Source organism: Tachypleus tridentatus, chromosome 7 (genome assembly GCF_004210375.1).
Source record: "Tachypleus tridentatus isolate NWPU-2018 chromosome 7, ASM421037v1, whole genome shotgun sequence".
Lineage (NCBI taxonomy): Eukaryota > Metazoa > Arthropoda > Merostomata > Xiphosura > Limulidae > Tachypleus > Tachypleus tridentatus.
Genome location: NC_134831.1, coordinates 49,861,786 through 49,963,459, shown reverse-complemented (window position 1 = coordinate 49,963,459; position 101,674 = coordinate 49,861,786). Strand labels below are relative to the sequence as shown.

The window sequence follows — 101,674 nt, the reverse complement described above, 5'->3', positions numbered from 1 at the left end:
AAATACAGAATGGTAATTTTTAATTATGGGCAGCTCATATCACTTATTGATTGTTTGTATAAATGCCACCTACATTGTATAATAGGTCTTCACTGATTGCTGTTTATTATTCATGTATACAATAACTTAGAATATATTTTGTTCCACTTGCAATGCTTTTGATTACACCATTTTTACTAACATCATAATAAACAACAAAGTAACATTTAAAATGTGATTTGTAAAAGGATTATTAAAAAGTATTTAGAATCTAATTAAAATGTTGATAATGAAAGTGATTATAAATAAGATACTTATTGTGGTAGGAAGTGATTCAACTGACTTAACTATATTTAACCTAAAGCACACCTTGAATTATGAGAATCAGTCTGTTTTAATTTTGAAGATTATACTATGGTTATAAACCTAACTTATATTAACCCTTTAGCTGCAGAACATGCCACATGATGTGATCATAAACTGAAAAGAAATTGCAGAACACAACATATGGTGAGCTTTAATTTCTTTCCAGCAACATCCTGTGGAACACACTTAATTGATTACTAAGTGTAATTGGATGATAATTTATTTCTGCAGCAAAGTAATTCATTAGTTTACATTTCTACCAAAAAATAGTAAGCAGTTATATTTTTCAGTATATATTGGTGCAAAATATTCAAGAATAACTTGTTTAAAATGATATTTTTATGTGAAAGACTTTTATGTTGTCACAAAATTTGCCTCATCAAACCAGATCTAGCTATGCCAGGCTGTTTTGACTTGTGTTTGAGTAAAGCTTAGAAAATTAATAATTTAATACTTGTGCTTAGTCATCATCATTCACAAACATAACAGAGCGAAAAGGGGCCTTCAAGGCTGTCCTCGCACATCCACCTCTGAGAAAAGTAAAAATTTAAATTTATTGATTTCACTTTGAAATTACTGTAAATTGTTAGCTTTCACTACTGTCAACAACATTTCATTCCATATACTAGTCAAACTTGAGAAAAATAACACTGATGTAACTGGAATCTAAGCTGGATTTTTTCAATCTTAAATTTGTGTCCTATTTTCCTATTATTTTTAGAATGGATCTCAAAGAAATCAAAGGCATTTGTCCTATTAGTTTATTAGGTAATCTTGTAAATTTTAATGAAGTCACTTCTTAATTTTCTTTTAAAAACAAACAGATCTTAACCTATTTCAGTAAGATAACTATCTGTGGAATCATACTAGTAACTAGTAACTCTCTTCTGAAGCAAAATAAGCACATACTTAGGGCATCAAGGGAAAGGGGGAACTACAATGTTTTTCCCCTAGCTATCATGCTCTTAACTCTTTCACTGCCACACTCAGCTTTAGTTGATTTTGTTTCTGTAATTATCCTTATCTGCTGTATTCAACTTTACTCTGCATTGTTAAAAGAAAGCGTTTTCTTTGGCTCGGTGAGTGACTTAAGTTTTGAGAAACTACTAAACTATGTATCTGAAGTAAGAAGCCATTGATTTGTGATACATTTCTGTAATAAGCAGTGCAAAATGTTGATAAAACTTCAGGTAATGGATGATCGTATGTTATATCTGACCTTGAAGATGAAATATTTTTCTCTATCATTCTTTCTATTGTGGCTAGTTATTTGAATAAAAAAATTATAAGAAATTATAGGCAGTAGAACTGTTTTGTTTTACCTTTTATTGCTTTATTCAGTCATATCTGCATAAAAATAAGAGTATAATACAACAGAAACATAAGACAAATGAAATGGTGACGTGTGTACAGAGACATGGCTAGTGTTATGTTTTCTCGGCTTTTGTTTTCGTACGTTATATTGAGGTTATTGTCTTGTTTTAGTTTTTTTATTTGCATTAGTTATGAGAACTGAATGACAATAAAGTTAGGCCTAAATACTGTATCTAGTTTAGTGTAAGTATGCTGAAAAGGCTACTGTAGCCTGGAATAATGAAGTGGACTATTCCTAATTTAAGGCCCTCGTTTTGAATTTGCCTTCACATTCAAGCATGCAGATAAAATTTTAGACATATGCCTATTTTGTTGATGTCTGGATTGTTGGCTCATCTAAAGTCTCCAGGTGAAAACTGAACTCAAAGTTGAGGTTACAACTCATTCTTCAGATATTTGATTAGGATTAAGGTACTCTAGCCTAGGTCTAACCCAGTATTTAGTAGTTCAATATGCAGTACAGTTTACAATTAATTCTATGTTACGTATGTGTACCAGTACAAAATGATCACTGTGTATATAGGCTACTTCAGTATGTGTTGTTGATCACAAATTGTTTTTTAATACTTTTTGGCTCACAATGGTTTTGCATATGACCATTGACATTGCTTCTTGCATACAGCTACAATAGCAACAGCCTTAATGAAACTTTTGCAGTGACTGAAAACTAATTCTCCTAAAATGGATTGAAGCCAGTCTTGAATGGTTTACAACCAAGCAGAATGGAGCAAATCAAAAGGTATTTATGAATTTTGTTTATGTGCTGATGGATCTAGATCCGTGGATAACTTTCTGACAGTCTTTGTCTAAATGTAAACCTAGAGTTTAGTATGTTTGATTGTCTTACCAACGTTTTTCTTTATGAATTTCAGTGTTTTTCTAATCATTAAAACTATATATGATCCATATTCTTTTGTTTATTTTATTTTTATTTCTGTATTATTTAGATTGCAAGATGAAACTTGTTCAATTAAGAGGTGCACAAAAGAGAAAACTGGCTAAAAAGAACCAACAAAAGCCTTTGGATTTAGTGGCCAAGACTGGAAAGCTGACTAACTTTTTCACTTAACTTGCACAAAATGATCTTCCAAATCAAAACCCATCTCTGCCATCAGAAGTCACTTGTACTGCATCTGACTCTGACAAAATTGAAGTTGAACCAAACTCCACACCTAAAAGTACCTCTTTGTCCACTTCAAGGTCAGAACATCATGATGACGTTGAGGTGTCACAGGTTGGTTCAATTGGCAAAAGCCTCACAACTGATCTCACTTTGCCTGTAAATTCTCCTGATATTTCTAGTGTTAATGTTGATGCATGCTGCTCTACAAGACAGTCTGAAGATGGATTAATTGCTGAAAATGAAAATTTGCTGGACTATGGTAAAATGCTTCATTCTACAAAAGATGAAGAAACTAAAGTAAAAGATCGAGGGTTGTGGCTCGAGTTCTCTGTTGGTGATGTGGCTTATTGGATTTCTTACGGACCATCTGACTGTCAACACCACAATGGGCCATTTGGCAAATCTTGCCGGACTTTCAAAAGTGGCAAACCAACAAGATCCTATTCGCAAAAATTTTTCTTTGGGGTAAAATTCACTGATGAGTAATACAAGAGAGTGGTAATTGTGTTCACCATCAACAGGATAAGTTTACTGCTTTGTTTTTAAATTTTTTGGCCCTAAGTTTTCCTGGCATTTTGTTGAAAGAGAAGGGTTCAGTGACTGGTGAAATACTATTGTAATTGATCATCATGAAAGAAGCATTGCTCATCGAGACTATGCTAACATACTTAACTCGCAGACAAGGTTTAGGCTTGGGAAAAGAGTTGGAAAAACAAATTAAAGAAGAGTGCAATTACCGGGAACACGTCTTGGGGTGTGTAATAGCTATTATCCATATGTTAGCTGAACGTGGCTTGACTTTTCGAGGAACAGATGAAAAATTTGGTTCTCTGCATAATGGGAATTTTTAGGGCTGCTCCAATTCATAAGTCAGTTTCATCCAATTTTAGCAGGGCAAATTTCGAAATATGGAAATTCTAGAAAAGGAAATCCTTCTAACTTGTCCAAAATTCATTGAACCAGTGGTTCAGAAGGACCATGTGTTCATTGTTGATGAAGTAAATTCTTCTGGTTATTTTAGCTTGTCAGTTGGCTCGACACCAGATCTATCACATATAGATCTGTTAAGTGTTGTACTTTGACATTTAAAAGATGGGCAGCCTATTGAATGCTTTTTAACCTTTCTGGAACTGAAAAGCCATACTGGTAAGGAAATGACAAACTAGGTATTGCAGTACTTTAGTTTGCAAACTTAATTTTTCAAAATGTAGGGGTCAGTCTCACGACAATGCTACTGACATTTCTGGGCATTATAAGGGGATGCAGCAAAAAATTTTAGAAAAAAATAAGTTTGCCATATGTGTGCCCTGTGCAGCACATTCACTAAATCTGGTAGGCCGAAGTGCTGTTGACTGCTGTCAAGTGACAGTTAAATTTGTCTCTACGATGCATTTGCTCTATACATTTTTCCAGCCCCCACCAGCCAGTAGAAATTATTTAGAGCTTGTCTTTCATTCTCATTTCTTATGCTACGTGTTTGATTCTGCCCGTGGTACACAAACAGTAATCAGAGAAAACCTGATTTTCGTCCAACCAACATATGGTCTGTATCAAAGTGGAAATCCCAAGTTTCGTTTTTGTTTGAATTGAGATCATGACAATTCCTAGATCAGATAAAAAGACGTCTAAACAGTAAGATATATCAAGTTTTTTCAAAAGAAGGTCGAAGCAACATCAACAACTAATGATGGGAAATCCACTTCCAAAAGAAAAGATAGCTCTGAGGAAACTGAAGCTTGCAGCAGTGATCAGACTGTCGGTATGAGAAAAAATATATTCGCGATTTTCACAGAGTTGTTAAAGAAACTTGGTTTTCACCATTTCCTTGGCTGAACATGTTTCCCAACAAAATATATTTCATTGCAAATTATGCAGGGACAACAAGAAGACAAATATTTGTTACCACTGGGAAAACTGTTACTGAGCCTAAAAAAGACGACTTGGTGAAGCATGCACGGTCAGTACAGTAGCATCACAAGTTTTGAAGAAGGACATGTCAACTGCTGCTGTAAATGTGTATGTGGGGTGTAAATGTGGTATTCAGGCACAATGGCCACATAACTTGTACAAGCAAAGGAAGCCATTCCAACTGTGAAGTTTCATTCCCTCCTTTCACTACAAGTATTCGATGTAAGAATATTCTTCATTCTAGTATTAATGAGATACTTTCTGTTTTCTACAGTATTTTCTTAAAACAAAAGGCAATTTGACAATTTTCTAAAAGTAAAACATTTTGAAAATATCTATCAAAAATTGTCTAGCCAACTCTTTCAAATATCTTTGTTTATTACTTTAAATGTTGGTCTTATTTCAAAACACAAGTTTTTATATATTTTTAACAGGGAGTGACCTCTAAAGAAACTACACACTCAGTCACAAAGTGGAACAGAGAGCTGCATATACACCCACAGCCAGTCTGGATGATATGTACAGTGCCCCTAAATCATGTAGTTCAGGATGAAATGCAGGCAGACTTTCGGGCATTGCCTTTCCCATTTTTTTGCTCTTGAGACAGATGAAGCAACTGATGCAGGAAACACCTCTATACTGATAATTTATATTGGGTATCTTATCATTAGGTGAGGTTACAAGTCGATTCCTTGCTGTGCGTGAGCTGACCAACACTGGGGCTGATTCTATCTACAACACAATGCGCTCAGTCATGGCAGATCGAGGATTGTTTGACTTGGTTGGACTTACAACTGATTTTGCAAATGTCATGGTGGGAATAAAAACAGGTGTTGCTACAAAATTTAAGGAGGAATGCCTCTAGATCATAACAAGTCATTGTTTGGCACACAGATTACAGTTGGCAGCTGAAGAGGCAGCAAACCAGGTGCCATATCTTGTGAAGTACATTTCAGTTTTGAACCAGTTTGCAAAAAAGCCTGAAATATTCTCCCAAGTTGTGTTGGGTTCTGGAAGAGAGCAAAGCATTGCATGGAGAGAACAGCAACAAAATCAAGCGTTTTTCACACGATGGCTCTCTTTTAATGATTCCATCCAAGCACTAGTCAACTGTATTGCATCTATGATAAGCTGCCTGCAGGTCATAGCAATGGAACGTGGTACTCCAGGCCGAGCCTTGCTACATGGTCTAGTACAGCAAATGTCATGTTACAGCTTTGTCATGATAACACATATTTTGGCTGATGCTGTTGGCATTCTTGGACTTTTGTCAAGATCTCTAAAGAGAGCTGATTTATCTTATGGTCAGGCTAAAGCAACTATTGATGGGTCAATTCTGTCAATTCAGTCTCTGGTACACATCCCTGGTCTTTACCCACAGACTGCACTGAAGTTACTCTCACATGCTCTTGATGCCAGTGGTTACACTTCTTACAGAGGCCATGACATCAAAGATATTGATAAACAATGTGAAAAGTACAGATCAGTTGCTGAGTCATTTGTTGAAGAGGTGGTCACAAGACTACAGGTAGCATTCCCAGACACTAACATCCACCAGACCTGTCAAACTTTTCCAAACCTGTTTCAGCTTGCAGCAATTGGATTAATAATTCCAGTTGCATCTGTTAACTGTGAGCGGGGAATTAGCAGGTACAACAGCATCAAAACAGATGCCAGGGGCAGTCTGTCTGTGGCCAAGACAGAAATGTTGCTGAATTTATCCATGGAGTCCAAACCTTTAGATTATTTTAACTTAAACTCTGCATTCAGATACTGGGTTACTCACAAAGACAGACGTGGGTATCATTCCCTGTTGAAGAAATGTACTTCGAAATCTCAGGTGTCAACTTCTACCACAACTTCTGTTGAGAATGATTTGGCTGAAGAGCTGCCATTGGATTTATCTACTTACTAGTCATGCTACCGTATTCTGGTTTTAAGTCATTTTTTTGTTTCTGTGTTATTTTGAGAAATGTATCTCTTTATTTTCATGTTTATTTTGTTATTTTTTGACAGGGATGATTGCTGGAGAATAAAAAAAAATAGTACAAAACTTAATGTCTTGTAGATATTCACATAATTACAACTAATTTTTACTGGATGGATTTGATGCATATTAAAAGTCACGCACCACACAGTTTTAGGCGACCTAAAATTGTGGCTAAACAACTGTCACTATGGCTAAAAGAAAATTTATTTGTTTAGCCACAGTGGTTAAGAGTTACTTTTCTAGTGGAAGCCCAGCATTTCTAAATAAAAGGCCTCAGTCATTGCTCGATTTTGATCCATGCCCAATCTGTTAAATAAATAAAATAAAAAGTGTGGGATCTGACCTGAAAGAAAACTGAAGGGTTATAAATTTTCAAACTTTTTTTCACTTTCAGCACTTATTGAGTCTTAATGTCTTGCCAGTTAAGCAGTGGGAGGGGCCGAAGGGGTCACCATTGTTGGCCTGTGCTTAGGGCATCAGTTGCCCTTAATCCGGCCCTGAATATAGCAGTTCAGTAAGGTAAGGTTTTTCATTGGAATGAATCATTAAAAAGAGAAGCTTTTAATAACCTTTTTTTAAGATGTAAATTTTTTATTTGATAAAGGTTGTGTGTATTTAAATTATATTGAATTAACAAGAAAGAGTTATTAGGTGAGTCGGCGGATAGTTTACAGACTTCCAATGCTAAACTCCGGAGTTTAATTAATCTTGATGGACAGGATACATACAATTTATTGCGTGGCTTTACAAGCAAACAATGATAATTTTAAGCTGCATGTTGAACCTAATATTGATTGGCTAGTTTTAGAGTTGATTCATTATAGATGGTGATAATGTTTTTTTTTAAATTTCATGTAAAACTACATGAAGGCCATCTGCGCTAGCCCTTTCTAATTTAGCAGTGTAAAACTAGAGGAAAGGCAGCTAATCATCACTACCCGCCACCAACTCTTGGGTTACACTTACCAACGAATAGGGGAATTGAGCGTCCCATTATAATGCCCCACGGCTAAAATTGCAAGAATGTTTGGTGTAACGGGCATTCGAACCCGCAACCCTCAGATTACTAGACGATCGCCCTAACCGCCTGGCCATGCCGATCTACAATATGTGATGAGCTTTGTAACTTGCTAGAAAGACAATAATGCCATCATTAATTTGTGAAATCAGCTTTATTTTTTCTATATGTTTGGTTAAAAATACTTTGAAGTAATTTATCTGTAACTAAATAATCTTTTGAATGTGAATTAATGTAATGGTTTATATACTTTTTTACAATTTTTAATCAAACTTTTAGTTGAAATATTACTGTTATAATTTTATTCTGTGAAAGTTTCTTTTTTGCATATTATATGCAATGAAATTTGCAAATTACTCGTTATAAAGATAAGAGCTTTATTTAGATAGCAATCAGTTATAATTCGGAACTTTCATGATTACTACTTTTCGACATCGATTTGCGTATATCTTGTTCATTATTATATATTCATAACAGTAAAAGACAACGAAGATGGATAAACGTTTACTAAATCGTGTTAAAAACTAGCTGAAGAATCGTTCACTGGACGGAAGTTATATCAATTCATGAATAATGAAATATTGTCTTAGGACATGAAAAGTTGTTTTATTTATATGTATTTTCAGAAACGCTCATAAAACAAAATGTAAACTACGTCTTTGCATGTATCTCCCCATGGACCCAGTGAATCTCCATATCAAATTTGGTGAAGATCCATCCACACCCTATCAAGTAGTTACATAGATATACAACAGACGGTACTATTACACTATGTAACAAAATTTTACTTTTTCTTTTTCCTGGGCAGAAAGTGTTATTTTCCGATCGCTTCTGCCTAAAGTAAATGGAAGAGGCCTGTTTTTCTCTTCAAACTTTGCTTTTGTGATCTGGAAGTGTACAACAAAAACATGATGGGAGACTGACTATATTTGGGGGCTGACATGTGAAAGTAATTTACATTACAGTCGTAAATCTCGAAAAACTACTCACTTCTAAACATTTTTGTATAACTTTAGTATAAATATATGTCAATCTTGATTCATATGTTGTTTTATTCAGACCATATGTAAATAAAAATGTGCAAATTTGCTCTTTTTTACATAGAAAATAGGTTAATTTTAAATTTCATTATCAGGTCACAAAAGCAAAGTTTGAAGGGAATAATGGCCATTTCCTGTACTTTTACAACACAAGCAATTACATAGTGTTATATTTGTTTTTGAATTTCGCGCAAAACTACACGATGGCTGTCCGCGCTCGGCGACCCTAATTTAGGTGTGGAAGACTAGAGGGAAAGCAGCTAGTCCTCACCACCAACTCCCAACTCTTGGATTACTCTTTTACGAACGTATAATGGCATTGACCATCATTTTATACACCCCTCCAGCTGAAAGGGCAAGCATGTTTGCTGCGATGGGGATTCTAACCCACAACCCTTAGATTACGAGTCGAGCGCTCTAACGAGCTGGCCTGTTCTATTTATATACACATGCATATAAAGTCTCAACGCTGTCTCGGAGATAGTTCTATAGGCATCCCTGTCTTACTAGATTAAATCATGTCTACGTGTGTGGATTGTATTTGAATATTAGAGAGTTTATGTACGTCACTTCAACGTTTCACCAGCAGGGTTTTTTGTTTGTTTTTAATTTCGCACAAAGCTACTCGAGGGCTATCTGTGCTAGCCGTCCCAAATTTAGCAGTGTAAGACTAGAGGGAAAACACCGCCAACTCTTGGGCTGCTCTTTTACTAACGGATAGTGGGATTAACTGTAAGATTATAACACTCCCACGGCTGAAAGGGCGAGCATGTTTGGCGGTACGGTGATGCGATCCTCAGATTACGAGTCGCATGCCTTAACACGTTTGGCTAGGCCGGGCCTGTAGCGTTTTTTGAAATAGTTATTCCTCTTCGATAGAGCAAATTATATATATATTTTTCGAAAATGGCTATCTGTTTTCATGTATTTTTGATCTTATGATACTGGTTGAAAATATATATTTTTATACAACAATATTCAAACTACTACTTTGTTTTTCAAAAATGAAAATCAGTTTGTATTTTAAAGCACGTTGTTTGAGAAATGGATGTAATAGTAAATCATGTAAAAGTTTTGTGTGCAACACCCATACTGATTTCATAGTGTACACTAATTTTTTTTTTGTGAGAATGTATTTTAAAACTTTAGCGCTCCACAAATAGTTTATTTAATAATACTTTGGTATACATCCCAGCTTTATCCACATAAAACCATTATGATAAAGGAATGTGGAACAGCAAGCTGTTTTCTTTTAATCAAAAATCTAGTTATTTGTATATTAACTTCAAGTTTGAAACAAAAACAATAAATGTTGGAACAATTCTTGTATTAATTTAACATGCACTGGGACAGCATGTGAGAAGGGTATAAAAGTAACATTAATTGATACCTTTTACCTGCTAATACCAGACAGATGAAATATTCAATAAACCTATCTATTGCTTTCTTAGTGTAATCGTTGATTAAAGAAGACTCCAAAAGAGGAACGTTTTTTTCATAACTGTAGTAATCAGTCATAACTTACACTGCTATTAGTTACATTCAAAGTTGCAATGATGAACATAAGTTTTTGATGCATAAGATTCGTAAACTTAAAGTACAAATCCAATTATCGCCTGATACTATGATGTTGAAAAGCAGCATATAGCTTGATCTAGCTTTACTATAAACAACAACCACACGCAATTCATGTCGAAAATACTCCTTAATTGTCAAAATTTTATAGATGTTGACCCAAAGTTTTATTATGTAGAAAGTATTATAGACGGCTGTTTCTGTAATATCTGTAATAATGTTGTTAATAATAATAATTTGCTGTTTTGGAATGAAAGAATTTTTACAAGCCGTGTAATTTTTATCTTACAAAACATATATACAATTCGGCGACGTTTCTTTTAACAAATATAGGCTGCTAACTTCAGCCTAACAGTTGCAGATGTACTCTTATTTAATTTTTGATATTTTTTGCATAAGTTGATAATAATAGGGGTTCTAAAACATTTTGCGCATTTCTCGTGCTGTTAGCTATATCGATAATAGTATTTTATAGAATTACCAAGCTTTCCTTAACTCTGTCTAACACACCCATCATTCTGGAAAGAAAGATATTTCGCATCAAACATATCACATCACCTGCAAAGTTGGATACAAGAATCAATAAATAAAACGTTCATTTTTTTTCCGAAAATAAATATTACAAATATATTATGCTTGTTATATGCAATACAATTTGACGAACAATACATTCGTTCCTGCATAAATGAAGCTCCAGCACGACTATTGAACACATTTATCTAATTTGGTGATAAATCCAAGTCTTGCTTTATACCGTATATGGGATTAGTAAATATCGCATTTTCAAAGCTGTAAAATCAATATATTAATTTCTTAAGAAATTTTAAGGCGATTATGAACTACTTAGTAGGGGCGATCATTGTGAGCTTTACTTATTACTATATACCTATATTTTTATGTAGTTAGTGCGAACTATATAATGAGAATATTTCTGCATTGCTGGCTTAGTATAAGAAACCTACATTCACATCCAGCTGGTCGAACATCGTGAGATATTATATGGATTACGACCGATAATAGCGAGGAACCCATCTGATGAATAGATCTATTCCTGTAATTATAAGTTTTTGTTTTATGAGATTACACAGTCATAAATAGACAATTAAATTAGCTGTATTAATTACTGTGTTAATTTTTAGTTCTGATCTGTGTAGGTAGCTTGCTTTGACTAGAAGTTAATGAGGATCATAGTTGTTTTTAGAATAAAACAAACTGTACTTTTCCTCAGAAAAATAGTTTTTTCAATATAACTTGTTTGTGTTTAAGCCCAAAATTATACAACTGTCTACCCTTACCGATTTTTGGCATTATAAGATCTCAAGCGTACAGTTGTCCAACTGGGGCTGTCTAACAGTCATATATTTTCTAAAAAAAATTACAACGTAGGAAGCTTTGAAAACATATAAATTCGTGATACTTTTGAGTGGTATTTCTTGTTTAGGGGATAATATTTATCCATAGTGGTTTACCCACAACACAGGATGTTCTAAAAATTTGATTGATGAAATGGAAAGTAGTAGCGTACGAAGAAGTGGAGACGCACAATAATTCCATAACCAACATAAGTAAGTTTTATAAATGATTTAGACAAATTATGCAACTTGACATAAATGGATCCAAGTTTGTGCTGCTAGCATGTATAGAAACAAGACCCATTTTTGTACTGGAACATTTGTTATTTTATTGTCTTATCACGACACTTATTTTCTTTGAGTGGAATTTTTTAAATGATTTCGGACAAACTCATGTTATTTAACTACCGAAGACTTTAACCACTCCACATACTCTCGTGAATATTGTGTTACGTTTTCTCATGGGGAAGAACCATCAATCATATCAATAGCATTTTTGACAAATAGTCTGTTTGTCCCTAATCAGTTGTTCTATATGTCACCATCACTTATGGCAAGTGTTCATCCTAGTTGATTTGGCTGGAATTAGCAAACGTCATGACCGTCTGGTTGGTAGTTTAGCTTGCTTGTTCTACCAAACCAACAGACTGATGGTGATAAGATTAAGTTCACATCTTCACCATACCTAACACTTTGCTAGTCATTCAATGCTTGGATGTAGAAATTGATTTTGTTAATTTATGATGCTATCCAGTTATCTACCAGTCACTGACAGATTGTGTTGATGTATTGAAGTAGTCAATAGCAAAGGGAATGCATTGATGACTTCTCTCCGTCTCTGGGAGAGGCCCAACAAATTGTCACTCTTGTTGAGCCTTTTGTTAAATGGTTCGGTTGCTTCATCTCTTAGGCCAGATATTGTCCTATCATCACTATATAATATTCAACAAGGCACATTTTATCCTCAAGAATTACGCTATTATCACAGGAATTTACAATTTTACAGTCATGAACGAAAACCAAACAAATCACTATTTGGATTGATACCCAGGAAATACATGTGTTCGAAATGAAAAATTTCAGACATCTTAATATCTCTTCATATGATACTTCGTCCCATAACCATTCTAGTGACCCTCATCTGAACCTTTCCAACAATTCGATGTTTTTCTAAAGTATAAATCCTAAAACTAAACACAATACTCCAAGTGTATCCAGTGATCTATACAATGAAATTATATCCTCTTTAGACTTGTATTTAATATTTTTGTAGATACAACCAAAAATTCTATTTGCCTTACTGCTAGTAACAATACACTGCTTGGATGGCTTAAGAAACTGATGAACCATTACACCATCTAAATTATAATTCAAATTATTATAATTAAAACTCATCTGTTATTTATTTGCTCAGCTCACTAAATGACCTAAAATCTTTGTAAAGCAGCAGTATTCTCTTCACAGCAAGCAACGCACAATACCTTAATATCAACAACTTAAGTAATTTACGAGCCATTTCTTTATTTGTCACAAGTATAAATCAAAGAGAGCAAAGACCCTACTTGTGACATTGATCTAGTTTGACTGAACTATACTTATAGCAACATTCCGCTGTTTTCATTCAGTCCATTTTCTATCCAATTATCCAACACTTATTCTGCACAATTAAATATATCATTTTACAAGCCTTTTATGTGGCACATGTCAAAGTCTTTCTGAAAATCCAAATATACCAAATCTACATAAGCAATAACCTTTTCAAGGAATGTAAGGCAAGCTTTTGCCTTAGTGAAACCATGCTGATTACCTAATAAAATTGTAAACTTTGTTAAACGACTTTACAAAATAGCTTTTATCAGACTTTCCCAACCTTTAACCACAACTGATGCAAGACTAATAGGCCTCTAATTATTGGGATAATTTTTATTACCTCCCTTGAAAAGAGGAGTGGTATTAGCTAACATCCAGTCTTTTGGTATGTACCCTCTATTCAAGGACTTACAAATAACAGTGGCAAGTGGCTTACATATCCAATCATTAACCTCCTTCAAAACTCTGGGAAATATTAGCTGGTCCAGAAGCCTTATCGTTTTCTGAACTTTCCTCTTTTTTTTTTTTTTTATTAATAAGCTCAGGATATTTTCTAACTTTGTTTCTATCTATTAACTGTTCAAGATGAGGAGTACTGCTTAAACCTTCTTTAGTAAAAACTTAAAAAAAATTAAGGGTCCTACTCCAATCTTAACATTCTGTTTACTCTTAACTTACTTACTTAAAGAAATCTTTACTGGGTCACGATTGTTATAATCGTTATCGATTCCCCTACATTTCAAAATAGAAGTGAAAGGCTTGCCTAAGATTAACAAGCAAATTTTAATTTGGATGCTGTGAATTTAAGAATTAGGGAACAAAATGGATATCTTCAACCAAACGGAAAATAATAAAAGTGTTGGAAACATCCCATTTATAAACAGTTGATTTGATCTCTAAAGAGCAATTACATAACCAAGTTTGTTGTTGATGGCAAATGAAACTTTGACAAAGGTTGGCTGTAGTGGAATATCAATGGTATAAGTATGTCTCTGCAGTCAGCGCAATTGCAGGGGAAAAGGGCACCTTCCGTAGTTACATTACTATGGAGAACCCCTAGCATGCTGCCAATTTGATCACATAGATTTCTGTTAAAATCACAAAGAGTATTTTTTAAGCATAAAAACTTATAGTTTAAGACTTATTTTGTTAAACCATTGTCAAGTTAATATTCTTGGAATAGTTTCAAGAGACATATATATAGTTTCTAAATGCGAGATGTTCGTGGATATCAAACGAACACCCAAAATTTCCATAAAACATTCCTCTGTAAATTGCATATTAATTCGAAAGTGAATCAGGAACCGCTAACTCGTTATTTGTTAATAAATTAAAAATGTAACTAGAAATTTAACAAACTTGTAACTAGTATGATAGGTTTCAATTAAAGATAAGTTTCGTTGACCAAGGTATAAAGCATATCTATTAGTGGTTTTCGTAATCGATTTGATGATGAATTAACTTTTGTTTCATGTGTGCAGCTTTTTCATTTATTTATTTAAATTAAAATTTCCTTTCATTAAGGTATAGTGCAGCCTAGGGCTTAACGAGTTTTTAAGTTTCGTGCTCCTTTACCACCAATAAAGCGTTCCTCACATTAAAGCTGTGGCTGCATGTAAATAACAGTAATGATAAGTGTACACTGTTCGATTAGAGTTGACTAGCTGCCTTTCCTGAAAATTAGGGATGGTTATCGCTGATATCCTTGAATAGCTTTGGGCGAAATTCAAGAAAACCAATAAAAACTACTAGTGAAACAATTGCTAAAGTATCTATAGAATGAAATGGTAGGAATATTCTACTGCTAATTGATATTTGGGTTTTCAAGGTGAAAATCCTATATGTTTTGAGGTGAATGCCAGTTTGTTTGCAAAATGTCCACGACATTTTGTTTAACAATTATCCCGACTGTTGAAAGTACCAAAACCTTGGAAATAACAGATTAGGCGGAATTACCCAAACCAATTCCACTCAGAGTAAAATGTTTTTCCTGCTTTAATCCTTGTAAGATATTACAATTCCAAATAGCCTAAAACAGAGTTAAATTGAAATTTAGAAGTTAAATAAATATCGATATGTATCCAGTTAATAACACTTGCCAACGAGATTCATACATACAGTTTCATTTTTAATATAAATATACAAACAATAAAACACTTCATAATAACAGTTATTACATATAATGATCTATGTACAAAAGTTTTAGAAACTTACAAACAGTATTGAATCTTATTTCTGGTATGAAACTTCCTTGATGTCTTATCGATAATTCCAGGAGTGAATGTACCTAGCTTTGCGTTTTTCGTTCATTACATGTCGAGTTTTTCACCGCTGATGTTATATAATGTCTTTGTAAAAGTACTAACGTCTGATGTAAATTCGCTGAAGTGAAATGGTCTGTACTATTCGAAATTTATAAACGTTTCTCATCAAATATCTGAAGTTCACTATTAATAAGCGTTAATCAGAGTTATAACTTCCGAGGTTTTATACTGTAACCACCACAGCAAACAATAATATACACTGTCTCTTGACGCTTTACGTTGGTTACATTTATTGGCGTGAAGAGAACTTTTAAAAATTTCAGCTTGTACAACAATATAGACGATAAAATAATGTTTACGTACACACATTTTTTATTAAGACTAGAATCTTTTACAATTTTAGTAAATAGGCGGGAATTTTGGAATACAGTTTTAACAGTATAGGTTATTTACATTTCTAAATATAAATGTAATTTAAACAAACATCGATATTAAACTATATATATATATATATATATATTATACTAAATCTGTCACATTTTACACAACTTAAAAGTTTTTGGATAAATAAAAAGATTCAAAAGTATATAGTCTATCAGCATTTCATTACAAACAAACAAATAGTTTGTTTGTTTTGAATTTCGTACAAAGCTACTCGAGGGCTATCTGTGCTGGCCGTCCTTAATTTTGCAGTGTAAGACTAGAGGGAAGGCAGCTAGTCATCACCACCCACCGCCAACTCTTGGGCTACTCTTACCAACAAATAGTGGGATTGACCGTCACATTATAACGCCCCCACGGCTGAAAGGGCGAGCATGTTTGGAGCGACGGGGATGCGAACCCGCGACCCTCGGATTATGAGTCGCACGCCTTAACGCGCTTGGCCATGCCGAGCCCCAAACAAATAGTTACAGACAACGTTAATCAATGGGTACAAGTTAATCTAGTATGTTATTTTTCGGCTCGCATACTTACCTCATAGTTATCGTTTATGATCCGTTAGCTATAGATTTAAAAATACCGGGCGTCTTTCTCCCCACATCGAAATGAATTCGTCGTGCAAAAAAAAAAGAGAGAGAAACACGGAAGGCAAAAGTATAAGTAATAAAGTTTGTTATGAAGTATTAAAATACAACACAGTACAATAACAAGCACAATAGAAAGACAAGTATTTCCCCTGGATATGTGTTGAATTTAAAATAGATGTGAAGGAAACCTTTATCAGTTAAAATGTAAATGTAAAATATGCTGCAGGTAAATGAAGACAGGAAATAAAGTACGTTAAGTATACAAAGTAAAGTGATATCTAAATAAAGTTGGGGCTTTACTAAATACTTATTTTCAAAATATTTAATTGCTTGACATGGCCAGGTGGTTAAGACACTCAATTCGCAATCCGAGAGTCGCGAGTTCGAATCCCCATCGCACCAAACATGCTCGCCTTTTCAGCCGTGTGGATGTATAATGTGACGGTGAATTCCACTATTCGTTCTTAAAGGAATAGCCCAAGAGTTGGCGGTGGGTGGTGATGACTTGCTGCCTTACCTCTAATGTGACACTGCAAAATTAGGGACGGCTAGAGCAAATAACCCTTGTGTAGCTATGCGCCAAATTTAAAACAAATAATCAGATGTTTAACTTTTAGTTAATTCAATCAAAAACCAGAGACAACAAAGATCAAACATTTTACTCAAAAATGTTTCCTTAAGGTAAATGTCAACTTTTACAAATATTTTAAAAACTCTTACTATTCTTTCAGCCTAATGCGTACAAATCTAAAATAATATCAGCAGAAAACAATTCTAAGAGTTTACCGAGTACTAAAATTTTCGAAACTTTCCTAAAATTATTTTAAACTCCCGAGATAAAAGTGGCCTTACACATGGAAATAAATAACACACTCAAGGCCAAATTTACTTTCAGTCTTACTGCCATGGAGCTTTTTAGAATACCACCATTTACAAAGGCCATTATTAACCCTAGCTATTATTCAATCCACTGAGAAAAAGCAACTATTTCTTTAAATATGTTATAATTATCTCTATTACAAAAAACACAGATAAGATCCTATTAAGAGTAGTTCAGATCATGGTTTAGCCAAAAGGAAAATTTAAGTAATATACTCCAGTGACTCACCGTGTCTAAACTGAGAATGATGAAAATTAAAATAATTTTTAAGAAACTGTACACGCTGAAGCAGTATGAGACATAGTATGGTCTCATAATACATATTTCCTTCACCTTTCCTTTCAGACTAACCCGGCCATTCCTAAAACCTGGTCAAGAGGGTGGGTTAATTAATGTTGTGACCTCCTGGTACGTACTTTGTCTTTGAATATCTATCAGGACAGATTATAAAAACACCAAAAATGAATATGTGGTCAACTTCTTGGTCTACAAGCTCACATGTGTTAAACTTTAATCTGGCTGCTGAGCCAAATACTTACTACTTATGGACTGCAGTTGACGCAGGGATCTTTAGTTCTTGAATTTCAGCTGTGACATCTCTGCTATACCATTTGACAAGGGGTGGCAAGGTGAAGCGTGCGTCGAAACTCCGTCACACTAAACATGCTCGCACTTTCAACCGTAGGTGCGTTATAATGTCACGGTCAATCCCACTTTTCGATGGTAAAAGAGTAACCCAAAGTTGACGGTAAGTGGTGATGACTAGCTAGCTGCCTTCCCTCTAGTTTTATATTACTAAATTATCTCTTGACTAAAGCTATCAGACGCCTCAGTAAAACTGCAACCGTCTCTTTTTCAGCCATATTTTTTATTCAGCTCAGAAACAGTAAAAGTATTAAAATGTTGCACATTCTCTGTACCTTCGATTCTACTTCGATATCTGCTCTACTCTCGATTAACTTTTGGCGAAACTAAAGAAACAAAGAAACCGCACGTAACACAATTGAATCGAAGGTACAGAGAAAGTGCAACATTTTAATACTTTTACTGTTTCTGATCTGAATAAAAAATAAGGCTGAAAAAGAGACGGTTGAAGTTTTACTGAGATGTCTGATAGCTTTAGTTAAGAGATAATTAATAATTATTCTTAATGCAGTGACACATAGTGTATGATCTAGTAGACAAAACTGATGTGCACAACATATATTTGAATAAAGTATTGACTATTTAACAGAAGTTAAAACAGATAAATAAAAAACTCAATTCCAAATAGAGTTATATGACACGTTTATACTTTTTTATTATGGCTATGATATAATGTTCTTGCATCGTGATAAGACAAGGCAATGTGTCTACATGTCAAATGTCCAGGAATATGAATTTCTAACAAAGCGTATTTAGAATTGCATCCGTTAGTAAAAGGCAGCGACATGTTTAAAAGGTATTGCAAAGTCCGGGAAATATCGCCTTATAATGCACGCTTGATAACAGTAGGGCGACATTTCTGTGTATGGTGCTTCCTGGAGAAGAGCTGTTTTAATAGAAGAGCACTTCCTTTTTAGGATCATTATTGGAGCTAGCTTTCCTATCCTGTGTACCGACAGTATAATTGGATATCACACCTCCTGGCTTTCCGACGGCTTGCAATGTAGTGATTGCAACAAATGTGAGAAGTAGAGACGCGGAAAGACAAGGGGTGGGAAGAGGGGAGGCAGAAAATGGGTTATTTAGTGGTAAGGGTTATTGGATCTTCCTCTAGTTTAGTTGCTGACATCATTTATCTCAATCGTCTTGTCGTCAGATCGCTGAAACTCACTGAACAATTGTATTGTTCTACACGGCTTTTGAATCGTTACTTATGATACATTTCGATGTAACTACCACATGAAATAAGGTCAGTATACTACACAAAAATAAAGATCTTTCCGTAAGAGAAAGTTGCGAGAAATAGAAAATCTGCTGCCTAACATTATACTAATTAATATTCAAATACTGTAATAACTAAGAGAGAAACTGGCATCGATTGAAAAATATACATTTTGAGATATAAAAACAATTTTCTAGGATCATAACTTAGTGTAGTTCTTAACTAATCACTCAGTCGCTGCAATGTCTAGAACAGTTACCCAAACGCACATAAAGGTTACACTCCACTATTTTGTCCCTATTATAAATAGTTTGACGAAGTTGGTTGACGAAGATCCAAATAGGTGCATGTTTAATGCACAAATAATAAAAAGAAAGGGCAGGTGTGACAGTTGTGTAGCACGTTGCATGAAAAATAAAATATGGATATTCTAATGTGTGAGTAATTTAAATATATGGTGTCTTGAACAGTTACTTTATGACCTTACAAATCGTACAATATGCAGAATTGTTGTTATATGCATTTGATGGAATGCTATGAATAAAATATGAAAGCTAATAATTTTCTCTTCGAACAATGTGTAAAATATGTTTATCCTTTTGAAAATAACATAGCTGTTTCTGTTAGTAAATAAGTCAAATAACCAACTTTATTTAATATTGTTCTTAGTGGAGAAAGTGTGTGTTTTTAGAGAAAAGCCTATCTGCGGAGCCGATCGAGGGGAATCGAACCCGTTATTTTAGTACTGTAAATCAGTGGACTTACCGCTGTACTAGCGGGGAGCTGAAAACAGAGCTTTGAATTACGCCTACAAGGAAGTGAAAGCAACTCTTTGAAATGGCAAGCCAGTAATAAACCTAATTATTTGCTCGTGCTTAATAGATCTGTATTAATCATTTTACAAGATCTAATCTCGTTTGTTTGTTAGCTTTTTATATAAATATAAACACACATATTATTTTTGTAAGAAAAGTTTAGTAGTTTTTATCAAGAATTGGAAAGTTTAAGGTTCGAGTCTCCAATATACTGCTGAACTCTTGGCGAATTTTCAGTTAGTTGTGCGTGTTATAAATTACATGGCAGTTAACCATGCTATTCGGTATACAGAATAGTCTACAAACAATGACTATTGCAAACTGATTATTTTTTCTTGGTTCGCAATTCAAAATAAGATATTACTAAACCTGAATATTTGAACCTTAACCTGGTCGTTTGGCACATGTGTTACATTAGATGCCATTCAGGTTGAAACCATACCAAATATCTGCTTTTAAGAATAATTGTTATTTCCGTAGATATATGTGTATATACGTATGGTTTGCCTACTTTACATTGGTTAAGCTAATCCTCCTTAAGAGTAATTGTTGCCTTTAATGGTGATAATTTCCAAATACGTGATCTTTCGTTTTGTATAAATCAAAGTATCAAATTATATCTTACTCACTTTTTGCGAAATATAGTTACTCTTCTCCAAGAATAGTTATAATACCAAAATATGTTGTTGCAAAGATATTTTTTTTTGGTTTTATAGATAATTTGGTTTAAAAAGGAATTCGAAGTTCAGACAACTTAAGGACAAGGAAGATGTTTTATATTGTCGACAAAATTTCTACAAGTTAGTTTATCTAATGTTCGCGTGTGTTTTCTTATAACAAAGCCACATCTGGATATCTGCAGTGTACACCGAGGGGAATCGAACCCTTGATGTTAGCGTTGTAAATCGGTAGACTTACCGCTGTTCCAGCAGTGTTCAGCTAATGTTTATGGTAGGTCTAATATTGTGATAAATGCCTATACAACCACATTATTTACTTGCTAATTTGCTCGCTGTACAAAAGAGTAAGGGGTACAATTTAATGTTAATACACTTAAAACCGTCATTATGTGCCATCAAGTTTGGTTAAGATGTGTTGACTACACATCCACAATATGATAACACATTACTTGTAAGATTCAAGAATTTATGAACAATCTGAAGAGATAACATCAGATGATACGACTCATAATGAAAATGGAAAAAAAGGATAATGGATATGACTTTATACAAGAATCATTAACACCGATCTATTTGCATAGCCCATTTTGTCACTGAATACTATATAATAAACTTAAAGAATATCAAAATGATAAGATATGAACCTTGTATAGAAGTCAGGAAAACCTGAATACTACTCTCTAACACATTCTAGTGTTTTGGTAATTCAACTTTAATTAAATGAATAGCACAACAGGGTTCCATCAAGAACACACAGGATCAATTTCTGGTCACTCCAACACAGAAACAGTACTTTTCAGGACTTTTTTCGAAAACGTAACAGCTTAGCAGAAATTACAGAATAGACAAAAACTTTGCCATTACAGGTAATAAATTAAATATTTGTGAAATGTACAATTATATCTTTTATTCTCAATTTTGTAATAATGAAGTTTCATCACCCACTGAGAGGGTTCAAATACTAACATATAAAATGCAAACTATGTCCAAATGTATACCTGATACATCTAATTCCTTCAAAACCTTGTATCAACTCTGTTTGTGACATGACTTGCTAATTTCAATATTTTAAATTGCTTAATATATCGAACTCAAACCTCTGTAATATTAATCGTTTTATGTTCTTTTTCTCTGTTATGTTTTGATCATTTTTTTACGATTCCCATGGCTTTCTTACACTGGTGTAGAATGTAATATACGTATAATAATGTAGCAATCTCACATTTTGTTATTGTAATTCTTCCCGTAATTATGTGTGTGTGTTTTTAAACAGCAAAGCTACATCGGCCTATCTGTTGAGTCCACCAGGGGAATCGAACCGCTGATTTTAGCTTTGTAAGCTTATAGACTTACCACTGTACTAGCGGGGGACTTTCCCGTAAATTTTGTCTCTGTGTTTGTGATTTTCTTTAAAAGTTTTGTTTGACGTTTTGTATTCTTTGTAATGTTTTATTGTTTCCGTATACATGACCTCAGTAACTCAACGGTATGTTTGCTAGAAATCGGGTTTCGATACTCGTGGTAGGCAGAGTACAGATAGCCCATTATGTTGCTTTACGCTTATTTCCAAACCAAACACCTCTATATTCATTTCATTAATATCTTTTTAAAGGTAGTCATGATACTTAAATATTTTTACTTATTTGTTAATTGCGCATTTAGTTTTATTCAAAATACTAAAACTGTAAATTTCTCTGTCGTTCATATATTGTGACTGTATTTCGTTTTCAGAATACACATGTATTTCACTGCAATACAAGTTCATAAAGAAATATCTAACTATTTTTAAAACGATTATTTACGAAAAGTAAAGTACTGTTATTGTTAATCGGTAACTAAGTTAATAATAAAAAAAAACACAGAACACAAGAAATGGCCCCAGTGGAACAATGGTATATCTACAAACTTACGACACTAAAACCGGGTTTTTATACAAATAGCTCTTTGTGCAGCTTTATATTAAACTACAAACAAACATACAAAGGCAAAAAACAAACAAAACAAAACACAATTTGTTGTATAGTGTTTTATAATAATTTTCATTCCACAGTTAAATTCTACATTCTTTCCCATAGGATCATATACTTCTGTGATCTGATATTACCACTCTTATCATACCTATTAACTAATATACGTTAGGCTGACAGCTAGATTGATTTGGTTTGTTTTAAATATTGTGCAAAGCTACACGAGGGCTATCTGCGCTAGCCTTCCCTAATTTTGCAGTGTAAGGCTAGAGAGAAGGCAGCTAGTCATCACCACCCACCGCCAACTCTTCGGATACTCTTTTACCAACAAATGGTGGGATTGACCGTCATATTATAACCTCCCCATGGCTGAAAGGGCGAGCATGTTTGGTGTAACGAGGATTCGAACCCGCGACCCTCGGCTGATAAGTAGTAGTTATTCTTGTTTTTAAAGAAGTATATAACACGTTCGAATGTCGTCAACCCAATCATTACAATATATTTTTATGCCTATGATTTTTTTAGTTTTAAAGTTTTTTGATTTATATTATTTTATTTGTTATTGGAAAGCAGTTTCCAGGATACAGTTGCTCTACTCAAGGTTGAAATGCTATCATTTTCATGTGCTAAGATTCCTTATTTATGTGTCAACAACTGATTGAAACAGTTTTTAATATCTTTAAGGTAAGTGAACGTGAGTGTATATATTTTCCTGGAATATTTAATATGCTTTTATGAATAAATAAAATGTATCTGTTGCAAGCAGAATAAATTTTTAATGATTAAATAGTTTTTAAAATAAAATAATTGAAACGATAAACAATCTTTTTAGGTGTATAATGTATTTTTAAGCGTAGAATATTCAAAGCTTTCAATACTATCATGTTGGTGAAAGTACTTAAAAGACATTCAAAACTGCTGTAATCTTAACTAAAGGCACAGCGCATGCACAGAAGGAGCGCGCGTTTATTGACAAAGTAGCGATTATACAAAGTTACACAGGCTTTACTGGAGATACTTAAAGGGTCGCTGACAGCGTAATAGGCTGGGCTGTGTCATTGAGTCCCTTAGTAGAAATTAGTAATATCATTGTATTGACAGTCTTACTATATTTCTATGGAACTGAAGTTAAAGCCTGGCTATTTTTATTTTTATATGATCTTCCCTGTTTGAAGCTCCGTATCTGAAAGTATGACTGTATATAATTTATAAGAACAAAATATATTCTAAAGTTCTACTTTCTAGCAATCGCGTCTTGTTTCGCGAAGTTTTGCAGGTTCGTTTTGTTAAATCTAAGTTTACTAAATAAAATTTACAAAATCCAGGTAGAAGCCATTTAAACACATTATTTCTCTTCGTTAGATCTGTTGACTCAAAATCTTATACACTAGTCACATTGTATTAGTAATTAATATTATTCTGTCGAAAATCAGATTCACGTTTTTGAGACAGGATTCGTAAACACGTTGTTCTACTTAAAAGGTAGTCGATTGAGAATCAGGTCGAGCTTTTCATTTGGGTTTCGAGCTGTGAAAAACGACATCATTTATCTGAACCAACGTGTCCACTAAGGTTATTGGTGTTTAGAGAATTCGAACAAGATGACCGATTATGAAAAAGATAAATTCAATACTGAAATGAACAGCTATCCAGTAAACGGAGGATCCCTTCAATCTACAGACAAATCTTCGGGTATGAATACTGTTGTTCCTGTCAAATCTCTAGATGATGATTTACCAGAGAGAGGTCACTGGGTTGGAAAACTTGACTTTCTTATGTCTTGTGTGGGGTACGCCATTGGCCTAGGAAATGTTTGGAGATTTCCATACTTGTGTTACAAGAACGGTGGAGGTATGTACTTTGTGTTTTATATTTATTTTACCAATTTTAGTGTCAACTATTAGCTTTAAAGTTTAATGTTTTGCGAATTTTCCTAGCTATGGTGTTGATAAAAGGACAAATACAAATCTTAACCATTCAGTTATTATAATTTGTAACATTTTTTTTGTGATGTGTTACACATTCACAGTAAATGCACGATATGAAAACCATTCGTTACAACAGTAACATAAGTAATAAGACTGATAGTGATAAAGTATAAGTTCTGTATTTCAACATAATGAACAGTATCCATCTGCAGCTCACAAATTTAAACGCATAGTTTGCCTCCATATTAATGAAGTTAAGATATTTTATCTACAAAAAAGTTGTAAGGAGTTAAGTCTATTAATTGTCCAAGGTTTGATCAATTATTAAAGATAATCAAAATTGTAATAAGAAACGAATATCATATTAATTTATCCGCAAATAAAGCCATGAAAAAATGGGAACTTGTTTACTGTACATTAAGAAAAATAAGGCATAAACCTCCATCAAAAGTTTCCATATCATGCTTCTTAGAAGTCAGACTGACTGTTTGTTTCAGAGCAAATCACACATTTCGCTATCATTTGCGACTACCACTGAGAAATTAACTCCACTACTTTACGTTGTAAGTTAATATTAGTAAACTTACCGCTGTTCCACCATGGAATTGGAATGTTTACTATAACAAATCATGATGAAGGACTATTAAAAACTAGCCTCTTTTTTAAACTGTTTGGCACACTTTATTCAAGAAATTAAATGATGTCATTCAGCTGTTTTTATGTCGGCTCATACGTACAAGAACAAGAAAAACTAATCCTATTTGTTTCTTTTGAAATATAATTTGAAAAATGAGCTTTAAAAGTGAAGATGCAATTCATTCTTAAAGTAGTGGTAAGGTCGCTTTATTTGGACAGTATCGAATCCATTATTTCCTTTTTTAAGATAAACTCATTTAAAATATAAAATGATTGGTGTTTTCTCTATCTATGACAATATACTTGAGAGACAAATTGTAGTATAGTTAATTAAATAAAATAAAAACTTTTATCAACAGCTGTCGTAAGATTTCATCCTGTTTCGAAATGTGATTCTAAAAAGCAAAACACACAAAAAAATGTAGAAAATATTCCCAAAATGTTAAACAAATCAACTGCTACACTAAATTATACTGGTTAGGACAAAATAAGAAAGGATATATTCAATAAAAGTTATGTTACAAATACGAGCTGCTCGCAGCAGAAGATTTGGAACCTGTTGGTTAATAAACTTAGTTATATCAAATTTTCATTCATCTTGTAACAACTTATGATATATCGTACTGTATATTCCTTGAATCAATTTCTCTAGATAAAACATGCTATTTTCAGGAGTTCAGAAATTCATTATTCTTCCGAATAATTTGGAAAAATGATAAAAATGACTCCCTTGTTTTGGAAATATGTACTATACGTTTCAACTATGAAACTTTTATAAAATAAAAATATGCATCCTAGGAATAAAGTAATGAATTACATAATTAAGATTATAAAACAAGAACAAAATAAAAAAGAAATTATCATAGTGAACCCATAATGGTTTAATTATGTGGTAAATATTTAATACTTGACTAATACCACTTTACATCACTTAAGTAAACTGTAATAGTTGGTTAGATAGCTATCTTCTGTTATTTTAAACGTGAGGTCATCTGTACTTCCCTTTCTATGACAGAACGGACATGAATGGGGCACAGAATTCGTGCCATAAATTAAAACATCCATATGTTTTTATTAGATGACTGTGCTTCCCTTCATACGCTGTATGACAGGGAGTCTTCTCGATAACAGCGAGGATGTGTGTGTGAGGGGAAAGCAAATGATACTAATAATTAACATCAATTTTCTCGTGTCTTTCCCCTCGTAGAAGAAAGAAAACGGTCCTAAAAACTGGTTGTAACAGGGATAGTGAAGGGAAGCTGTATGAACATGGGTGTATGAAATAACTTTACTCAGCAAAATTGCTTCAGACTACTATGTATGTGTAGGCATAACCCAAGTCAGTTTAAAAAAAAACTTCAAGTTATGACAGGCTGAAATTGATCTTTTCTCTTGTGTAGAAAATATATACATTTCATTCTCAGACTTTCAACTTAATCTGGAAAACATCTGATTTATTCAGTTTGTCTTTATTTTTTTCTATAACATAAAAATTGGTTTTGATAGCATATCTGTTAATATGATTTTCAGGATTATTAATTTTAATACTATCAAAAACTAAATAAATTATAAAGAATAGCCAAGGAGTAAAAAAAGAAAAAACTTACGATCAAAGTTTGAACAAACTTTTGATTGACTTTAAATGAGGACAACTGATATCATAATTTGTGAGATATATTAACACATAAGATGTCAATGAAAGCTATTTATAATAAATATAACACAGAAAGAAACAAAGAAGACACTTCTCCTTCCTTTTTACTATTAGATATTGAGATATGCTACAAAAACTTGTCAGTAGACACTTCGATGTGCAAATACTTTGGAAATACAACATCATTATTAAAATATACAAAACAATACTGAGAAAAATTAGCTATCTGTTCTTAGGTGAATTCGTACTACACACTATTTATTTTCACACCACCGGAGTGGTAAGTTTACACATTATTTTATAATATATCTTGTGGATTTTTGTACGTGTAAACTTCAGTTTTCGAATATCACAAAACTAACACGCAATCAGAACCATTTATCCTTTGAGTATCAATAGCTTGAAGCTTACTTCTAAAAGCTGTGCAAAATCTAAACTCTTTCAACTAGTTTCTTCTTCATTTTCTAAAACAAATGGACAAAGAATTGAATTTCTGCACTGTAATAAAATCAATTTTTAATCTTCAAAACAATTTAATTCTATATAGCATCAGACAAAGCAAATTTGTATTTTTAATTATATTTCAAACAGTTAAATTTGTTGACCTACCCATGCATAAACTTTATAAATTTTGCCAACTTAAGGTATTGTTTTACATTGTCTTAATGAAGCCTTTGAAGTTGAAATCACAGCTAGGTCGAATGTTGTTAAAAGACAAGCTTCTTTCGTCAAGCAAGTTCATTTCTCGCAAGGCCCGGCATGGCCAGGTGGTTAAGGTACTCGACTCGTAACGTGAGGGTTGCGGGTTTGAATCCTCGTCACACCAAACATGCTCGCCCTTTCAGCCGTAGGGACGTTATAATGTGACGTTCAATCTCACTATTCGTTGGCAAAAGAGTAGTCCAATAGTTGATGGTAGGTGGTGATGACCAGAGGGAAGGCAGCTAGCCGTCCCTAACTTAGCAGTCTTAAAACACAAATTGTTAGCTATATTACGAAATTATTTTCCCGAGTTTAATCAATACGTTGTGACAAACTTACAGTTACGATAGCACTATCTTATTAACGCTGAGACTATTGATAAAATCTTAATGTATCGTTTCATCAGATATAGAAATGCAAGTAAAGTAAAAAAATTACCATGTAGATAGTTAAGACATGAACTCGAATCAAAACTCATCTTTACTTCGCTGAGTTTTAAATGAGTGTAAAATCCAACATTTATTGTAGTATTAAAATACCGTGGTATAATATGTGTTTAATATTGCTGCCAAATTCCACACACAAAATAGTTTTTATGCATTTAAGTTCTAATTAGTGTTCTTGGTTTAGAATACAACAATTCAATTTTTTTTTGTCTACTCGTTGTCATCACTACATACCATTGTACGAAATTTTGTAATTTCTGTGGGTTGTTTTATAATTGAAAGACACCAATGTTCCTAAACACTCTTTATGTATTAGTGTATAACAATTTCCTAAGTGTGGTTGAGCACAGAAGCCTGAAATTACGTATTTTTATACAACCCTACTTGACCTAAAACACTACACAATAACCTACTGAATGTGTATTTCTATATCCTGATCTATTGTTTCACAGTGAGTGTCCGTCAGTACATTTTAATGTGTGGTTACATATTCAGTGTTTAGCAGTATGTTGTTACATACATAAGTACACAATCACCTATACTGTTAAACACTAAGAAATTTTCAATACACAGTAAGACTCTTATCAGATTCCATTCTATTGTTAAAACTGTATGTTTGTTAGTGCACATTAAGTCAGTGTTGAACAAATATCAGTTAGCGATCACTACGCAGTGTAGAAGTTTTAAAAATTTTAGAAACTTGATAACTTTATTATCACTAATTACAACATATGGGGGCTTATCAATAATTTTATTAATGTAAGAAAAGAGGGATCAGGATTGCCCCACTGATAGTTATGCCTTGACAGTGAATGCGACGTTTCATGATTCACGTGCCATAGGAGTAAAGACAAATTCCACAATTTGGGACTTTTGGTGACCCATAATAGTAATGGCCAAATCCTACTACTCGGTCAGTTAAGAGTAACCAGAGCTGACAGTGAATATTCATGAATAGATACTTTTTTTTTTTACTTTTAGTGGATAACTAGTATTAATTATTATTGATCGGTTAGCACCCTTATTTTTTTCCAGTTATTAGTAAACTAATAAAAGTAAATTGTTATATACAGATCTGCGTAAGAAGTTACGCATAGTGGTTATTGAAAGGGATAAAACTAAAAATGTTGTAGGGAGAACCACGAGGAAGATAACTGCATATATGTGTATACTATAACCATAACATTTTAAGTCAAAACAAAACACATTAAAATTAAACAATACGCGCTGCATTTTTTAAAAGATTTTACAAGCTCAAAAGTCAAAAAACACATTAAAATTAAACAAAATTCGCTGCATTTTAATGTGTTTAGTTTTGGATTAAAACTTATGGTTATAATATAGTCAATCAGAGGTTGAGATTTGCTGTTTTTAACACAGTTCTTCCTCATGATTTTGTTTACTTATTTAATTTAATTTAAATGTAATTATTTAATTTCACTAATATGTATGTGTGTGTGTGTGGTATATATATATATATATATACTATTGTCGATAAAACGTTTCGGGCAATGCTCTTGTTCAGGTATAACTAAATAAACAGTAAATCCGTAAACGAAACATCCAATAATTTCAGCTCATTAGGCTACGTAAACCGTGTAGTGAATTCGATGATTTCAATGCCTCTGAATAGAATCATTCTTCCTTGATTGTAATTACCCCAAAAACATTCTGAAAACAAAAACACACAAATCTGTACATCAAGAACCCAACTCCTCTTCATCTCTCACGCAAACTCTAAACTCTAACTCTCCTGTACCAGGTTGTTTCTTATCCTCACATACCACACTTATAAGAAATAAGTGAAAGACATTATTCTAAATAATTTTCACTTTTTAAAGAAATCTAAAAATACTAAACATATGTTTCCAACACCACTCCCATAACTTCCTACTGTCATAATACCAATATTGGAAACTACGTAATACACAGTAGCCTTAAAACACCCATTTCAATAGACACATTTTATTGTAGGTAGCTATCCTTGTAATAGAAGGCGCTGTAACATGTGTGCTTACTCAAGAACATTCATGCATGGCTCTAAATCGAGTTTTTAAATTAAAGATCAATATAACTGCACATCAAAATGTGTGATATATTCTATTGTTTACTTATGCTATGCAAAATTATACATAGGATAAACTAGTGGATTATTAGCAAAATGTACCCGAGAACATCTTAGAGACATAATAAATTGTAACGCAGATAAACTAGTGACTCGATACTTCACTTTGCAGACGTTTTCAAAACATTTGTTTTGAAGGAGGCCACTACAAACAAACAAAAACGTAAATTACAAGAAAAAAATAATTTTGGACCTGGGACCTTTCCATCCCAATGGGCTAAATGAACTGTTTAGTTTCTTGTAATGTTTCTCGCTTTAGTTTTACCCACACTTAAGTGGTTTCACACAGTGAATTATGTATCTATCTATTCATTTGTTAAAACGATAATACATATATAATAACATATGTGTGTACGTGCGCACGCACTCGTGTGTTTGTATGCGTGTTTATATCAGTATTTATGCATGCGTGTGTATATATATATATAAGAAGTTACGTATATAAAAATATATATGTATGTACAACTTTCTATTGTTTGAAGTGTTTGAAAACATTGTATACGTTCATTTGTTACATTGCCATGCGACTTTCGATTTAGAATGTTTTCGTTTATGAATTTACTGACTTACTGTTTAATTAATGATATGTGAAGAAGAGCATTGCTACTGTATCGACAACAGTATATATAAATAAATATATATATACCTCTGAAGTTAACTTCTAGGTGGTTTAACCTACAGATCTGTCTGAGAAAAAGAAGTAGTATTTTACTATCAATATTTCTTGTGCTAAGTTTTTGATGATTAAAGATTAGGGTATAATATTTGAATATTGATTTAAGTTGAATGGAACAAACAACTTTTAATTGATATAAGGTTTTGGTCATTCAAGACTTTATTGATAATACTGATTGGAAATACAGAGATGTATTGACTGATTATCACCTTTTCTCATCAGCATGTATTAGTAATTCTTATTATGTTTGGCTAGCAAATTTTATTATTAGATATTGTAGCTTGTTTTTACAGGTTTTTTTGGTTTGCACTATGGGTACTTGATTTCTATATATGAATTTCTTTAGAGAATTGAGGTCATACTTTTCTTGTGACGCATTATTATTTTATTAAACGGTCTGTGCAGCTATTGCACATTTTTTACATTAGATTATAATGTCAAAATTTACGAGACAAAAAAAGGTACAGTTTAATCAAAATATTTTACACAAGAGGAAACTTGCCTTGAGACAGTATAAATATTTGGTAAGTAACAATTTATTTTTCGACTGGTTGATATTTTTTTAATAGAAGATTTATATTTTTATGTTTTCTAGGAGAAACTATCATGTCCCAAACCGGCTTTAGACAGTGACTGGTAGTAGGATTTAGGAAGTTGTAGTTTCTAGTATCCAGATCTTAATCCCTTATTGAATTTTTAGGTTGTTTTCTAGCTTTGTGTTTATTGTTTTTATTGTGTTTGAAAATCGAAATATTTTCAGTGCTTTTGGTTGCTATGGCCCAAATATTTTCACTTTAAAATGATATCATTTGTTTAGTTAGTTAGTTAGTTATCACCATTAGATTCCATCAAGGAACATAGGGCCGCAATCGCTTGCGCATTCTTCAACAGGTATTTAAGAGAGTAGGTTGTTAACTCACTGCACCGAGTCGTTCCTAATTTAGTAGTGTAAGACTAGAGGGAAAGCAGCTAGTCATCACCACCGACCGCCAACTCTTGGGCTACTCCAACGAATAGTGGGATTGATCGTCACATTATACGCCCCCACGGCTGGGAGGGCGAGCATGGTTGGCGCGACGCGGGTGCGAACCCGTGACCCTCGGATTACGAGTCGCACGCCTTACGCGTTAGGCTATGCCAGGCCCGATATCATTTGTACTTTTGTATAAATAGTGTAATTTTATATTATTTTGTTACAATTGTGCTGGCGTGATAATTTATCTTTTCAAAGTGTTTCAATCAATCAGGGATCGCATCCAATGTTGAGCATCCTGGTATAAATCCAAATTGATTTTATTAGATTCGGATTTTTTTGTTGTATTACTTCATCTATTATTCTTTTCCATAACTTTATTCTTAACTTATCAGTTTCATCTCTCAGTAATTTCCATATGTTTGGATGTCGCTCTTTTTCTGGTAAATAGGTATAATAGTTTTGTTTTTTTTTCGTACACACGACATTCTTTTATTTGTCAATATGAGATTAAATAAACTATTAGCTATTTTACACCTTCATAACTCTATACCCTCTATGTCTCGATTGGGATTCCGTCTAAAACAAACATTTCCTGCATAAAGTCTCTCAGTTCTTCTATTATTTCCGTTTTAGAGATTTATTGCACAAATCCCAATTTTTTGTTTTCCTAAGTTCACGGCTAGTTTTTACATTTCTCATTGAGTAATGGGCTGTTGCTTTCACCCCATTTTTTCTCTTCTAATCTACAAAATTTACCAGTTGTTTATTTATATCCTTGATTATTTCAATGTTAATAAGGTTCTCTGTCATGCAATTTTTAGCTTTTGCTAGTTTGTAGATCGTCTTCTGTCCTTTTCTATTTTCCAGTTTTTCATAGATATCCATTGGCATTTGAGCCTTTTCCCAAATAACAATTTACCGTTTTCTTCAATTCCTTATATGCCACAAGATCTTTGGTACTTTCCGACTTTTGCCATTTTGTTTTATGTACTTTTCGTTTTATTCGAACATTTTAGAAACTGCTATTCCACTAACACATTTTCGTATCACTTTTCTTGACTGTTCTGGTATTTCTTTGACCCTATCTGGTATAATTAATTTTACTTTGTTCCACATTTTGTTTACTTCGATCTCGTTAAGCTTGACAACACCCTTCTTTCGAAGTATTCCTTTTCTTCTGGTCTGTTAACTTTCACCACATAATCACGGGTTGTGGTTTTGTTTTTTCTTTTTCTTCTCTTACTTATATTTATATTTATCACTAGCATTTTGTGTTGTTTTTGAGACTCTCTCTAGGTTTTGATCTTACCGAGTTGCATTCGTTTTATTTCGTATCTGTTAACTAGTACTTTGTCAGTTTGACTGCTAAAGCCTCCACTTTTGTGAGTTATGATATGTTTTGTGTTCAACGTGAAAAATATGTTCACATTTGAAAGGTCACGTGACATTCTTATGTTCGTTGGGTACATTAATCATCCAATCTTCATATCCTCCATGTATATTTCAAATCCTATTATTGGAATAGAAATGGTGATCGTAATTGTTGTTGTCGTCTTTTGTGCAACTATGTTATACTCTGTACATATGCTTGTATCTGAGATGAAATGTAAGATGTATTAATTTTTATAGCAGAATATTTCATTTACGTCTATTTATATCCGAGCATTTTTAAATTGTCCTTTAGTGGCTCAATGATAAGTTTGAAGGCTTCCAACTTCAAAACCGCGTTTTTTGAAGCCTATTATGATAGCCTATTATGCACTTTTGTAATTAACAACAAACAAACATAAAAACATTATATTAGCAAGCTCGTTAAAGTTGGAGTAATTTCAACTCTTTAGGTGGTGCATAAGGACTAACTCATGTTTCGCACATGTGGAGTGTGCAAGTGACGGCGGTGTCAGTTGCCATAGAAACTACGCTAGTTCCTGAACAGTGTCGCATCGTATTGCAAATAAATTTTTTAAATATCTGATGGTAGGTAAATATTTGTAATATCAAAGGCGTACTTTTCTTTGTATATGTGAGCCTGTTTGTGTATATTTCATTATAAAGGAAATGTGTTATACATATACAGTGGAGCGCCATTAAGCCGCAGACCAGTAAAATGCAAAATCGCTTAAGCCGCTGTAGCAAGTCTTGTGAGCGAAGATTATCGCGGCTCACCGCTAATTTAAGAACGTGTAAAACGCGGCTTACGAATTTAATCCTGGCTTTATAACTTCAAGGGGATATTTAAAAAGTATTTGCTTTAATTTAGGAAATAAATAAAATATATTACAATAGAAATCGACCGTTAATCTACCTTATCCGCTCTCTATGTCAGCTGTATGGAGGCTGCCGTTGTTACCGAATCACACCTCTCCATACATTAAAGTTAATCCGCGGTAAATCCGTAAAAAAAGTGATCAATAATTAAAGTATTATTTTTAATTCGATAATCCGATATAATGATCACGCAATGGCCCGGATGAGGCTCCTCGGCGGAGCTGTTGGCGACTTCGGCTTTTCAGTCACAAAGGTTTAAGCCGCGGTTAAGCAGGTTGACCCCCCAAATACCGCGGCTTAACGGCGCTCTACTGTATATATATATATATATATATATATGCAAGACTAATAGAGAATTTTGGCTTGGAGAACTAAGATGTGATATATTTGGAAAAAACAGCAATGATTAGCTTACATTACACTGAGATATACAACACATAATATGTTTAGTGTTTTTTAATGCAAACTAAAGAATATTTACAGTTTGTTCCGAACTCGAGTATTAGTAATGTATGATTCTCACCGAGAGAGGGATAAACAGTTGTTATTGAGTCTACACAATGTCATGTTTACAGTGGTGTTGGTGAACAGTTATTTTGCAGTTAAGAAAGATAAGGTATTCGTTGATTATGATACTCAGTCTTTATGAGGTAAAATGGTGAAATACTTTGTTGTTTGTTTGAAAGAAGTTTATTTCAGGTACTTTTTGTTTAAAAATATGCTAGTTCTGTATAATTGAACAATTTCCAAACTTTGGCTTTATCTCGATTTCATTTATAAACAAAGTAACTTTTTTCACAAACTTCGTGTTAATTTACGTGTAATGTTATAATACAGTTTCAAAATGGAATACACGAATAATTCAGTTGCTTGTGTATAAGGCAGGTATATGACAACAGTGGAAGTATTAAAGTGCATGTAATATAGTTGAACTTGCTAAGTTCTGACTGTTGGCATGATCTGGTTTAGTCAGAGGTTTGGTTAAGATAACTGACAGTGTATATGAAATATGCGTATGACATATTTGTTATTGCTTAGAGTAAATTATGTAATGCAAATTCCTCATGAAATTATACGTCACATCTTTTTCTACAAATATTCAGAAAGCAGTCTGATTATTGCGCATTTAATATAACATTTATAACTGAATTTCCGACCTACCACAGGTTTAGTTGACTTGGTGTTTTCAATTTTAATTAATTAATGGAGTCATGTATCTTGCGAATTGCCTGATGGTTTATTGTGTTGATATGTAGACTGTGGTGAACAACACAATAAACTGGAAAACTTCAGCCTAGTGTACTGGAAATCTACATTATCCACGTGAAGTAACTTTGCAAATAACAACCAATTACATGCCATTCAAATGCTCTCATTATCAAATGATTATGAAGAGTTGTGTGCCCACCAAGGTCAATATGAGTAATTATGTGACAAGTTACTAACCTTAAGAGAAGGAATGTTAAAAGAATGACCAATACAATGAAGGGAAGAGCCCAGTTATAAACATTATTTTATTGAGTTATAAATATTATACATTTCTTGAATTTCATTTTAACTATTATTATGGTAATAGTTTCAACACTTCAGTATATTAATATTTAATTTTTTATAGTGATTTATTTATTTTATGTGTTATATTGTTTTTGTTTGAATTTATGTTGTTTAAATTTTGTTTTATGAGCTTTTAATTTTGTTTACAGTTTAGCGTATATTTAGCCAGCTGCTGTGCTTTTAGAAATCGAATATAGATTTGAGTAATTTTTTTACATTAAATTACGACTTTGAGTTTAATGTATTTTGACGAATTGCATTATTTTGAGTTCACTTTGATTTATCTTGAATTACGTTAATTTTTAAATTTTACCATAGATTGGTAATATTTTGTACTCTGTTGTATGATTTAGAACTGAGTAATGTCCATTTAATTTTATTTTGGTGTGAATCGTGAGATCGAAACCCAGTTATAACATGATCACCCTTTTAACCACGGTTTGTTATAATGTCATAGTCAATCACACTGTTGTTTTAAACTATACAGAATGTTTACTTTGCTTATGTAAAAATTAAATAATTCTAATTAAGGCCATATTCATATGAACATATTGTTGTTTTTTTTCGATCTTGTGTTTTATAACATAATGCGTTTCAACGTAAAAAAGTTGTAGAGAAAGTTTCACAATGAAACAAAAATACTATTTGTTCCCCTTATTTTGAATTGAAAAAGGTATTAAAAGCTTAACATCAAACATCTTAATACATTTCTAACAAAAGGTGAGACGAGAACTTAAGCTAACATCTGGTTGTGTCATATTTGATTGATATAAGTAAAAAGCTGTGACTTTAGCAACTGGGAAATGTAAGCATTCCTCTAACATGGGATCTTAGTTTTATTTAGTGACTGGTAAGCAAGTTGACATGTATGAGCAGCTTAACAAAAACTCGGATATTTCTAAAAAAAAACAATATTGTATCTTGTTACATCAAAATCACAGTTTTGTCAAGTATACGTGCATTATTAACTTTATACGTTTTAATAAAGGTAACATAAATTTTCTCTTAAAATATTTCGATACAAAAGAAGTATTATCCGAAGAGTTACGATCACACACTTGTAATTTTATAGCATTGTGGAAAATTGTAACATAAACATGCGAAATTCTAGAGTTTCTGAATATTCTGAGGAATTTATAAATATAGCGTACTGCTACTGGTGAGAATAAGGCCTGCAACTTATAAGAGCCATAGAGTTATATGGTTGATGTTATTTCCTCACATTTACAAAGCATATACGATCATACGATTTTTCTTTAAAAAGTTGAAGTATATATAGTTTTGTATTAATTTTGTGTAGTATGAAGGTATATACCGGCCTACTTACGTTCTGTCCACGATATGTATCCAGGTGGTTAGGGTAATCTACTTGCAACATTAGGGTCGCGAATTCGACTCCCCGTCCCACTTAACATGTTTGTCCTTTCAGCCGTGGATAAGTTATAATGTGACGGTAAATCTCACTATTCGTTAGTAAAAGAGTAGCCCAAGAATTGGCGGTGGGTGGTGACGACTAACTGCTCCCTTCAGTCTTTTACTGCTAAATTAGGGACGCAGATAGTCCTAGTGTATATTTGCGCGAACTTCAAAACAAAACGTGAGGAACTAAACCTAGGTTTTTAGCACTACAAATCCGTAAACATATTGCTGACCCACGATGGGATTTTTTTTAATTGCTACTTTACATTAATTCGGTTGAAACTCTTATTCCTTGCATTATGAGAATATGAACCATGCAGAGAGATATTAATCTTGGTTTACCCCATAATTTCATTCTCTATAACGCACGTACGCAAACATAATTTTTGTTTTTTCTGTTAAATCCGTAGAAATGTCACATAGCAAGTGATAAGCTTTCTTAGGGCTGTGGAATTTATCACAGGTCCAGTCATATGCTACTTCGAAACGTGGTCAGTTGTATACAGCTATGGTTTTTGGCTATGTTCACATCAAGTACAAAAACCATGCGTATGTAGAGAAAGAATATCTTTGAGTAAACATCCACTAAACATGATTGGACCAAATATAGATTAACAGTTTTGCTGATGGGATTTTGAAGTGGTCTTGTTTTTTTTTAATTTGTAACCAATGAAATCCTATTTGTCCCAGTTAGCTTATTTTGCACTAGCCAATTAGTGAGGTTCAATCCAACCGAATTTTATGTCTGGTTATCCTTTTTGTTTGGCTTCAAATTTTGTTTATTTAAGCTCAGATATGGCTGTAAATAATCGTCGTGTTTTTATTTTTCATTTTTTCGTGTTTGACAATGTAACGGTATTATTGTTGCGCATATGTATTTCCTCTTTCGTTTGCTCTGTATTAAATGTTTATCCGCCTACACTTGCTTGCTAAATCGAAGGTCGTCCTGGTGTTTTGGAGATTAAAATTACTTGCTGGTTAAAATAACCTTATAAAAATTGCTACTCTAGCTGTTAGGATGGCATATGAGGTACTGTTTTAAATCTCATGTTACAATCACATAATAACATAATTTAATTGGCACTTGAATAATACATTAAGCTTTCTTAATCGTTGGTGTTTTAATACTTAAATAATTGAATAGTGTCTTGTCTTTGTGGAACGTACTTTTTCTTGAATAAGTCTACACCTCTTCAGTCAAACATTTGTTTGAAGGACAAATACATATACACTATTTATTTTATAACGGAGGCTCAAAGTCACTTAATGGTATATGATATAACAAGGTAGTTTAGCTTAAAGTTACCTTCAGGTGTTTCGAAGCTTAGTAACCTTTGGATGAACGAATTTTCCATAGCTTTTGACATGTTTTATAAATTTATATATTATTTTGACTGATTTACAATTTGTTTTGTTATCAAGATTCCACATGTGTAGAAATATACAATCATTCCTCACATCATCTTTATGGTTTGCGAGACTTATGTATCAAGTTTCTCCAATATAATCTCTTGTCAAGCATGTGATAGAGTTTATAAGACCATACTAAAACGAAGGTTAATCGGTAAACACGTAACGAAATTTAGTCAGTTGTGTTCAAGTATTAGCGTTGTCAACATCTCCCACTGAAACCTCCTGTGTTACATTGGGTAAAACATGGCAAAGGATAAAACGTTGACAAAGTTTGAACGTGGCAGAATTGTCGAGCTGCAAAAGCAAGGTCTCTCTCAATGTGCCATTGCTGGTGAGATTGGGCGTAGTATGACTGCTGTTGCAAATTTCCTAAAGGACCCTGAGGGATACGGAAAGAGAATTTCAAGTGGTCAGCCCAAGAAAACTTCGCCGGCGTTGAGCAGGAGGATTCGAAGGTTGTCCGGTAAGACACCAGCTGATCGTTGAACCAGATTAAGGCCCTTACGGATGCAAAATGCAGCTCAAGAACAATAAGACGGCATTTACTAAGGGAAAGGCTTTAAAAACCGTAAACGTCTTCAAAGGCCACATCTCCTTCCACACCACGAAACAGCTCGGTTAAACTTTGGTGAGAAGCACCAAACATGGGACGTAGAAAAGTGGACAAAGGTTCTGTTCTCTGATGAGAAAAAAATTAACCTGGATGGTCCAGATGGCTTCCAGTATTATTAGCACGATAAGGATATCCCACCGGAGACATTTTCTACATGACACAGTGGAGGAGGTTCCATCATGATCTGGGGTGCTTTTTCGTTCCATGGAACAATGGAGCTTCAGGTTATACAGGGGGGTCAAACAGCAGCTGGCTACATTGGCATGCTGGAGAGAGCATCCTTATTGACTGAAGGCCCTCGCTTATGTGGAAATGACCGGATCTTTCAGCATGACAATGCTGCAATCCATAATGCTCGCAGAACAAAGGACTTTTTCTTGGCGAATAACGTGATTCTTTTGGACCCTCAGAGTGTTCGCCTGAACTGAACCCCATTGAAAATGTTTGGGTGTGGGTGGCAAGAGAAGTCTATAGAAATGGACGTCAATTCCAAACAGTGCATAATCTTTGTAAAGCCATCTTCACCACTTGGAATAACATTCCAGCCAGCCTTCTGCAAACGCTTATATCGACCATGCCAAAGCAAATGTTTGAAGTTATTCGCAATGAGGGCCGTGCAACTTACTACTGAGACCTCTTGTTGGGCATTTCCTACCCTGTTTATGACCTCTTTTTGGTATGGTTTTAAACTTTTGACATGCTAGTATTTAAGCTAATTTCACAGTGTTCACATTTTCCCTATTAAACGCTAAAAAGTTTTTTATTTTTATTTTCCCTTTTCTTATTTTCATTTTTCGAAGCTCTACTCAAATAAGTGGTTGAGTCTAACAACGCAAAGTGCATATTTTTCTGTACTCGTATGTTCATTGGCCATAAGCTTTTGGCCAGCCTGACGTTAATGTAGCCTTTCGCTATATGCAGAATGAAAAACGGTATTGAAAAGTGGGTTATTCAGTGGCAATGAAAAATTGTTTGAATTTCTTTTCAGCTGTAAGTCATGCTTTAAATACCCATACCAGCCGTTCTGAGATACAGTGCTTTCGTTGTTATGTTCTTACATATATCACATGGTCATGAAATTGTTCCATAATCAATAGATCTTCAAGACAGATACAGATATAACAACGTGAGCGTTATAGGAAAAAATTACAAACATTAAATAAAAAATATCAAATGTCGCCTTCAGCTGTTAGTATAACTCATCACCATGATATAAAAAACTTTATAATATATTGGTATTAAATATTCAATGGATTGTATGTGCTTAGTCGGCTGCAGTGGACGACATTTTGGTCCATGTCATGGAAACTTTAGCATAGAAACTAAAACGTCGTCCACCGCAGAACTTCAGGCAGGTCCTTCCATAAATATTCAGAACTATATATCGATACCTTAAAATACATATAACAAGTCCACTTTATCCTGATGGCGCACTAGAACATCACAAGTCAAAATGCATAATTCTGTTTTGTCACCGCATTTTAAAATACAGTTAGTCGAGCAACTGTTGTATAAAGGTTTTAAACTGAAATATAAAATTTCGTATAAAATTGTATGTGACAATTCTTGTTTTGTATCTTACAGAAGGTCGGAAATATTGAATAAAATAATGATGTTCATGCCTTTTGATGTTACTTATGATCAGCAGTTCGTTTCTATTTTGTTACGTGATTATTGTGAATTTATTAATTAAATAGTTTACATATTAATAAGTTGATAAACGCTTGATGAACAGTTTTTTAAATAAATTATTTATATATTTATATTTTATGATTGAGTAAAAACGGGATATGAGTTGTTTTGCTTTAAACATTGGCTAGATACCCTATCTTTCAAATACTAAATACCTGGCAGTCCAAAAACTTGAATATTAATGAGCTACAACAACAACATTAATAATAATGATAATTAATAATAATTATAACAATGACAACAATATTAATAAATGATAATGGTAATAATAATAATTTCAAAAAATATATTACGTACTGTGTCGTGTCTATTATTATTTCAAATATCGTTTCAAATAGCTTGTAGCAAACACACAATATCGACTGTTATTCACAACAACGATTTAGCTTTGAAATCTGAGGAGTTGTAGTATGCATTGTTCTTACAATTGGCCTTCTTTGAGCTATGATATATTTGAAGACATTAAATGACTTGAATGTTTATTTTTCCGGAACAAAAGTCTTATTGCGATCGTTTCATCATCACATTAGTTTCGTAATTTACTAATAATCACTCTCGAAGTCAAGAGATCGTAACTTATCAATCTTATAATTTCTGGAATGCCGGATAGTTATTATTTGAAAGATCGTATCCATATGCTGGGTATCTATCCACTGCATATGTTATTTACCATAACATAAATAAGTTTAAATATTAAAATCATATGGCGAGCACAAGAAACGTGAGTGGATAAGTCTAATATAGAATTAATGATGCTGCTTATTTAGAAATGTAACCATCTTTTAAATGCCTTCCTATTTGTACTTGTGTTTATAAAGATAATAATCTAAACACGTTTGGTATGTGGTCGTCTGTACTATATCTTAGAATGCACTATTCGTTTATATAAATAATATTTTACACTTATTATTTCCTAACTAAGTTAAGTTCGTAGCATACCTTACAAAGTTTAGTAATCTCAGACAGATTAGTAGTCAACTTTAAAAAATGTTTATATTTTGAACGAATATTCAATGAACCTAATCAAGTAACTTAATAATGTATTAGACAGAATTGTTTTAAGGGTCTTGCTGTTTTTCTCCATAACAATTCAGAATTTAAAAAAAATAAAACTCGCATATTATGTTAAAATACCAACCAACACAAAACTGTAGGCTGTTGATTAATTACAAAGCCAGTATGTTTATTTGTTTGTTTGTTTTTGAATTTCGCACAAAGCTACTCGAGAGCTACCTGTGCTAGCCGTCCCTAATTTAGCAGTGTAAGACTAGAGGGAAGGCAGCTAGTCATCACCACCCACCGCCAACTCTTGGGCTACTCTTTTACCAACGAATAGTGGGTTTGATCGTCACATTATAATGCTCCCATGGCATGTTTGGCGCGACGAGGATGCGAACCCGCGCCCCTCAGATTATGAGTCGCACGCCTTAACACGCTTGGCCATGCCGGGCCGACAGTATGTTTATACCGTGAAATATTTGTAACAAACTTGCTTTGTTATTGTGGTGCTACTTAGCATCACAAGTCAGCAGATTCATAAAGTGAAAAACAAAACCAAAGAAGAAACGAATAACAACACATTTAGTAAACGTTTCGGAATTATACACATTCAGTCTCTAGTAGAATCCTATAGTAGATACGAAATTATACTTACAAATAATAGCTGAATGTTGAATATAAACTTAAGTACTGCCATAAACATTTGAAAACTCACACGGGAGACATATTGCTGAAACTAATAAGTGAAATTAACAAAGTTATTTATATAGCTAATTATAAAGAATTAAAACGAACAAATAATAAGTTATTATTTACGCTACGGAAATTATATTTAAAAAGTAAACTCTCTATATTCAGAAATTCAAAATCTGTTTTAAAACGTTTTTCACACGTGAAACTTATTTTGAGGTGAGCAAGAGTTTTAATATTTAAAAATATAGGTGTATGATCTTTAAACCGAAACATTACAAAAACGCCATGAACATACCTTCTATGGTGTATTGGTTTAAATTCATTCAAAAAGTTTTGAAGCCATGATTCTTCGTAGTGCTAGAGAAAAGCTATGGTTGGCCTTACAATTTCTCCCACCCTAATCTCTTCTAAATTCCCGTTAAGGAGTTTTTGGAGTGAGAATTGAACTTCAAGCTATTATAAAACAAATTTATGACCATGTAAGGTAAATAAATTACATTGGTTGCATTATTAATATTTTAATTAAATGTTGACTGTAATTCACAACAACGATTTAGGATTGAAATCTGAGGAGCTGTAGTGTGCATTGTTCTTACCATTGGCCTTGTTCGAACTGTTATACATTTGAAGACATTAAAGGACTTGAAAATAACAAACGAAAACAACCTGCAACGATATTGGTGACAGAAAGTTGAAGATGGTGCTTAAATTGTTTGAAATTGAAACCATTTACTAGCTGCAAGTCTTTTGTGAAATGGTTAGAAAGAGATATGTTCATAGTTTCAGTACAGGAAATGTTAGTGAAAAGTGAAGCTATGCCAACGTTGACTACAATTTCCAAGTTATGAACTTGAGATGATTTCATTAACGAGATAGAGTGATTTATACAATTTATTACCACAGTTTCAACCATAGTTAGGTAGATAGGTTTGAAATGAAGCTGTTCCCAGCACGTTGTTGGGGACGAAGTTCGGTCTTTGTGATACAGAGCCTAAACGTTACCCACCACAATGCCTCAGGCAGGTCTGTCCATTGTAAACTCAACATTAGTGCATTGCAATTATCTTCTACTTATTTCAGTAACACGAATATTTTTCAACAGTCTAAAGTTATTTGAACACATCACTGTGGATACACACACATACATATATGTACACACACACACACACACACATATATAGTGTGTGTGTTGGACGGGGGTTAACGTTCTGAATTTGAAAGTTTACGATTCACGTCTCGTTGCTATAAATAAAGCTTTATACTCTGAAGCCGTGGATGTTTTATTACATTATCCATTTTTGATTAGATATGTCCAAAGATGTATATGTGTCATCTTGGCGTATTGTCTTTTTTCCAGTCTGTCAGCTCAAAATGGACAATCACCATGCACCTTCAAGTTATTGTTTTACTGGCAGTAAATACCAAACTTTAATTTTTGTTAAAATACGTGAATGTAGCATTGAGCTATTTTGTCATTCTTGATTCATACTTTAGGCAAAACAAAGAAATCAATCTGTAATGATAATGATTCTTCTTGAGTGTTATTTCTTTCAGAAATACTAAAATTAATTAGTTTTAAATACCGTGAAATAATTAAACATTATAAGTCTTTATTTTTATTTATTTTTTACAATCGATATCGTTATTTGCTGAGTTTGTTTTGTTTGTTTTTGCGCTAGTCGTCCCTAATTTAGCAGTGTAAGACTAGAGGAAAGGCAGCTAGTTATCACTACCCCCCGCCAACTCTTGGACTAATCTTTTACCAACGAATAGTGGAATTGACAGTCACATTATAACGCCCCCACGGATGAAAAGACGAGCATATCTGGTGCGACGGGAATTCGAACCCGCGAGCCTCACATTACGAGTCGAACGCCTTAACCCACCTGGCCATGCCGGGCGCAGTTCATTTAAAGGAATCAATAATAAATATTATAATTTCAATCATATATATACAGCAATGTGACAAAGCTAGGACGCCCTATAAAAGCCTGTGTATTTTTGTAACATTTTTGGATATATAGATATTTAATCTCAATTTTAACAATACTGAGAGATTATAGGAATATAACTAAACAATTAAAACTGAAAAAAAACTTTTCAAGATCTTCTGTAAATGTAATTCTGCAAAAAATGCATATTCTCACTGAGAAAAAAGTTAGGACACCCCTACATTTATTCCCACTTAAAATAGCTCAACTCACACAGAGGTGTATCAAACCAGGTGCACATCATTAGAAGATCGTTACTCAACATTTTGACTGAGGCTTGCCCTATTTAAACCTCAGACATTTAGTTTGGTGTGCTCCTGACTGTTGAAGTGAGAGTGAGCAACATAATGGTCACATTATGACGCCGCTACGGCTGAAAGAGCAAGCATTTTGGTGTGACTGGGATTCGAACCCGCGACTCTCAGATTAAGAGTCAAGTGCTTTAACCACCTGGCCAGTTTGAAAATAACAGAAATATATTTTACAACAAATGTATCCCTTTGATGGGTCTTATTGTTTGGAAATAACAGCAGTAGGTTTCACAATAAATAATTTTTATTTGAAAGTGATGATCGACTGAGACGAATCAAGAAGTTTTCGTCTGTCTCACCGAAGACATTTTTCCAGTGGTAAACATTGATTTTCAAATAAAAAATTAAATATCTAATAGACAGCATTTCAAAGCACTTTTAAACTTTTTATCTGAAATAAATGTACATTTTATAATATTTGTTACAATAATTACTTTTTTCTCCGTAACATAATTTTTGCCTAGCTTGATCTGTGTAAACAATGGATTAGAACTAGTAATCTGCAAATATACGGTTATATTCAGTTTAATATATAAAGCTATAATGGATGCGAATAAAGCACAGTAAACTGACTTACAACTTGCTTGAAACAACTTAAGAAATAAAGGAAAAACGTTTTCATATGAAGTAATAAGGAGGTAAAGAACAAAAGCAGATTTCTAGACATTATTACAGTGAATTAGTTGAGATGATATACATTTATTTAACACGCCTGAAACATGAATATTACTTTCTAGTCTAATTACAATTGTGATAATGTTATTATATCAATAAAAAAAACTGTGATTTGATGATCAGTTATGTTATTGCTTCAACAATATTCTCTATAGTATAAAGTGTATATTCTTTGTTTCCAGGTGCATTTCTAGTTCCGTACTTGCTAACTCTGTTCCTGGCAGGCATACCGACTTTCTTCTTGGAAACATCTTTAGGCCAGTTCTTAAGTATCGGTGGCCTTGGAGTATGGAAGATTTGTCCAATTTTTAAAGGTATTTCTCTATTTTATTTAGTGATGGATGTGGCATAGTAGTTAGCATGTCAGACTATCTATTCGATGATCAGTAGTTGTCACAATATTGCATTCTACGCTTTGATCAGAATAGTCCAAAAATTGGTGATGGATCTCAAACACTTTGGTTCACGACTCACCTGACTGTTATTATCTCAGCGGTCCTTATAGGGATCTATAACTACGCTGCTAGTTCCTTTTCTTTCCATGAGCCGCTTAAAGGAGCCCATGGACCACCAGCTGACGACCGCTGCTGCTTATCAGCTCAAAATTAGGGATTACTAGCCCATTTAACCCTTGTGTAACTTTGCACGAACGTCTAAAACGAACAATTTCTGTATCTTATTATAGCTTATTTTAGAACAATTACTGTTGAGAATTTGTTTACTTGTAATTAAACATAAAGCTATACCATGGACTTTCTGTGATTTGCTCACCACGGGTATTGAAACCAGGTTTCTAGCGTTGTAAGTACGTAGACATTCCGCTGGTTATTATTGGACGGACACATGCGCGAGGACGATCAAATGAGTATTAAAGCGTCAACTGTTATTGTGCGTCTAAAATACACCTAATGATTTCAGACACTCCAAAGAGTTTGAACGTGAAAACAGGGCCTCGGTATGAGCAGGTGATTAAGGCGCTCAACTTGTAATCGGAGGGTCGTGGTTTCAAATCCCTGTTACACCAAACATGCTCGCCCTTTCAGCAATAGGGGCGTTATGATGATACCACCAATCCTACTATTCGTTGGTGAAAGAGTAGGTCAAGAGTTGGCGGTGGGTGGTGATGACTAGCTGCCTTCCCTCTAGTCTTACACTGCTAAATTAGGGACGGCTGGTGCAGCTAGCCCTCGTGTAGCTTTGGGCGAAATTCAAAAACAAAACAAACAGCAACAAGAAAACATGCTGCTCTAAGTCACAACAGCCTAATTAACTATATATAAATGTAAATCGAGTCATCCAATGACTCTTTTACAAATTCGCAATAATAGGTTGACTATTGAAGTCATTTTGTTAATCCATAACTTACCAAGTGAAACTAGTAATTAGTAAGATTAATCGCAATAGGACCAATATTTTGTTTAAGCTTTGCGTGAGTTGTATATCATTAAGGACTTTGTATCCAACAATTACATGGAGACATAAGCAGTTCTTGAAGCATAAATATTTTACAAAATATCTTTAAAATACTGAGGCTTTACCTCAACGGTATTCATAGGGTCAAGTTGTGACGGAATCTATTAATCAAAAGAGTGTTTTTTTTATACATAGAAACAGTGTAGATAGTTCATTCTGCTGCTTTACTCTTCACAACAAAACAAACTTTTGTTCATTCTCATCAATGATGATAACTTGTCTTCTAAATGAAAATAAACTCAAAATCAAATTCAAATTTAAAAAGTTAACTCTAAAATCAGCATGACCCTCAATGGCACAGTCTGCGGACTTAGAACGCTAGAAACTGGGTTTCGATAGCCGTAGTGGGTAATACACAAGAAGCTTATTATGTAGCTTTGTGCTTGATTACAAAGAAACAAATTAATGTATACAAAAGTAAACTGATAATCTGATTTTCGTGTTTGTAGTGATTGAAGTTGACAAAGGTACCATCAACGTACATTTGATGATTTGTTTGTTTTTGAATTTCACTCAAAGCTACATGAGAGCTATCTACGCTAGCTGTTCCTAGTTTAATACTGTAAGACTAGAAGGAATGCAGCTATTTATCACGATCCACTACCAACGTTTGGGCTACTCTTTCGCCAACAAATAGTGGGATTAATCTTCACATTATAATGTCTTCACGGCTGAAAGGGCGAGCATGTTTGGTGTGATGTGGATTCAAAACCTAGACTCTCAGATTGTGAGTCGAGCGCCCTAACCACCTGGCCATGCCAGTACAACATTTGATGATTTACAATCTTAAAAAAACCAATTTGCTGTCAGAGAGAGTTGTAAATTGTAAAACTCTTTGGCTCTAGAAGTTTTATGAAAAGATAACCAAAATTGTAAGCTTTTCGATTTGAGGAAGAGCATTAGCTCGAAACGTCATCGTTCTTCAAATACAAATATGAAAAATTTGGCGATTGCAATTGTTGAAGATATTATTTCATTTTGTACAGTCTGTTCCTTTGCTATCATGAAAAACTGTGAATAAAGTCTGTGTTTATGAGTCTCAAATCTGTATGTTATCGGAAGTATGCTTATGGTACTTATGTCAAATTCAATGATCTGAACATATCAGTCTGTTCCTTAAGTATCTTACCATGGTTTGTTTGGAATTTCGCACAAAGCTACACGAGAGCTATCTGCGCTAGCCGTCCTTATTTAACAGTGTAAGACTAGAGGAAAGGCAATTAGTTATCACCATCCACCGCCAACTCTTGGGATACTCTTTTGCCAACGAATAGTGGGATTAACCTCCGCATTATATCGTCTTCACGTCTGACACGGTGAGCATATTTGGTGTGACGGGGATTCGAACCTGTGACCCTCAGATTACAAGTCGAGTGCTTTAACCACCTGGCCATTCAGGGCCTATTTTTTTCTTTAAAATTGCCGTTAATTTCGAGATGTAGCGAGAACTTTTGAACTTTTGGTTTTAAACCTTATCCAGCTTTTAAATTTTTCATTTCTAATCACAGTCTTCACTTTATGGATAAGTATGCTACTTGGGATTAGTTCTGATATAGTTTTGAAATATAATGCTGTCCTCAGCACGAGTCGTTTCATTGCTGTGGAGAACAATGAAGGCTCTGGTTTTCGATATCTTGTGTCCTTTCCGCACTACATTATTTCAACAACCTCAGTAGAAGAATATTCTTCTGTTAAAAGGATTTCACTTTTCCTCCAGCCATAATCGACTCAGCATTGTCTCGATAAATGGTGAAGAATTTGATTTGATCTGAATATGTAAGCACTAAACAGTGGTACTATAACTCGCATCCGGAGCGACTCAAAACTTCATTAGTTTCTGCGAGTATTAGTTATAAAGTGCGATTAAACAATTTGTGTAGGTTTACTCAAAATCGCTGTCATAAAAATAATAACAATCGAAAAATAAACTTTTCTTTCGTTTGAAGTTAAGAATGCTTGGGAATTTAAAATATTAAACAGCATTAAATTATAGTATAACGATTTTATTTCACGATTTATTAAAGTGTGGGTTTCTTTCTTGACTTACATACAAAAATCATAATGTTAGCTTTCAGCGAAGTGAAGTTATTTTTTTTAAGTTATTAATTCTGATTCTGTGGGTTTTGGAAGATTTAAAAATCAGTCAAAGAGTGAATTTTTGTATTTTTGATTTTTATGATAGTCATTTTCATTTTTGTTTGTCGTTTATTAAGGAGTTGGGTACGCTGCAGCAATGATGGCCTTTTGGCTAAACGCATATTATATTGTGGTATTAGCTTGGGCTATCTATTATATTGTGTCTTCGTTGGACTGGGACGTCCCATGGCGGACTTGTGACAACTGGTGGAATTCTATCTTTTGTATGTCGGAGTATGATCGAGTTCAGCCCAACTGTACGGGTATTCCAGACCAGGATTCAGCTCTGTGTGCTTACAACTTGTCCAATCCTAATCTCTTCCAAAGTCCTGTCAAGGAGTATTGGGAGTGAGTATCAAACTATTTTGATACAAATTTACCACTATGTAAGATACATAAATGGCATTGGTTACATTATTAATAATTTAATTAAATGTTCTAAAGATATGTATTTTGTTTGCCAGATTTACGTCATATTTTAAAGAGTCTATATATACATGTATGATGATGTATGATGAATTTATTTTCCTACAAAACAGTTTTCAAGTGATTCTATCATTACACATAATTATTCCAAGACTGAACAATACGCGATAAGGTAACTTCTTTTCACGTCATCAATACGTAAGTGTATGCGATTGATCATCTTCCTGAACGAGCTCGCACACATTCTGTTTTGTAGTTGCGAACAATACATGAATGTGTGTACATCCACAATAACATTAAGGCTTAAATCTCCTAATTTTGAATCATTAGAAGTTTCTCTGTAATATGGTGAGCAACTTGTTGGTTATTATTATTATTTGTCTAATGTTCAATAATTAGGTTATTTTGTTCCAATCTCACCTTTATCGGCTACATTCTTTCTTATGATGTACTTCAGCACATACATCTGCGGAATCATTGTGTGTCACTGTGTAGAGGTAGGTTGTGAATACAAAATAGAAACACTTGCTTAAAGATGTACTCTTTCTTCCCCTGATGATAAGTGGACTAGATCATCAGCTGACTCAATAGTTTGTTATTCCAGTAACCTCATTAAAGTATTATTCTTATTACCTAAACCTAAATTAACTCTATTCCTTATTAGTTTTTAAACTACACAAGAGAGAAATGTGAATAACAATGGATATTTTCAAACAAGGAAAGATTATAGTGATTTAGTGACCACATTCGCTCAGCTTATTGGCCTTACAAGAGAAAATACCCGAAAGGTTATTTCAACTTAGCGATTATCAAATAGATCTTATCATGTAAATGTAACAATGGTAGAAACACAGACTGCAGTGCCTTATGTCATATTATGTTTACGACGAATGAAACGTAATTCCTCAGCATACATTTCAAGAACTTACAGATGCCTCATTGTAAAGAATTGAAGAGCAAGTTATTAAATAATTTCCAAAAGGTAGTTTTATTCCTCATCGCAACTCTGTTTCTTTGAGAGTGTAATGAAAATATTTTAGACAGGAATTAATTACATATTTATTTATTAATAAAGATTTGTAGCAAATTTGCTACATTATGCATATATTCAGCACTTTTGCGAATAACGTTTGAAAGTTAATGACTAAAGAGATAGCTAAATGTCACTCTGCAATCTATCTTAACTTTTTATTTCAACTGTCCTCTGAAAGATAATGTTAATTCAGCAGCTAGAATACTAAAATCTAATAACAGAAAATCGAACTATTAAGTTTCCAGCTCTTCTATTATTGGTATCTTTGCTAATCTTTCCGTTGATACAAAACCGATAAACTTGATTCTCAACTATTTTTGAAAGTTGTATTAAGATAAATGTGTTGCCTTAATACTTAATGTTATTATTTAAAAATATTCATTTTTTTACTTAACACATTTTATTACCTCTAAACCTTTACACTTTCCAAGAAATTGTACTTTTAGTTAAAAGTTAAGAAAAAACGACATTTACGCTCATTATAAATATATATTTTTATATTTATCTTGAATGTGAAGGATATTTTTCTTAGCTTTTATGAAAAATGTATAAATTTCTCCAGTATGCACTGCATATTTTGTAGTTTTTGTATCTACATAAGATGAAATAACTGAAATTTAATAATGGAATTGTTAATTAAAATACACTACTTACAGTCATGTGAAAAGGTTAGGACACCCTATGAAAGCCTGTGTATTTTTGTAACATTTTGGATATATTGATATTTAATCTCAATTTTAACAATGCTGAGAGATTATAGGAATATAACTAAACAATTAAAACTGAAAAAAAGACTTTTCAAGATCTCCTGTAAATATAATTCTACAAAAATGCATATTCTGACTGAGGAAAAAGTTACGACTCAGCATTTTTAATGAGGCTTGCCCTATTTAAACCTCAGACATTTAGTTTGGTGTGCTCCTGACTGTTGAAGTGAGAGTGAGCAACATGGTGAAAGCAAAGGAGCTGCCTGAGGCCTTCAGGAAGAAAATTGGGTCTGGTAAGAGATTTAAAAAAATCCCAAAAGATTTTGAAATCAACCATTCCACTGTCCGGAAAATAGTCAACAAGTGGAGGGCTTTCAAAACAACTGCCAACATGCCCAGGTCTGGTCGTCCAAGCAAGTTCACCCCGAGAGCAGACTGCAAGATGCTAAAAGAGGCCTCCAAAGACCCTAACATGTCATCACGGGATCTACAGCAGGCTCTGGCTACAGTTGATGTGAAAGTGCATGCCTCTACAATCAGAAAGAGACTGCACAAGTTTAACTTGCATGGGAGGTGTGCAAGGAGGAAACGCTTGCTCTCTTGGAGAAACATCAAGGCCGGACTGAAGTTTGCCAGAGAGAATGTAGACAAAGACCAGGACTTCTGCAATAATGTTCTTTGGACAGATGAGTACAAATTTGAATTATTTGGACACCAGAACAGAGGACACGTTAGCGTAAACCAAATACAGCATTCCATGAAAAGAACTTCATACCAACTGTGAAGCATGGAGGTGTAAGTGTCATGGTTTGGGGCTGCTTTGCTGCAGCAGGACCTGGACAGCTCACAATCATAGAATCCACCATGAATTCTACTGTGTATCACAGAGTGCTTGAGGATCATGTGAGACCATCTGTACGAAAATTAAAGCTGAAGCGGAACTGGATCCTGCAACACAACAATGACCCAAAACATACCAGTAAATCCACCAAGAACTGGCTGAAAATTAAGAAATGGAGAGTCGTAGAATGGCCGAGTCAAAGCTCAGATCTTAATCCCATTGAGATGCTGAAACAGTCTGTACATACAAAAAACACCTCAAACATCTCACAGTTGAAAGAATTCTGCGTTGAGGAGTGGAGCAAACTTTCTTCAGACCGATGTCAGAGACTGATAGATGGCTACAAGAACCATCTCATTGCAGTTATTTTAGCCAAAGGGGGTAACACTAGCTATTAGGGTAGGGTTTCCTAACTTTTCCTCAGTTAGAATATGCATTTTTGTAGAATTACATTTATAGAAGATCTTGAAAAGTATTTTCTTCAGTTTTAATTGTTTAGTTATATTTCTATAATCTCTCAGTATTGTTGAAATTGAGATTAAATATCTATATATTTAAAAAATGTTACAAAAATACACAGGCTTTTATAGGGTGTCTTAACTTTTTCACATGACTATATGTAGCTTCTTGTGGATATATGCACATTCAACGTGTATTCCCAGGAAAAGTTAGGCTAATAAGAAGCTTAGGAGGAGAACTTGGAAAAAAATTGCTAGGTAATAGCTTGAACACTATTTCTAGAGTGTAAAATATATATTATTATAAATATATGCAGGAAAACATTTCACATTCTAAGATATTGTGACGTTTGAGAAAATAGTCTTGAACATTTCATTAAACATGCAATAATCACAACATCAGAACTTGTTATGGTACAATGTTCACTTTACTCTGCGCGTATAATTGTTACACATTAATATGGCATCAAATTTATTTCAACTATGGATAAATAATTGAGTCGTATTATAAGACTGAGGCCTTATAATGTCGCTTATACTTATTGGATCAGAACAACGCTTTTGCTTAATCTATGGCTAATTTCAGGAAAAAGTCTTAGGAAACAAGTCATCCTCAAGCATAAATTTGGAAATATCTCTTTTCCTATAAGTGTTTCAAGAAAGATTTCGTATCTCAAGCAAATGTTAAATCCTTTCCTAATTTTACGTTCTAAAATGCAGAGCATGATTTTATTTTGGCGAATAAGTGGTTTTTCATGAAGTTGGGCCCTGACTTGTGGAGTTGAAAATTTGCAATTTTTTAGAATTATGAATAGAAATGATGCAAATTTGAAAGAAGCTCACATTTAATGTTTTTCTCACTTAACTATTTGAATGCTTAAATTCTGCGAAAATAAATAAAAAAATTGCTGTAGAAATCAAAGATTTCCTAGAGTTCACGTTTCATTTTTATTTATACTTTGTTGAAAAAAATTAACTTGTAGTTGAGAAAGTAGAATCATACTGATGAAAACTTATTTGATGCTGTACTACGATTAACCAAACAGTAACTGACGCTACTACGAAATCTAATTCATAATTCGGGTGTAAAGCTACGAACTGGATATAACAACAAAACTAATTCATCTTCTTTAGTGAATGTAATCTTGGATTTTCTTATCTTAAGTTGTCAGACCCATGCAAGTCTAGAAAACGTGATTTATAATGGAACAGTAGAAAGAAATTGTATTAGTTAACATTTGTTCAGGGTTTTCATTTTTTAAAGCCACCTACAACTGATGACGCGTGTGAGTAAGCTGATATAAGAAATTTTCTACTGTGAGCCACAGTGCCACCTACAGAATCTAACAGAGTTAATAAAATGGGTTCATTTAATCTTCTGCTATATAAGTAGACTGTATTGAGGCAAAAACTCTTGCAACAAATATCTATCTAATGTTAAGATTTGAGCATGGTTTATTTTTACTAAAGTATACAGCCATATCTATGCCTAAATGATAATGTTTTGAAGCTAATTTACAATTTACAGAGATTCATCTAATGTCTGTGTTATTGGATAATTAAGCAACAGAAACGGGCACTAAGTTAACTATCTAGCCATCAAATAAATGAGGTTAGCAGTACACGATTATAGCTAAAAATTAATACCTCAAATATTTCAAACATATTCCTTGAATCATTGAAAGTTTAGTCATCCATATCTTTGATTAACAAGAAAAACAACAACTTAATCTCTAACATTTGTAACAGCAACCAGCTAGCTCCCGATTGAGAAAAAAAGCACGTTTAAAAAGTCTTCTAATCAACTGCAACCTTGTAAATTTTATCCAATCATACAAGAGAAAGGTGGACTAATCATTTCCCAAATACGCAGGTTAATCTACAGTAAAACGCAGTTCTGTCTGTTATCAAAACTTTGTTACACGCAAAGTCAAAATAATTGCTAAAATTTCAATTCCAGCTTATTTCCAATGCGGCAAGATATTAAGAAATATTCTTACCAAATAAATGTACAGTAGGTGAAGATAAATTGATTAATGATATTCACAAAATATCCTATTCTTGGTATATGAGAAACAGATAGAACTATTAACAACTCATAGATCATTAATATTCCACAATATTTCTTTACCCAAAAATATCTACGTTAGTTGAATATAATTACAAAACCAAACACGTCATTAACTGAAATCATATACAAATATTAGAAAATGTTGTTGTTAGTTTTGAATTAAGCACAAAGCTACACAAAGGACTATCTGTGCTCTGCCCACTACGGGTATTGAAATCCGGTTGTTAGTGCTGTAAGTCTGCAGACGTACCGCTGTACCACTAAGGAGCGCATTAGAAAATGAGGAACACTGGAAAACTGAAAGATGTTTTTCTATAATAATAATAACTGTCAATCAGGTCTCAACAAGACCATAAACCCTTGTTTATATAGCTTAATGTTTGGGTCAACAATGAATATATTATAGAATATCCAGACTGGAGCTCTGTTCTACAGCCACGCTCTCATCACTTTCAATTGCACTTAGGCTTTTCAGCTTACAACTACAGCTGCGTATTCTGCTCCAATTTTGTCCTCGTGGTCTTGATAAAAGATTCCAACAATTATCACGGAGTGTTTATAACCGGCATACGAGAACACTATAGTTTGCCAGAAGTACTGGTGGTGGAAAGACTGTTTAGCACATCTAGAATTCCTCATGTGTTCCCCTATCTAAGTCTGTTGAATCTGGACACTCTGTGCTATAGATATGATTTGGCAGCTGATTTATGTATGTTGCATTTATTTTCATTGCCCTTCCCATCACAGAATAGATTCTGGGACTGCTTTGAAGCTCTCATTTAACGTTTTCTCAGAGGATAGTTTTGTCTTAAGATATACAGATATTCTTTTCGTCTTTTAATCATATTGTTCTAAGCAGAAATTTTCCATACGTTTCTTTGTGCCTTCTAAAATCAGGACAATTTACTGCCAAACAGACATATTTTCCTCTTCTTAGCAAATGTTGACATCCATGAGAGTCTAAGGTGGTGGTGGATCCTTCACTTGCCCACAACGTCCTCTCTAATTTATATATCAGCTACTAATGGTACTTTATCCAGGAATAATGAAGCAGTCATGGCAGGTCACACTCTCTAAGGTTAGCTTCAACACTTTTATCTTTATTTTCCTATACATCATTAGAACTTCGATTGTAAGTGATATGTCCACTTCAAGCTGAATGAGCGAGAACTCAAGGAGTCTCTCAAACTAAGATTACCTTTGCCATGTTTTCCAATCATAACGACTTCTTATCATACCAAAACACTTAATACAAAATTACTGCTTAAAAATAAACTTTTTATTTTCTTAAACAGCAAGAAAAATAAATTTACTTATTCATGTTCATAAGAGGCTTATAGTACATGTTTCAGCATAAAGTCAGTTAATGTTTAATAAATAACTACACATTAATAAAATCTATAAATTAAGGCTAGTTCTTTAGCATTTGAAATACAAGAAAAGGTTATTTATTCCCTTCACCGATCAGTTTACGAGGAAACAACCCAATAGTGTGATTCCAGAGTTTTGTTCCATTGTGAAAAAAGATTCATGCCAGAATAACTTTGACTAGTATTTGTTAATTTGCTATAACTTAGTTTTACTCATCGTGTCAAACGAGAAATACTTCAAACGTTCAAAAAAATTTAAAATTTTCAGTAGAGTTTGTTTGTTTGTTTTGGAATTTCGCACATAGCTACTCGAGGGCTATCTGTGCTAGCCGTCCCTAATTTTGCAGTGTAAGACTAGAGGGAAGGCAGGTAGTCATCACCACCCACCGCCAACTCTTGGGCTACTCTTTTACCAACGAATAGTGGGATTGATCGTCACATTATAACGCCCCCACGGCTGAAAGGGCGAGCATGTTTGGCGCGACGGGGATGCGAACCCGCGAACCTCGGATTATGAGTCGCACGCCTTAACGCGCTTGGCCACTGAAACTGTAAAAATGTACATAATCGAATTTTTATAATAACGTGTATACACATTGAACTACAAAAGTTAAGTATTATATTAAAACGATTTTGGAGACTCATCATGTATTTTGAATACATGTTGTTAATTTAATTATGTTCTGTCTAATAAAAAATTCAGGTTGACAATATCCCTACAATACAATTTCCATTGCAAAAGGCTTCGTCGCAATAATTTCATGTTCAAAGAAACCCACTCCTCCTTTCACCTTGTCTTAAGCTATGAACTGTATAAGTATGATATTTTACTAAATCTCATTTCAAAGCCTGGCCACATAGAGATCCATAGAAATAACACGAACATACCATAATGGCCTTGTTTAAATAAACCCTTCTTGGTTATGTTACAAATTATTGTCTGAAGCATCTAGATGACTTTTGTCATTTATCTTTGTGTTTGTGAACTCTCATCTATTAGAAGACGACACACTCAATGTATTACTGTTGGGGTATGATTTGTTGTGAGCCTCTTTCTGGATGGTTCTACTGTATCAAACTGAACCATATCCCCCCGTCTTCTATTACTATTGAACACAAGAAATATCCTCAACTTGGAAATTCTATATTCTTGATCAGAGAGCATTCTTATGACTCGAATATATTAATATCTTGTACCAGAAATGGCTGTTAATACCTTTTCAAAAAGTAATCAGTTTTTGGTGGCATCAAACTGTTTTCAAAATGCCAAAAAACGTCAAAATCTTGTTCTGATACTTGAATTTTACTAAAATTGTGATGTGTTGATCTGCATATTTGAATTAATTTTAATACAATGCATTCAACTCTCTGAACCAAATGGACCCAGCATGGCCAGGTGTTAGGGTACTCGCCTCACAATCTGTGGGTCGTGGGTTTGAATCCCCGTCACTCAAACATTCTCACCCTTTCAGCCGTGAGGACGTTATAATATTACAGCTAATCCCACTATTCGTTGGTAAAAGAGTAGGTCAAGAGTTGGCGGTGGGTGGTGATGACTAGCTGCTTTCCCTCTAGTCTTACACTGCTAAATTAGGGACGACTAGCGCAGATAGCCCTCATGTATCTTTTCGCAAAATTCAAAAGCAAACAAACTGAACCAAATGAGTTGAGAAGTAGGAACAAAAACAGTTCTTAAGAGTGAATACCTTGAATACGTAACAAAGAAATGAAATACCACGATTAAACTGAGAGAGTATTTAAATCATGTAGTCATGTGTCCCTATGTGAGATGTCTATCTCTTAAATATAGATTTAGTTCGAACAGTGTTAAGAAGCCTCAATACAATATGATTACAGTTACATACATCAAACCATCTTTAAAGAAAATACAGCGGAAAACTTAATTAGAAAAATAACCTGAAAATGTAAATTATAATAGATTAAAAAACAGAAAGATGAACAATTTTGGAACTCGAGAACATGATAGATATCCAAAATCGTTATTTTCATTATGACTATTTTCAATAGCCCATCATGCCAGAGAAAAATGTCATAAGATAAAACTAAAAAAACATGAAAATGACAAAATATGGACAACACCTTAAAATAATTTTTTCTACAGCCACATATCTAATAATACGCTCAATCAATCTAGCATAAAAGACAAAAAGTATATTGAAAGCAGTCAAGTTAAGTGAATAAAATACCAGATATTCTATAAAGAGGATCTAAAACTAAATCATGACTATTTCTCATTGTCCTCCATTGACCCATATTCCTTTTCTCTTTGAAATGCTATTAATTAAGCAAAACGGATACGCTCATCTTATAAATCCTAAATCCTTGATTAAACAGATTTTATGATATGAGTATGCGAGTGATTTGTGCTGAAGAGGACTGTTAATAAATGCTCTTTCCAGAGGTGACGAATTTTTGGTGACATTACAAAGCATACCCGATGCCAAAATATGTAATCTGTATACATAACATTTTACTGCGACTTTATATATTCTGTTGCAGTTATATTCTAAATTGTTTTTATATAATGAATCCAGCACTTTGAATACTTAAAATGTGAAGCATGGTTCAGTTAAACAAGATCCAAATATTTGCTCCTACATCAGTGCACACCACGACCAGACATGCTGTTTCTTTGACAGTTTTTTACACAATCATCTACTTGCACGTATGCATTATTGATAATTATTTGGTATTACTAAACTCGTTATTGTGTCTATTTATAGATATCTATTGCCATTGGTTGGATGTTCACAGAGTTTATAGCTTCTTAATTAATAAAGTTTTCTTTTCAGTGTTTTGTTATTAAGCCTCAAAGTATAACATGTGTTACCTATGCTGTAAGTTTAAGGAGCATATGCTGCTTTGTATGCGAAAGAAATGGAAAGTAAATATTAGCCCAGTCAGTCTGCTTAGAGTTTCTACTCTTTACAAGCACTTACAGACAGCTTGAGCAACTGAGGATGGAAAGTTGAAGTCTGAATTTTCACCACGTCTTTTATGTGACATACTTATGCAAACAGAGAAATATAAGAGTTTTCTCCTTGATATGTTTGATTTTTTTTGATAATCAAAATAATTACATCTATTGTTTTGCAAATCTATCAGTTACCGATTGTGTTGACAACTGGCCAAACACTTTCAGTTCATTTTGTATGACTAGCATAAATTTATGTCACTTTTTATTTTTCGGGAATGATCCAGCCATATATTCATAACAATTAATTCCATGATTCATTCTGTTGTACTAGTTTCTTTTAGCTATTTTTGTTTCTTTATGAGTGGCATCTACAGCACAGTTGTTCACCATTCTTATTTCAACTTGACCAGTAAAGACCATTTTCATAAATAGGCTATGTTTAAAAACTTTACTGCATCAAAGTTTTTGGGAACGTTAAGTATATTCTAGTGTATGTCTCTACATAAAATAGTATTGAAAGAGTAGTTTCTCTCATAACTCTAATTTCTGGTGTGATTTATCAAGATTATGAACTTCTGTACTACATATGTACTTGCGTTAGTCGACTTTAGTTGGTAAATTGTCAGTACAAACAAATTTTTTTATGAATTTCTTCTTATTGTTGCATTGGTACACAATTTATTGGTTTTAGATCCACTTCTCTTAAGCTTTGGAATCGTCTCTACAGATTTTGAAGAACATATTAAAATGTTTGATCAAACACTAATGTATGAATAGAACATATTAGATAAAGCTTTCATTGTAGACTACTTAATTCGAACTTCTTCTTTGTTACAAATTCCAAGAAGCATTTCACAGAAGTTCTAAAGTAGTGAAAGCAGTATAAAGTTTACTTTTATTGTTAAATTTGACTTCTCAGTAACCAGACAAAAGACCTGGTGTGCTGAACTAATAGAAGCATTTTATAGAATCAATACATTCGTGCGCATGAAGAAATAGTTTCTATATGGAATGCTTAACTCGCAATCTGAGGGTCGTTGGTTCAAATCGACGTCATTAAACGTGCTCACCCTATAAGGTCGCTGTCGAAATCAGTCACCAGATTTTGTAAACAATTTTGGCTAATACAAAACATAAGTGGCTGATGCTGCTTTTATCTGTTTTAACTTAGGTATGGCTCTACCTGAACCTTTAAAATTCTAATGTGATCACTTAGCCGTTTCATCATCTGAAGTGCTGTTCATGTTGAAAATACCAAATATCTGGTCCGCAGGGCAGATTTTCCAACTGAAATGTCAGTACCTTGATCCCTACGAAAGAGTAACAACATATATTTGCTTTTAAGAATCAAAAACCGTGAACATAAATTTTTCATTGCAGCTAGTGTTTTTACTTTTCTAACGCATGTAACATAAGACCAAATAAAATTCAAATAAGCAATAAGCTTTCTCGATTCTTACGATGAGCAAAAGCATTGATTATCTCTTCCATTATGTTCTCCATCACAAAATGTGTTAGTTACAGTTCAATATTAAAAAATGGTGACATGAGAAAGTCTTTCTTGTCCAATGTTCGAACGTAAGTAAGTTTTGATTCGACGTAAATCAGAGAATGATCTTTCGGCAGAATAGGATGTGGCTGGAACAGTGCTGAATATTTGCGCCCACCCACTAAGAATAAGTTGAAAGATGCCATTTTCATAAATTCATTTTGACAAGGTATATCCAGAAGACAAATGGGGATTTTGTTTTTCTTGATCGAGAAGACCAATCGCAACCTTTCTTTCAGAAGATATTTGATTCTCATTCAGTTCATAAAAGTCGCAAAATAATGAGACTTCAACTGTAGCATCTTCTTTTTTCTGGTTGTATTATGACAGAAGAGAGACCGCAAAGAATATTTTAATCATTTCCATAGAAACGAGATCGAATTAGATCTTTAAAAGCTTGAACAGTGGGAAAGAAGATGGCGTCTCTTGCATGAGAGGTTGGACTATCAAAATCTGCAGTAGCAGTTGCAAATCCCGCTTCTCAGGCACGTCCTTTCGATATTCGGTGGCGAGGAATGGTCAGTTCATTGAAAATGATATCTTGTTCTTCCTTAATTGTGTCTTTTGTGTCTTTCATCAGATTTGTGGCTTTGTCCCATAGCTTGGAAATTTTTTTCTTATGTCTCTAGTGATTTAAGGTTGTTAATTGTTGCATCAGCAGATTTTTTCGCCAAAAAGACATCCATTTTTTTCTGATTGAAGATAAATTGACAAAGATGAAGTTTTACTTAAAGTTTTTTTCCAAGACTAGGAGAGTGAAGATGAATTCTAACTCACAGATTGAAATTAAAAGGCCTTTACCCGTTGCCGAAGTGCTGGGATAATTTAAAACAAATTTAAGAAGGGCAAGAATCGTAGCTTCAGTGTGTTTTTTCGAAGCTGCCTTTGTGGCATGTCTTAAGACCCAGCGGGTCTCACTCTGAGACTGAAGTACAATTACTTTCTCTCCACGACTTTTTGAATTTCATGAAAAATTTGGAACTTCCTTTGACAAAAGAATAAATTGATTGTATTGTTCCTAGAGTGTTTCTCAGTGATTGAGTTTTCTTTAGGGTTCTTTGAACGGCAAGATTAAACAAGTGACTAAAACAGTGGACATAAATTGATTTTGGAATCACAATTTTGATTAGACTGTGAAGCCCAACATGTTTACCTTTTATGTTACTGACGTCCTCGTATCCTAGACCAATTACCAGACCCTTGTGCACTAAAGTTTCTGTAATCAACTAAAAAGGGCTTGGGCTTTCGTTGGTTTTGCCAAAAAGAAACCTAAAACCTTTCTTTAATGACACCTTCTGAAACGTAGCAAAGGCCCAGAGAAAGTTACTTGTCGCAACTGACATCCATAGTTTCATCTGCGATGACGGAATAAAAACCATTGGATTTTACATCATTGGTTATTAATTTTCTCACGTTCATCGTAACCCAACTCAACCGTTGTTTATGTAGACCTACAAGCTTTGTGAACTTTTTCTTAAACCATGGAACCTTTTTCTTACTCGGCAGGTGCAACTGTTAAAGAAATTCCCTCAATTTACATCAGCAGAATTATATACATCAAGACGAACTTCATGGTCATTCCTAATGGCAATGTTCTACTTAGAAAAATAAATATTTTTATCACTTTTGAATTATTAATTCTGTTCAGTTGTACTCCATATTCCCTTTGTTTTTGGCTTGAACTGGTACAGAGCTTTGACAAAGTCCTGTTGCTTTTGAACAGATCCCTGCTACCATTAAAGTTTGATGGTACACAATTTTAGCGTGTTTCTTCTATCTTTCTGATTTTGACTATTTAAAAAATGTGAATGTCTTACAAGATTTTGGAGCCTACTTTTCACGATATGATACTGAAGGAAATTCTTCACACCACTTAGCTTGAAATGATCGGCGAATCCCGTAGATAATCCAAAATGGGAATTCAGTAGTTGTGGCTGGTTTAGACCAGCAAATTCAAAAACCACTAACCTTTTCTGCCGACCATTCTTTTCCAATAGTTTCATTTTGATCATCTTCTGACTCGTCACTGAACAAATCAGAATTTACTATGAGAGGTTCCATCTCTTTCAAAGAGTTTTTTTCTCTAAAAATCGTGTGCCTCTTTTGAAACAGTGCTTTCGACTTTTGTCAAAATTGGATCAGTCAAACTGATTTCTTGAGAGTTTGAATCAATCTCTACGTTTACTGATTGTTCATTGGTTTTAATTTACATTATGATGATGTAGATGGAGCAGCCTTTCTATCCGATCCATGTTTCTTCCTTATTCCTTGCATATTTTTTCCTTTCCCCTATTTTTCTTTTTTTTTTTTCAATCTCCCTCCAAGAACGTATGATTTTTCCCTTAAGTGGAGTGTCAAATGATCTCTTGACCACCATGCCCTGCAGGCATGCTTGATACACAAGGAAATGGACAGAACAACAGGTAATAGGGTGTAAGAAATGTAACCTCATTTCTAGACCAATGCTCTTTTTTAAACCTATATACATGTATGTGCTTGAAAATTTAGAAAAACTGAAAGTGAACTTTAAATACACGAGATAGCAAACTTCTAGTGTACCAGCACATTATAACCGTATCCTTCTATTAACACTATAATTTAGAAAATATACATAAACTTTTACAAAATCTAAAGTAATAAGATTTGTATAATTTTGGACTTGTTACCTGTGCATTTGTGTTTGTTTATATGGCTTAATTAAATTAATTTTGAATGAAGCAATTGGTAAATAATGTGACTATTTAATTGTAAACCATTGTGTTATTGACTATAATATATTTGTGTTTATTATGACTTATATCATTATTTTGTAAGAGATGCTGGTTGGACATAATACAGGTTTTAACATTTTCTTTGGAAAATGTGATATTAGACAAGAGATAAGCTTTAATATCCTGAAAGGTTATTCTTGTTTTATAAATAGGGTGGTTTTAGAGTATCATAATCAGTTTTTGTTATCTAAAAGATTATGAGTTTAAGTTTTTTTTATTAATTTATGCATAGAGTTATATTTTAAATATCTTCTGGGTGCTCGGTTTATGTTTAGTGTTTGTATTAGGGTAGTTAGAATAGGCTTTCATAGTTTATGCTTTTCACAAGCTAGCTAAAAATGGCTATGTGCTTTTTTGGTATAGTAAGTGTAAATTAGAATGGTATATTTAAGACAGGTAAAATAATGACTTGTTTTCGTGTGTTAGACATTTATATTGGTATCGTAAATGTTCATTTTTGTTTAAAGGATTTTGATTTTTAACTTTCATGGTGGCATGACTTTTTTGAATAATGTGTTTTGATAAGTAGTTTTCAGTTAGACATGCATGTAATGTTGCGATTTTGAACTTTGGTTTTTATATTTTAATATACATATGATGTTAATGTTATATAAAGATGCAGTGTATTGTATTTATTACTAAGTTTTACTTCTGATACGATGAAGGTGGTGTTAAGAAAAACATATTTTTCTACCAAAATGTTTTTAATGAATAAGATTAAATGCAGTGACATATTTATTACATGCCACCTATTATTGTCACGTCTGAGTCATTATCATGAACTAATAAGCAAAAGCACCAGTTCAATTACATTAACAAATACTTAGGAGTTTCTAAATGTTGCCATTCAAATTCCAAAAGAAATTAATCAATACTATATTATTTATTTAAGTCTGGATTCAAATTTTTAAAGGCCAATATATCTTTGATTCGTAAAGAATAGTTATTTTCAGCATATTCAATAACTGTTCGTCATTTCAGTAATCATCGAGCATTTTAAAATGAGCTTCGTTTCAAAGTGCAAAGAGAGAAAGTAAAAAAGAGGCTACAATAACATATCGACCACATTACAAGTGCTGTATCCAGTACTTTTAGTCTCTTAAGTCTAAGTCCATTTAACTATTAAAATTATATCCTCTTCGGTAATGTTAATTGTTAAATTTTGTTGTGCACCTGTCTTGTTGGGGTAGTGGTGAGAATCACACAGGATGTCATTAAAACCAAATGGGATCCTATCTTAAAAGTAGTTATTGTCCCTAAAAATTGACCAAGGATGTTATGGGAAATACGGTGTCCAATACCAATAACCTCCTTACTTCTAACTTTGAGTGCAAAACATCTGCATATCTCTACACAATTATTTATAACTTCATTTTCATCTACTTTATTGTGGGGGGGGTGAGTCCGAATACGAAGGAGATGTAGTATTTACCTATTCGTATGTGTTTGTTAGCATTTCAAATATACGGGGATAAGTACTTTTTCTTGGAAGTTGCTCATTACGTAGCATGGAACTAGATGACGTGATATGATTGACTGGTGTTTTTTACCTGATTTCATAGGTAGTTGCTATTGATTTCTGAATGGATAGCCTTCTGGAAAGCAGAGCACCACTGTCATTTTTCAACATTCTTGCGTTTGTCCGCATTAGGCCTGATTGAAGCAAGCATAAGAGTACCAAAAATATTTTTTCTGAGTTTAGGGTTTTATTAACATATTTTGCCTATTTAAAAACACGCAGCACAATTTGCTGCTTTTGTTTCGCTTCATTTCAACTCTAGTGTTGAAATGTACCAATATTCTTTTAGAAGAAGACTGAATGCAACGACGGAGTATAAAGGTTGTATCACAAAAAGTTTCATTTGTTAGTGTGTTTGAACCATTTGCAGTACTACATAGCTTGTACTGAATATCATTCTAAATCTTTATTTTCATTCTTCATACTTCTACCTTTGTCTCTACGGAAATTATATCTTTTTATATTTATTATATCTCATTCTTACTGCTGTTATCTATTGTATCTTATGTTTTATTTCACATGAATATATTTATGAAATATCCATATTTATTGTTAGAATACGAGATAGATGCTATACACACAAATTTATGTCCTCCAATCCTTGTACAGTTTTGTGTTTTGGATGTGTATAAAACCGAGAAGTCAATGCATATGATATGAATGACTAGGCCAGATCATCCACATTTTTATACTCGTTATATATTCATGATGTTAAATATTAATTTCTATGTGTTTGCCACAGTTTAATTTCATTCGTAGAATAATATTTTACTTAATTCTGCCCATGAACACAAGCTCGAAACGTTTATTAGAAAAATAAGGAAACGCCATCTGTTACCTAAGGTTTTATTTATCAATTGTCAACGGAAATACTCAAGGCTCAAGATTTCGTACGAGTGCGACTTAGTCCTGGTTGACAAAATTGACTATGCAGTACAGAAATTATCAAGAAAAGTCTCTTTTGCACAAAGTGGCATTTTTTTCCCCAATCAGTTTTCTTCAAGTTTTGGTCAACATACGGTCACTGATATAAATATTTCTGATTTTTTCATGTTTGAAGTAGAACGAAACTTTTATGATACAAAAATTAGCATAGGAGCAAACTAGAATATCAAAATCAGATATTTCCTTTTGTTTACTATTCCTTTTAATTTTAGGCGCAACGTTCTGCAGATTACCCATGGCTTGGAAGAACCAGGCGATATACGTTGGCAGTTAGCTATCACCCTTGCTGTAGCTTGGGTCTTATGTTATTTCTGCATTTGGAAAGGCGTCAAGTGGACTGGAAAGGTACGCCAATAAAGTTTATTTTAAATGCAAGCTTCTAAAGTCTTCAAACAGACATTCTGAACGAGAAAACCGAATTCTATACAATTTTACGGTTATATTTCATAAATTTCATGTTGAGCAAATATTTTATGCAAATGTCTTATCGATAAGAAACGTATGTTGTAGATACATGAAAATCTTTTGAAACGGTTTATAATATAATTGCTACTCTTAAAGTTAATAATCAGAATTTATCAGGGATGTAATAAGGTACTTTTTTAGTATGCCAATTATATTATTAATATCCAAATTTATAAGAAAAGGAATTTTGAAATTTGTTAAACACATAAATTAAGTAACTGTAAAAGGAATACATTATTTATGTAAATCTATTAACCGATACAAATGATGCATGTGACATAATAACTCGGAGATTCGTTAAAGAATTCCTCTTTGAAATATATTGTGGTTTTATAGATTCCATGTTTTACTTGAATACATTTTTGTAGGTGGTGTATTTCACAGCTTTATTCCCCTACTTTCTTCTCTTCATACTTCTCATCCGGGGCTTAACTTTGCCAGGATCAGGAGAAGGAATCAAGTTCTACGTCATGCCCAAAATGGACAAGCTTTTGGATTCCACTGTATGCAAGCTTCTGAAACTTAACTCAATAAATATGAAGTATACTTTAGACCCAAATATATATTTAGTAATCTAAACCAAATGAAATGGTTGTTATATATTTGTTAAATTTCATAATTCGAAAATAAAATCTACAGAAATTATACAATTAGATAAATATTCAAACATTATTAGCAAATAGGAAACCACAATACGCACAATCAGTATTTAATGTAAGATGTAAGACCTAAAAGAAATACATAAAAGAGACGAGTTGGAAAGTTGAATTCACTTGTCAATGTTGAGGAGCAAAATATTGCATGTTCACTAAAATTTTAATTTCATGCGAAGAACAAACGATATACAAGGTGGCCCGTAAGTCCCTACCCATCGATATATCTTATGTATCCAGTGTATCTGTGTGGTGTCACCATTATTCGTGCGCTCATGTAACCACGTACTTGTCACAAGACGCTCTTCAAATGTAAATGGGCTTACATCGGCCATATTTCTCTGAAAAATACGAAACAAATTTATAATACATGCGTAATTGAATATACCATAATAACATATGGATGGGTAGGGACTTACGGGCCACACTGTACATAGGTTGGACACAGTAAACTAGAGACAAACGTACTTTAATATTACAAGGGAGTGTGCCCCACTTAGTGATGGGAATACATCGTGTAAGTTCTCAAATACACATTGTCTCAACTAATACTAATAAAAACTAACACTTACAACTAATTTTGTGGGCTGATTGTTGCTCGTTATGAAAAGGAAAGACAGTAAAACAAAAAGAAATTACTTAAAACAGATCACTCGAGAGGACAAGTTAAGCTTCCATCAGCAACATAAATAAAGCCTCAGATTATTAAGTCGGAAACTTTAACTAATTAAAAAAAACACACTAACGTAATGGGTTTTGAAATTAGTCGTGAATGTAATTACTTATACACTTAACCTGTGTGTATAAGTAATATATGTAGTCTTCACCAAACGTTTAATTCAGTGAAAACAATGAATGAGTTTCTTTTCAACTGGAAGTACAATTAGATTAACAGAGTATTGCTATTTTCTAAGCAACAACTAGAAATAATATTTATAATGATGATTAAAATTCAGAACAAATAATAGAACTGATGGGTTCTACTGCATAGGTATGGATCGATGCTGCCACCCAGATCTTCTTTTCTTATGGACTTGGTTTAGGCTCACTCATTGCTTTGGGAAGTTACAACAAGTACCATAACAACGTTTACAAGTAAGAAATAATTACTCTCAATACTGTTTAGCAATAAGTTAAGTAAAATGGTAGACAGTGTGTTATTATATTCTGTTATGTTCTTGTTAATTGTCTTAAACTTTTTTTTTCTAAGATGACAAATATACAATTGATTGCTGACACAGAATATAATGACATAGTAATGTTGTTTTTTTACTATAGGAATATGCATAATAGTTAAGTATCTGAAGTGCATTGACAGTGAATTTGTCAAATTGAAGGTTAGCGGTATTGCAACACCCTGCTAGTACAGCGGTAAGTCTATGGATTTACATCTCTAAAATCAGGATTTGATTTCCCCTCGGTGGGCTCAGCAGATAGCCACATGTAGATGTAGATGTGAATCCGACAAATTAATCGTCTTTGTATGTATATCAGTATATTAGTGAGTATAAAGCTGATTTGACAGCCTGAAATTCAATTTTTGTCATAAAAATTTTTGCTATAATAAGTGACGCTAAATTGTCTATGTTTAAACCATGTGATTGTATGTACTTTTGGTTATTAAACATGAAATTAAATTTTGAGATAGTAAATTTTAGAAAAGGCGCTAGGTGGGTACTAGGGATACCCTAGTATGAATTACTGAATTGGAGTCTGATGTAAAGTTCTAAAGCTATGTAATAGGCTTCTGTAACGGGAACGTTAAAGGTTACGTTAAATCAGCAACAACAACTGCTTTTTTATATATATAAATTAATTATTTAATTAGATGTATTCACGTATTGTTAACTAACAATATAATAATAGAGTATAATAATACAATCTTATAACTTATTTTTGTCTCCTCGACAGGTGGTCAGTAACTGATCTCGTAAAAGTTAATATTTTTCTTGACATAGCATATACAAGTGTTTATGCAAAAGTTAGTTAAATGAACAACAATACAACTTCATTAGTAAGTAATTTTTGTAATATTCCATAAAATTCAATAAACTAAATAAAGTTCCAAGTTTCAATAAAAACATTTACATAGGTTTTAATAAATAGTCGATACACCGCCTTCTTTGTCAAAGTGAATTTCATTTCTGTTATGTATACCAAAATACAGTATGATAATAATTCCCTCTGTTAACCATTTCATACAGTCATGCTTTTTCCTGCGTAACCTTTCTGTATATTTATTAAATTTGCAAATCATCACATTACAAGCTTATGTTCACTATTACTAAATGTATTTCACAAAAATATTAACAACCTTACATTCATATGTTTTAAGTCACAATTAACTTTTTCATTTTAGGTACAAATAGATTTTGCTTTAAATCGAGTGCTATATGAAAAGAGAAAATATTAAAAGCTAAGTTCTTATAATATTGTGAACTTTTGAATGTTATATGGCTTTATTATTCCTATCCTTAGAAGTTTAATAACAAAAAAGTAGATTTAGTAAGACTGGGGACTAAAATAGAAAAGATGAGCTTTTAATTTAGAGCTTAATAGTATAACGTGTAGTATAAAATTAAATTAGGTTTCGTACGCGTAGTGGTTCTTTAGGCTTAATTATAATTTAATTTGCAGTGAGATTATAAGACGAGTTAAGTACATTGTTTTTACTGAATAAATACAGTCATAAAATTAGTTAATTATAAAATTTAAGCTTAAGATTGTTGAAACAGACTACTGGTATTTAATCATACGTTCGAGTGTTTATTTTAGTTCTACAAATAATAGAATGGTTAAGACTTGTTCGGGGGTTAAGCGTTCCCAGTTTTTTTATGTGGGAAATTGCAATAAGTAGGTTTCATTTGGAACTCCGAATTACGCTGCACTTTTAGGGAAGCTAGTAGTGAGGATGTCTTGTTTGTTTGTTTATTTTGAATTTCGCACAAAGCTACTCGAGGGCTATCTGTGCTAGCCATCCCTAATTTAGCAGTGTAAGATTAGAGGGAAAGCAGCTAGTCATCACCACCCACCGCCAACTCTTGGGGTACTCTTTTAAGAACGAATAGTGGAATTGACCGTCACATTATACATCCACACGGCTGAAAGGGCGAGCATGTTTGGCGCGACCGGGATTCGAACCCGCGACCCTCAGATTAAGAGTCGCACGCCTTAACACGCTTGGCCATGCCGGGCCAGTGAGGATGTTAAATTTATATGTAGAATTGGCAGGCTGGAGGCTATCCTAAAAAAGTTCAAGAAATAATTAAAGTTAAATATAAACTGTGGAAAATAACAAAAGGACATGATGAAGAGCTTAAGCTTGTATATGCGAGAGAGGCATCAGCTAAGACTAATAATGACTTTCAGAAAGTTAGAAAGGGTAGTATTAAGATTAAAAGTAGTGAACTTGATAAGCCACTGGCTTATAGAAGAGGAACTATCAGACAGAGGGAAAGTAAAATTAATTGGGAAATGTTAGAGTCAAACCATGAGGGAAAAAGATTTCTGGAAAATAAAATTTTCATGATGGATTTCTTTACCAATTGGTCCAGGAACATCCTACAAATAATGCTATTTTAAATTTATTGTTAATTTCTGATACAGAAATGGTTAAAATTAGATAGTATCGAGGTACAAGTGATCATTGTTGTATTATTTTGCTGGACATGAAATCAGAAATAATGATATTTTGACTTCAAATTTAAAAAAAAAGCAAATTTAAAGGGATGTAACAAGAGTTATCGGTTTTCAATTGCGCAGATCAGTTGTTTGAAGACATTGAAAAATTGTATAATTTTTTTAATTTCAATATTCAAAACAATATGTTCCTTAGATGAAAGAAGAGTAGCTGCAACTAAAAAAATCAGGTTGACTGAAAAAGTTATAAGAAATAAAATAAAAGCATCACAGATTTAAAAAACTTAAATTGACTAGTAATGTGGAAGATTTAGAAGATTATAGAAAATCAAGAAAGTTGGCCAAACGGGAAATTAGAACACCTAAAAGTATGTACAAACAAAATTTGGCTTTTTTAAGTACATTCAGTGTAAACAAAATGTTAGGAGTGGAGTGGTATCCTTGAAGGATTATGAAATAGCTAAGTTATTACATTCTGCTTTGACTTACTGTTGAATTGCTAATGAATACTTTAGCAGTATACTTCATCTTAAGTAAGTGATAAATGAAAACAAAGTTCAAAAAGACAATTGCACAAATTATGAGCTTGTTAAAATAAGATTGGGAAATTTAAAGAATGATAAAGCTCCAGATAATATTTCCCCATGAATTTTAAGGAAAGTCAAGGATTGGATATGTGAGCAACTTGCCACAATTGTTTGTAAGTCCTTGAATAGTGGACAAGTACCTACATATCGAAAGTTAACAAAGGGAGAAAATAGAAGTTGCCCCTTATAGGCCTACTAATCTCATATTACTTTGGGTAAAGTTTTTAAGAATCAAATAAAAGATACTTTACAAAGTCATATATCAAAGTTTAGAACTTTATTCAATAGTCAAAGTAATTTTACTAAAGGAAGATCTTGCCTTATAAATCTTTTGACATGCTTTTAAAGTGTTACTGCATCCTTATAAAAAGAGTTAAACAACCTGTAACTCGGCAAATGAAAATATTTAAACACCTAATAGATACAGTCACGAAACTTTGTTCTCCTGACAACCTGGATGACGAAATTAATTAATTAAAACAACATTTCATCAATGTGAATAAACTTCCCACAAGTTAACCAACAACACATTAGGCAGCCAAACAACAATCCAATATTAAATCAAGCAATTAACAACAAAACACTAGACTGTTGCATATCTTACATCCAAGGCAAAATAGTTAACATTTTGAAATAAATATAATTTTTAAACAAACATAGCATTCCAGTAAAAAACACTATATGCATAAAAAAACGAAAAAAAAAACAGGCATCAAAATAAAGTCTATACTATATACAAACTACCATGACAAAACAATAATAGCACTATTTATAACATACACTGCAGTACAAGCCGAAAAATGAAAACTAGGTTCAGAAGAGGACAAAAGAAAGAAAAACCATCGTCTCATGTTTTGGAACACCTTGATTCAAATTAACTTATTATAAACACATTCAACAGAGAAACAAATGCTGATAAATTAAAACTTAAATAATACATTCTAATACAAAAACTTAAACCTACATTAAACCAGCAGCAAGAAAAATATTTATATGTATTATTAATTATTTCATTAAATGGTATGACACCATTGACTACCAATTAATAATAGAATTAAATATAGACGATATCTCCTACAATCTTATATCTATTATTTATGTTGTATCCACCACACATGATCAATCATGATCACTTTTTTCAAATTCATTCTTAATCTGATGATGAACTGAGTAAGTCGAAACATTGCTACTTATACTGTGTTTGTAAATAAAAGTTCGTTAATACCCGAATCAACCATCTCCGCTACACGTGTGTCAATTTTAATTAAATTATGACTTTGCATCTGGTATGTTGTGGTGGTTGGCATGTGAAATCTATGGTTCGTATCCCGTTGATGAAAAAAAAACACGATAAAATTGCGCTCTGTACTTTATACGCGTGGGTGGTTGCGTTATAAGAGCGACGGTCAAGTCCCACTATTCGATTAGAGTTCACCACGAGAGATAAATAGTTTTCCCTCGAGGAATGGCTTGAGACGATAACTGTTGTCCATGTTTGCGCGAAACAAACAACACCAATTATAAAATTTTGTATGAACAAAGTGACAGTGTTTTTGTTATGCGGAATATTATTAATATTGTACAAAAGTAGATTATTTTGTGAATAGCACTTACAAGGCGATATGAAACATTTTGTTTTATAATATGCATTGATGTTTCATGTGCTAATATTATTATTCAGTTTGACAAATAAAAATGTTATAAATAGGAAGTAAAGAGCTCAGCATAATTTGCATATATTAATTTTATAATTAAATATTATTATTCCAGAGATGCTCTCATTGTTTCGTGTATTAACAGTGGCACTTCCATGTTCTCTGGTTTTGTAATATTTTCCGTTATTGGGTTTATGGCACATGAACAGCAAAAACCCATAGAACAGGTTGCTGCTTCAGGTGAGTCGTATTATGATCAATACTTTTAAAATTATATTTTTATAAAACAGATAACTTTAGTTTATACCTTTACTGGTTAATTACCAAAAGTTTAAACACCTTAACGAAGAACATATTTCGTATGGAGGAAGATTTTATTGGTACAATTACTGGATATAAGAATTTTTCATGATTCGGAAACAGCAAGAGATTTCCTTTAATATATGTGTCATCACAACAAAAATAAAATACATTGAATACAATACTAATAAGTATAATCATAACCTGTATATTTTTAACCTAATTAAAAACAAAATCCTCACTAAAGGATTAATTTTTATATTCATGAGTTCGTCATTCTATTAATTTTACAACTGTGTTTTGGTGGCGTTCCATATTTCCTTGAGACTAATAACATTAATTATTAATTTAATTGCCATTTGCAATAATATTTCATTTTTATTCCAGGTCCCGGCCTTGCTTTCCTAGCCTACCCGTCAGCAACCTTGAAGTTGCCCATTTCTCCCCTTTGGGCTGTTCTGTTCTTTCTAATGATAATGATGCTTGGACTCGATAGTCAGGTAATACGTGCTCTATGTATCACATTATTAATTTGACAAGTCTTCCAGGTTAAAAAAAAAATGTTTAGAGTAAGTAGAGTAAATAAAAATAAATTTCTATTATGTATTCAAGATAAATTTGGTGGACGAAGGTTTATAACAGTTTCTATCTGCCTGGGTTGTGGCTTGGTACAGTGACAATACCTAACTTTAAATAGATTGGAGAGTAATTTAATAAAAATGTGAAATTTAGCAACGATTCAGTACTTTAAAATAATTTGACATTTAAAGTATAGTACTATAATGTTTTATTCTTACTTGAAAGAATGTAGAACTGATATAATAACCTTCTTCGTGAATTAGGTTTTCTATAATAGTAGTTTTATTTTCTCGTGCAGTTATAAAATTATAAAATTCTTTAATTAAGTAAAATGTAACCTAAAACAATCAGGTGAAATTTATTAAAGAATATCAGTTACAAAAGTCGTAAATAAAGGACTCAGTCTAGGTTTGTAAACACTAGTTCCAGTTTTTGTACAGTAAACAAAGTCAAAGTTGAAATTAAAGCATCTTTGAAAGATATATTTTGTCTTACTTCTCTCTTAGAAATAAAAATCTATTTTTTGATATTGGGTTTCCTAAACGTTTGTACGTATTATCTCATTCTTGGTGTCCTTTTTTATTTGATCTTAGATCATCACTTTTCAATTTTTATAGATCGCACACATCTTTTCTTATCTGTAATGCGCTTTGCCCCACGTGTTTTTAGCTTAATACAGCAGAAAGACAAAACGTTTTCTTGGCGCTTCTTACCTCCCCTTCCCCAGTCACACTTCTCACAGATGAAACATTACTGCCTAAAATAAGTTTGGCTACCAATGTTAATATACTTGCTAAATGAAGCTATTTTATTCTGCCTTTAACAGTTCTGCACAATGGAAGGTTTTATCACAGCGATAGTTGACGAGTGGCCAAGAATACTGCGTCCTCACAAGGAAATTTTCATTGCTTTTGTGTGTTTAATTTCGTATATCATCGGCCTTGGATTCGTAGCTCAGGTAAACCTTATTTTTTATATGCCAGTAATTTAAGCAATACACTTGATTACTGATATGAAATCAAACTTTTTGTGAGGTGCCATTGTGACTTTGTTCGAATAAATGCTTTACACATTTGTAATTTATAATACTTATGTGATATAGTCAAATTTCTAGAAAAATAAAACAAATACAGAAAAGCTTTATGAGTAATATATACAATTTGAACGACTTATGGCTTAGTTTTAGATCACTCGCTTTCGTCTACTGATTTTGCTCGTCCCAAACAGTAATTTAGATGGAGTGTGTTTTATAACCACACGGTGGTATTTGTTTCTCCACTAAATATTATAAACACATAAGAAATACAGTATAGTCTTTCGTTTTGTCTATGTTTTTAAATTAAATGATAATTTTCTATCAGAACTTTATATAAAATCGTATACTTTCAATATAATATCTCCATTTTATCACATCCTACCCAGTAAATCTAAGGCTTACAAGTTTCGTGTAAACTCTTGTTTCATAATTATAAAATATGATGTATAACATTATAAGTGTTTGAAACTCCTTTCTTATCATCATCTTAAAAACTTACTAGACGTTTGACATTTAATTTCGGTTTGACGCTTTTTTGGATTTATATTTAAGTGGAAAAAGTAAGGCAGAAGACTATAAAAGCTTATAAAATATCTGAATTTAGCTCATAATAAACAAATTTTATACAAAATCAATGTTCTTTTTGATAGCGGGGAGTCACATAATCATGACAAAAACAATGATTAAATGGTTTGAGAGGGAGAAATCGTTGTAATGCGAGTGAAAGGACTTAGCTGAAATAGTAATAACAGAGTGAAAGGGAACTGTACTAAAATAATCTTAGAAATATTGGACAATAAAATAAGCCATTCAAAACCAATAGAATAACAACGTTAGTGTGGAAAAAGGTTTTAGCAACAGAATCTCATCAATAAGTCTTCAGAATGTGTGCCATGGAAACAATGCTCACAGTAGTGAAAGTTTGTTTGTTTATTTTGAATCTCGCGCAAAGCTACACGAGGTCTATCTGCTCTAGCCGACCCTAATTTTACAGTGTGAGACTAGATGGAAGACAAATAGTCATCACCACTCAAAGCCAACTCTTGGGCTATTCTTTTACCCACGCAAAGTGGGATTAAGCAAAACATTATAACGCTCCCACAGTTGAAAGGGCGAGCATGTTTGGCGTGATGGGAATTTGAACCCGCGACCATCAGATTGCGAGTCAAGCACCCTAACCGTCTGGCCATGCCGGGCCGACAGTGGTGAGAGAAAAAAATCTTACCATCAGTATGGAAAAGAACTGATCAATAAAAAGGAAGAATGTTTAGTACAGTCGACAGGAATAAATACAAAATAAGCGAAAGGGAAAATAATGCAGTTGGTAAAAAAAAGATAATTTAAACAATGATGAGAGAGAAAACTCTGGAAGCTGAAAACTGATGAACTGTATCAACGAATAAAAGATAACAATAGTAGAAAAGGAGAGGTCATTTCAATGATTTGAAGAATAATAGAATAGTGTAATTAAAATACCGACTCTTAACACTTGCAGCTGAAACGTATATTGAAGAAATTACTAGCATTATAATTTAGTATCTCTGATTATATGCATGGGAATAAATCACTTGTAGAAATGAGTTCATTGTCTAATGGACGGAGATAGCAAATACTGCATAAGTGAGTTAATATTCAGATGCAAGTGTTAAAACATGTTAAAAATAACTTGCACTTTATATAAATGGGCAAAGAACTCTTACATATTAGTTCCATATATTGTAAGACAAATAATCACTTTCAAAGAATACTGAATGAAAGATTTCGAGCCTAAAGGGCGAGATACCTAACAGCACCACTAAAATAAAGGGTTATAGACAAAATTTTGACGTATCTTTAGAAAATAAGATATGTTGTTGATACTGTTGAAAACACGTGCTGTGTGCTGTACGACAAAAATATCAGCGTACAATTACTTCTATTTTGAAAAGTTTGGGTTAAGACAATAAACGTAAAACTGAAGGTCTGGTTAAGGTATCCAAAGTAAATACTGGACATGTTCAGTTTTATCTGTATCAAGATGCTACGTTACCATTTTGAATTAAAGGTAGCTGTAAAGAAGAGAAATTTAAATAAATTAAAATGCTTTTAATTTATTTCCGTTAAAACGTCTATAGTTCTCTTGTTTTTATAAGTAATCTAGAATTCCTAATTTCTTTTTGTTAATAAAAAAGAAATAATAGCGTGAGGTTTGAATAGAACATGTAATGAATTGGCATGTATTGCAGAAATTATACGCCATCTAAATATGCCCTTATGAACACATGGTTATCTCAAGTAGAACCGGTCAGAAAACTATGAATCTTTGCGCTTCTACTATTCGTATAGGCTCGGCATACCCAAGTGGTTAAGGCAAACGACTCGTAATCTCAGGATCGTGGGTTCAAATCCTTATCATCCCAAATATGCTCGCCCTTTCAACCGTGGGAACGTTATAATGTTTCAGTCAATCCCACTTTGCGTAGCTAAAAGAATAGCTCAAGAGTTGTCGTTGGGTGGTGATGACTATTTGCCTTCTCTCTAGTTTTACACTGTAAAATTAGGGTCGGCTAGTGCAGATAGCCCTCGTGCAGCTTTGCGCGAAATTCAAAACAAACCACCCTAAACTAGTCTCATACACGACGAAAAAAAATGCAACCATTCTGTTTCAGTTAGCAATTTCAATATTATTACATCAGGCTCATCTAATCATGACCTTCTCGTCTAATAAAGCTGAATAATAATTAGTACAAACTCTAAAACGGAAATACTGAATGAACTCTCAAACTTAAACACTAATACAACTGATTGAACCTTCAAACATAAACACTGAATAAACATTTGTTTTTAGTAATATTAGTTATTTCATTTATTGTTGTTTTTACGTATATTATCTTTTCTTGCACGCATAAACTTCAACCTATTTTTGTTCGATAAAATCCTTAAATATTTCTATTATATTTCAGCACTTTTCGTTTTTATTTACATACGAATCTAATGTGTCCAAGTTTCATAAAAAGAGCATCTATTTTGTTTGTAATTTTTCGTGTACACATTTTTACAGACGATTCGTGCTGTATTTCGTACACACTGAAACTATTAATCAAATGTATTTACAGTGGTTACCTTGGAGCTTTATGTTTTTTGTAATTAAACTCTGTTTTTACCTGATTAATCCGAGTCTGTTTGTTATATGATACATTGACCAATGCACTTTTTTGGGGTCATTTTATTACTATTTTGTCGTTTAATGATTTATGAGAATACAATTTCGTGCCTTTAAAGAGTTCTTTTTTTAAAATCTACAAATACAAAACGCATGATAAATAAATCTTATCAGAAGATCCAGTATATGAAATGAACTCATGTAAGTTGGAAGTAGAGCACAAAACTACACCACTGGCTATCAGTGCTTTACCCACCACGGATATCAAAACTCGGTTTATAGCGTTGTAATTCCGAGGACAAACTGCTATGCCACTGAGGGGGGGGGACATTACACCTTGTTGCACCTCTTAATATTGATATTTTCTTATATTTAACATAATTTCAAAGGTGTTCACTGATTCAAGGTTAAATGTGTTTATTTTAACATCGATCACTTTCAGGGCGACTGAACTATTACTGTCTTCTGTTTATTAGGGCGGGATGTATGTGTTTCAACTGTTTGAATATTATGCAGCTAGTGGATTTTCCTTACTCTTCCTTATCTTTTTTGAAGTTGTGTCCATTTCTTGGTCTTATGGTAAGATACTATATCTGTACAGCAAATTAAATACTTATAAATTTGTTAAACTTAATAAAACAGATGTGTGTGAAGGTAATATATAAATATACACACACACCACATAATAAATTAATCCTTTAGTAACGAAAAGTTCTGTGTGATATTGAGATTGTATAAAACAGATTATTTACACATCTTAAAACAAGAAAAGAAAACGATAATTATATTTATGTAAGTTAAAAAAAAAACAACCAAAATACTCTGTGACATGTATTTCCTTTTTGTGGAATTCAATAAACTTTAAACAAATATTCGTAAACTTCAGAGTTTACTAAACTATTAATGTCGATACAGTAAAATATCATCGAAATGTAGATGAAGACATAAATCCTGATAATATGAAGTATTATTGAATCACTATATGAAATTCAGTTTCAATGTTAATCTGATGTTCATAAAATTATTTCTATGGAATAACGAGTTAATCAGAATTAGTAAATATTACATTTCATCAACCTAATATTTTTCGACCAAAATAGTAGTTTAAGCAGTTGATTATATGAATAGTGTCTCGAATACTGCTGTGTTTGTCGCATTATAGCCAGCCTGGTAAGCTCTGGTATTAGAAGGGGATTATTGGATGTGGTTAACATGTTATTACATTCTTGTTTGATTTCATTTGTGGTTTATAAAACATTGTTTGCTAATACTTTTCTCTAATGTAGGTGTGAATCACTTTTATGACAACATAAAGGACATGATTGGTTATTACCCATGTCTGTGGTGGAAACTCTGCTGGTTTGTGTTCACACCTCTTATTTGTGCAGTAAGTATTAATAGTACAACTTTGCTAGGTAGGTTAGCTTAGAATTTACGATCTTTAAGTGATTCTGGACAGATAGAAATTCTGTGGATTACTGTGAAGTTACAAAATAACATATTCATATTTATATCAAGATTTGATATTTTACCTATTCAATTTTCAAGCTTATTTTCTGCAAAAAAGAAAGTTAGGAAGGGCTCGTAAGCTTGGAACCATTTTTCAAGGTAAGATCAAACTATGTTAGCAACACTGACATAGTTACCGATTCCCTCCTACTTCCAATATTTTTGTTTTTATTAGTTCTTATAATAAGGGAACTAGATATAATAGTAACTGTAATATTTCATGTTTGTCAACGAGAAAACAAAAATCAGAAATGACATATAATCATAGATTTTTTTCTCGGTCTTTTTATCTAATAGCTCTGTGAATAAATAATGAAACACAATACTCTAATAACTATTTACTATAATTAATATAATTTACAATTAACTAGATATTCAGTTTAAATAATTGTTTTGCAAAATAGGTACCACATTTGCAGAATTTAAACATCCTTTGAATCATGGATCATATTATTTGTTTTACAATTTATCATACAAACTAAGTTTCATATAACATCTTCTTTCCTTATAACTGCATGAAATCAGTTGGTATTTATTTTCAAATGCAGTATATTTTATTTGTTTTAGAAAGATTCATATAAAGTGGTTTTGATCTTAACTTTCAATAGATTCGTCAGATAATTTTGTCAAGTATCGAGTTTAAGTTTAGTAATGCATTTCACCTTTAATAATATTAGTTCTAATGAATTTAACTAAAATAGTACATAGCAGCTCAAGCAGAACTGTCAACCAAATATTTCACCCATTTTTTGTTTATGTCCATTTAAATATTAACAAGAGGACAAAATTAAGTTTCAGTACAATAATATTTAAAATATGGTATTTGAAGGAAAATAAATAACAAATGTTTTTTTTTAATTTTCAAAGTTACTCGCATAATCGAAATATAGAAGAAAATAAAAATAAAACTCTGCAATTTTTAATGCTAGTCAGTCAAAAAATTACATAACAAAATACAGTTTAAAATAATTGTACAATAAACATGCTTTCAATGTTCACTTTCAAAGGAAAACATGTAACAAACAAAGAGTTGTTTATTTAAATAAATATTGTAGTTTATGCATTGTTGTAAACATATATATTATCCATAATGCATAAACTTAGACGCTATACTCAAGGTGCTCATTATTTAAAATAATGTTGCAAGGATGAGAACCTAGCCTTACCAACTCTTTTGAGAGCCATTTGAACATTCCAAAGACTAATAAACCCAAATGTGTCTGCAAATAGTGTAGCATGAATTACCATTTATACTTGCACTGGCATCATAATTTGGAAGCATGTTGGGTGCTTTATCTTGATGGAATCCTACTTTATAGGCTGTCAGTCGATATGAAAATGCTATTTCCTCGTGGTATAGTAGTCTCAGCATATAAGCTATGGAGTTTGCGCAGCTTATCTTGAACTTTTTACTGTTTCTTAATACATTCTTTGGAAAATCGTTCATGTGTTTGCTGACAATTAAGTAGGCATACGTTTTGTCCAGTGAACAACATAGTTACGTTTGTCATATACTAAATACCGGTCGTAAAGCTCTCTACACGTGACCTTTCTCTTGGTTAATGCTCTGCAAGAAGTTTTAAATACGACTCTTGCATTGCTTTTGTAGATCTAAATTTTGAAAATTATCTTGTTTATATTCAAAGAAAGAACTCGACTTTAGCTGCAATGGATTAATATGTTCATGGATTAAATTCAATGAAAAGATAGTAAACTTTCTTCACTATTTCCGGCATGCAGTATCGTACGTTACCAATACGGTTCAACATTGCTTTCCTTAAAAACGCTCAAAAGTAAGTTGTAAAATTCGTGTTTTTATAGTCGTAAGATAGAATAACTTCGCTTTAACAAGTCCTGTAATGTGATCGTCCCAACAGGCCCAGATTTGAGGCACCTTCTATAATCTCAAATTACTACACTTATTGAAATTCAGTTGAAGTTAAGATATCTGTGTAGTCACAGTTTAAAGGGATTATCAGAGGAAAAGCGGTTGTGTATGGATATTGTTGCTATACATACATTTGTATACATTTATCCAACACGAACATTAACAATTTAGAGCTGCACAGTCTCAAACAGTATTATCTAAACAATAAAAATTTACAATATATTTGTATAGGAACTTCACAAACTCTTGAACTTTTAAAGGTGTAAGAATTACACAGATGTTTGATTGAGCTCAAAACGCTTAAGCTAAGTTTTCTGTTTTATGTATTTTACATTTTCGATTGCGTTCTATTTAAGAAAGATATATCTATATTCGAAAATAAAACTGGGAAGTTGGACTTGTAACTATATTTCCTTAGACATACGTTATATACAATTTAACAATCTGAAGTAAGCTCTAACATAAATATCCAATTAATGTAAGTATAGAATAGAGAATAAACGCTACTTGTCAATATGTTAACTAATTCTGATATTACTTCTTAACTGAAATTTCCAAAATATATTAGAGAAAAGGAAACAGAAACTAACAAAGGTAAAAGAAAGTTCTAAACATGGATGTGGGAAACACTAGAAATAAATGTAGCTATGAACAATAAGTGAAGTATTCCATTTCTTATTACTTATAGATTCATTTTAGAAAAAACAAAAACTGTGGTTACACACCATTCCAAAGATCTAAAGAAATTGAGAAGCAAAATGTTAACTTAAATAACTATTATTTTATTAATTTTGTTTTTAAAATATTCATTGCTATAAACAATGTATCTTAAACTAAGATAGTTATTTTCGGTATTTTAAAATTTAGATGGACCTTCAAACATATAGATGCATTCGAAAAACTTCTAAATTCTTGACCTGAACACATTAGTATTTTCCCGTCGGAAATATCTGTTACATATCCTCAGCAATAGTATGATGTGTAATGAAGAGGTTAAATACCTTATATTAAATATATTTTGAACCTCACTATGTTTTTTGCAATCTATGTCGTCACTTTTGGTTATGCGCTATCTGACGATTGTGCATCGTAACAATAGCTCCACAGTACAGATTTCATTGCACAATACTCCATCGTGAAGCTATTAGATCTAAAGCACACCACTTTTTTATGATATTTTCCGTAAGCTACGGCTTTCCAGATTCCATTTCAACAGTCTGATCGCACAGAAATGTGGAATAACAAAAATACCCTTTTCATTTTCATCTGCTTAAGATATGCAACAGTTTGACGGCACGTATGATTGGAAGACTTAACCCTGTAGACCTATACCCTGTTGCCAAGTTTTCAGGATAAATCATTCATGATTAGGTTGCATACTGTTTACCGGTGCACGTGGACGGCTTTGTCACCGATATTTGCGTCAGTGAATTATTAGATGTCACAAAAGATACCACTAAATGAAAAATACAATACACTAAAAAAAAAAGCAAAGTTCTAAGTCATCTGTTGAAAAACAAATATTTCAAATGATACCAAAATCGTGAAACTAGAAAATTTCCTATATTCTCAAATCTGTCCCCAAAGTTCCTAGACTAAAAGTTTCATTCTGATTTATTGTCAGCGTTATACAGTCACACTTATCACGGCGTCTTGTGACCCTATCATGGGTCTTCTCTTGTATCGCTTGACACCCTTCAAAACAGTATTTTAAAATGTAATTTTAATATATGCTGTTTCACTGGTACTTTATATTGACTGGTTGCCATGTAACTTACTAATTTAGATATTCAAAATCGTTTTAAGGTAACTTACTACTTGGCACTTACTCCGTTCTCTGTATCTAATAATCTGAAAAAAACATCAAATCGCTATGGCACTATTAACAATATATATTCTTTATAAGGAAAAAATGAAGATAAATGACAAAAATGAACTGAAAGAAAATTGGAGACATGTAACCATAATTCCATATAATATAGACAGCTTAAAGTCAGAACAGTATTGAGAGGCCTCAGTACAATACGATCGCAATTAGAACACGTAGAAGAAAAACAATATTTACAAACATTCCCTGTAAATGTGAACTGTAATACATTAAATAAAAAAGAATTACTGACAAAATATTTTATTCAAAAAAATAACAGTATAAGACTTTGTACTAACAATAATTACGCCAAAGAAGATAAAATGACATGAGCTACATTCCTTAAAAGAAACCTTCTAAGTCCACCTAACTAATAAATCGCTTAGTCACCATAGTATAAAAGTATTCTTTAAAGTATTCAAAAAGGTATCTGATTTGACGTGTAGTGATGGAAATCCCACTCAAATGGGTAAAGTGTCCGATTTTCTATGAAGAAAACCCAAAATACAATCATGTTACCAACACAGAAATAGTCTTTCTCGAGACTGTAGCGAAGACGGCACCATATTATAGTAAGTGGAGAGTGAAACCTAGGATAAAAACGAGTTAATATCTAATTCAAAAACAATAATAATATAGTTAATTAAAAATTAAAGCAAGATGACCATTTAAATTATTAACAATGAAACGATTAGATTGTCTCAACCTGTTGTGAGTAATTATTTAAATATTTAATTTATAAATGTTATGTAAATATATATATATATATATATATAAAAATATGTTCTGGTAGATTTAACTAGATACGTCTAAAAACAAATTAACAGGAATGGTAACCATACTTGAACAATAAAATACTCAGAAGCACCCGTATACAGTAGAACTTTATAATACATGTACGATTTTACGATTATTATGCAGTATAATTGAAATTTGGTTCTATAATATTACAAAGGTATACAAAAATAATTGACTTATGTGTAGAAAATATGTAATTTTAAGAATTATCCAACAATACTTTGTAAATTATGATTAAATTGTAGTAAACTAGGGAAAATACACTCATTAAACTTAGATAAAGAAAATGATGTGACATTTGAGGAACACATCACTAATTTGAGATAATTTAAAGATCCTAGATTATTACACAGTTTAAACTGTTTGTCGTTACGTGTTTGTGTTTTTCTGAATGGAATAAGTTCTAGTAAACAAGATAGCTATGAATTAACAGGGTATAATAGTATACAATTCTCTGAATCTGTGGCTAACAAAAGTTATAATGTTTTAAGAAATTATTTGTGAATATAATTTTATTGTAGTAATAAGAATTAATTTTGTTTTTAGGGAGTCTTTCTCTTCAGTTTGGTTCAGTACAAACCGCTCGATTATATCGGCTACGTCTATCCATGGTGGGGCCAGCTGATTGGTTGGATGTTGGCGCTGTCATCTATGCTGTGTATCCCTACGTATGCCATCTACATTTTTCTTCTTACTCCCGGCACCCTCAGAGAGGTAAGGTTTTTTACGACCAAACAACACCTCACAAGAGTTACCACAAGAGAATTCACGACAAGTAACTTCAACACTTTTGTTGCCATTTAAACGAGTCATGGTATTATTATTTACAGGATAGGAGCCATTAGGACGATATTGATCATGGAATACTATGTACTAGAATAAGATAATTTAAGTTGTCTATTCTTGAGGAAAGAAGGATAAAAGGTGATCTGATTACAGTTTACGGGATTATTCCAGAAGCTCAATGTGTATAACACTCAAGATAACTGTGGGATAATACATTTTTTTAAGTTTATAATGTCATCATTATACATAAGTGTACATATTATACATTATTGACACTGAAAGCCATTTCACGAGTTATTAAACTATTTCTCTTATATTGTATTTTAAACTGACCATATAAACAGATATTTAATGACAATAAAGTAAAATTTACTGCTAGGTATATGTACTTTTCAAAATCTATTAAGTTTTTTTCAAACTAAAAAATAATTTAAATGGTATTATTATGAGCGTAATGAGATTAAATAAATGCAGCACATATTCTCCATAATTCTTAGACCAACAAGCTGCCATTACCCATAAAGCTATTTATTTTTATGAATTATCTCTCTTTACAAAGAAAAAACGACGACTAAAACAACTTCATAAACCAATGTAATTTACATTTAACATGAAAATGAACCAAACTTTACGATTCCTCAAGATTTTGTTTGAATTTCGCGCAAAGCTACACGAAGGCTATCTACGCTAGCCGTCCCTAATTTTGCAGTGTAAGACTAGAGGGAAGGCAGGTAGTCATCACCACCCACCCAAACTCTTGGGGTACTCTTTTTACCAACGAATAGTGCAATTGACCGTCGCATTATAGCGGTCCCACGGCTGAAATGGCGAGCATGTTTGATGTGACGAGGATTCGAACCAGCAACCCTCGGATTACGAATCGAGTGCTTTAACCACCTGGCCATGTCAGGCCATTCCTAAAGAGCAAGAACTACATCATGATTCCAACTAATAAATGTAATTCCATTGTTTTAGACAAATACTTATTATTGAGAAAGATAACACTGAATAAAAATACAAAAACCTTAAGAGGGACTTTATTCAAGACAAGAAAAAACAATTCAGCAAGGTTTTAAGTCATATATCAAAAAACAGATATATTTAATGTCAACAAAATTCAGAAACTAGGAGATTTCATATACTCTTAAATATATCACCGTAGTTACTAAACCAGATGTTTTATTCTAATTTATTGTCAGCGTTAAACAGTCACCTACCTAAGATATTGTAAAACTTATGCCAATATTTTATCTGTTCTGAACTGTGCAGCTGTGTAGTCAATGCAGAATGCCTTATCACAAAACTTAAGATCTTACAGATGCAGACCAACTGTCTTTTGGCCAATTGTGATAATTTTAAGATATATTCTCCCATATATCCACTATAGAAATCTTTACTAGAACTTGCCAAAGGCTAGAAAATGGTAAAACACTTGCATCTCACACCCAACGTTTTACAAGTTATATTTTGGAGCTGGATATTTTCCCACCAGTTCTACATACTTTCAACTACAGAAATTGTTTCTTCAAATATATTCAATAAACTCTTTACTACTCAGTGACCTTACATGCAGAGTTTTGCCAAACTAGTCATAAACATATCTTTCAGGTATCAAAAGCTATATTCATTATCTTTCAAAATGTTACTGACACTATTAATAACTTATTACAACATTTGAGCTCCATACAGTTATACTATGTTCACTGTCCAGTTGGAAGAAAATGGAGTGATCCCATTCTTAGCACAGACATCAACATTACTACCAGTGTCTAGGTAAAGCTGAAACACAAAGAAAAATACCTTGATTTCAAGTCATACAAAGTTTAGTTTTTTGCCTGGAAATAGAAACTTTAATTTTGATTTAGAGAAGATGCATTGAAAATGTGCAAAGCTGAAGTATATTTCGTTAAATTTCTTAAGCACACTAACTCGGCCACCCTCACAAATAAATAGAGCCCAAATGGTTGCAGGGACCATTGGTATTTCCCAAAATAAATTATAATTTTCAGAAAATGTAAGCTCCAACTTAAACTTCATTTTATATTCAGATATACTATGCAGAATATTTTAATCTATATGAAGCAACCCTCAAACTTTCTAACGTTCAAAGATGTCGTTTATGAAGCTGTGTCAATATGTAGAGAAACCTGCATGCATATAGCAGATTTTAATAGACATTTATGATAGGGTTTAAAAGAACATTAAAATGTAGTCTAGCTGATGAAAAATAACATAACAGTTATATCAGAACATGTGGTTGACACAGGACAACACAAAGAATGGAACATTTATAAGTTTATTTATAGAGAAAGTAATTAGAAGAATAAAACTATTTACCACATTTTCCATCCAGGAAAGAAATTGACGATTCTTTTCCATATTCACTTCTATTACTTTATGCTGATAAGTGCAATTTCAGGTAAATTCAGTAAACGTTTGTTGAAACAGGTTCTTAAATGGATAGATTTAACACAAGGATATAGGAAACCTTGTTGAGAGAAGAACAGTTGTTGAAGAAATTCTTACATAACAAACTAAGTTGTGGAGTAGTCTCACGATTGTTATTGAATACTGTTTTCTTAGAAGTACAAGAAATATTATGGTGTTTGAAATATACCAGAGGTGAAATGACTTGCATTGAGACACCAATGAAAGAATTGATACTTGGAATTAACTAATCACTCTTGCTTTAGCAAGCTTATCAAGCCATATTGTCATCTGGTTTGAATAATTTCCAGTGAGACTTTTCATTATTAACCTTGTGCAACGTTATTAGTGCTAGATGTTTGCACATATAGCAACTTACTATAAAAAATGTAATTGATGTTCTAATGTACACATCATTTAAAATATCAGAATGTTCTAAACAGGTGAATACAGTATTCTGGAGTGTATGAAATAATATTTACGAAAATTTATTGTTTATCTGGAGGCTTAAAAACTTGAATATCTATATGGTGAATGTAATTTATTTCCAAGAGGGATATATTTGTTTCCAAATGTTTCAAGAAGTGTTTCCTTTATTGAAATAACATATGATAGAGGGAATTAAGAGGTCTCGAAATTTAAGGAAAACGTAATCAATACAACTACATTAGGTGTCAGTTACTATTCAGATGACAAATGTAAGTAATTCCAGACAAAATGAGACTACCCAAGATTTTTATATGTGCCAATATATATTTTAGCAGAGTTTAATAATTGCTATTCATTGCCTTGAACTAAATGAAACAATATTTTTGTGTTCTCGTGACTTTCTTCGCCAAAAACAGCCATTTTAAGATGATGCAATGAAATTTTATGAGTCCGAAAATTGTATATACACTGAAGATATGCATGTTGTGATTATCTGGGAGACTTAGGTAAATCTCAGTTAGGGTATTGCCTTAATCATACTGTTGTGGATGTAGGGGACTTTATTTATGAACTCTGCCTGATATTTGTTTTAATTATTATTCTTAATGTTTATCTTTTATACTAGTGTATAAACCTTGTGCTTACTTTAGTAAATGGGTTATTACTTAGGCATGTTGTTTTATATGGAAAGTTTTATACACGTTCCTGTGTATGGCTCTGAATATATAGATGTGAATTATGTTATTTTGAAACTGCTTGATACTTGTATATAAGTATATAATTATGCATACTACTGAAAATAACCATTAGACTTTAAATTTGTGGTTGTTATTAACTGTGTTTACTTCAAACATGCAGTTTAAATTGCTTATAAAACATTTCCAATATAAGGAAGTTCACAATGATAAATACCATCACCTAGTGGGATACTGATCTCTTAATGCTTTGTCCTAACTTATTTGATATTATACTAGAGGACAAAATTTCAGCTTCTTATTTCAATACTTAGAAAACGTCTTGAATCTTACTGAGTCAAGAACTGTTAAACTGAAATGTTTATTTGCTGTTTCAAAGTGTAAACACATTATGTTCACACACTGTAGACCTATCACAACTTCAGGTATTGTAAGAGGCATGGTTAAAATTCAGTTATATGTGTATGATATTTAATATCAATTGGTATTGGGAAAAGTCATATCTGTTCAATTGTTTCTTATTCTCAGAAACATTTAAATTTACCTAAAATTTATCTCAGGTTCATTTACAGAGCAGAAGGACACAGAATTTTGCTAGTGTATCAAACTTTAATCCTCTCTAAGCTAGACTATGGATACGTTTAGCCATTTATTTGGTTTCCACAAGTAATATATGGTTTTATACTCTTTGGATACAATATCTTCTATCCCTACTTCTGTTTTACTTTATATATCTTGATTTAGAGGCTTTTTTAGCTATTCACAGACAGTATTGCATTGGTCAGTATGGATATAAATTGATATAATGGATTGGGAAGCTCACAAAGTCTCTTTCAGAAAATAACATCTTTTCTAATCGCTACAAGTGGAACTCTATTTTCTGTCCAGCTTTTCATTATATTCGGAAACATTTTCTTCAATGTTCCCTGAATATTCACTGTTTTTCATCTTTGTGTGAAACTACAATTAACTGTGGAGTTTTCCATCATTCTAGTCACTCTCTGATATTTAAGTTGTTCCTACTATTTCTAATCATCTTTGCTTAGAGATCTGTTTGTCAGATAGCCTGGATATTATCCATAATTATAAGAATTTTATTGTTAATTTGTATCTTGAACTCCTGAAATTAATCCCTCTCTTTTCTCATATCATTTCAGAAATTATGTAACTCAGTTTGTATTCAATCTTCTTTAAAGTTTCAAACTGGCAGAATCAATAACTTCCTTTTATTAGTGAGAATGTAAGTCCCTTATGACTAGTAACTAAATAATGTCAACCAACTTACTTGTATTTAGTTTTTTGTTACGTTGACATTTTTGGTAATAATAGTGTTGATGACAAATCTATCAAAGCATCATTGTCTCTGGCTTACCTGACAGTTAGTTATATTATAACTTCTACCAGAAGAGTCACTAAAATTCTAAAATTATTATTGCAGTCAAGAATAAGTAGTTTTAATTAAAGAGTAACCAGCAAACTAAAGAAACTTCTATGACTGTTACATTCTATGTCATAAGTTGGGTACCTTTGTTGCCAGCCATGATTTGGTTTCTTTTATTAAACAATGTATATTGAAATATGTTGTTACTCATGAAGCTGAAATCCAAATGGGCCCAGCTCTGTGCTAACTCCATGATTAGTTGCTCACCATAATGGCCTCTCTTTGCTTATGCTTTGGCTAGGTCTTAAAATTAGGTGGTATGATGTACTTCTGTAATTAATTTAAATTCTGTCACATGAAAACATATTAAGTTAAAATAATAAAAGCCTACCCAAATGCATGAAGCTGGTGGTTAGGTTTAATAGCAAACAAACATAAACCTGAAATTCATATTTCACCAAATGTCTACTCTTCATCCAAGCCTCAACATTTGATGAAGGGAAGGAGAAAAGTTTGATAATAACAAGACAAAATTATCAAATGGCTTGAAATTCAGATATGCCACAGGGGAACAAGTATCTTTGATTCAAGTAGCTAGAAAAAAAATAGAGTTGCTCATTGTTTTCAGTATTAGTAAAAGAAAAGCAATGCAGAGAAAAAGAGACAAAAAATATAACCAAGAGACCAAGAAAAAAAAGCAAACAGGTTTTAGGGAGCCAATATATACTCTATTTTGATAGTACACATGAAATCCCTAAAAGCTGAGATGAATTAGGAATCTACAGAAAAGTAAATAAATTTGTCTTCAACCTAAAATATGCAAAATAAAAACGTTACAAAACAAAGTGTTGTTGTTAAAGTCACGCTATGGGAATACTTCATTAACTCTGTTGACAACTGATTGAGTCAGAGTGAGCACACTTATCAATCTTTAAAATTCCTATATACTTGTACCAAGAGCTTGACATAAAGAGTTTTGCTTGAATAAACATTCTGATTAAATCTAGAGTCTGAAAGACTTGTTATAGCACCCCATACAGTGTCTTTACTATTTAAAAAGAAGCTAGAAAAAAGATAGTATATGGTACCAGTGTATGCTAGAAGAAATCAATTTAATAGCACTCCACAGACAAATCTTGATGAAAACAGTGCTTAACACAATATATAGTAAGTTTTGTTGTAATGCTACAGTCAAAAACAGATAATTGTCAGTAGATCAGAGTTTGCATGAAAGCTTTGCATGACACTGGTTGGACTCCCTAATTGTCGTGGATTTGAAGTACTCTCCAAACACTGTTAAGTGCACCCTAAATCATGAGACTGAGACAGGTAAATTTGAAAATAGGAAAGGAAGAAGTAGAAAAATCTTCACTAAATAACACTGATCTTAAGTATCTTCATTCATGCAGCTATCAGGACAGATGTAAGACTGCCACTGATATCAAGCACGAGATAAGTAACTATGTACTAAATGATAGAAAAAGTCTAGATCTGCAGTATCAATAAGACTCGATGAGAATGGAATATTTTGTTATGTATCAGTTAAAAAACCTTTACTTTGACCTCCAAATGTTGTCAAGAGGCTGAACTTTGCTAAAACACAAAAACTGGACTGTTGATGATTGGAAAAAGAGTGATATGGACAGAGAATCGAAATTTGACATATTTGATTAAAAGCATAGGTTTTACAAACAATTATCCAATCTGTGTAGTGCAGAAATTACTTAGCTAAGAAAGAAGATGCTGGAGTCATTCAAATAATGCAATGACACTCACAGATCCCCAGTCTCAACCCAATTGAACAGATTTGGGATTTCATAAATCAAAAACTTGACAAATCAAAAGTTAATTCCAAAGAAACTCTAAAAGTATATTAGATATATTTGGAGTAAAATCCCAAAGGACAGTTTGATTAAATATGTTGCAACAATGCATGAAAAACTGTCTGCAGTTATTAAAGCAAAAGTAAGACAAAATATTAATTGTTTACTGAACTCAAGCACTTTCACTGAATTTCTGTTGCACTAAATATGAAGATTAATAGAATTTTGATGTTTCACCTGTGATTTAACTTTAATTATTCTTTAAAAGTAGCTTGAAATCTAATTCTTGACTTTATCTTGACACTTTTGTAGAGTACTATATAATTATCAAAAGTGACTTTTCCTTCATCATCCCATAATACCCTACTCCCATCCTAGTATCTTGCTTACATTTAAAGAAATCTCTACTATTAATGCTTAAATTTTCAGCCAACTTTTTCATATACGTATTCAGCTTCCTAATGTCATGTTGACCACCTTTTTTATTCTTATAGTCTTCTAAGTCTTTCGTCATATAGCACTTCCCAGTGGTATGCCTGTAGACTCGCACCCCTAGAAACTGGGTTTCTATGCTCGTGGTAGGCAGAGTAAAAATAGCCCATTGTGTAGCTTTGTGTTAAAATTCCAAAAACAAACTCATCATAGCAGTCAACCTAAACTCCTTAATTTATAAAACTTTTCTATAGTTGTATCTTTCGTATTCTTTGTAAGTCAACTTGTTATTTTACTCGTGGCCAGACTTTTGTTCCTATAAGAAAGTTTCAACCTTGAATATTTAGAAATTTCTTCATAAAACGTTTACACATTTGATCAGTCTATCCAATTAATTTAGATGCCTAATTCACAACAAACAATTTTTGATGAATGCTTCAAAATTTGAAACTAAAATCTTATTATTTCTGACTTCTAAACAAAGTAGAATATCAATCCTAATTGAGTTATGATCACTTGTACATAGATGTTCTCCAGTCTCTACTGAAAGCTAACAATAAAGATACAATAAGATTGTTCCTGTTAGGCTCTTTTACAAATTGGTGAAGGATACCAGTGAACAGCTTTTAACACCTGGTTTCAGTTGAATATTCCCCAATCTGTATGCCTTATTTACTTCTGTAATATTAACCTTGCTGTAAAGCTTTTCGTTAACCTGATCATTTTCATTAATTAAAAAAAATAACAATATAGTCTAATTTGTATGAGAGTGGAACACAAAATTACAATTAAGATTTTGTTGTTAATGTATGTTTATCAACTGTAAGCAGATTGTGTGCACAAAATGCTAATATTTCTTCTTCATCAGTACCAGATGTTAATATGTTTGAAATAATTAAAAATAACCGTCATTCTGTTGTCTTTGGGTAATTTTATCCATATTAATTTTGGTTGTATTGAGCACACTTTAAATTAAAATTATTTGTATGACTTAGCTAAAGAAAGTGGTGTTTCATCTAATCTTTTTCCCTTAAAGTGTAACAAGAAATACGTTAAAATTTAGTGTGTATCTTGATGTTATAGATTACCATGTGCCAGTTTTAACTTTTTGAAAAAATGTTACAGCAACAAAAATAAAGATGCAAATTTAAGAAAACTAGCTCAAATGATTTTAATGCATTAGTTGAATGTAATCTTTAACGTAACATACGGACAGCAAGAAACGAGTTGGTTCCATAGGACTGTCCTTGTAAACAGGAAAGACAGATCAACCAATTAACCAAGAATTGTATAATTGGTTGATCTGTCTTTCCTGTCTAATAATCCAGACTGTACCTAAGTGAAGTGTAATAACAGGATTATTTTAATAATCAAAATAAAAATAAAAATGTAAATATTGCGATGTGACTCGTGTAAAAAAAGTTGAATACTTTGATATAATTATATCTCGGAGTTTTATTGGAAATAGAGTATGTTAATAGTGTTAGTAAGTTAAATGCAATATGTATTATTCAAGAAATGTAAAATGTTTTTATTCTCTTTTAATATTCCAGACTAAGTTCAGTTTACAAGCTGAACATAATTACACGCTTCAAATATCACTGTAGCTACTTTAATGAACCCACCTCACTACTTTGTCATATTCGAATTACTAGTTTCAGATATTTGAATGCTTCAAGAAAAATTAAGACTCTGTTATAGTGAACGAAACATAGGATTTACCTTAGTTGTATTCATTTTTCTTGATTTGTTAGCAATCTTTATCTTCTTAACGTATATTTCAGCTAACAGCTTAAGCTTAGACATGTTTAACCATAAATTTGTTTTTTGTGTATGTATGTATATTTATGTTTTTCATTTCTGTATATACTTTGCCCCCTCCCTCGCTGGTACAGCGGTAAGTCTACGGATTTGCGACGCTAAAATCAAGGGTTCGATTCCCCCGGTGGACTCAACAGGTAGTCCGATGTGACTTTGCTATGAGAAACACACACACACACACACAGATATATATATATATATATATATGTATATATACTTTGAAATAAGAAGAAAAATAAAATAGCCATACGATGGTATAAGAAATAACTTATAATTAACTGATTTCAACTCTTATCATAAAGATACCGTATAATCAAGTGATCCATATATTAATACATACATAATTTCAATATAATCAAGTGATCCATATATTAATACATACATAATTTTAATATAATTACCAGGTTATTGGATTCTTTTAAAAACTCAAATGTTGAGAATTAGAGAATATTTAGCTATTTAAATTTTATTCCCAGTTCACTGCTTAATATAATGTAACGTTTTCATGACAGTATGATGTACAGTGATATATAATAACATCAAGTGTTTGCATAATTGAAAATGGACCGTCATTTGAGTGCAAAAAATAAGTTGCATAAGTTACCAAAAGTAACTCAAAACTCTAGTTATTTCAAACAATTTTTAAAATAACTGGAACAGTGGACAAGATTTGTTTCATCCTCAATATATTAAGAACAGTTTTGAAAGCTGGAAACATCGAACTTATTTTAGGGACTTTCGTTTGTTCAAATAAAAATTGTTGAGATACTTCGTCTGTACTACTCGTCTTCAGCAATCGTTGCTCATCTCGGGGATTTATAAGTTTTTCACAGTTTCGGATGAGGGATCAATATCTATCTCAAATGCGTCTATTTATGTGATTCACGTGTTTACTTTTAATTAGACCATCATAGGTTATCAATGTATTCTCAAGACGGCTGATATGGGTATTAAAACGTGAATTAAAAATACATTACAGAACAACGTTTCTACATTCTTAGGTCATGTTCAGGTTAACAAAGAGAGTTTGAAACTTACTGTTGCCGGGCACAAGTCTTAGGGACGAGAGTGTAAACGGGTACGGGATTTTGTGTGGAGGGTTGCACTTAGATTGGTTTTGTTTTGAATTTCGCGCAAAGCTACACGAGAGCTATCTGTGCTAGCCGTCCCTCATTAAGCAGTGTAATACTGGAGGAAAGGCAGCTAGTCATCACTACCCACCGCTAATTCTTGGGCTACTTTTTACCAACGAATAGTGGAATTGACCGCGACATTATAATGCCCACACAGCTGAAAGGGGCGAACATATTTGTTGCGATGGAGATTCGAACTCACGACCCTCAGATTACGAGTCGAGCGCCTTAACAACCTGACAATGTCGGGCCTCGTCAAAGTAACTAATGTAGATGGTATTTTGAACTTCGTAGCGTTCTCCAGGTAAAATGTTATTAACATGAACTTGATATAGCTTAATATTTCAGTTATAGGTGTTACATAATTTATCGACATACACACAGATTCTCTAAAAAAATCCAGTGATTTTTTTTTTACAATATATGTATAAATATGTATTTGTGTATCATATTAATGTTTGTTTACTACATCACATTTCTAAGAGCTTATTCCTTTATAGGTAATTTATCCTGACGGTTCAGAGCTGTTTCTAAGCCGTTACTGTAATGCTTTAAATTTCCTATTTCATTGTGTATACGTTGGAGGCACTACTAAGAGTGAAACTTTATTAATGCTACTAGTTGACTCTATAGCAGGGGTGACCAAACCACGGCTCGCGAGCCATATACAACTCTTTGACATATAATGTGCGGCTCGCGGAAATATGTTAGCTGAATTCCTATTTCATCACAATTAATATAAAAGGTAAATAAAAAATATTTCAAGTTTTATAATTATTTACCTGGTATAAACTGAGAGTCCACTGAGTTAAAACGTAAGTTTAATGTTCATGGTGAGTAAATATATTTAAGTATTTAAATGCTAATTTTAATGCTAGATTTGAGTCAGGGATCAAAGAAATTTCGGATAAACAAGGACTACAGAGGAATTGTGCTGGAGAATCAGTAATAGTACAAGCCAGTGCTGACAATTTAGTTTTAGTGGGCGTGGCTTGCGATTGCGTGATTGTGGCGTGTATGGCTGTGTTACGGGCAGTGAAATTAGCGGAGTGTTAGTGTGATACAGGGCGCTGTAGAGTTTGGTTGCGTTGCGCGTGTTGGAGCTTATTGTTTTTTTTCACTTTAATTTTTTAGAAGTGTATGTGAAAATTTTGTGAAGGAAGATGGCGTCATCAAATTGTAAGAAGCGAAAGTATGAAGATGAAACCAGAAATTTTAAACCAAAGTGGGAGGAAGATTTTACATTCATGGTTAAAAGAGGTAAAATCTTTGCGTCTTATCTGAAATGTGTTACTCAGTCATTACAAAGCTACTAACTTGAAACGCTACTATGAAACAAATCACAAAAAACTTCTCGTTTGATTATCCACATAAATCAGAATTACGGAGAAACAAGTTAACTATGTTAAAATCACCACTAAATAACCAGCTAACACTGTTGACAACGTTAAGTGAGGAACTTGATACAACAACTGAAGCTAATTTTGTAATATCATGGAATATTGCTCGTGCTAAACGCTCATATTCTGATGGTGAATTTGTTAAGAAGAATACGGCTGAAGTTGTTGCAATGTTAGATCCAAATACAACTACAGAGGGACGTATCTTTCAGATCAGTGCCGCTGTTGCAGGCAAAATGCAAAATGATTTAAAGAATTCCCTTGTATTCAGCTTAGCTCTTGACGAACCTACAGACATACAAGACAACCCACAACTGGCGGTATTTGTTCGTTATGTATCCTCTGTTGTAACTATGAAAGAAGAGATGTTGAACTTCGTGGCACTAAAAGAAACAACTCGTGGTGTTGACATCAAAAATGCGCTTGTCAGAGCCTTAAAAATGTTGATATTCCACTGGATAAATTCGTCAGTATTGCAACAGATGCAGTACCTGCAACAGTGGGAAACATTCAGGATTAATTGCACTTATGTAAAGTGATCACAGCTTTCCAGAGTTTCTCCCTGTTCATTGCATTATTCATTATGAAAACCTAGCAGCCAGATACTTCAAGTATGAAGATGTTATGAAATTTGTTATTGAAATTGTCAATTTCATACGTTTAAATTGAAAGACCCACCGAGAGCTCAAACATTTTATTGAAGCAGTGGAGATTGAAGATAAACCATGTGGTGTCTCTTTGTGAGGTGGCTGTTAACTAGCAATGTCTTAAATAGGTTTATGGATCTGTTGGAGCCTGTTATTACTTTTCTTGAAGAAAAGAAAATATTTTATCCTCAACTGGAAAATGATGAATGGATGGAAGATTTAATGCTCCTTATTGATATAATGAATCATCTACAAATTCTCAACTTTGCACTCCAGGGGAAGGATAAGATTGTTTCTTATTTTACTTAGAGAATTTTTAGAAAAAAATAAGACTTTTTTCAAAGAGACATATTGTCCAGAAACTTCAGTTACTTTCCCAATCTCAAAAGGAGAGTAAATACATTCCCTGATATTGTATTATTCCAGTTTGTGCTCTTTTATTTCAAAGATAAATTAAAAGGACTACTTAATAATTTCCTCGACAGGTTTGAGGGCTTGCAGAAGCTGAAACCATGCTTCGCCTTTCTTGTAAATCCATACATGGTTGATATGATCAATGATGGTTGTCCAATTCTCGAACCTCTGCTTACAGAATCATCTGCTGTAGAAATGGAACTGGAACTAATAGAACTACAGGAGGACCGAGTCTAAAGATAATCCACAAATCCCATTCTACAATCGAGTTCTGGAAGCAAGTTCCAGAAATAAAATATCCTGAACTGAAGAAAACCAGTGTGCGACTCATCTCAATTTCAGTATTCTGTAATGAAGTTTGTGAAGTCGAAGCATCGTGCAATCCTCACAAATCAACATCTGACGGAGCTAATTCGTACAGCCTTGATAAAATATCAGCCGGAATTTCAACGACTCTTAGCCAAGATGGAAACTCACAAAACCTCTACAAGCAGTAAATAGCCTGATAATTGTATCATTGTCTGTTTGTATCAGAAAAAATATTATGATAAGACTAACATTTTGTAAGGTGATATCTAATTAAAATATCTCTAATTTTATTGTTTTGCATATCTTCCTCCATGTTTTGACCAGATGTTTACTAAGACAAATAAATATCATTAAAAATATCTGTTTTACCTCTTATTTTTGACAGTCTCATTTAATGCTAATGAAATGCAAATTTGCATATTTTTTAGATGTTTCCGTAGTTTATTACTTTATTAAATACGCTCAATATACTTAAAACAATAATCAGCCAGGATTTTGAAAACATTTGATATATATAGGTGTACTTTGTGATTATTGAGACTAACACAAATTAACAGTTTAAAAACTACGTATATGAATTAATATTATTACGTACATGTATTTTTTATTGTTGTTGTTTTGAATTAAGCACAAATGTACTCAATGGGCTATCTGTGCTCTGCCCACCACGGGTATCGAAACCCAATTTGTAGTGCTGTAAGTCCGCAAACATACCGCTGAGCCACTGGGAGGTTGTATTTATTAATATTTATATAGAATGTATGTAAAGAAATGTGCATGTAACAATAAAAACGTGTGTGTAATATTTGTTTATGACTTGCAGCTCTGAAACATCTGAAGTTTATCGTATGTGACTCTTACGTTAATTAAGCAAGTTTGGTCACCCCTGCTCTATACAGTATTTGTTGGACTCAGCAGACAGCGCGATGTAGTTTTGTTTATAAGAACACACACTTTTCTATTTTTCATAAAAGCTTCCATTACGAACACTTTTCTACTTTTGACGTTCAGTCTAAATGTTATAATGAAAAGGGGTTGGGAAACTAGCTGGAGTCTCATCACTTTTGATTTCTTCAACGTCTAATAGTAGGTAATGTTTATTCGCGAAAACTTGGTAAAGATTTCAAACCGGGGTCAAGAGGCTCCTCTTAATTACATATTTGTTTCATTTTGCTGAAAGTTAGCAATGCATCGCGATTGGTTGAGGCCGGAAGAACATAGCTTATCTTGTAATAAGCAATTCATCCAAAGAAGTAATTTATTACAGTTTACTATTGAGTTTCTGACGCCTAAAAATTGTTACATTGTTTATAGTTTTGAACATTATTGTCACCTAACTGGTATTGTGTATGATATTAATTTCAGTTATTAATAATATGCACAGGAAACTTTTATGTTACTGTTCTACAAGTTAATATTTGTGTTTCTTCTTACTTTATATTAGCGATGCAAGAAACTGTTTCGACCGGAAATTGATCTTATGACAGAAGTTCGGAAAAGGCAAATACATGAAAGGGGAATAACTGCGACAACGGCCGTTTAACTCGTTAGAAAAGTTTTAACTGAGTTAATAACACTACTGACGATAGATGTCACCTTTTATTAAATGATGGTTTTGTGACCAAATTGTTTTTCCTTGTTGGTTTTCGATGAGTTCCGTGAGAGATAAGACTGAAATTACGACTGTTAACGACAACAATATTAACACAATTAACAACAACAAAAAGGAATCGGTATAAAAATTAAATTAATTAGCGTCATCTAAACCACCACAAGATACCACCATTTGATAAAATTCATTTTTATTCAAATAGGACAGGAATTATTCACTACAAACAAATCCAATATATGTTAATAATTGCATTTAAAATTAGATATGTTAAGTTGCACTACCTCTGATTAATGTTTAGAAGTTAACAAATGAAAAGTACGTTTTGTATATAATACTTGACTAAAGATACAGGATATTAACACAGTTGTGTTTTGTGACATTATATTAATTAGTTTCACAAAAGTGTTTTTATTTGCTGGTATCAAGATTGCTTAAATAGCATATAAAAGGTCTGGAGACATAGAATACTCTTGAATTTAATGTAGCGTGAAATTGTTGATACACGGTTAAGAAGTTTATTACGTTTCCTATAAATTAAACTTATATTGGTTTTGATAAGTTATCGTATAGAAGCAATGAGAAGAAAGGAAAAGTATATTGTACTGTTAAATATAGATTTAACCTTACTTATGTTAGATCTATTTCCCAAATGCGGTGTAATAAACCCAATATTACATGTTTACATAATTCATCTTTTTTTATAGGCAAGTTAACAAGACCACCATACATATTAATAAATTTAATATATTAGTAAAACCAAAATCATTTTTGATCAGTATATTTAAAAAAAGCGTAGTCTACGTTAAAAATTCAAAATGAGGCGTTTCGCGTTTCCCTCTGCATTTCTAGCTATTTAAGTGTTTTTTATTACTTTTTGTTTTAAATTGTTGGTTTTAGTGTTGGAACGAAACATACGTATTGTTTCATATAAATATAGAAATAATTATTTTTGGGAAATATCTCTTTATATTTAATAAAATTTCCTATGCTACATCTGTATCGTCTGTTAAAAATAAAGATATCATTAAATGAAATATTCAATTTTATTAACAACCCATTAGGGAACAGGAACGTTTTTACTGTTAAAGTCAATCCTTAGAAGATAAAAGTCACTGATAGATTTAACTCATAAAATTATTAGGTAGAAATAATTTTCTTATATTTAATTCGCTGCTAGAATTCAGAAACGTTTTTAGTTCTTTTGCAATCCTAACTACAGAATTATGAAATTTAAATATATATATATATATATATATATATGTAGAAATATAGGTGTTTATTGAAATTAATTTATTTACTAGAAATTCGGTCAAAATATTTTAAACTATATAACGATAAAAACTACTAAATCGCATTGGATAAATACCTCAAGTATTTTGAAAATAGTTTAGTAGTTATTAAACTAATTAATTTTTGTACAAAGTTATATTTATTAGATATCTTATATAAAATTAAAATTTTCTTTTTTTTTACCTAAAATAAACTGTTACAAGTGTACGAACAAATGTTAATGTATTTTTCATGAAACAAAAAATAAGATAAACTTGTTGAATTTCGACCTGAATTTTTTATAATATGCTCTTTTAAAACCTAATTTTATTTTGTATGCTTAATATAACTAAGTTATGCTAGACTTTTCAGATTTAATACTAGAATCTGTTACAATTTTTTCAACTACTTAGCTTTCTGGTTGGAAGGTAAATTATCCCTGCTGTACGTGCACCCATTCGTTTAATCGTTGTAAATAAGCATAAAATATTTTGTTTTTCCAAAATCTTCATATTTTAAACAAAACAGAGTAGGGAAGAGATACTTTGATAGGACTTTTCTGGAATAAAAATTAAATATTAAAATTTGTTTCGTAGCTTTTTCCTTTTAAAAATTTTTCTGTAATATATATCATAGTGGTGCGAGATGATGTATTGTAACCTAAGGTGCTGTTGTTAATGTTATTAGTCTACTTTCCACTGAAGTATTTTTCCTTTATATTGATTGTAGACATATAATTACATTCAGAATATGTAGTCTGTGTTGTAGATTTCATTAATGTAGTATTTTCCCTTTTTAATGACTGAAAACTGAAGTGGAATTGTGTATTACAGCGTGTGAGAATCCAAAATAAAGGTTTTCGTCCTTCACATGAAAGTCTCAACTTTTTTCTGTAGTGGTAATAATAATTAAATAACCGAACGTATTAGATAAAGACAATAGTGTAAATCTTATTAGGTCAAACTATTTGCAACTTTAACAACATTCTTTCTTTTCTGATAATCATGTAAATAAAGCTTTTCATTCTTCACATGAAAGTCTCTTTTATCTTCTGTAATATGAATATGAATTAAATTGAGTAAAGTTGCAGTTGGCGGGATAAAACAGATGTTCAGAATTTATCTCAAATTATTTTCGAAACAAAATATTAGTTT

At 32.6% G+C, this 101,674-nt stretch overlaps 1 protein-coding gene across 5 annotated transcripts; it reads left to right on the top strand.

The window, feature by feature from the left end:
- Window positions 1-17,857: 17,857 nt before the first annotated feature.
- LOC143255623 (sodium- and chloride-dependent GABA transporter 1-like) lies at window positions 17,858-101,389 on the top strand. Of its 5 annotated transcripts, none has more exons than XM_076511561.1 (15): window positions 17,858-17,895; window positions 23,390-23,500; window positions 24,250-24,667; window positions 45,770-45,901; window positions 49,274-49,544; window positions 66,037-66,169; window positions 66,658-66,792; window positions 67,934-68,037; window positions 72,939-73,063; window positions 73,511-73,623; window positions 74,529-74,660; window positions 78,357-78,459; window positions 79,167-79,267; window positions 84,489-84,656; window positions 99,084-99,265. In XM_076511561.1, exons 3-15 carry the CDS (start codon window positions 24,418-24,420, stop codon window positions 99,180-99,182), a joined length of 1,866 nt encoding a protein of 621 aa, XP_076367676.1. In that variant the 5' UTR covers window positions 17,858-17,895; window positions 23,390-23,500; window positions 24,250-24,417; the 3' UTR covers window positions 99,183-99,265. The 5 variants fall into 5 exon arrangements, with proteins under 5 accessions (XP_076367676.1, XP_076367678.1, XP_076367677.1 ...); XM_076511563.1 differs by having other exon boundaries at window positions 17,859-17,895; window positions 24,299-24,667; XM_076511562.1 differs by lacking the exon at window positions 17,858-17,895 and having other exon boundaries at window positions 18,982-23,500; window positions 24,299-24,667.
- Window positions 101,390-101,674: the final 285 nt, after the last annotated feature.

What these genes read in the sequence shown, in the direction of transcription:
- LOC143255623 (XM_076511560.1), top strand. Translation starts at nt 24,418, where the DNA reads ATGACCGATTATGAAAAAGATAAATTCAATACTGAAATGAACAGCTAT. An exon ending in CCTGTCAAGGAGTATTGGGA is followed by an intron (nt 49,545 to 66,036) that starts GTGAGTATCAAA and finishes TTTTAATTTTAG; the next exon opens with GCGCAACGTTCTGCAGATTA. An exon ending in GCGTCAAGTGGACTGGAAAG is followed by an intron (nt 66,170 to 66,657) that starts GTACGCCAATAA and finishes ACATTTTTGTAG; the next exon opens with GTGGTGTATTTCACAGCTTT.